The 144,179-nt window shown below is 43.9% G+C and overlaps 1 protein-coding gene across 2 annotated transcripts; it reads right to left on the bottom strand.

The window, feature by feature from the left end:
• Positions 1-6,542: 6,542 nt before the first annotated feature.
• Positions 6,543-78,755, bottom strand: NTF3 (neurotrophin 3). 2 transcript variants are annotated; one of them, XM_080660694.1, is made up of 2 exons: positions 78,542-78,755; positions 6,543-7,654 (listed from the first exon to the last, which is right to left on the bottom strand). In XM_080660694.1, the coding sequence occupies exons 1-2, from the start codon at positions 78,551-78,553 to the stop codon at positions 6,860-6,862; spliced, it is 807 nt and encodes a 268-aa protein (XP_080516820.1). In that variant the 5' UTR covers positions 78,554-78,755; the 3' UTR covers positions 6,543-6,859. The 2 variants fall into 2 exon arrangements, with proteins under 2 accessions (XP_080516820.1, XP_080516819.1); XM_080660693.1 differs by lacking the exon at positions 78,542-78,755 and adding an exon at positions 76,766-76,996.
• Positions 78,756-144,179: the final 65,424 nt, after the last annotated feature.

Here is a 144,179-nt window from a genome sequence, read left to right on the forward strand (position 1 = left end):
GGGAGAGGCTCCCACCACTGCTGCTGCGCTCGCCAGCTGTGATCCCCACTTCTGGCTGAGCAGCGCTTCCCCTGTGGGAGTTCACTGACCACCAGGGGGCAGCTCCTGCATTGAGCATCTGCCCCCTGGTGGTCAGTGCGCATCATAGCGACCAGTCATTCCTCCGCTGTTCAGTTGATTTGCATATTAGCCTTTTATTATATAAGATAACACTACCCTCACCCTGCCCCCACTGCTCCCCATTCATTCATTCTCTATCCTTTTACTGTTTTATATTTCTTCTTAGTGGTTACCATTATCTGAAATTATCTTAAGTATATATTTTCTTATTTCTTTATTTTCCTGTCACACCCTCTAGATGGGAAACTCCATTAAGGTATGAGCCTCATCTGCCCATTTGTCATTATACTAATCAATGCCTATGAGGAGAGATGGCACATAGAAGGGCTTTATAAAAGTTAGTTACCCCCAAACTTTTTACTTTTCTCTTTATATGTCAGACCCTTTCACCATTATGCATTTTTTGTAGACTGTTCTTCTGTCTGAAATATCCTTCCCATCATTATTCCCTTGCAAAGTCCTACACATCCTTAAGAGGCATCTCAGAAGTCACCTTTTCAATGAAGCCTTCCCTGACTGTCCAAATCAACATTTAGTTGCTCTTTTTTTTCTGGAATTCATGTAGCCCTTTTGTTGATAACCTAGTTATAGCTGCTGTATCTGTATATGTGAGAATGGATTTCTATAAAACGATTAGAGTTGTTTAAAATAGAGCTAGCTCCTTGTGAGGAAGTGCTTATAGAAAGGATATGGAAATGGTCCAGGCTACTCTAAGCTGCTATATCTTGAGGAACCATCCTTTCTAGTCACTGCTCTTCCCAGAGGGTTAACATCTCTTGTGTTGAGGCCATATAGTTGAGAAGGGTGTCTGACATCTAGTAGGCATTTAACAAATTTTTAAAAAATGTATTGAATTAATAAAATATTTCTACCTTGTAAGGGAGACTAAAAGGTTCTGTACAAATTTGAAACTCCTGTGTTAGAAGAGTCCCAAAGGGATATGACAGCAATGCTGGTTTTTATACTTTAGGAGAAGCTATAACACTTTCCCCCAGTACAGTGATAGTGAAGTTGCTGGGTGGGGGGTGGAGTGTTTGGGGTGGGAGGCCCACTCTTTCTCCCCCAACTACTGACCTGCCGTACCAGTGAGTCTGGAACCTCCCTCACATGGAACAATTATTGGGAATCCCTGCTGTATTGACACTTTAATTATCTCCCATGTGCCAAGGGCATGCCTCCTCACCCCCTCACCTCCGTTGAAATTCAGCAGTCAAGGTCCCTAAGGCACTTAGCCTCTTCTCCATCATTGTCTCACTGACCCAGTTAATAGCATGTCCTTCCACACCACACAGACCTTCTGGGCTCCTGGGGGGCAGGAGGGAGCACTTACCCTTTCTTACCAGCTGTATGACCTCAGGCAAGTTACTTACCTGTTCTTAACTATATGTCCTCAGCTGCTCAAAAGAGTTAAAACTACCAGGATGTACACAGGGCCTTTACATGAGAAAGCAGCTGATAAATGATAACCCTTACTATTATTAGCTATTCTTTGGTCTGACCTTATCTTCTAACCTCTAAACCCACACTGGCTTCCAGTGCTTTCCTGCCAAATCAGAAGGTCCACAACTCCAGCTCCTTCTGTTTTGGCTGGTGGAGTCGGACTGATGCCTTTTCTGTCTGCAAATCCTCAACCCTGACCAGCCTGTTTTCTAGCCCCAAGAATGTTCATTTTCCATATGCTCCCCAGCTGGCTCCCAGCTCAATCTCTGGAGCATTCTTTTCAAGCATTACCTTTCCTTTAAAAAATGCAATACATTAATGGTTAGGATATCAAAGCAACTACACACGCGCACACACACACAACACACACGCATGGACACACACATGCATGGACACACGCACATACATTCACACATGCAAACACAAGCACTCCCACTCACCTCCATACATATCCATGTGAAAAGCCATCTAATTCATTAGGCTGTGTTTCACAATTTCCCAATAAACTTTTATGTTTTCTTGCCACAGAAACTTTTGTAATTGAATAGGCAATGTCATTATTGAACTCTTCAACAACTCAACTCAGCCAAACTCATCAGCGGCAACCAGCTTCTAGAAAAGACTTTTGATATCTCTGGGCCATTGCCTTCTGCACCTCCTTACTCCTCCCTACCGCTGTTCCCCACCACAGGCACATCTGCACTTGTTTCATTGGCCTTCCATACACTGTAACCAAACACAGGCTGAGGACTGAAGGCAGCAAATCCATGGTCGTTCAGAGTGCTTCAACCTGCTCTGTGGTTCTTCTCTTCCAAGCTGGGCCAACCTCCATCTGGAGCCAACCAAACACCCAGGGCTTCCAGTCACCACAGAGGCACTTGTGTTCCGCTCACTGTGAAACACGTGTGCCCTTTGAGAAGTCCACTTGCCCACTGTTACTTGAGAAGGCTATGTAAGGACTTTGGGTCTCCTAAGACTCGGGGTGGGGACCTGAGGAAGAGAGTCAGGCTGAAGAAGGTTCCAGTGAGAGAGCCAGTCTCCAGTGGCTGTGGCAACTCCTGGGTGTGTGGAACCAAGCATGTTCAAGGCCCTCCGGCCAGGGTTGTTGGGGGTGAGTGGGTGGTAGAGAATTGTTTGCTCTCCAGGCTTCAGAGTAGCGCTGGAACTCTGTGAGGCAAAGCTGGGCCTTGCCGAGGTCCTGGTGTTGGCTTTGCACATCCAGGGCTGTCAGAGCTTAAAGCCTGGGGGTAGGGGGGTGGGGTGGGTGTTGCATCTTCCTGGTGAAGCCAGACAAATCTCCAGGTAGCCATAAACTGACTACACATATTTCATTCTCAAACACATGTTCAAAGGTGATAAAATAAATGCAGATGGTTTCTCCAAGCCTCAATGGAGGGTTTTTACATCAAGTAATTGAACTAAAAAGCACACATAAACACACAGGCAGGAAAGGGACCCAACAAAGAAATTCTCAGAAACACCAAACCCTAAAACACTAGCCTGGAGAAAGCACTGTTGGACACAGTGAGAGGGACTGAGTGAGGGAGAGAATGAAAACAAGAACAAAGCTGTCTCATACATTTGTAAAGAGGAATAACACACACACTCTCTCTCTTTCAGAAAATTAAACAGATTGCTAGTAGTTTTGTTGAGAAGGGTTAGAAGTCCTTCCCTGGTGTGTCAACTGAGAAGGATTCAAGGCCTGTCAGTAGGATTGGGCCAGTGGCACTGAGCAAATGCTACTCTGGGGACTGCCTCCCACGGGATGGTTGATACACTTCCACTGTGAAGTGTAGAAATTCCTACCAGAATTCCACAATGAGGGCTCCTGCAAATCCCCCAAAAGCCAGCTATTGTCATCGTCGTCATCATCATCATCAAAAGCAGAAGCATCAATCATCATCATCATGTTACACTCCAGGGGGTGTGTGCTAGGAAATGGATGTTTTCATTACACTGCAAAACAATGTTATAAGTAAGCACTATCCTCATTTTTATAGACAAAAAAACAAAGGTTCAGAGAGGTACAGTAACTTACTTAAATACACACAGCCCATAAATGCAAAAACCTTAGAGCGGGATAAGAGGGCAGACAGAAGCCTCCACCAATGGCCAACAGAACTTCTCAGCATAGCATTCATTAAGAAAGTGAGGACTGTCCAGTCTGCAGTAGAATCTCAGGATGCTGCTGAAAGCTCCCGATAGGACAGGTGATTTATCCAGTGATATCCAAGCAATAGGGGAGGGAGTGGAGTTTTCCAGGAGCCGGACACCAGCCCTCCAAGGCCCTCCTATCTCAGAGATGAGCAAAATTTTCAACCTATCAAGGTGGCAAATGTGCACACTGGATAGAAGTAAGCCTGCTATGAACCTTAAAGAAGGCTCTGTCCTGGGCCCATAAGCTCAACATGTTGACTTTGGCAGCATATGAATACCTTCTAAATGCTAATAATGTTACTGAAATGGACCTGGATAATTCTTCATTGCACTGAGACCCAGCATGGGAGAGGCAGAGTTGTCACATGGCCTGAAGCCTAGAGTTCCTTTCAGGAAACTTTCACTCATCCTCAGGTTCACTTTCTCCTCAGAGTGGTACTTGTCCTCAAAGCATGCTGCCCCAGGCCCACTCTGGACATGCAGGCAAACTCCTTCCATTCAAGGAAGAGCCCTGCTGTTTAAGGACCATGGCTTTCCAGGCTGCGATCTGGGGTCTCTGTCACCCAAGCCCATTCCCCCAGGCAGCCAGACCCTCTAGACCAGTGGTTCTCAACCTTTCTAATGCCGCAACCCTTTAATACAGTTCCTCATTTTGTGGTGACCCCCAACCATAAAATTATTTTCGTTGCTACTTCATAACTGTAATTTTGCTACTGTTATGAATTGTAATGTAAATATCTGTGTTTTCCGATGGTCTTAGGCTCTACAGCAGCAGTTCTCAACAGTTGAGAACCTGTGGGCCACCCACAGGTTGAGAACCGCTAGCAGGGTCACCTAAGACTATCAGAAAACACAGACATTTCCGATTCATTAACAGTAGCAAAATTACAGTTATGAAGTAGCAACGAAAATAATTTTTTGGTTGGGGGTCACCACAACATGAGGAACTGTATTAAAGGGTCGTGGCATTAGAAAGGTTGAGAACCACTGCTCTAGACAATCCCACTACTCATTTGGAATAGAAGTTCCAGAAGAGGAACATAAATTCCAGCTTGAGAACTGGGCTTGGGTCAAACATAAGACTTCCACTCTCCTATCAGTGGGTTTGCTGTGTTTTTGCCATAGGCTCATGAAACAAGAGGTTAAAAGGATTCCATGCAGAAAACTGTGCTTTTCATTTCTCTAGGATTTCAATGTTTACTCTGAAATGCAGTGTGCCGTGCAGAAGGGGGAAAGGGAAGGACTAGTGAGGAGAAAACAAGACTGTCATCATTCAAACAAGTATTTAAATATTCACTTGCTACTTACCTGCTCAGTGGTCATGGGCAACTTAAATCCTCAAGCCTCAGTTTCCTCACCTGTTAACTAGAGATGATCATGACTACCTCACAGGACTTGTGACAACTAATGGTGGCCATGTTTGAAAGTGCCTAGCACATAGGGGGCACAGGGCCAATTCTTCATTTCCTGCCCTCCTATTTTAGGAATCTAGAATCACGTGCAGTAGAATGATGCTCTTAACCAAGTTACTGCCATTTGCTGAGACTATTTCAAGGGCTCATGGCACAGAAAGGACACATCTTCTATTAGGTATGTGTCAGAGAGATCTCAGGGTTTGTGGCTGTTCTAGATACAGAGAGCACACGTGGGCCTTGAAGGCAGGACAATCCATGGAAAGCTCAGGGTAGGGTTGCAGGTCAGTGATGGCAGCTTCTATAGTGGGATAGGGGCACCTTGCATCTTAAAGACGGGAGATGATATTCCTTAGGCTCCAGCCCCAAGAGTGTGAACTACTTCCCACTGGGAAAAGGACTTGGGGACCACTAGTGTCCTCCTCAGACCTACCATGGCAGAACAGGTGTGGCTATCCCCACAGGGACCCCCTCCACTGCTGTGACTCCTTCTGGGACCCAACAGGCATTAGGAAGGTTCCTTCCATTTGAGCTTGTACATTTCAAAGTGATGAATGAACCAAACATGATACAGAGGAACACAAGAGCTGAAAGAGAGGAGGAGGAGAGGGGAGGATGGACTAGAACTCTTGAATGCCTACCCTCAGCTAGACGTCTACAGGGGCAACTTAGCTGAATCCCCAAGACAGCCTGGGAGGTAGGCAGGATCCCCATCTCACTTTCTGTCCCTGAGAAACATGGGCTCAGGGAGGCCTCCAAACCTTACCCCAAGTCACAGGGGAGGAGCTGGACTTTGAACCCCGGTCTGACTGCAAAGCCAGAGCATTTTCTAATTCCTCATGCAGCTCTAGGAGGCACCTCCAGGGGAGGGAGGAGGCCAGGCGCCAAAGGATCTCTGATGAGTCAGTTCTCTTCTGTGGGTAGATTATTCATGATCCATTTCAGTTTGCTTCTGCGTAACCATACAATTATTGTTACAAACAGTTAAAAATTTTTTTCCTATGTGTCTAAAGGATGAAAACCACTTACAAAAGCAAAACAAACACCAAAGCCAAAACAAAACAAAATCCAACCCTTAAACAACCCCAAACAACAAATGTGCTGAAAAGAAACTTCCAAAACTAAAATTGCCAGGTTTGCTGTTACTGTTCTGGGACCATACCACTGGGGCAGATCACAATTCTGATTGGCAAAGTGGATCCATGTGGGTAAGAGAGAGTAGGATACCACCATTCTAGGTGAGCAGAGAGAGGAGAGCAAGTTATTGACAGTGAATTTGCCACCCAAATTAAGCATGGGGCTCAAAGCTACTGGGTAATGTTTTCAATGGAGGTGAAAACAGTTCTTTTAATTAATCAAACATGAAGTATACCAGGAGGGGGATATTACTGTGTCTATACACAACTCTGACATCATCTGATTTTAACAAGTTTACTAAAACGACAGTCATGGCCTTGACAATACTGAATGCAAAATACTGGTGTACACAGATTTTACAGAGCGGCTCCTGGGAGGTGGGTCACAAAATAAGGTTTAACAGATGGGAGAGGCCTGAGAGAAGGCAAGCACACGGATTTTATTGAGAAAAAAAAGCTTATATACTGTAGGGTTGCTGAAGTTTAATAAATAAAGGTCAACTTATAATATATAAAAACAATATAAACATTTATATGCTACATGCATATCATATAATTTAAAGTAATAATTTATATATAGGGAGAGATGCCAATCTATGTTCTTCCGATCTTTCTCGACAAGGCACACACACAGGAGGTGTCTATCCGTATCCATCGCCAGCCTACGAGTTTATTGTTTTCTGACGTCAGTGCTCGGACATAGGTTTGGGATGTTTTGCACTGAGAGTTCCAGTGTTTATCGTCAATTCCCCTGCAACCGTTTTTGACAGGCCTGGCTTCTTTACATCTTGTCTCATAAAAATATTGTTTGACGGGAGAGTTGCCGGTTTTGATCTCCCCCAGCACCGTGACCTGGTGTCCCCGAATGTCGATGGCCGATGACTTGTCTGTCACCCACAGACTCTCACTGTCACACACGGAGTACTCCCCTCGGTGACTCTTGTGCTCTGCGTACCTCTTCCGCCGTGATGTTCTGTTCGCCACCTCGGGGTTGCCCACGTAATCCTCCATGAGATACAAGGGAGGGGGCTCCAAGGGGGTGCTATCGCTCAGCAGGACCCGGGGGGAGTTGTAGCGTCTCTGTTGCCGCAGCAATTCCGTGTCCATTGCAATCATTGGCTGGAACTCTGACTTGGCGGGCTCGCCCTGCTCCGGCTCTCGGGGGGCCTCGGCTTTAGGCAGCGTGCTCTGGTAGTTCTCCTTAACGTCCACCATCTGCTTGGAAAGCTTGTTTTTCAAAATATCTGCCTGGATCAGCTTAATAATCAGGGAATTTAGCGAGTCTTCTGGCAAACTCCTTTGATCCATGTTGTTACCTTGGATGCCACGGAGATAAGCGAGAAATATCACATAAAACAAGATGGACATCACCTTGTTCACCTGTAAGATCTGAAAAGGAAACACAGGTGTTACTAGCAGGCTGTGGTAGCTGACGTCATTCTGGGACCAGCTACCTGAGCCAGAGTGTCCCTGTGCGGGTAAGAGAGAGCAGGGTGCCACCATTCTAGGTGAGCAAACAAAACTCTGATGTCTCAAGACAGAGCTCGTCGATCTCGGTCCCCAACTCTGGGAATCTAAAGTGTTCTTCTCTCCTAGACTTCCAAGTGCCTTCAGCTCAAGTCTGTCTTCTAGCACTGTGGCTGTGTGATAGGGAAAGAGATTGTGTGTGTGTGTGTGTGTGTGTGTGTGTGTGTGTGTGTGTGTGTGTGTACAAGTTGCATAAGCAGGAGGGAGAGAGCAAAGCATATTTTTAAAACAAAATGAGCCAAAAACATTTCTGGAGAGAATTACAGATTAAAAGGGTTAGGTCTCTTCCTAGGACCCAGGGCACAAAGGCCGAGGCAGGAGGAGAGTGCATGCCAGCCCTTCTGCCTCTGCTCTTTGCTATTCACACAGCCCCCACTGCTCTTGCATCTGATGTCTGCTCTATCCGCAGCCTTCTGTTGGGTGTGGACAATGTCCTACCACTTCTTTAGACATCACTTGAGCCTACAAAGACCACAGCCCACTCCACCTTGGCAAATCATGAAGAAGTTAAAACTGAAAATTATAAATGCATATTTACAGCTTTTTATTGGCAACAGCAGCCTTGCAAATGTCTCAAAAGACAGAGCTCTACTGCCCCCACCCCCCCCACCCCAAATGCAGCCCTTGGAGTCTCTCAAAGGAATACCATGCAGCTGGGGTTGGGTTGGTTGCTTCTTTATGGTGACATCAAGAGAAGGGCTCAGCCCTGACTGGGCCATGTCTGGTGGAGCTGTTCTCCTCCCCTTGTAAAGGACCATGTGGGGCCACTACCTACTCTGTGAGAGGGCCTGAGTTTCAGGGTGCTCTGCCAAGCTCTCCAGTGAACATGCTTTCCCAGGACACCCAACTGCTCCGCACAGACTGTCTTCATTCACAAGATGGCAGCAGAAGCTGGAGAGGCAGCAACAACCAGCTGAAATTAATGAGCCGGACTTGCCTTGAACTGCAAGTTTCCTTGCTGATTAATTGTTCTTGTTTAGTTTATTACAGTTTTCATTACAAAAAGTCTCAGTGGTTAGATTTCCAATTCTGTTATGTCCTTGTTTAAATGGCATTTTTAACCCATCAACACACTCATTCTGTTGCCATAGCAGAACATCAACATGAGGTTTCCACTGAGTCTGTGTGGAATTAGTGGGCTGATCTCAAGATACCATCCATGTTGGTCTCTCCCTCACTAGAGCAAAGCCCTGATTCTCAAAAGCTTGGCCCTGGAAGAGACTCTCAGGGTGGCTGCATGGGTAATCCCATGGTTAATACCCTGTTATTCACACCACCCACCGGGAGGTATCCATTCTTTAATCACCATTGCTATCACCTCGCTGGCCCCCAGGGGTATACTGTTTCCTCTTTAAAGCTATGTGTAAGCACGAAAAATAAAAGCCCTTCCCTTGGTTCACCTTTGGCACTTTCCGAAAGATTTTACTAAATCCGGGGGAAACAGAAGAGAAATAAACAAAGGTGGCATGAGAAATAGAAAAGCCATCCTGCTTACCCAGTATCTGTGCCTGAGCCTGTCCACACTAACTTGTTCCCAGGACTTACAGATGCAGCCTCTTTTCCCATCTTGTCTGAAGAACTGTTCTCTTATCCCCAAAGGCCAGCAAGCAATGTTGCAGGCACTTTGTTCCAATTTCCGCCTCTCTCTGATAAGGAGACCATCTTTTTTCCATGGGAACCACTTTGTGGACAACTTACTCCCTCAAGGTTAAAGCTGAGCAAAGGATTCTAGCTTTGCTGCCCAACCCTAGAGTTTGCCCTAGGAATCATATTATTCCAGGAAAATGGTTCCCACAGGACAACTCATCTCCCTCTCACTCTGCATATAAGTGACATTTCCTTCAATCTTGCAGGACCAACAAAATGAAACTTGAAAAACACAAGTATATCCTACATACCACTAGAACAGGGGTGGGGAACCTTTTTTCTGCCAAGGGTCATTTGGATATTTATAACATCATTCTTGAGCCATACAAAATTATCAACTTAAAAATTAGCGTACTATATTTGGTCAAACATTTAATTAACTCACCCCTAATGCCTTGGCCGGGCCAGACCAAATGATTTTGCAGGCCTTATACGGCCCAAGGGCCAGACATTCCCCACCCCTGCACTAGAATTATACCCCCTTCTTCCACCTCCCCACTTCCAAACAGAATAAAGCTTCAATAACATAATTTGAGACTAAATGTTTATGAAAAATTTTTATTAAATCCCCTCAAATCACTGAAACCGGTTTGGCTCAGTGGATAGAGCGTCGGCCTGCGGACTGAAGGGTCCCGGGTTCGATTCCGGTCAAGGGCATGTACCTTGGTTGCGGGCACATCCCGAGTGGGAGGTGTGCAGGAGGCAACTGATTGATGTTTCTCTCTCATTGATGTTTCTAGCTCTCTATCCCTCTCCCTTCCTCTCTGTAAAATATCAATAAAATATATTTAAAAAAAATCCCCTCAAATCCAGCCACTATAAACACAGAATATGCAGAATATCTGCTCATAAGGAAATCGATCAAGTATGGTTAGTGGGGAGAGGTCCCAGGTAGAATAAAAGTCAATGTATAGATTAACAAGGTCAATACAAGGGTGAGTTGATAGGAAGAATGAAAGATGATACCAATGGTTTGGGAATGCATCTTTATTGCTGGTGGAGCCCCATACAGAATTACAGGGTATTAAACGGAGAAGATCATTTAATCCAATTCCTTCATTTTATAGAAGAGGAAAGCCTAAACCACAGTTTAAAGAAGAGGGGAGACACGAGGGAAAGAGAGAAGAGTTCTTTGCACTTCAGGCCTAACCTCCCTTTTCATCATATTACGATTAGGCTCTTACATTCTATGCCCCAACCTCATTCACGCTTCAGAAGGTACTTGGATGTGCTTTATAAGCCATGTGCACGTGTGCTCCCCTCACCTTGCACACTTTCATCACCTCTCCGTGGAAATTTTACCCATTCCTCCTTGCTTGGTTCAAAAACTACCTTTTCTAAGAGGCTCCCAGCAGCAGCAATTGCCACTTCCTTTGCATTTCCTGCAGCATGTTTTCCAATGACAATGGTGACAGGTATGGCATCCTTCATGGCATCACATGGCTTACTTTCTAGACTCTCTCTTCTCTGAGGTCAGGAGCCCCTTTCTCCCTGCTTGTGTCTGTGCCTCTCCCTGCTGTCCACACCACAGTGCACACAGGTGGAGGTGGAAGTCTGGGTGCCATGAGTCAGAGCTGGAAGTGAGGGTGGCTGAAGGCAGAACCAGTTTTGTAATGTGCAGGGCCTCATCAAAAGTTATTTAGAGGCAGGGTGGCTTCAGGAGGTGTGACTGTGTTTGAGCCAATGTGCAGAGTCTCCAGGCACATGTCCCATTCTCCCATTACACTTCACTTACAAAACACATATTCAGAGATAAAGTTCTTAAGAATTTCAAGATGACAACAACAGAGCATTGAACCCTGAGTTCAATGGGGTCCTCTTTCTGAGTGGAAGGCCACTGAATTGATGCACACCCATAAAGCCAGCTTTGGCTATAGGAGCTAAGATGTTCTATCTTGGGAAACAGTTTGAAGGTAGAGTAGAAATCCATTTTTGGTCAGGAGGGATGGGCAAAGCCCACAGATTACTGCATTAAGAGTGTCATGTTCAGAGTGGTGGAGAGGAGATATGACATTGGTGGTAATCTGGCAGAGAGAGCCTGGGGTTGTAGAGGTGGGGAGGAAGGCCCTTGAGACTGCTTTCTCCTCCAGGCTGCAGTGACAGAGGATGGAGGGAGCTGAATGAAGTGGTGGGAGAGGTCAACATTGTCAGGAAGAAATATTTTTTTAAAGAATAGTTTATTGATTTTGAGAAAGAGAGGAAGGGGGGATGGGAGGAGAGAGAGAGAGAGAGAGAGAGAGAGAGAGAGAGAGAGAGAGAGAGAGAGAGAAGGAAAGAGAGGGAGAGGGAGAGGGAGAGGGAGAGGGAGAGGGAGAGGGAGAGGGAGAGGGAGAGGGAGAGGGAGAGGGAGAGGGAGAGGGAGAGGGAGAGGGAGAGGGAGAGGGAGAGGGAGAGGGAGAGGAAGGGATGCGAGAGTGCAATATTGATCGGCTGACTCCTGCATACCCCCAACCAGGAATTGAACGAGCAACCTTCCAGTGCTCAGAAGAACACACAACCAACTGAGCCACACTGTGCAGGGCAGAGAGAAATATTTTATCACTGATCTTCCCATGACGGCATGGTGAGCACGAAAAGCAGATGGACTTTTAGTTGATTTTATTATTGTTTTTAAATTTTTTACCGACAATACTACTGCTTGTACAAATACAAAACTGATGGACTTTCCTACCACCCCATGTGGGTGCACCTTGCCTCTGGGAGACCGAAGGCATTTTGTGGGTTAGAATGCAGGTCTCCTGACTCTTTTAGACAGCCCTGCCCCCTTCAGGAGAACCAATACACAAACTCAGCACAAGGAAAGCAGGCCACCTCTGGTAGGGGTGGGGTGCGGGGGGGCAGTAGGGGCTTGCCTGGGGTGGGAAGGGCTGTGGGGGGGGGTTGTCAATTGGGGAAAGGGAAGACATATGTAAAACTTTAGACAATAAAAAAAGCACGGTAATAATATAAAAAGCTGCTTGTAGAAAATGGGCCTCTGTGACCCATCTCCAGCATAGTCAGCTTTTGATGAAAACAGTTGCTCAATTTCCCTAGGGCAAACAGAATGTAGGGAGGAGGGAAGAGGATATAAGAACAAAGAACTGTGGATGTGGGCCAGCATCATGGTAGAAACCCCTGAGCCACCTGCCTCAACTAGACAGGGGGAAGTAGAGGCAACTAGAATAGGCCTAAGCCCAATTTTTTTAGACGGTCCGATGGGGAGACAATAAGACTTAGGCAACGTATGAGGAAACAGGTGACCACATAGTACTCAGCCAATGAGGAACCAGAGGAGGGACTGAATAAATAGGCTGTGTTTGCTGCCCCAGGTGTGACTGTACAACTGGACAGACACCTGCTCTCGAGGATATACTAAAAGTGTCATTTTCGCCATACTTCTTTCTCTAAGTCTGTTATTTGAATTCAGACAAGTGAGCATTTCTCACACTGCTCAAAGCCCCTGATCCCACCATTTCTGGATCTGGACTGTTTATTACCAGCACATCCCAAACCTTGCCACATTCCTCTGTAATCAGCAGTGAAAATGACCATCTGCAGGCTGGTAAGTGTTCCTGAACTATTTGCAAAGCTGCATTAAAACCCAGCAGGCAAGAAACCAAGATGGCAGCATAAGGTATACACCTGTATGTGCTGCCTCTCACAACCACACTGAAACTACAACTAAAAGACAAAACGACTATCACCCAGAACCATGGGAAAGCTGGCTGAGAGGAAGTTCTACAACTAGAAGGAAAGAAAAAAGCACAATGAGACTGGGTAGGAGGTGCAAAGCTGTGGAAAAGCAGAGGTACAGAGGCGTGCGCTGAGAGGGCTGGCAACTGAGGACACGGTTGTCTTTTTCAAGCGGGAGGGAGACACAAGCTCCTGACTGCTCTGAACTCCAGTTTCCGGTGAGACTCTGGGACTCAGACTCCTACGGGGAGAAACTGGACTGTCTGGCATCGGATTGGAAAGTGAGGGTGGCTTTCTCACAGAAGTATGCACAGGAATCATTGGGACTTGGGGACGCGGAAATGCAGAGACCCAGAGAGGGCTGACTGGCAGCCATCGCTGTTTGCCATGCCCTAGTGATTCCCTGAGACCCCGCCTGCCCAATTTACAAACACACCCAAACTGTGTGCAGTGGTTTTTGCATATGAATGGCCTGCCCTATCGCAGCTTAACCTAACAAACTGCAGCTGGGTCAGCTCCAAAACTTCCAAACCCCAAGCAAAGAGGAGAAATCTGCAGATCTTGCATAGCTCCTGCTGGGTGGCCTCAGATAGTAGTGACTTGCACCTCCTTGAAGATCCAGGAGCCAGTGTACCTAGTGGTCAGTGTGAGATGACACCAGATTTCAACTCTTCACATCCATAAGCGACACATTCAAGAGGCAGACTCAGTGAGCACCAAAGCCCCACTGAAGCAAGTCCTGCCCCATAAGGGTGTCTCCAGCACAGCAGTTCTTCCATTATGGACACAGCTGATTGTGTCTGAAGGTCAATTCCTCCCAGTGCACCAATAGCAATCAAGGCTTAACTACAACAAGACTGTGTACCCAGCCCACAAAGGGGTGTACCAAGAGTGTTCACCTCAGGTGATTGGGGAGGCTGAGCCACTGGGTCCTATAGGTCACCTACCACACAAAGCCACTCCAACACAGGGAAGCAGCCAAAATGTGGAGACAAAGAAACATGTCACGAATGAAAGAAATGGAGGAAAGCAAACGACTAGATATAGAGTTCAAAACCACAGTTATAAGGTTATTCAAGAATCTTCTAGAAACCGCCGAGAAACGTAGTGAGATCTCCGAGGGACTTAGTGAGACCTTCAAGGATCTTAATGAGAATGCCAAAAAAAAAATGGAAAAGGACCAGTCAGAAATTAAGCATACACTGTCTGAAATACAGAATAATATACAGAAATCCAACAGTAGACTAGAGGACCCCAAGAATCAAACCAAAGATTTGAAATATGAGGAAGCAAAAAACACCCAACCAGAAAAACAAAAAGAAAAAAAGAATAAAAAAATATGAAGATAGTGTAAGGAACCTCTGGGACAACTTCAAGTGTACCAACATCCGAATTATGGGGGTGCCAGAAGAAGAGAGAGAGCAAGATATTGAAAATCTATTTGAAGAAATAATGACAGAAAACTTTCCTTACCTGGTGAAAGAAATATACTTACAAGGCCAAGAAGTGCAGAGAACCCCAAACAAAAGGAATCCAAGAGGACCACACCAAGACACATCATAATTAAAATGCCAAGGGCAAAAGACAGAGAGAATCTTGAAAGCAGCAAGAGAAAAACAGTTAGTTACCTACAAGGGAGTACCCATATGACTGTCAGCTGATTTCTCAACAGAAACTATGCAGGCCAGACGGGAGTGCCAAGAAATATTCAAAGTGATGAACAGCAAGAACCTACAACCAAGATTATTCTACCCAGCAACACTATCATTCAGAATTGAAGGTCAGATAAAGAGCTTCATAGACAAGAAAAAGCTAAAGGAGTTCATCACCACCAAACCAGTATTATATGAAATGCTGAAGGGTATTCTTTAAGAAGAGGAAAAAGAAGAAAAAGGTAAAGATAAAAATTATGAACAACAAAGTGACCACAAATACATATCTATCAACAAGTGAATCTAAAAATCAAGTCAATAAAAAAAATCTGATAAACAGAATAAACTGGTGAATATAATAGAATCAGGGGCATAGAAAGGGAGTGGACTGACAATTCTCGGGGGGAAGGGGGAGTGAGGGGTGCGGGAAGAGATTGGACAAAAATCTTACACCTATGGATGAGGACAGTGGTGGGGGGTAAGGGCATGGGCAGGGGAATCAGGTGGAGGGGAGTTATGGGGGGGAAAAAGAGGAACATCTGTAATAATCTGAACAATAAAGATTTATTTAAAAACAAAACAAAACAAAACAAAAAACCCAGCATGCTGCCTACAGACTCCACGCGATAATCTGCTTTCAGCTTTTGCCATAAAGAGCAAGCCAATGAATGTTGGTAGGAGAACTCACCAGGACGAAAGGTAGGAAATCATAAATGACCCTAGATAACCTCTTCGTTTTTACAAATAAGGAAACTGAGGCTTGGCGTGGTGGTGAATGGAGTTGTCTGAGGTCAGACTGCTCCATAACAGCAGAGAGTGACAGGTGGCAATCAGTTCTTTAGCTCAACAAAAACCATGTGGCTTGTGCCTGATTGGTTATTGGGAGGGCTAAGTAATGAAGTCTATATGAGAGCACTTAGCACAGTAATGGCATAGAGTGAGGCACTGGAAATAGGACTTGAACATAAACCCGAGTTACCTGTGGCGGCAGAGATGCTGTGTGCCTGACCCGTATGCACACATATAAAGTACTGGAGGGGCTGTGAAGAGGGAAGGCAGTGCTAGTGCAGCCTGGCAAGGCACATCAGTGATGTTTGGGATTTAGAGAGACGTCTACGCTGGGGCTCACTGGGGTTCATAAGCAATGAACCTGCTATGTTATCACTGTCGGCATGTCTCCTTTTTTATGATGAAGCCATGTCTTCTTCATCCACATGTGCCTGACGCCTAGCTCAGGGCTGGTCTCATTTATTGAATGAGCGCCCACTTCAATCGAGATCTACCAAAGACACAGCTCACTGGCCCACGATCTGTATGGACTTCTGCCAAGTCTGGTTTGGAAGCCAATCAACTCTGCCTTCTTTTCCCAAAGAAAATACAGGCCCTGGCTCTGAAGTGGGCCCTGGTCCCTAGGCTCTTCTTGGCTCTAATTGGAAAAAGACCTGTTAAAGACCTCAGTAAAACCCCCTTCCTACACTCTCCCCAGTGCCCACTTCCTCTGCTCAGAGCTTTCCAAGATCCTGACCAACTTGCATATGCTGTTTTCCTCACTTACAAATGCTTTCCCACATATGGTGTTTTCTCGGTCCCTGGAGCAACATTCCTACAAGGTTTCACCATCCCTCAAAATACTCAAAAGAGAGCAATTTCTGATTCCTCCTTTTTGGCGCAGTTTATAATACACACTGAGGGGTTTGGGGTATTCAAGAAGCAGATGAAATGGAAAAGGAAGCTGAGGTAAAGAGTGGTACAGGATCTGACCCATAGCAAGCACCAGGTCTGCCCTGCGCACCAGGTCTGCCCTGCTCACATACGAGTTGGGGCCTGTATCCACTGAGTTCCAATTCCCCTCTCCCCACACTCTCTACCTCCTCCAACCATATACCAGAGACCTCACTTATTCCTTACATATGGAGTAGATTTTTAGTCTGGTCAGAGTGGGAGCACAAGAACAAAAATGCTACATGCCATGTACTGACATACATTCAATCTTTAATCTTTTTTGTTGTTGTTGTTGTTGTTGTTTGTTAATCCTCATCCAAAGATATTTTTTTCTATTGATTTTTAGAGAGAGTGGAAGGGAGGGGGAGAGAGAAAGAGAGAGAGAGAGAGAGAGAGAAACATCAATGTGAGACACATTGATTGCTTGCCTCCCAGACATGCCCCAACCGGGCCGTGGATCAAGCCTGCAACCAAGGTATGTGCCCTTGACTGGAATTGAACCCAGGACCCTTTAGTCCACAGGCCAATGCTCTAAACACTGAGAAAAACCAGTTAGGACCAATCTTTAATCTTGATAACCATTCCTCTGAGTTCATTTCCCATTTCATATGGGGAAATTGAGGCACAAGTTTATTTAATAACTAGCTAATAAGCAGCAGAGCCTTGGTCTGATCATAGTCTGCATCTGGAATTGATGCCCTTAATGATTATACTGCGCTATCTGTCTGTCCCTGTGTTCAAACATTCCAGAGAGTTTATATCGAAAGGAAGCTCACGTTCCAAGCTCAGAGCCAGGACAGCTGCCACCAGCAGGTTGAGTGTCTCCCCAAGAAGGCTCAGCTGCAAGCAGAGTTTCCAGGGATTTGAGGCCACCACTCTGGTCTCCTCCTCCCATGTCCATCCCACCAAGGCCGTGTGTTGCAGTGGACACAGCACTGGCTGGACCTTCTCCAACTCTAATTGGCACCAGTGCTGAAAATCAGGGTGACTTATGAAGACACAGACTCCAGCTTTCCTCAGGGAGGAGGCATGAGATCAAATGTGGAAGCACTTTTAAACCTGCCAAGTTTTTAATATGCAAATTCAAGAGATGTCATGATTTCTGGTACAGCGCCTTCCTCCAGAGGCAAATGCATCCTCTGGCTGGGGCGAACAAGGACACGGTCCCGCTGTATCCAGAAGGGCCTAAATCTTTGGAGAATTTATGCAGCTATGACATGGTCTCTGACTAATGCTAAGGGCTCAAAAGACCACATCCTGCCAGATAACCCTAACATCTTGTTCAGGGAATGGAAAGAGAGAGAGAGAGAGGTGGGAAAATGATAGATTTAAAATTGAATGACCAAAAGGAAAGGAATGAGGTGGAAATATTAAGCTAAGGCCATATAAAAGACCAGCAAAGCGTGTTCCCCAGATATTAATTGCAAAATTAACTCAATTTAGCTTTGTTCTGAACACAGGTCCTGAGGTCTAAAAATTAGGTAGTGGGGCCATGCAAAGACGTTCTGACACACGACGAGGTGAGGAGCAAGGAGAGACAGATTCTGGTGGAGCCTCTGCTGGGGATTGGTCTGGTTTTGGTTAATCTCTTTATTAATGATCCGAAGCAAAAGAGGGGGGGAAAGCAGCAGATTAATTAAAATGCACAGATGACGCTCAAAGGGAAGGTGCTACAAACACCGGTGAGGACAGACCAATTATTCCCCAGCACCCATGAGGGTTGGCAACCTGGAAATAGCATGATGAGATTCAAACTGGAAACATGTAGGTTAACTCACTGGGGGCCATATGAATCCAAAACCAACAAGGGAGGGAAAGGCTTGCAAAAGGATGAAGGGAAGGAATTATTACACGGAGTAAATGAGAAGTGAATTCACATGTATGGGGCTCACATGTATGTGAGTTTCCCCTGTAACGCAACGTTCGTTTCTAAAACCCACCTCATTCACTCTCAGCACACCTTTGGGGTCATGGCAACTATCACATTCCCTATCTTAAAAGTACACAAAAGTTCATAAAATGAGCTTCAGATAAGGCCCCAAATGGAGCCAAGATCAGAGAGTAAGTCAACAACTGCCACTGGAAGATGCACCGAGCATGCTTTGAATTCCCCAAAACCAAAAGTGAGGGGTGATCTAGAGAAGGAAGAGCCAGCCCACCCCCCTCGTCTCTCTCTCTCTCTCTCTGAGATTTCATTTGAAAATTGCCAACCTCTGGGCAGGTCTGCATCTACACAGAGTCAATACAGGACAGAGCAGAGGTAAGGAGAGAGATTCCTAGCCTGTTTTTTAAAAATCCCTCATTCTGCATAGTTCTTCTGTTAAAACTTAACTTAACTTGGGGTTCTGAATCTGACATACTTGGCCCACGGTTTGGACTAGGACAAGGTCCTCAGTTTTCACGAGATGCTGGCTTCCCAGTGGCAACAGGACACAGTCCACAGGACAAGCGTATTCCAGAATGAAACAAACAATAGAGAGAACCTTGGAAGGTTGACTTGCCTCGCTCAGAAAGGAATTTCTAAATTGGTCCTTCTTTGAGGCCAGAAAATGAGGAACAGAGATTCTTGAATGGACAAGGAACCTATATTCAAAACCAAGCTTGAGGTCCCAAGATGGAAATTGAAAGCTATGCGTTTGCTTTGCACAGCTGTTGGGAGGAATTTTACATTGTTCAAAGCATCCCCTCCTCTGGCCCCAAAGCAGTGAAAGATGGAAGGTATGGCACATGTCAAAACAATGCACACCAGCAGCTCCAAGAGGAAGGTAGCACAGTTATTCTTTAGGCTCAGGAACCCTCTGGCATGGTCCCATCTTGGCAAAAAGATCTGAAAGGAGCTTGGTGTGCCAACATGAGCCCCAGGAACCCCAGATTTGCTTTATCCTTTCTACACTGCAAACTCTCATTTCATGGCCAGAGGGTGGTCAAGGAAGGATCTGCCAGAGAAAATCTGTGTTAATCCAGCCATGGGCCATAAGGGCATTTATCTAGTAAATTTAGTTTTCTTTGTTTTGGGCACTAATATTCATCCATCATGGGCTTGTGCATACACGGGCATGGGCATGTACACACACACACACACACACACACACACACACACATACACACACACACACACACAGAGTGTAGCTCCCCAAGATGAGGATGGGTATGGTTAGGCTATTTCCAAATTATCATATCATTAAATATTCTGAGACATTTTGATTTCAGTTTCATTTTCTGCACCTCGGCTAACTCCATTTTCCATGTGTGAAAATACACAAGGCAAGGTTGCTTCAGTTACATACACAGTTTGGGATCCACCTAGTGCTAAACTCTTAGCATCAGAGAACTGCTCCAAGTCAACCTTTTTGTTTTTAATTTATGCCTCATGTTCCAGTTGGGTTTATATGTCAAGCATACGTGTTACTTGCAAAGTGCTATATAGCTGTAACTTAATATTATTACAGGGAGGGGTTGTTAATAATTATAATAAATTATGGTGATGATGGTGATGATAAAGTATCATTCTTATCTACCCAGCCAAAAATGAGTCTCAAAATGGCAGAATAAAGAAGTTGGCTTCATCCTCAGGGAAATCCCAAAGCATGACTTCCCTTCACACTCTGGATGCCTCTTCCAAACCAAGACCACAACTGGCTTGGCAACACCCAAACCTTTGACTGTGCATCAGCCAGAACAGCATCAGCAAGGCTGGGATCAACCAAACCATAATGGTTTGGCCCCAGGAGGACTTGGCCACAATAAGTGTGGTCAGATGGCAGCCTTTCTCCTCCAGTCTTGACAATCAGGCGTGTGTCAAACATAGCCTATGTCTCCCCCTCACGCCTCCTCCTGGCCCTACAGCCAATCTCTTTTCAGGAGGAAGAGGGGTTGGCAATGGTTTGTGGCTGTCTTTGCTCTGAATCCACTCTCCAGGAAATTGCCATGTCTGACGATTCCAAGGGTAAAGCTTCCTTCCACTCTGCTGGCGTCTCCTCCCTCTGCTCAACCTGGCTGCCATTGTTCACCTGAACACGAGAGGCGGCTATACAGTGACTTCCTGAGCCCCTTCTCATCCACTTGTGATGTGCACAGAGAAGGCTGGGTTGTGCACACAGGAGGCTGGGTTGTGCACACAGGAAGAAAATCCATCTCCCAACGAAACTGGAGTGTGTGGTAGGCACTTCATAATGTTATGACTCCAATCCCAAACAGTCTACTGACTCTTTCTGGGCAGCTGGGTGAGACTAAAAGCCAACCCAAAGCTTGTCCTTTGATAGCAATTTTGGCACCAATAGCCTGAACCCAAAGCTGTCTTTAATCACAGACACAGTCATAATAATCGCTAGTAATAACAGCTAGCATTGCCTGAGCCACGCCATATGCTAGGGACTTTGCAAGACACTTTACGTGGATTATCTCAATCCTCACAGACACGATTATTATCCCCACTTTGCATCTGAGGAAACTGAGGCTCAGAGGGATTAGGTCGCTTTGTCTGAGATCAAAAATCAATTGAGAGGCAGAGTCAAGATGCAAACCCATGTATGTAAACCCTCAGAACTCACTTTTAACCAATACCGTGTAACACCTTCCAATTCATTCCAGAGAGGCACTTGCCACTGGCTTGCAGTGAACTAGGCAACAAGCACCATGCTGGCAAATTAATGGTTCTTTCCTTTTTTAGAAAAAGAAACATCCAAGACAGGCCCTCTGAAACGTCAAGGACATTTCACTGTCTGAAGCTGGCATCACCAATTCATAGCAGCTGAAAAACGTATTTCTGTGACATGGGGCTAATGGGCTCATTTAGCTATGCTTCAGTTTCCCCAAATGGAAACTATGCCTTTCCTATTTCCTTATTTGATATGCACACAAAGAAGACCAATAACCCAGGGATTCTTTGTGAAAATTGCTGACATTTGGAAGGCGATACAGATTTCTGAGTCTTTGGTTTTCATTGGTGTTAGTATATTTGTAGTTGACAAGTAGAAATAAAATAACATGGTCTCTTGGCACATCTCCTGCTCTGATTTATGAATAAAAACCAACTCTGCTACTAACCAGCTTTGGGGCTGTGGGAGGACCATGGCTGGTCTTGGGGTCTCAGTTCCATACAGAATTTCTCCACGGGGGAGCTGCTGGTATTTCAGGAAGGAAAGTTCTTCATTGTTCAGTTTTGTCCCCTACACATGAAGCCCTGGCCCCCACCCACTTAATAACAATCATGTCCCCCAGTCATGGTAACAACTTTAAAAAAAAAGCACTCACACTTTTCCAAATACCATCTGAGGTGGCCTTATCCCTCCTAGTTAAGTATCACCTAACACAATGCTGGTGGACTACAGCAGTTGTTCTCAGCCATTTTTGGATCACTGACCTTTTTTAAAATGCAGTAAAAGCTAAAAATCCTTCCCCCTAATATATATATATATATATATATATATATATATATATATATATATATATATGCACATAAAGGGAAAAAATTCCAAAGTCATTTCAAGGCAGTTTATAGACTCTCTAAAGCTTAACCCAGAGACCCACCAATCCTCAATGAAGAATTCTTGAGCTAAATTCTGAGTCATTTCTGCACTAGTCCACATGATTCTCATTACTGGTCTCATTTTCTGGTCTTCCCTGTTTCTCTGTGTCCCTTTGAAGCTATGAAGCCAGGCAATGGGTTCCTAATCTTCTAGGATTCTCACACAATAGGAATTTTATGATGAGAAAGTGACTTGCCCAAAATGAAACAATAAATTAGTGGAAGAGCCAGAACTAGAACTCAGCTCTCCAGAGCAGCGGTCACCAACCTTTCAGACCTCACGTACCACCAGTGGCCCAGAGGATGAGCCCTGGACTGCTCATCTGGAACCAACACAGAATAGTATATTTAAAAATATAAAGATGGAAATCTGCCCACAAGGCTCAGTTGCCAGCAGGACTTTCTCATGGAGGCATAAAAGTCCCATGTGAGCCTGACCAATGCAGCATATTTAACACTACACTGGGCAAGGGCTGGGCCCCTGGCAGCTTCACCCAGCCCACAAGATAGCCCATGGAGGTAGCATCCTTCCCTCCTTCCTCTCACAAATATTTGTATATCTCCGTGCCATCACCCAGTAACATCCACACTCCTCAAGGGCTTTGGGACTTTGTGCATTTTCCTTTCCATCTCTCATCCTGCACCACTCTGGATGACTTCACCTCCAATCTGCTGGCTTTCCCATCCCTTTGGTCTCCCCGTTCTGCAACATCCTCAGGACGAGTGCTCTCTGTTATCTTGGAAACCTCACTGTTTCCGAAGAGCCAGATGCTATTATCCTCCAGGAGCACTGAGTGTGGCTGCACACTCTTTCAGGAGGAAGAGCTGGAGGCGGAGGATTGCAGAGCAGACACAGGACACTGGCCTGGGGAGACATCCCTGGAAGCTTGAGAGCAGAAGCTTTGGCGTACAGAGAGCCTCTCTGATATATCAGACAGCAGAAGTGGGTAAATTCATCACTCTATAGCAGGGTCTAGCCAAGCCAGAAAATACCAGGCACAAGCATGTTGCTCAATTAAAACACAGCTGCCGATTTTTTATTCTCTTTCCATCCAGAGGTGGTGTCCAGGTGCCCTCCCCTTGTGTGCAGGTGGCTTGTGGCTATTTTGACCACAGTATAGTGGAAGTAACAAGGTAAGGTATAAGAGGTCTTGCAGCTTCTTCCTGTTCTTGGAGCCTTGAGCTTCCATGTGAATCATCTGATAGCTGCGTGGCCACCATGCTAGAGAGGTCCCCTCCATGGTCTTCCAGCCGGCCTTGCCAAAGCTAGCCTTGCGAGTGAAGCTGGCCTGGATAACCTGGACCAGCCCATCAGCCAGCTGGGTACCGCCAGGCAACTTCTGTCAACGCCACAGGGGCACCGAAGGATCCCCCAAATCCAGCTCTACCCAAATCCCTCACATGCAAAATCATGACAAACAATAAAAATGGCTGTAGCTTTACACCATTAAGTTTTGGTGTGGTTTATTACACAGCAAAAGGTAAAAGTCATTGAATGAATTTGCTTAGAAGGGTATGGGTCAGGTCCTGGATCCGGGATGTAAAATGGGTCTGCAGGACAATGAATGCACTACTGACTACTGGAGGCTGGAGACCTGAAGAACAGGAATGTCACCTGAAAATGTGGCAGCCAGAAAGTGTGAAACCACCCTCCACTTCGGGTGAGTGTGTATGTGTATGAGAGAGAGAGAGAGAGAGAGAGAGAGAGAGAGAGAGAGAAGGGAAGCAGAGAGAGGGGGGTGGGGAGTAGGAGGGAGAGAGAGACAGGCAGACAAGGCTTTCTTGAATAGGGGATTTCAGCTGAGTCAAAGGCCGCTGGACAGGTGGCTTTTCCACCTCGCTGGGAAAAACTAGGGTAGTGAGAGAGAATGCCCCCTACCAAGCCACTACTGCTATAGCTCCAGAGGGTGTCTGAACTTAGATTCGTGTGAGAAATTGCTCCACCCAGCCACTATGCCACTGCTAGTTCAATGCTTTCATTAGTTTACATTTTCTTCTGCCAGCCAGAAAAATGAACAGGTTGGTGCTGTAGGCAAGGCAGGTAGCCACTGTCCCAGTGCTATGAGAAAGTACAAAGGCATGAACACTCAGTTTCAAAAAGAGCTCCCTGGCTGTGACACAGAGGCCCATGAAACAGGCCACGATCAATCGTGCAGGTCATTTGTCCCCTGTCCCCAGGATAGCTCGGGCAATGCCCAGCAGCACCGCCGTCAAAGGTGGGGAGAGGAGGAATTCCAACCAATACACATGCTGCTGGGAAGCAGAACAGGCAGTGTGTGTGTGAGAGTGTGTATGTCTGTGTGTGTCTTTCCCTGTGTGTATGTCTGTGTGTGTGCCCTTTAGTGTGTGTGAGTGTGTGAGAGTGTGTGTGTGTGTGTGTGTGTGTATGTGTCTATGTTGTATGTTGGGAAAGGGATGCTGAGAAGGGGAGAAAACCCAAGGGTTAAGACTAGGTGCTCCCCTCAGCTTCCCCATTCAGTCACTGGGAGACCATGGACTAGTCTATTTTTCCCTCCTCCTAAGCATCAGTTTGTTCTTCTACAAGGCCAGGGAATCCGAGTAAATCATCCTACAATCGTTCCAGTGCTAGCTGTCTGCCTACTCTCAGGAGACCTAAACAAGGCTCTGGGCTTCATGCTCTCTCTCTATCCACTTGGACACAGAGAAGTGAGAGGTGATGCTAGGGGTCCTACTTACCCCCTTACTCCCCCCCGCCCACACACACACCATCAACTCTGCTAATTTACAGAGTAAGGCACAGGGCTCCATGGCCTTCTCAGGTCCCTGTGAATTAGAAACATGTAAGGACAAGCAGGGGAGAAGCCTGGGAGATAGAGAGAGAAACTCTGGGTCAAGTTTGCATTTCTCATTATTTCCCCAACCCTTCTCAAATTCCTTTTGTTTAGAAACCTCCTTGAGTTTCTAAGCCTTCCCCCTCCCCCATTCCACCCCTGAAAAGCTCTAGGAGCTCCTCCAGCCTGTAACCCTTCTGGATAACACGTTCCATATGTCGGTCACTCTGCACGAAATGTCTGCACTCACTTTTCTGGTCACCTCCTCCATGGTCTCTCCACACTGCCTCTCCCTAGAATAGCCTATCAAGCCCCTCGCAGACCCTCTATTCAAGAAGCATGAGCTTGGTTCAGGTTGGAGCACCTTGTGCTGTCCCTCCACCCCCAGGTCAATTCCCATTTAGGATTCCTGCAGGTTTGCCTCCTGGGTGCCTAGAGGGCTTTGCCTTTGCTCAGCCCACACGCCGCCACGACAGCTGTGGGAGACCCTCCTTTAAGCACTGGGTCTAATTGAGCAGTGCTCCCACCGAGCTGGCCACATTATTTGCTTAGCATGTGCTTTTATAGCAGGGCAACACAGCGTTCTATTGTCTTCCTGCCCCACCCCAGCTCCCCCTCTTCCCGTGGTAAATAAAGGCTGCAGATATTTTTCCAACATCACTTCCAATGTTTCTTTTGTGGATGCAAACAGACCTTCCATTCCTCCTCGCCTAACCCCTACCCCATGCACCTCCCCTATGCATCCTGCCCCCTCTGATATATATTTTGGCCACTGAGCTTGACTCTTGAAAAAAAACTGCAGTGCACAGCTTCACATCAGTTTTCCTGGGTTTCCACAGCTCTGAATAAGTTGAGCTGGGTGGGCCAAAGATGACCTCAAACTGGTCAAGGGAACCTGAGAACTGCATGCAATTCCTCTTCCTCAAAAGCATCATTGTATTAAAGGCTATGGGCCCCTATGGGTGCTCTGTAGAGCCAGCAGAGGACATCTTGAAACAGGAAATAATGCAAACTGTTAACCTAATAAGTGCAGGTGGGAATAAGTAAGGAAAACATGAGACCGCAGGGGCCAGATTGAGGGCTCAAAGCTTTCCAAAACAGACACACAGGTCTCAAGCACAGAAGCACATCTGGGGTGTGGCAGACCATGGACTCTTAAAGGACAGAAGGATGGTGCTTTGAGCACCAACCAGATGCCAAACACTGTAATTTAAAATGTAATCCCACTGTCTCTAGCTTTTTTGGTGGAGATGGAGTTAGGAGGGTATTGCTAAATTATTTATTTTTTTAATTTATTTATTTTTTAATCCTCACCTAAGGTCTTGCTTAAAAAAAGGGAGGGATGGAGGGAGAGAAAGAGATAGATAGATCTATATGAGAAAAAACATTTATCAGTTGCCTTCCATACATGCCCTGACTGGGAATGGAACTGACAATCTTTCGGTGCGTGAGATAATGCCCAACTGAGCCACTCTGGCTTAACGGTATTGCTATTTTAAAGCTGAGAAATTTAAGGCATAAGTATGTGAGTGATGGGCTCAAAGTGGTCACAGCTTTCAGTAAAGCTAAAACCCAATTCAGGTGAGTGATGGGCTCAAAGTGGTCACAGCTTTCAGTAAAGCTAAAACCCAACTCAGGTGAGTGATGGGCTCAAAGTGGTCACAGCTTGAGGTAAAACTAAAACCCAACTCCCGCTCCTACACTCTTCAGAAAAGATAACCCTCTCTCTATTATCAAAGTCCTAATGAATCCAAAGGACAGACCACATACCTATGAACACCCAGGAAGTAGAGACCCATCATCTATCTCACCATAGGGAGGTTGATGGGGCACAGAGATCTGTGGGAGCAGAGCCACTTCCACCCCAACGTCGGTGAGTCATATGGTTGAGAGGAGAAGATCCCCATGAATTTTGGGAGAGCCCTATAGTACAAAATTCACACAGTACTTTCCTCTAGGCTCCCTATTTCCTTAATGCACCAGTTTATACAAAGTGGGTCATTTCCAAAGCTGGGCCACCTCCACTACAAGAGCATCCCATCCAGGGAGATGAATACGGCCTGCCCTTGGTCCAAGTTCTGCACCTACTTCTTTCCAAGCCTCCCCTAGTCTTGGTTCCATTCGGTCTAAAGATTTATTGTATTCTGGAAATCAAACAACAGGGTAAGCCAAAATGTGTGTTTAAAATGACCTTTCTCAACAATACCTGTATTTAGAAAATGACAACAGAGTGAAGGAAAATGTTTGATGATGTGTTTGGATGATACATGACAGCTAATGAGACAACTGAACTAATGTAATTGGGGGGATCTGACTTCAGAAGCTCCAATTATACTTGATGGGGTTGGCAAAGAGCCCTGCAATTTGGTGCTAATGAATGGATTAACACAGAGGATAAATGGGGACCCAAGAATGTGCAGGAATATATCCTGACACTGTGTTGAGCATGCAGTAGAGGGAGGACAACAAAGACCTGATTAATTGAGGTGGAAAAAGTTTGGATACTTCATAGCAGGCAGTCATTTTTGGCCAACAGACCAACTCTTCTGCCACCAGACCAATTTACAAAGCAAGGGAGCCATCTTTTTCAGAGAGTTCTACTTGGTTTACTAGAAAGCATGGCCACACTGCTGCAGTGAGTTTATGGTTGTGCAGACTAAATGACCAGATTGACTGGATTTTACAGAGGGGATTGCAAAGAAGGCCCTTTCAGACCTGTGATTCAATGTTGATGTCATGAAGGCAAAAGACTCCACCATAGGGAGGTCGATGGGGCCACAGAGATCTGTGGGAGCAGAGACACTTCCATCCCAACATCAGTGAGTCACATGGTTGAGGGGAGAAGGTTGACACTGATGTGATCAAACTAAAGGGTCTGGAAATATACCGCCATTGGTTCGAAATGTAGAACTTTGATCCTATAGCACGATGTATTTTAATTCCCCTTGGTGATGTTAATAAAGTAGTTGCCCAATGCCACCCTACCATAATTTATGAAGCACTGACTCACCCCCCAAAAAAAGTAATGATCTCAGTTTGTATCCTATTTATGCCTGTGAAAAAGTTGAGTGCAAATCAAATTTCTGTGAACTGAATTATGTTTTAAAATACTCGGAGGGCTTGCAATAACAAATCTTACTGTAAATTCCTATTGAAAGCAGTAAATAATATCTCCTCTATTTAAAAATATTATATATTGACTAATTTTAATTTAAAGCAAAGAACATTTTTAAATGTAAAGCAACTATGCTGTGAAACCATGACAATTCCACTTTGAACACAAATGCTTTGAGATTAAAGTCTTCACCAAGGGAATATGATTTATTCTTTGATCTGCTCTTCAACGATCTGGGTGCCCTGTTCACATATATTGTTCCCTATGTCATATTCTTCAGGAGACTAGAAACCTAGAAGGAAAGAGGCAGAAGAATTCCCCTACTGAAAGTTCCCATCTTTCCACTCCTGTATCCTAAACAATGTCATCTAAGTTCCCATAATAACTGACACTTCAATCTTCTTTTCAAAAATCCCAGTAAGAAAAGGAACAGAAGGAAAAGAGGGCAGAAGTCATGCACTTAGAATAATGATGGTCTCAGCTATGATGACAGCCAACATCACTGAGCATTTACTCCATGCCAGGAATGGTGCTAAGAACTGCGCAATCAGCCCTAGCCAGTTTGGCTCAGTGGCTAGAGCATTGGCCTGCAGACCAAAGGGTCCTGGGTTTGATTCCAGTCAAGGGCATATACCTTGGTTGCAGGCTCCTCCCCAGCCCAGGCCCTGGTCAGGGCTTGTGCAGGATGCAACCAATCGATGTGTTTCTCTCACATCAATGTTTCTCTCTGTCTTTCCCTCTCTCTTCCATTCTCCCTAAAAATCAATGGAAAAATATCCTCAGGAGGATTAACAACAACAACAAAAAGAACTGTGCAATCGCAATCCAATTTATTTCTGCCATACACCTATGAGGCAGGTCCTACAGTTTACAATCCCTTATCTAAAACCCTGCATATTACTAAATATTACCTAATATCCTAAATGGGTTCTGGGCAGCATCCCATGATTAGACAAGTTCATATTTCTACTGCAAAATTATATTCACTTAAGTGAGATAAACATAGGTCATATTCTGCAGTCTAATGGATCTGCTGTCACCTTAAGAAATGACTCTTGGTTTTGAGCTTTTTAGGATTAGCAATTGTAAAGGAGAGACTGGGGACATTCTGTCTATTTCATACATTTAAAAAATCAAGCCCAAAAGAAAGTAGCTTGCCTGAGACCACATCATGGTCACACTGCTGCGTGAAGACTGGTAACAGAGCTGGGATTCAGACCCAGGTGCGTCCGACACCAAAACCACACTGTCAAACACCAGGCCATGCTGGTCATGTTCCCCATCCTGGGCCTGAGAACATGAAAACTCCCTACTGTGGTTTTCAGAGGAAGCCAAATTAGACTGTGATTGCATGCACCCCTTTACAAGCTTAAAAACTTTTCTTAAGTACGTTTTCCTAGAGCGATTTTTTCCTTATTATAAAAATAATAAGAGCATATTAAAGAGCATTCTAAAAAAACAAAAATATATAAAGAAGTCTAACAGCTCCCACAAGTATCATTATGGAATATTTGTGCCCAGCCTTTTAAAAAAAAATGCCTAGTTTTTCTATGCATTACGTAGTTGAGACTCTTTAATACATGTCATTCTGTGACTTTCTTTCTTCATCTTATCTCTAAGCCTATTAAATATCTTCATCCCATCATATTAAAATTCTACATAAATAAAATGTTGATGGCTATATAATATTCCATCATAGGAATATGCTTAACTCATTGGATTACAATCCCTTTTCAGGAAATTTACTGTTTCCAATTCTCTGCTCTCATAAGCAGTGCCACAATAATTGTCTTCATATTCAAAGCTGACCATTGGTATAAGTTATTTCCATAATCCATCGCTTCAGCCACCCTCTATCCTCTGCTCACATCTGCCCTGTATGTCCCCACCTCGGGTCAATTCAAACACCCATTTCTCCCAGATGACACGTAGGCTGCTAAGAGGAGGAAACACACATATGCACTATGCAGTGCCAGGTAAATTTATGTTCTTGGGTTCAGCTCAGATCCACAAGTTACTGCTTTCATGCTTTTACTAGAGGCCCGGTGCACAGATTTGTGCACTGGTGGAGTCCCTTGGCCTGGCCTGCACCCTTTTACAATCTGGGACCCCTCAGGGGATGTCAGAGAGCTGGTTTCGGCCCGATCCCAGCAGGCCAGGCTGAGAGACCACACCAGTGCACGAATCTGTGCACTGGGCCCCTAATATGCATATAAGATCTTTGGTTAATCTCTTTCCACCCTCCCCACTCCCCACTTCCCTCTGAGAATCATCAGTCTGTTCCATGTTTCCATGCCTGTGGTTTCCACTTCTGTGTTAAGCATCTGGTGGTCAGTGCACATCATAGCTACCAGCCAGTTGGCCGGTCAGCTGGTTGGCTGGTCACTTAGGCTTTTATATATAGAGATACTCATGTCAGGTCTTTCTTCCATTCCTCATACAGCTCTTTCAAAACCACATGTGTCTCCTGACCTCTTAGACCACAGAAATCTTCCCTCATGCTTCATGGCGGGGGCCCGGGGGGGGGGGGCGGGGGGGAGAAAAGAAAAAGAGTCCCTTAGGTAGGAACTCCTTCTCACTCTCTAACATTCCTACAAATCTACTCAAATGCATAGACTGAAATGACCAGATACTTTATCACCCAAACAGAACACACGTGAAAATAAAGACGGGGGGCATTACTCATTACTCATCATTTGTTGGGGTAAAGGCTGCACAGCAGGTTTGCCCTAGGTCAACCAGGATATGTGGCCACACTGAGTGAGCCATAATTTGCTCAGAGTGGCTGAGCCATCCTTGTCACATAACCCTCTGTAATAGCACCTACACTGACAGGCTACCCAACTCCTTTCCATTTCCTCAGAAGCCCAATCCCACAAGACTCCCTCCAAGCCACACCTTTAACCCTTTCTACAAGATGTTTACATTACTATTCATTAACAGTAGCAAAATTACAGTTATGAGGTAGCAACGAAAATAATTTTATGGTTGGGGGTCACCACAACATGAGGAACTGTATTAAAGAGTCGCGGCATTAGAAAGGTTGAGAACCACTGCTTTAGGGACAACTACCTGATCCCAGCCCAGCTTCATAGAAGAGAACCTGCATCCATTACCTGCAATTCCTCAGCCACCCTGCAACAGGCAGAACTCTCCCCTTTCCTCATCACCACCAGCACGAGGTCCCTTGTGACACTCCCCTCCTAGAACACCTGAGTTCCTCACTGGAAAATCAGACACACGTGTTGCAGTCCCTCCTTTCTGAACCTCTCAATCTCCCTCCTTGCTCTCTGTGATAGTACTCACTCATGGTTTTTGCCCCAGTACTTACCTTTTCACTCTTTCATTGTTTCCCCAAACCCTGCCTTTTTCTTTTCATCTGTTATTATGATTGTGCAATCTCATGCACCCTGTATGTATTTGCGGATGACTTCCATATCCACATCTCCAGAACTGTCCTCAATCCTAAACTCTGAGCCCGTAGTTCCAACTGCCTACTGCACATCTTGACTTGGATGTCTCAGAGGCATCTCAAGGGCACTATATCCAAAACTGAGGTCACCACCTTCCCCCAAACCCTGCTCATCCTCCAGCCCCATGTGCTTGCTCGGTCAGGTAAGGGTGCCAACATTTATCAGAGATGATGCTGGACTCCTCTATGCCCTGGCCCCATATCAAATTGATCTTTAATCCCAGTTGATTCTGCTTCCTTATAGTTCTCAAAATCCATCCGAATTTTTTTCTACAGCCCATGCTATCTCTCTTGCCTGAATTACTTCTGTGGATTCTTAGATGGTGTCTGAAACCCCACTTTTGGCCTCTCCCAGCCTCCCTTCCATTTCTTCTCCACACTCGAATGGAATGATCTTTCTAAAATTAAGCCTAATGGGGTCACTCTACAGCTGGATAAATTTCTGGTTTTGTTTATTTTTAAACTTTGGAGATAAAGCCACAATTGCTCAGCCTGGCAAGAGACCCTTCGCAGTCTGGTTCTTGGGCACCTCACCTACCTGTTCTCCTCTCACACTGTGCACACCAGCCACCAGGAGGGGTCCTCAGCTCTGCAGACACACCTTGTGCTCTCACCTCTACGTGGATTCCCCTGATTCCTGTTTTGTCAGGAATATTCTCCATCACTCTCCTTACCTGGCTGATTCCCATTTGTCCATCTGAAGAAGATGTCCCCTTAGCTCTTACTACCTTCTTTTATAACCATCCTTTCACTTGTCCATCTACCCAGAGACTGTAAGCTCTCTTTCTGTGTTTGATGTCTCCTAGAATCTATAATGGCAGCTGGTTCATAGTACGTATTCAATAAAAGGCTTCTAGAAACAACATCACTGGATCAAAGGAATGAACCTTTTAAGAAGCATGACCATTTGTGATTTTGTCCTGATATAATGATATTGGCTCTCCCTTCATGCCCACTCTTCTCCAAAGGCCCTTGATATGGACTACCTGCACCTTTAAAGAGACTTGTTCAGAGTAAAGAGCAATACAGTGGGTAGGGTGGATCAGTCGAGGATGCTGATGTGAGAGTTGGCAGCAGAACTCTTTGGATGTGCTGGGATGGATGACATGGGTGATTCGCATACATAACTGCATGTCAGTAAGTGCAAAGGAGGATCCAGATGCCAATAAAGAAAATAAAAATTTCAATTCCAGCAGCCCTGGCCCACTGCCTAGAAGCAGCACAGTTTCCTCTCTAGGAATGAGGGCAGGGGGAAGACAGATCTCTGGTTCACAGAGAAGGATGCCTGCACTGAGATGGGGAGGAACTTGCACAGAGTCTGATAGTCCTCTGCACCTGAGTCTCTCCCTCACACCCCGCCTAGCAGTAGATCATAATGTCTCCAACAAGGCTTCCTGCCCCTACAGTGCTGGCACGGGGTCAGGATTAAATTGGGAATTCCTAGGGATAGAAGTGAATGCACAAGACCAGAGAACCTGCAAATAAAAGTAAGTGGGAACCAGCACCCAATAGGACTTGTGAAGATGAAACTAGGGTTGGGCTAAAATATCCCTTAGCCACTGCTGTGAAGTCCAAGTCCAGGCTGGAGCAAAGCCTGGGAGACCCTTCTATCCGCTCAGTGCAGAGCTCTAGGTAACTACTGGGTTTCATAGTTCCTGAGAACATTTACAGGCTCACATAAATTCATCTTTGTAGTCCCAGTACCTAACACAGCGCCTGTCATGTGAGTTGTACCAATTACGGGTATGGATGAAAAAGAATTTACTCTCAGGAGATAAACAAGAATCTGGAAAGAGCTGGGCAGGAAAAGGATGAGAAAGAAGGCTTAACTCTCCATGGTGACAAAAAGAAGGTCCAAGTTCATGCCTTTAGCAAGACCAGTTAGGGGAGAAGAGGCTGTTTTTGAACTAAATAAAGCAGGAATTCTGCTGGGCCCTCCCAAGAATATATATACCTTACAAGTAAGCCTCAGAGAGAGTGCTCTCCTAGCCCAAAGAAACAACATTTTTACACTTAAGAAGTTCATGAGTAACAGCTCTAAGGATAAATTAATACTGCATCAACAGAAATCTGAGGTTGCTGATTCTCCAGAACTGAAAGCAAAAGGCTAGCTCTAAGACTAACTCCTGGCAATAGTGGTCTCTCACCCTGCCACTTCCCACTGCCCTGGCTTTCTTCCTTTGCATCACCCTCCCAGGGTCCCTGGGCCTGTTGGGAAAGAAAGAGATGAAAATAGGAAAAGTGACCAATGATAATGGTCAAGCCAGCCTTGAGAAACTGCCCAGTCCCGACATCATTGGGAATCAGTGCCTCCTCTCTCCCACCCTGGGCAGGTTCAAATGACAGCAATAAAAAAACTGACCAGAAAGAGGAACCAAGAGTAAATAATCACTAAAGGGAAAAGGGAAGGTTAGTGAAAGTGGTAAGGTCCCAAATATCATAATAACAATGCTTAACTAACTGTTCTGCTGTAAGTTTTCAAATTGATCATTACAGTAGCTCAGTGAGATAGAAGACCAATATTTATCATTTTAAATTTAAGAATGCTGAATCTTAGGAAGGTTAAATGATGTGTCTAATGGCAAATAGCCAGTAAGTGACAGAGCTGGGAATGGAACCCCCGTCCTCTGACTCTCGTTCTTTTTCCTGATTTCTCAGATATACCACAGGCCAGATCATGCTCACCCTTCTCACCACATCGTCCTTCAACCCTTTTCACCAGTATAGTCCTGGGATTCTTACCCATTCCATGAAGATCAAGTCTGTGCATAGAAATTTCAAATTAATAAATAAATCCCAAACCTCCTTTAGAACCTAATTATGTATAGATAGCAACTTTACCAATAGCTAAATAACAACCTCTAGCCAGGTGATGCTTTCTGGAAAGGGTCATAGTTATCAACATGAAACCACATGAGAAAGCCCCAGGCTGGCTTTCTGTCTTGTACATCAGACTTGCAGGGGTTATGCAATGCACTGGGGAAGTGATGTCCCATCTCTCCCAGCCTTCCGACCATCACAAAGGCAGAAAACCTCCAGGACACCCACAGCCCACTTTCTGCCTTCCACTAGGAAGCAGAGACTTCCGCTAAGAGATCTGTTCCTGAATTTCATGGAGATCCAGAAATCTATCCCCAGTGAACCAATTCAAATCTCTGTGCAGAGGCCCTTCCTCTTTCCAATGCCTCTTTGGGCAGAATCCTTCCCGTTTTCACCACTTTCCACCCATACCCGTTCCTTGTCTCCAACAAGAGCTCCCTCAGAGTATTGCCTCAGAGGAGATGAACATATTACACTGCCAATACTGAAGCTGGCCCTTCCAAAGGGCCTCTGGGAAGGGACCATGCCCTGTGCATCGGCGCTTCTCCGGCTGTCTACCCAAAAACTTCTCATTGCAATGTCAGTGTGGGTACAGAGTGCAAATATGATCAGGCTCCTGAATTATAGTATCAATTTGTAATTCTAATATATGATTGCATTATTACAAATTCACATACTGCTTCTGTGTGGCAGGTGAGGAAACTGAGGCCCACTCAAGACAGTGACACATTTAAGGCCATTCCCTGGTTGATGGCACAATGGGAAGTATGGGTCCAGGTGTCCCAACCCCTTGAATCGCTGTTTCCAGAGGCAGTCTGCTCCACATTAATAGCCCACAAAATAGCTGAAACCGGTTTGGCTCAGTGGATAGAGCCCTCAGCCTGCGGACTGAAGGGTCCCAGGTTCGATTCCGGTCAAGGGCACGTACCTTGGTTGCGGGCATATCCCCAGTGGGAGGTGTGCAGGAGGCAGCTGATTGATGTTTCTCTCTCATCGATGTTTCTAACTATCTATCTCCCTTCCTCTCTGTAAAATATCAATAAAATATATTTTAAAAAAAATAGCCCACAAAATAATATATAAAAACCAGAGGAATCTTTAGTGCTAGAAAAAGACCTTAAAGTCAGTGAGCCCATGTTTATCACTATACTATGAATATGTAAACTATTTAAAATGTCTCTTACAAGCTCTAGTAATAGGGGGAGACAGAGGAGACCAGGAATGGAGGAAAGGAATTGACTGCCACTGGTGCTGCCAGAAGGAAGGGTGGGGGAAGGGGGGCGTAGGTGTCGACAACATGCCCAGCTTTTGTGAGTATCAGCAGTTGCGAGATACACATTTTTTATTTCACAACGATAGCCTTTATCAAAAGTCATTTGGGCTACATACACATCATCAGTATTTTATGGCAGAGAAGCCTCAAGGCTGGAGGGCATGCCCAGCGTATGCACTGGGACTTTGCAGGTGAAACACTAGGTCTTCTGGTGTCACAACTCGGCTGGGCCAGTGAGGATAAGCAGAGGCAGGGGAAGGCAGAACAGTGTGGAAAGCCATTTATGCCCCTCCCTGGTCCACGTTCTCCAGCCACTGCACCAGGGACCCCAGAGAAGGCAGAGCAGGCTCATCCAGGACCAGAAGTAAAGAGGAGGGCACAGCCAAGGGCAGATGTGTGGCGGGGAGGTTTATCAACAGGAACTGCAGACATGGTTCACTCAGTTACAGCAGGGCTCCCAGTGGAATGTCCCAGGAACACAGATGTCCCCGCTTCCACCTCGGCATCCAGACCGTGACACAGAATTCAGGAATTAAACTCAGAGTGAGGGGGTGTTTCCTGTTGCAAAACTTTCATGTCCTAGACACTGCCTCCTGGAGCTTGTGGTAGTTAATCCAACTCTTGGTGGAGTTACAAGAGTTCTTGTGCCCGTATCAGAGAAGGGGAAGAACCCTAACCATATGCTTCTTCCCCCATGAGGACCTCTAGGCCATAAGTCTCCCCTAAAATGAACTCATGAGTAAGTAATAGTGCAAAAGGAAAATGGGGTTCTCATTTTGTTGTGTGTGTGTTTTTTTAATATAGGGAGTTTCACTAAATCAAAGACATGGGTAATTAAAGAAATGGATGACATGAGCCTAAAATTATCTCAAATTTTTAAAAATTAAATGTTAAAAAATGCATGGCTCAAAAATTATTTTTATATTATTTTGGAATGTGAAAGAGACACACATCCAATTAGATTTGTGACTTTCAAGAAAGGTTTGGCCAGTATTTTAACATTTTGCCTTCCTGGTCAGGATTAGTTGTAGATTAATTATAAAATCTATAATAATAAAAGCATAATATGCAAATCAACCAAACGGCCCAACAGCGGAATGACCACCCGGACGACCTTCCGGATGAAGCTGCAGCTGTGAGGGCCGAGGCAGCTGCCAGGGCAGCGAAGGCCTACACTTGCATGAATTTCATGCATCGGGCCTCTAATTAAATTATAAAATCCGATCTGATTCTGTGTTCATCCATGGCCTGTAGTTAAGTGATAATATGCAAGTTCCCCGATTATCCTGAGTACTATGCCACAATCACTGCACCACAGGGAGCGTCACTGACCCCACCGCCAAGTGCCTCCCAGTGCACCTTCTTCCTCTTCTAGGATGCTGTACTCTCATGTCTCTCCCTGACTCCCTCCATGGAGCAGGTCTATGCTCTGCTGCTTCCCCTCATCCCTCCCCTCCTAGCCTGCTGTTGGGGAAAGTGGCTCTCATGTCCTTATGCTCTCACTCCTCTACGCTGTGGCTGTTATAAAGTTAATTTTTCAGAAGTCACAAAAAATGTTTCTTAAGTGCCTGGCTCTGAACATGAAAGCCGCCACTTCCCAGAATTGTCTGTTACAAATTTACAAAATCCATTCAGGAGGTCAACAGATTTCTCTGTTCCAGGTGGTATCTACCCTCTCTGATGAGATGATGAGTGTTAATGATCCAACAGGTTGCGGGTGGGGTTTCACTATCACTTAGAGTAGTGCCTGCTTCCCCATCTCGGGGCTTAACCAGGGCAGCGTAATTATCAGGCTAGCAGGATTCAGTATAGGTGAGTATACAGATTCTACGACTAAGTTGCCATTTCCAATTTCCTAACTATGCTGTCTTCTGTGGCCTCGGTGTGTCAGAGCTTCCCCAGGGCCACCTCCTATCTTTCCCTCCTGTTAAAAGCAAGAACTTACAACAGGGTGAGAATGAAAACTGAGTGAAGAGAAAACACCATGGCATGAATAAGATGTGGAGAAGCAAACCGCCCACCTCGCTCTTCACTACACCCGTTATGTGGATGAGATTTATGACGAGTGATAAAAGATGTCTGCCCTTAGTTTATAACTAATTTTTGACCCAGATTTAGATAGCTGTTCTTAAAAAGGACAAAAAGCCCCTAGAGTTTTCAGATGAATCAGTGTAGGTGACGTGCATTAAGATCCTGATTTAGAGAAAGATAAAAAGAAATTACAGACATGATGAAAAATGTATCTCTCTTTCAATACATAATATACATACTTTATATGTAATATATACACATATATATGCACTTAAGTGTGTATATAAAACAGCCCGAGAGGTGGAGGACACAGAGTGAATTACACGAACAAATCAAGGCAGAGTTGATATCACTGAACAGACTGTGATTATGTTGATTGAAACCAGATTTCAAGAACCAGGGGAATTTGTTTGGGAACAGAGAACAGGACCATAATATTCCCTCAGAGAGGAAATCTCATCAGAGGAAAATCATGGGGGGTGGGGGACTGATGCATGGAGGTGGGGAGCAGAGCAGGCAAAGTCGCTTTATGGCTGAGTTTGAGAAAGTGAAATGGAAAAGAATCACCACTCCACTAGCAAGTGTGTAACATGTGTACAGTACGATAAATCCAAGGGACCAAAGGCATGGTGGGACAAAGGGGAATGTGGGCAGGCAGGGAGGAGGAGAACAGGAAAGGCAGGGAATAAGGGCCTGCCTGGATATCCCTCTGCTGTCGCGAACTGGGAAATAAATTCACTCCAATTTGATAGCTGAGCGGTGAAATGTACCTCATCTCTAACTGTCGGAATTCAAGGATGGATATTCATCATGAGTAGATTTCAAAGAAGCAAGATTAATGTACAGGTCTAGCAGGATGCATCAAAAGAATCTTCTTAGACACAATCATTTGAGGAAGGGTGAGAGGCGGGAGACAGAAGAATCTGGCATTTGGCCAATCCCTTGGAGAAGAAAATGCCAAATTCCAAATTACACCCTTCTAGGCCAGTCAAAGCCACTAGCAGCTGCAAATGACCCCAGACTGACTGAATGACAAAACCTCTCAGACACAACACAAGGTCATGCTCACCTGTGGGATCTCCCTAAGGACTTGCTTTGAAATGATGACGGCATTTAAAATAGTAATCACAGAAGAGCAGGATTTTAGCACTCAGAGGAACTTGGATTTCGGTCTGCTCCTCACCCTTGGAACCAAGGCCCAAGATGCTCAGTGAGCTGTCAAGGTCACACAGCCAGGTAATGATCGAGTGGGAACTGGGTTTTGCACACCCAATCAAATACATTTCTACCTTTTGTTATTTTCTTAATTGTGCTATTTTTTTTATATTTTTGTAACCCTCAATAGATCAATTAAATCACAGAAGACACTTAAGGGTATATGGCAAGTTAAATATGGAGGAAGAACAAGCACCATACTGAAGACCTCTCCTCCTAGGCACTAGGATGTCCACATTAGGGAGAACAAAACTCTTCTCTTTCAATGCAATGCTGTCATTCCCATCACTGAGATTATGAAAGGGAGAGAAGGAAAGGTCTGATGAAGATCACAGGACCAGCTTCTCCTAATTTCCTTCCCAATGTTCCAAAAGTGTGCAGGAAAACTTCTAGGGGTAGTCCCTTCCTTCTCTCTGTCTTCCCTCATCTTTCCCTTGGACAAAACGAACAAAAGTACAGGGAGTTCTGGTTCCCTTGTTGGGCCCGGGGCAGACTGCTACCAGTCCTCCTGGGGAATCCCAACCTGCAGCATTTCTGGCCTGTTCATTCTGAAGTGGAGGAATTTTCATGTTCAAGTCTGAACAGGAGACACTACCCAGGAAGAAAAAAACAGCAAATAACAATTCGGTGAGTAGGCAGTAAGTAGTTCCTAAACATATTTCTCTACCACATCTGAGCAGATTTAGAGTTCCCATCTCCCCTTTTTCCCCTTTTCCAGATCCCCCTCAAGCATGTATGTGCGCACACACATCACTTCTGGAATGAATCAGTGCTTAGGAAAGTCTGGATCAAAAGGAGAATTTGTCAGAAGAATTACGAGGGAACAAGCAGTTGTTGTAAAAGACACTCCGGGGGCTGGCAGCACATTCTTCTGGCATTATCCTTGCAGGCTGCCTTTAGAACTCAACTGCACCAAATGGGACAGGTACAGTTCTGTGTAGACACTGGGGACAGCACTGAAGCTGAATATAGAGAGCTGCCCACACCAAGGTGCATCCATCATAGGCCACAGCAGAACAAAGTTGGGCTAGCCTTTCAGGAAGGGCATGCTAGGTGTGATATTGAGGGACAGTGGAGCTTGCTTCAAAGATGTGCAAAGCTCTAGTATGGACCTGTCCTGAAACAGGTTACAGGCAGCTCAGACTAGGGCCTGAAGCATGGACTCTGGGATACAGATCTCTTGCAGGCCCCCACTTCTGGCTAGTGATACCTCAGAATACTGAGCATTTTTCAGAGAGGCTAATACATGTATGGTACAAGGACAGCTGGGTCAAGAGACCTGTCCTTTGGTCCTGACTCTGCCACTTGAGCAATTCCTGTCATCTCTATGAGCCTCCACAGAGAGAAGAAGAGAAGAGTCTTGTGGAAATGCTCCTTGAGTAGCCATTCCTGGTGCGTGGTTCCTACTAGATAAGCATGGAGGCTGCTGTGGGAGAAAGGCCAAGCCTTTGTTGTTGCTGCTACTGCTGAGGTCCCATTGATGAACTTAGTCGGGTCACTAGCCTGGGACTCAGGGGATCCAGCTTTAATAGGAGAGTTTGGCAATTGGGGCTTTTGATGCAAGAGGGTAGGCTGGGAAATCAGAGAGACCTACACGCAAAGGCTTGTTCTCCAACCTCCTAGTAGTCTGACTGTGAGTAAATCACATAATTTCAGTAAGCCTCAGTTTTCCCAACTGTAAAATCAGGCTAATGATACCTACCTCACAGAGCAGTTATGGGGAATAAATGAGGCATTTCATGATTAATGTCCAGTGTGCATAGTGCCTGGCACATAGTAGGCATTCAATAAATAGCAGTCACATTCATTTAGGAAAATCCCTACCTTCCACCTTAGTTTTCCCATTGGTAAAGATCTGGGTACTAAACTCTGCCTTGTTTTTGCTTCCTGTGAATTCTGTGCTGATGAAATAACATAAACACAGGTTGTCATGGCGTTACTACCTTAGAAAGTAGATATAAAAAAGCTGTCATTCTCAGCAGCAGGAATCCTTCCAGATCAAAGCTGTGCCAGCTGCCCTGCTCTTGGCAACAAGCTCCAGTCTGAGTTCTCTACCACCTTGATTCTGGCTCCCCATGCAGCTGTCCCCAGCATACCCAGCCCACTCAGGCCTCTTCCATTTCCAAAATCCACCACTCTTGGAGGGAGGGGACACTACTCACTTAGCATGGAGTAGGGAGTGGCCCTGGACCGAGGGCATGAGATTTGTTTTGAGGCCTGGTCTTCCACTTGCTACTCCTGTGAGTTTGGACATATTGATTCATCTCTCTGAGCCTCAGTCTCCACATCTGGAAAACTAAGATAATAATACCTGACCTGTGCAACTTAAGGGGCCCTTTCCAGTCTCAGTGGATGAAATGTGAGTCTTACATAAATACTGAAGAGAAATAATATGACAATGACATCATTTCACATGTGAATGACTTGCCTTCTAATGAAGCTATAACTTGTGTGGGTGCTCAGAAGTGGAGATCTTACCATGTTCTGACTTATATTCTCCATCTCCATTCCCCCACCCCTGGGGCATAGATATCTATATCAAGCACATAGGACAAAAACCAACAAATATTCAATAAATTAAAATAAATACAAATAAGGTAGAACACAGTCATTCTGAGTAGTGACGACTGACAGTCTTCCTTGGATCGGAGCTCCCTGACTTTGGCCCAGCATCACAACCATCTAGGAGCAGTTAATATTGCACATTACAGATTTTCAGGCTCTACCCCAGGCTTAGTAAATCAACATCATCAAGGGATGGAGCCCAGGAATCTACATTTTAAAAAATCCTCCATGGTAACTTGAGGAAGTACCAGGTCTGGGGAACACTGCTCCCGCCATGTCTTCCTGTTAGTCTTGATATTGGCAGGACTCTTTATATCCCACACAACCCCAGCACAATGCCTGGCACACAAGCTGGCCAAAAAGTATTTGCTGAAAACAAAACAGAAACAGACTCATAGAAACAGGACACCAACTGATGGTTGCCAGAGGGGAGGGGCATAGGGGGATGGGTAAAAAAATGTGAAAGAGATTAAGAGGTACTAACTGCCAGTTATAAAATAAGTCATGGGATGTGGTGTACAGCACAGGAAATAGAGTCAATAATATCGTAATAACTTTGTACAGGGACAGATGATTACTAGACTCACTGTGGTGATCACAAAGTAAGGTATATAAATGTTGAATCACTATGTTGTACACCTGAAACTAATATAATATTGCATGCCAACTATACTAAAAAAAAAGTGTTTGCTGAACTCAGCTGAAATTCCAAGTTTTTCCTGGTGGCCCTGTGATGAAGAACCTGTTGGGGATTCCAATGGGAAGGAGCCAACTAACTACCGTGCCTGTGCAGCAGACAGACATAGCACAGCTCAGACCAAGCTCAGACCAAGCCCAGACTGAACCCCTGATTTCTAGCTGCATGTGGAAACAGAGACCATGTTGTTCCCATTCCGTCTCAAAGAGGCATGACAAACAAATAAGTAAATAAACCTATCACCTTTTCATCGCCATCATCATCATCATTATCATCACAAAATCATAGGTGATTGATCTAGAATGAGCTAACTTAACCTCCTGATTTTAAAGGTATGGACACAGAGGCCCGGAGAGAGGCAGCAGCTTGGTCAAGTTCTCACAGCAAGTTGGTGCCCCAGTGGTGTGGTATAAAGGAAAGAGGCTTGAGTCAGCTGTGCAGTTGTCCAAGCATTCCACAGACCTGCCAAGATCCCACACTGACTCCTTTGCGTACCCATACACACCAGACTTATGCTTCTAAAACCCAACATCAGCGAAAGAAAGAGTCCTGTCTCTTAGTCCATGTCTCTTATATAAATCCATTCTCATAGCAATCTTTACCCTTTAGGACTCTTTATCTCATAGCCGGCCCTACTGTACCACCCTCAACCATCCTTGCCTATCCATCTTGAGTCCTGCTGCAAGACTGATCTCAAATGCTACAATCCCTACCTCCTCCATGAAGCCTTTTGTGATCTGCCTCCTTGGAACTCCCAGACATTTGATGATCTCTTTTGTAGACCTTCTACTAGTATTTTGCCTTGTTCTTTGTGTATTTGTTTATTCCCTCATGACAGGTTTTGAGATGTGGAAGGGCAGGGACTATGTTTTATACCTTTCAATATCTCCTATATTGTCTAGCACATACTTCAAGTGATCACGATATATTTGCTTAATGAAACTGAATCTTGAACTGATGCAATTTTCTGGGTCCAGAGGAAAGGACATGATGCCCTTGACTAATCTTTGGCATAAGGTGCCCACATCTGAATGGAAGGAATAACAAGACGAAGTCCAAGAAGAATTTGAAGCCAACTGGAAGAGATCTAGTCAGCTTGGCATTTTCAGTGCATATCAATAGGACAGGAAGTGAAATAATAAAACACACTACATATATGTTTGTTTACTCAAGGCATTATAAAAACACTTTGAGAAAGGCATTTGAAGACATTGATAGTGCAGGATATGTAAATTTATGATACTAAGGGTTCAATTTGCACAAAGAATGTTCCCTGCGGTTGTCGCTCTGAAAATAACACCTTCCCAGTCTAGAGGCGAGGTCCAATGACAGTCTGACATCATCTTGGAGAAGGCATTTCTGGGGATGCCCTATACACCCCTCTCCAATCTTTTCACCTTGGAATGAGATGCACGACAGCAAAACCTCTTCCCCCAAAAGCCTGTCCTACCACCTCCATGTCAACCCATATCTCTGTCATCACACCAGTGGAAACACCATGAAAACAAGTTGTACAAAGATGTCTCCTCAGGTCTCTGTGAGGACTTTCCCCAGTCATGTGAAGATGCTCTGGAGAGCCATGTACTAAAACAGGGCTGGTGTTGGCACAGTCTACACATGCAATGTGTCACGTCCTAACACGTGGGTGTTAACTCTGTCCTCTCAGGGTAACGATGGAGCATTTTATTTGTTTGTGAGAAAGAGATTTAGTAAGAGTGTTAAGAATGTGAAGTTAAAGCGAGGTAGACTTAGAGGGCCCAGCTGTTCTCCATCAGCCTTCATTGAGGACATTAAAAGAAGCAATGAGGGTGAAAGAAGTGCCTTCTATTGTTCTGGGGGGCAGCGGCGGCACAATGTGTCTATGCCACTTCACATTCATATTTTCCATCACTGTGCAACTTACAATGTGCCACCACATGTGTTATCTTGTATATGTTATCTTACTTAATCCTTGCTTCAGACCTCTGTGTTAAGCATTATTTTCGTAACACAGAGGAGGAAACTCGGGTTAGATAATCATTAATAATTAATTACTAATAAGTAGTAAGTCAGGGGTTAGAGTTCAGGTATTCTGACTAACCTGAATGTTCTTTCTATTAAACTAGAAGTGGCAAATGGGTTTCAACCTAAGTTCCAAATTCAATTGATGCAATTACCTGGAGACCTGTGTGGAGGATTCAAAGGCATGGTAAAGCTCAGTGGGAATAAGTGCTATGATTGATTAGTGATGTCTGCTATGGGGGAAAAATAGAGAATGGCAGTACATGTGCTGAATTTATTTGTCATCCCTGCACTAAATTATACTTCAGTGAAAGAACAGGTTACCCTATTACAAAGTTTTATAACAAATCTCATTCTCTACCACATCCTTTTAAAGTTCCCCATGCACAGATCTCTCAAATATTTTCAACATTTTTTTTCCAAAACTTTTTCCCAAGTTTTCCACATTTCTTCTAATGTAGCTAACCCAAAAAATAAGTCTTGGGTCACCGTGGCATGTGGATGCAGACTTCCCTTCTAAGGGCTTCTTCCTGTAAGCTGCCCCAGTTTGACCCTCCTCTTATCCAGAAAGGCCCTTTGAGGATAGAAAACACTCTCAAAACAAAAAGGGGAATGTTTGACATGACCCTTGACAACTATTCCCTGGAATAACTATTATTGACCAAGGGCTGCAGATGACGGAGCATGAGGAATGGAGTCAAGAAATGTTGGGAGCGTGAAGACATGGAAGGAGGGCGGTGAGAAGGCAGAACCAGGCTCAGGAGTCAAAAGACTGAGCGTAGACAGCTGAGAAGTCACTTTCAGAGTTCAGGCAAAACAGTGCTGCCTGTTTTGAGCAGAAAACTGGGGAAAGCAAAGAGCAAGTTTAATGGCCAATAGCCCTGCAGCCTAAAAGTGATTTACTGCCTTGTGCAGCCAACCATTAAAAAGAAATAAAAGGGGAAAGAGTGGGGGAAATGTCTCTTCTTCATTTGAACTCCATTGTCTTAATCATCGCAGTCATTTGGACGCTGAGCTGCAGGCAGGACTGACCGCAGCTGAGGACCTGGAGAAACCAGATCCCACCCTGAGACCCCTTTAAAGCGATTAAACTCCTATCAGACCAGACCGGACCCCCTGACAGCAAAGACGTCATGCTTGGAGCAGCAACCCTGGGAAATGCTCATTGGGCAAATCAGGACCTTAAAAAATAATTATGGTTCACACATCCTGAAGCAATAATGACTTCAAAACCCCCTTCACATGTGATTTATATATAAGCATATTTCCCCCTTGAAGCTTCTCCCCATTCCCATTCCACTCACTCCACCCATATCCAAGTGGTTAGAAAGTCAATATTCTTAGGTCCTGCTAAAAAGTCCAGATGGAAAAACCTTGGTCTGTTTCAGGAAGAAAAGAACTGCTAACACCACCTGCCATTAAAATTTTTATGCACCCAATTGTACATGAATGTGAGTATGCACATCCAAGAGATTCAGAGGAAAAAAAGAGAAAAATTAATTAAGCCTAGACCTCTCTGCCAAGGATTCAAATGCTCTCTGGGGCCTGGTTTTGAAGCAAAGAAATGTATTCCTATAGGGCTGCTGGTTCGGATCCAGTTTATTGTAGAAAGGGGAGAATGAGGTGAAATCTGGGGTGGGGTGCTGGTATTGACCTTGCCCTCTTTTGTTGTCCTTGGGAAGGTGTCCCAGGTCTTGGGAGGAAATGTGCATCTGTTAGATTCCAAGCACTGGCATCGCCAAGGTAGAAAGGAACATGTCATGATAGAAAAATCCCTCTGATGATTGGCATTATGGGAACAAAGGGACAAAACTAAGACCAGTTCTGCTTCTGTGAGGTCCCCTGGGAGAAGCTGACAGGTGGGATCAGAAAAAGGGAAAAAGCCGGAGGATAAGCTGGCCCCTTAGGACAAATTACAATTGGAATGAGCATCTGGAATGGCTAATCAAATATCGTTTTAACATCAGACTTAAATATGTGAACCGAGCGTGCAGACTGAGCTCATGTGACTGAGCAGAAGAAAGAATTAGGGGCCAGAGACCCCCGAAGAGAAGGCAGCTGAAGAAATGCATCCGCTCAAAGGCTCCGCTGATGAAATGTGCTCTAGGAATACAGCCCCTTCTGGGAAACTAGAGCCACAGCACCTCGATAACCTAGGTCTGGAACATCAGCTGAACTCTGGTCTTTTTTCTCATATTGCAACCACAGGTGTAAAGAAATGGAAATGAAATTCACAGCCAGGCAAAAGTCCAATACGTACTAGTATGTTCCTCCCTAAAGATAATTAAAAATGAAAACAACCCCAAAGAGGATGGGATCACTTATAAGGCCTCCAGGAAATAGCCTCTTGCTGGGGTGTGAAGGGCAGAAGCCAGTGCCGTGTGTCACCTTAGTAGGGGAATAACAGCACTGTCTTGAAAGAGAAGGACAGACATGTCCTTAATGGAAGGACTTGGGGCAGGCACTGAGCCTTGAGCTTCCCAAGGCTTCTTCTCAGATGACCCTCCACCATCAAGAACTGGATGCTCTGGGTAACTGCCAAGAAACTGAATTGGGGTCAAGGAGGAAGGGTGTGGTCAGTCTCCATCTTCTGTCTTCATCCCATCTGAGAACCCATGAGAGGAAGAGAAGATGAACTCTTAGCACAGAAAGGAGAAAGCTAGTTTTGGGGGAGCAAAGTCAGGTGTTAACTCTGGGAGGAATGAGAGTGTGGCAGCAGTGAATGAGAAATGAGGACGTAAAGGAAATCAACAAAGACTGAGCTGCAAACTTCACTACAGCAGTCACGCTTGCTTCCCCAGATCTAAGGCTAAGGGGATTGTCCATGGCATGCCAAGAGCCCAAACTGAAACATGAGTTACCATCTTATAATAGAAGGGCTTGGGCATGTCCATGTGTGTGAGCATGATGTCTCTGAGTATGTGTGTACGTGTGTGTGTGTGTGTGTGTGTGTGTATGCATGCTCCCTTTTTCTATATCACTGGTCACAGAGAAGAAAGGACCAGTTCATCTACCTTTCAAAAATCATTTCAGAGATTGTTTTAAGAGACTTTCAAAGAAGGAATAAGTTCTTTGTGGGAAGGGATTAAACCTCATTCAATTTTTTACCTGGTTGTGTGGCATTGAATAAATGTTTGCCAAAGCGAATGAGGGTTAGTCACCTGTTTTGGGAATTACTAATGCCACCCTGAGGAAACTTTTTTCTTAATTCCAGCCCTGTTCTTTGATACTATTCCAACTTTCTGCTGGGCAAACACCTTTTGTTCACTCATCCATTCATTTAACAGCTATTTATTGACTGTTTATTTTAAGCCAGGCATTGGGCCAGGTGTGACTGGAAATAATGCTGGGAACAAGCAGGAATATAGTTTCTGCCCTCAAGAAGTCTATAGTCTAGCCCAGCCTGTGTTGGTCAGTAGTTGACTGTTGACCTATGAACCAGGAGGTCACCACATGCCCAGGCTGTGGGCTCGATTCCCACCCAGTAGGAGGCATGCAGGAGGCAGCCGATCACTGATCCTCTCTAATCATTGATGTTTCTATCTCTCTCCCCCTCTCCCTTCCTCTCTGAAATCAATAACAAATATTTTTTAGAAAAGAAGTCTATAGTATAATAAGAAAGGGGTTGAACCAGTAGTTAGACTAAGAAATGTTGTGTGTGAGGGTAAGTACAAGGTGCTGTGGAAGCACGTGGCAGGGAGCCCTGGCATAAGACAGAGAATTAGAAGCAACCTCCCAAAGGAAGTGATACTCAAGCTGAGCCCTGAAGGGTGATAAGAGTCAGGCAAGCGGCATGGGGTGAGCGGAAGCAGAAAGATATTGTTCCAGATAGTAGGACCAAATACCTAAATACTTGGGCTCAGAGGCAAGAAGGTACATTGTGTATTCTGGGAAACAACAATATCCAATATGGCTGAGGAAAGAAAGGGAAAGAAAGAAGAGGGGAGTGGAGGTGGGGAGAGGAGAGAGAAAGAGAGGAAACCATTATACAATTTCAAATAGAAAAATGACCTCATTAGCTTTACAAGGTGTGTAGAATGGCAAGAGATGAGGTGGTTTTGATTAGGGTAGGGGTAGGTCTGGACAAACTCAAGAGATGTTTAGAAGTTAAAATTAGGAGGACTTGGACTTGGAGGTTGTCTGATCATGGGGAATAAGAGAGTGGGACACGCTGAGGATGACTCCCATCTTCTGATTTGACCAAATGCAGTAGCAGGTGGTTCCATTTTTTAAGCTGGGAAATGATGGAGAATATTCACTTGGAGGTAGAACAGGTTTGGGGCACAGAGTGGGCCTGTTCAATTTGGGACATATTGATGTTTAGGTATCCATAAGACATTTGGGTGGCATGTCATCAGACAGCTGGCTATATGGGCTTGTGGGTTAAGAGAAAGTACATATGTGTGCAGGAGTCAGCCTCAGACAGATACAGGAGACTACTGGAATGCTTGGCATTGGCTATGGAGAGTGTGTGGAGAGAGGAGAGGCAGGAGCAGGTGGAGGAGGAAAAGTCAGCTAAGAAAAGTGGGCAGACAGTGCTATAGAGGTAGGATGAAAAGCAGGAGCATGACTGATCAAGGGAAGGGAGAATTTCAAGAAATAAGACATGGAAAAGGGTGCTCCAAGGGCAAGCAGGATGAGGCTGGCTCTCTTCACTGGGTTAGTGCCATAGTGACTGACCACGGGCCACAGAAGGCTCTGTGGCATGACCATGGTGGGAACCAGAATATAGAAAGTTTGAGCATTGAATAGAAATTGTGGAAATGGAGTCTCCAGAAAGAAAGTCTGGCTGTGAAGAGGAGAGAATAAAGGTAGGGGCTGGAATGAAGTCATCCCAGGGTGGCAGAAGAACAGCAGGTGCCTCTAGCTCACAGACCCTCAGAACTTCCTGGCAATGACACTAATGATGGGACTAGATCAGTGGTTGGCAAACAGCAGCTGCTTTAGGGAAAAACACTTAAAAAACATTTTAATAATGTACTAATGTCTTTAACCTGAAGTCAAAACTTCTGGGTAAGGGTAATGTCTTACGCAGTGGTAGGCAAACTCATTAGTCAACAGAGAGGCAAACTGCGTCTCACGAGCCGCATGTGGCTCACGAGCCACAGTTTGCCGACCACTGGACTAGATCAATTTCTAACCTCTGACCCTGCTTCCTCGAATCCTAATATACCATGAACTTACAAAGGTCCTGTTCTCTCTAGACTTCAAAGCACTTCATAAATATTTCCTCTCTGTTCTAATTTTCTGCCTGTGCAGAAAAAGTAACAAGATGATCATTTTCTCCTTTTGCAGGTGAGCAAACCCAGGCAGAGACCCTCCTGGATGGGCAGCGGTGGGACGCTCAGCATACCTATGCTACTAGCAGAGCAACCATTCAGAGACTGATGAACCTGGGCTCTACTCACTAGACCTAAGGAAGCACAGGCAGGTTCCAGGAAGCCTGGTAAAAATCTTGGCAACTACCAGAGCTCAGAAACAGAATCTGGTCCTCATCATGCATCTCCGCTGAGCTGCTGAGAGAGAATCTTACACAAGCCTCCCCTGCAATAGTTTCACAAGAAGCAGATTGATGCCAGTGCTAGGACCCTGAGTCACTGCTCCAAGGGGAGGGGTGGAGGTGGAGGTGGGGTCCCAGAGCTCACAAGCCAGACAGAAACACAAGGAGGACCACCTCAGCCCAGAGAGTGGTCTGAAGAACCAGTGATGGCCCTGCCTAAGGAAGTGGGTGCAGCCTGCCCCGTAGCAGGAAGGTGGGTTAAATAACCTTGGCATGGCTCCACCTGGGGTTGAAGGGGACAGAAACTGCCCTCCAGCCCCCCATGTTCAGTCCATTTCTAGGGTGAGGAAAGGAAGCTGAAGTAAATTGCAAACTCACAAAGGGAGGTTTATCATTCATTGTTTTTTTTTTTCACTCATTTAATCAATGTTGGGCTATGTGAGTCTCAAAAAGGGCTGGTACTGGGCCTACTAAAGGGCATTTGGAAATGTGTGGAGGAGCTCCTGGTTGTCATGGTAACTGGACGAGGGATATTTAATGCTTAAAGTGCATCCTGCACCACTAAGGACCACCCAGTGCAAAATGACAACTGACGACAATATTCCTGAAGCCCGCCCACTGACCAGGAACTCCTAGGACACTTGAAGGAAAAAGTCATCCCTAAGCATACAGCTTGCCTACCCTGCAGTGGATCACACCCCTCCTTTTTCTCTACTGGCCTTCACGGCACTGAAGCTCACCCAGTCTGGGGTGGGCCACTATGACCCGCAGCGCACCAGAGCTGATCCCGTTTTCCTAGACTCTCTGAACTATCTGATTCTAACCACTGACCTTCGTTCCCGACACTCCTCCCTGGTTATTCTTCACTGTCGCTATTCATAATAAAAGGGGCTTCTGTAAACAGATGGACAGAGCCAGTGCCCTCTATGGCAGGCAGTGTCTTTGAGTCAGTAGTGTGTCTGCAGTTTAGCTGAGTGCCCCTGAGCAAGGCAGTCCACCTCCAGGAGCCACACCTACCTCACCTGGCCTTCCCCATCACCTGGATAAACAGGATACAGACCTTGGCCTCGCACCACCCGGGGTGCAGGCAGGCTAAATGCAATGGCATGAGCAGGGCTTGGGCTCCTTTCAACATAGGGGCAATGTGTGTGTTGGGGGGGTGGAGAGTATTGAGGTTAGGTGAGCAGATGAACGTAGCCCCTTAAACAATAATATAAACAGAGACACTTCAAAATGGAGCCAGAGCTGCCACCCCAGAGGAACTGCCTGGCCTGTCTTATACCTCAAACCTTGGAGTGTTAAAATGGGGCAAAATAAGCTTCCGACATTGTGTCCTGAAGAACTGTTTGCAAAGATAACAAGAAAGCAGTTTTTACGACTACGGGACTGAAAACTACTGGACTGAGAATTAAAAACATTGTTTAGAATTAACATCACTGTATTATGTTACTGCACCAATAGAAATGCCTTCCTTCTATTGATGTCATTGGTCCCTTTCCCCTTCTCATAAACACCCCTTGTCTTTGTCTCCTAATCAGAACACTGGGCTTCTGCCAGAATCAGTGTTGCACGAATAGCTATTCCTCTGATCTCAAATAAATGCTTACTGCCTCTCACTTTGAAATGTCTTTTTATTTTCAAGCTAACAACTCAAAGATTCATTTAATCTCTAGGGCAGCGCTTCTGGAGTCAAAGCTGGAGGCCAGGCCCAGGCACTCTGTCCCTCACCCTGGCTTATCCTCTCGCCTTCCCGCTAACTTCCAGTACACGGCCCAGGCAGTCACGGGCTGTGTTCAAGAAGCTTGGCACAGCCTCCCAGAGCTGACAAGGATCAAACACAGATGTGAGCAGTCCAAGAATAATGGGGATCATGAAAAGGAGTAGCAAGCTTACATGTGGAAAGAAACAGGAGTCAGGAGGGAGAGAAGGCAGAGTCACTTAAAGAGGCACAGGCAGGGCAACAGATGGGTGCTGGGTGACCCTGTGGAGAGGGCAGTCCTGCTCAGAAGATGTTTCCATAGGAAGAGGAGCTGCACTCTCCGCAGGGGTCCCAGGCCAAGATCATTCATTATTCTAAACATTAGGCTCTGAGAACTGTATTCTGGCCAGAAAGGGGATCCTAGGCATCAACCATCACCTCCCAGTCTCATCCATGGAGAAGCCGAGGTCCAGAGAAGTGCTTAGGCCGAAGCATGCAGCCTAGTGGTGGGGTTGGAACAAGGACCAACTGAACAACTTTCCACAGTCTCTCCACCAATCTGGTGCTCCCCTTGCTGTCTCTTCCTGGCCATCCCACCCCTTCCCACTTACCTCCACCTCTGCTTCCCCAGACCTCCAGCACTTCCCTCTGTTCCCTACCAGGTGGGCTCCTGCTGTGTTGCTTCCTCTATTCAGCTCTCAGAAACTCCCAAATTGAGGAAAGAGAGAGGCAGGAGTCATATGGAAAACAATAAGAGTTGGATGGAGACAAAGAAGGCAAGACACCTTCCTCCTTGGCCATCACTCTTGCTGAGACAAAGACCCCACTTGAAGGTCCTGCCCTATCCATCCTAACCCTGGAAAGAACTGGTTGCATATTTGCACAGAGCCTGCCCTGCACGCAGTGGGCATGTGGAGTTATGGATCCTCAGTGTCTTTCCTTCCTGTTATGGGTTCATTTGTGTCCCTCAAAAGTAGACATGTTAAAGTCTCAACCCCCAGTACCTCAGAATGTGACCTTTTTTGGAAATAGTATCTTTACAGAGGTAATCAAGTTAAAATGAGGTCATGAGGGTGGGCCCTAATCCAATATGACTGGGGAAATTTAGACACAGACTGACATTCACAGAGACAGACAATGTGAAAACACACAGGGGGAATGCCATGTGAAGAAGGAGGCTTGGCATGATGCATGTACAAGCTAAGGAACAGCTCAAGCTTCCAGAAGCTAAGAGAAAGGCACAGTTCCTTCCCTAGCACCTTCAGATAGAGCCTGGCCCTGTCGACACCTTGATTTAGGACTTCCGGCCTCCTGAATGGTGAATCAATAAATTCCTGTTGTTTAAGCCACCCAGGTTGTGATGCTTTGTTACAGCAGCCCTGAGAAACTCATACACTTACCTACTATGGTGGTCCTCCTAGGCTAGCTGCCATCCCCTAGGGCAGTGGTCAGCAAACTGCGGCTCACGAGCTACATGCGGCTCACGAGCTGCAGTTTCCCGCTCTGTTGACTAATGAGTTTGCCGACCACTGCCTTAGGGAAAAACACTTAAAAAACATTTTAATAATGTACTAATGTCTTTAACCTGAAGTCAAAACTTCTGGGTAAGGGTAATGCCTTACAGCAGTGGTCGGCAAACTCATTAGTCAACAGAGCCGCAGTTTGCCGACCACTGCCCTAGGGCCTCACACTATTGTCCACAACAGACAATGGGAGGTTGCCACAGAGTAAAAGCTGCACCATGTATACCTTGCATCCAAAGAGCTCCTGGAACTTGTCTAGGAAGTTCGAACTGTCACCTGAGCAGTCCCCAACATCTTCCTGCCTCCTCCCCCTAAGCAGGCACTCCAGAAAGTCTTGGCGGCCATGCCATTCCTGGTGTTGCTGGGCAGAAAAGACCTTCAGCACAGATGTCTCTCAAGAAAAGACCCCAAACAAGTGGGGAGCTTGAAGGGACAGGAGGTTGGGTAAATGGGAGAAGAAACCCCTCCAACTACCCAACACATCTGTTGGGAGAACAAATACAGTGAGACATGGATCAAAGAGCTTTCTAAGTAGCAGAGAACATGCTTTACAGTGCAGCACCAATAAAGCCAACTAGAAAAGCTGCCAGCCGGCCTCCAATCCTTCCTATGGGGAACAAATAAACTGATAAGGAGGGAGAGTCCAAGAGGAATGGGCAAGAGAAGCATGTGTGTTTGGGCAGATTGGGAAGCCAGAGAAAAGCCCACACTCTGTAAAATAGTGAGTGTCCTAGGGAAGGAGAGAAAGGGACAGGAAACCACTAAAAGGGAGGAGAGATCTGTTGCTGGGGACTGGAAGAAAAGTCTTGTTGTAAGTCCCATACACAGCATAGTGCTAACACCTTGCAAAAGACCTTGGAAGCCAAAACAATATGAATCTATATTAATAATAATAATATTCTGTTACTGATTTATCCATCTTAAAGTTCATTTAATAAACTGCCAGTTATTACATGCTTCCTACATGCCAGGCATTCTACATGGATTAAGCATCCTATGTGGGTTGAATCACTTAATCTTAGCACAATCCAATGGGGTTATTAGGTGATTTTCCCCATTTTACAGATGAGGAAATTGAGGCTGACAGATGTGTAATATATATGGCTGGTTAACTGCAGTAGAAAAAAAGTGGCCACAATGAAAATGTGCTACAGTAATAAAATGGTTAAAGTACCATGCATGATGGACTCTAATGTATCATCTTATGCAAGTCGTTAAAGACATGGGAAAATACATACAATGCAGTATTAAGAGGAAAATGTCAATTAAAAATTGTTTCGAAAGTATGATGAGCTCCCTTATTTAAAGAAGAAAAAAAGGAAACACACACAGGGGCACATAAACATACATACACAGAGAAAAATAACTTCAAGGGATATACCCTAAAATGCTGATGGGATTTCTGGTAAGTGGCATCCTCTTTTATTCTTTCTAACATTTTCCTAATTCTCTAAAATGAATATGCATCAGAGAAGGTATTTATTTTGTAAGCAGAAAACAATGTTGCATGTTATGACTATTTCTGGAAGGACTCCCAAATCTTTAGCTGTCACCTTTAGCTGTCAGTCCCATCCTCTGACATGAAAGCAGGACTCCAAGTAGCCCCAATCAGCTCTATGGTACTTCTTTGGCCCTAATCTTAATCTAGGAAAAGCCGTAACACTGGAATTAAGGAGACAAACGTTTTGTGTTTCTGATTAGATCAAAGAACTATACATATGTTCATTATACCTGCTGATTTAATACGGAGTCAACAAAGGATCTTGCTGAGGAGGCTGAATGGGATGAGGATACCATGTGGAAAAATTAAACTAAAACCCCATAGTATGGTATTGAGTTTCCTAATAACTAAAACAAAGGACGAAATTTTTCTCACTGTGGGGTTTACCCAACCCCACAAGTCGTTAGAAGAATCCCAGATCACTTCCACTATTATTGAACAAAGATAATACCTGTTATTTGGTTTCTCCCACTGCAAGATGTAAATTAACAAAAGGCACAGGACCTGCAGGGTTTCACCTGAGTCCATGCTGCTCTGCTATAATTTCCTCCCCCGAGTCTCTCTAAAGAGGGCAGAGGCCCAGAGCAAAGGCAGGACAGTCTGTTGCTGCTCTAAGTCCAAGCATTTCTGGGGCCATTGGGAGTCACGAGACGCAAATGGAGTTCTCCCAAAGTCTGGTGGAGCCAGATCAATGACCACAATGCAGATGCTCACCTTGGCTTTAGGGACGAACCCCTAGAACCGTGGTCGGCAAACTGCGGCTCGCAAGCCACATGCGGCTCTGTGGCCCCTTGAGTGTGGCTCTTCCACAAAATACCATGGCCTAGGCGAGCCTATTTTGAAGAAGTGGCGTTAGAAGAAGTTTGAGTTTAAAAAATTTGGCTCTCAAAAGAAATTTCAATCGTTGTACTGTTGATATTTGGCTCTATTGACTAATGAGTTTGCCGACCACTGCCCTAGAACATGAGAGTGGCTCTGATGCACGCCCCAACTACTGGGCCAGTGACTCTCCACGGGAAGAAGGAAATAAATGACATGCTTCCCAAAGTCCCGTCTTAACAGCCTTGGATTCCAGCCTCCTGGAGAACATAGACATTGTCAGAGGCTAGACAAAGGGCACAAAGAGATAGATGTGTGTGTTTGCACATGCACACGGCAGCAAATAAATGCATGTGCAGAAATGATTAAATAACTAAGCATAGGGCTTAAATCAGATGGATTATCCCCGGGTTTCACAGACCAGTAGCTTGTTTTTGGCAGACCTCAGATGGGCTAAATGATTTCTTTGCACTTGACAAAGAGTATAGCTTGTTAGTGCTTTTCCTCTTCTCTGTAAATCCAGGTTTGGCAGAGCTCTGTAAACTTGGGAGTTGGAAGTGTTAGGCATTTCTCTGAAGCCCAGCTCCCACACTCGAGATAAGCCCTTCTTTTCCCGGGACTGGGATGGCAACAAAACAGCAAAACACGTACCCAGTGCCAAATTCAGAGAAACACTTCCGGAAGGCTACAACCTACAAAGCAGAACCCCATAGTGTTAAACTAGGAACAGATGAGAAGACCCCAAGAGGAGTTTCCAGAAAGTTCAAAGAACGCTCTTAGGGGGAAATAATGCAAACCAAAACCAGGAAAAGGGAAGAGAAGCTATGAGGGGATACAACAGGCTCTTTCCCCAAAACCACAATGCCTGGGAGGTGCGGGGGGTGGGAAAGCTGCTGAGACCCAGCTTCTACTGCTGCGCTGCAGAGACTGTCTCCCTTTCAGGCACACTGGTCCAGCCTGAAACACCCAAGCTTCCTCCCACCTCTGTGCCTCTCCAGATCTACCCACTGAAATTCTCTTGCCTGATCAGGCGTCTCCTCAATCAGCCACCAGAAGTCTTTGGAACTCCAGCTGCCCTCTGTATGTAACCTTCCTATGGCTCTCTCATTTCTATCTTGAGCTTTTTTTTAGCTGGAGATGTCTTATTTTCTTGGAAATACGTTCTTGGAGGTGAGGAACCGTGCATTTTGTATTCCCGGCCAGCACAGGACACAATACCTTACCATATCAGGCACTCAGTAGCTAGTTGCTGAATGAGCAGCTTTTTTAGGACCAGAATTTATGCCCACTGAGCAGAGTTCATTTTTCAGATTAGATACATGAAACACAGGGAACATTCTAGTTTTCTTTCTCTTGTGCTCCTGGTAATGATGCAGTGCTCAGCATGGAAAGCTCTTTCGGGGCAGGGGCTTAGGAACCCAACAAGAACAATGGTGTGTCTTCCTTCTGGGACTGTGATTGCTCTTTCTTCATCATAGCTTGTTTTTTCTTACACTCCACCACTTGTCCATCAGCAAGTCCTTCCAGCCATACTTCCAAAACAGGCCCCAAATCCTCCTGCTTCTTCACGCCTCCCTAGTGACCACCCGAGTCCAGACCACTCTCTCTTGTCCACTGTATTGGCATTTGATTTCTCTCACTGTCCCCCACAAAGTAGGCAGAGGGACCTTTAAAAAATGTCCACCAGGTGACAACATTCCCTAGTTTGAACCCTCCTATGGCTCCCATCACACTTGTGTGTATATGTGTGTGTTTCAGGAGTGGGGGGGGGGGGCCTCTGGCTTCCCAAAATACTTGGAGAGGGCATGGGAAAATCTTACATTTAAGTCCTTTATCCATTTTGAGTTTATTATTATCACACACCTCAAACCATCACACAAATAAATTCTGTGTGTGAGATCCTACACAATTGAGCCAGCCAGCTTCTCTCACTCTCTGATCCCAGCCACACAAAACTTCCTGCTGGATCTTGAACATGCCAACCTAAAATACCCTCCCCCAGGGTCTATCACATCACTTTGTTTTATTTTCCATCATGGCACTGATCCCCACAGAATTCCATTTATTTATCTATCATATGCTTGTTTGCTTCTGCATCTACAGATGTCTCTGCCAGAATGTAAGCTCCATGAGGACAGAGGGTTAATTTTTCTTGTTCACAGCTCTATCTATAGCACCTGGAACAGTGCCGAGCACATCACAGGAGCTTACTAAGTATTTCTGGATAGAAGAATCTTTCTGGTGCCGATATATGAATCACCTGCCAGCAGAGTTCTTCCTAATGTCAATTAATGCCAAAAGAAATTCTTAGAGATCAAAAGCAAAGACTTCATAGCACTGGCCAGTAATCAGTCAGATGCTTTTTAAAGTTATCTAGATGAATTTCCCATGGACCAAAAGAAGGCTTTTAAAGGCAACCACAAAGCTTCCCACAAAGATATATCAATGTTGGAAAGAGTCTTGCCAAATTCTGGAATCTCTTGTGCTGCTGTAGGTGTGCCTGGAGTTCAGTTTAGTGTAACCAACATTTTTTTGAACACCATATTAAGTCCTGATGGATATAAAGATAATTAGAATAGAGCCCTTACCCGCAAAGAGTCTACAGACTCTCAGAGTAGACAGACAAAAGCACATGCAATCCAATAATAAACCAGATATGTTTGGGGCCTTAGGAAAGGCTTCCTGCATGAGCACCTGTAATAGTCAGCCAGGAAAACAAAATCAGGAGACAGGTTCTAAGCTTTGGGAATAACAGGAACAAAAGTACAGTTGTGAGAAACCTCATGGAGGCAGAATACTCAGTTATACTAGTAAAATGTGAGGCAGGCAGAGTGTGTTGTGGGAGGACGAATAAGTCACGTTCAAGGAGCCTGATTATACTTGGTGCATTCTTCAAATATAAAGTTTTAGGTGGTATTGGTTGTATTCAATCTTTTCTTCCATAAGAGCAAAACTGTTTGTCAACCAAAATCCCAGCTAATGTAGAAAATAGAAAACAAAGAGAAGAATGAAAGGCAGATGATGGCTTTGAGACATTTGGAAGTTAAAACTTAATCTAACAATTCAATAAAAGGCTCCAAGAGGAGGATAATTTCACTAATGACACTGTGTATTTCTTACAGAAAAGCTTCACTTAAAGGAGGGATGAATGGAAGCTAGACAGATAGACACACAACTATACTGAACAGAGGAGATGCAGTGTCAGTGGGTAGCACAGGAGAGATTTAGCTTGTGCTGAAGGCTCTGTTGGACAAGCTGCTTAACAGCTCTGAGTCTCAGTTTCTGCATCTGCAAAATGGGCCAAATTGGTCTGTCTTCTTGAGTTACTATGGGTATTGGGAATGTGCACATAAAGCACCTAGCAAAGTGTGATCCCTGTGTAGTGATCCCATATGCAAATAAATAAGCCAACAAATCCTGAACAAATCATAAAAAAATTATTACACTAAAACCTTCCTCCTGGATCACAAACTGCTTATCTAATTGCTGAGGATTTAAAGATCTGAATTCTTGCCATTTTGGATATGCCTAAAGCCGTCATTGTTTAATCTTGCGTTCAGCTTGAAAAATGCAGGGAATTAATAGGGTAAAGCTCACACAAATTTGGAACTGTGTGTGTAAACTGAGGATCTGCACTTTCTGAACTGAAGGGGCAGAGCCCAGGGGAAGCTTCATAGAGAAAAGACTAAGATCTGTACTTGAGAAAAGAAGCTGAGCAGTGGCCTGCAGGTGGGAGGGCATGTTCCAGCTCCAAGGGCCACACAGCACGTGTGAGGGTGGTTGGAGGGCCCACTCTTTCAAGCCTCACTAAGCCCTCCTAAACTACATGCACAATTCATTTCATGTCTGTCTACTCCAGGAAAGGCCCTGATTGAATGGTTACCCACAGATAAAGACCAGGTGGACCTGAACATGGCCTGAGGCTCAGCAAGAACTAGTCTTGCAGGGACGGACGCATCAACCTGTCCTTTTCCTAACTTGGGTGCTCCGTGTGATCTGCTTAGTTGTCACCCATATTCATCTGCATTTTGTTGACTGCTTCTCTCCTCTCTGGCGCAAAAGCTACTAAAGAGAGGCTTGGCCCTACAGTTTAGCACAGGGCAGTGAGCAGCTCAGAAGAGAACGACCCCTTCAGACTGCCTCTATTGAAGCTCACCTGAGCATCCTCACATGACCCATAGCTGTTTTCAGTTCTGACGTGATGTAGTGATCATTCTAGAGGATAATTCAGGGTTAAGGGCTCAGTCTCAGACCTGCACTCTGAACAATACACTTTTGTGGAAAGATTGAGCCTCTGAAATTATTTACGTTCCACATGACATGGCCCGCTCCCTGGTCTACAGCTAATGAACTGGTGTGAACCTCTGATTCAGGTTGGGCCAATAAGAATCTCTCTCTACAGAATTTGGAGCTGGGGCCCCAGGACAGTCAGTTGATAGGCCTAGAAGGAGAGAGAGGAGAGCGGCATACCACGCACAGAGAGCAGAGCCACACGGTCCTGCAGACAGAGAACGACCTCCAGGCTCCTTGGTCTCTCATGAAGCCTGGTTGCCGTTCCTGCTCTTGGATTCCCTGAGATGGAACTGTAGCTGGTTTTCCCCCCTTGGGGTTAATGATATTCAAAATAATAATGTCACAATAGTAATAGTTAACACTTATTGAAATGTGACCATGTTCCAGACTGAGCTACATACTATGCCTTATTAATCCTTCTAACAGTCAATGTCATCCTTTTATACTTGAGGAAACTGACTGAATAGTCAAGGTCTCCTAGGCAAGAAGAGATGGAGATGGGATTTCAAATCAGGCTGATGCTCTCTGTTTAATCACAATAATATACAGATAACAAAACAGTTTTTTCTATCTAAAACAGCCCCTGCTATGGGGCAGGCCCTGTGCTAGCTTTTATCACCATTATCTTCATGGTAGTGATCTGCTTCAGTGTTTCACATGACCAAAGCATTCTTCAAAACTTGGAAGAGACACCCATTCCAAGATGGCAGACGAAGTATCCACTGCAATCCTCCTCCTCCCACATCAAAACCATATACGCAACAAAAATACATTCAACATAGATTTACAGCTACCTTGGCTTTAAAACAAGACAGGGGACTTTCAGTGTTCAGAAACTGTAAGGAATCCTTAAAAGAAGGTAAACATTCAAGAAACCACAAATGACTTAAGAAGTTGAAGCCAAGCCCAGAGGCCACACATAAGGAATCCAGGAGAATCTGCCACAAAAGATAACCTGGAAACAAGAATAACCAACCACCCATATGAGGAAAGCCAGCGCCATGAAAAGAAATGGCACCCGGACGGCATGGCTCAATGGTTGAGCATTGACCTATGAACCAGGAGGTCACAGTTCGATTCCTGGTCAGGGCACCTGCCCTGGTTGTGGGCTCGATCCCCAGTAGGGGGTGTCAAGAGACAGCCGATCAATGATTCTCTCTCACCATTGATGCTTCTATCTCTGTCTCCCTCTCCCTTCCTCCCTGAAATCAATAAAAATATATTTTTTAAAAAAGAAAAGAAAAGGCAAAATGTACCACAACTCAAATGCAAAGAACCAAAGAGAACTCAGAAATAGACTTTGAATATTTCATGATCTCAAAGACACAGAATGAGAATAGAGATGTTTCATGGGGGTTTTCATAATGATAAGACAATCAACCAAAAAGGTGGGGCCAACTGCAGTAGAAAAGGTCATCTTTGAGATCTGCAACCAGACCCACGATGGTGCTGGAAGTGGGGGTTGCAGAGATGGCTATAACTGCAGAAAGAACTCAACAAGAATAAATAGCTGGAGACAAACTGAGTGGCCAGCCTCACAGAAGGGGGTAGGGAGACGGTGAGTGACACATACTCAACTTTCCTGCACAACTTTTTGACTGCCCTGTGCACGTCCACTCTCAAGATTCTGTCCCATGAGCTGCCCCTCACAAATGGCAGTAGCCTGAGCTTATACCCAGATAACATCATCAGAAAAAGGTAAAGGAATACATTGATTCTTTCAAGCCACAGCTGTAACATTTCTTCTCATTTCTTATGGGTGCCACCTGACGGCTACTTCCCAGACCCTCAGTGTGGCAGGAGCACCCAGGTGCCGGCAGTGTCTTGTTAAGGAACATGTTCCCGGTCCTTTGCTAAGTGAGCTAGCTTGGAGAAGAGCCATCTCCCAAACAGAGCAATATGCTATTCGCATTGTTTCAACCCAACTGTTTATACCAGTTTAAACCAGTACATATACTTGTAAAGTAATTTACAGCTTGCAAAACACTTCCCTAGGCATGAGCTCATCTAAAATGCCACAAGAGGTATGGTAAGTAGTTAGGGTTTGTTATCCCAGTTTACAAAAGAGGGAACTAGGCTCCCAGAGGTTGTGACCATTAGTGATTGACAGAAGTGGAAATAGAACCTGGGTCCTCTTGCTTAAATGTTAGTTCTCAGTTTCCTTCCCTGTAATGAGGTTTACATTCCTTCACCATTAGCTCTAAGGCAGAAATAGCCTGAGGAGCACTTTCTCCTTAAACTTCCCTTTGGGATCCTGTAGGGGAAGATCACTCTTAACTCCTATTACAGTCAATGCAGCTAATGTTCCTCAGTACTACGGTCAACTTTCTACTCAGTTTATGGTCCCTTATGAGCATGTTTTTTATTAGACTTTGGAAAACAAAATAAATTGCCTAGAGTCTAGATATAAATGCTTCAGCTCATCTCTCACTCCCCTCCTTAAAACATACTGTTCCTTGATTTAAAAAAAAAAAAAAGCCACTGCTGAAGGTGACTGTACTTAGGATCTGGAGGGAGATGGGGAGAGTAACTGGGAAAGAGGGGTGGATGGTGGCACTACACATTGCCAAGAATGACTTCAGTGCCATCCACATTATATACAGAGAGAGCAGCGAGAGCCCTGTGGGGTGTTTTGCTCCCATTGCTCTTTGCAGGGCTTATCTCTGTCAGTGACATGCAATCCTCTATCAGTGCTTTGTGCAGAAGGAGGCCTGTCCCCATCTCACTGCCCATTGCTGAGTTGATGGCTGCACCACGGTCCAGCCTCCTCCCTGGAACCACCACCCTCACATCTGGTCAGTGTGGCTCACTCTACTACATTATAGTTCCTGAACTACGCGTAGGCCACTCAGCCGTCTGGAAGACCCCAAATCCAAAGTGCTTACAGAAGCACACATTCAGCAATAGGTGTGAGACAATCTGGCCACAGCCCGCCTGACAACGTGCACAGAAATATCTTTTAGTCAATGAGAAATCCAGGGATTGCAATGATTCCACATGGTCCACTTCACAATTCGGGACTATGTGCTTGGAAATGTGACTTTTTCAGACCTTACTAATTTCTTCAGGCCTTGATTTTTAGCTTCCTTCTCTGACCTTCCACTCCACAGCCCTAAGCAGGTCCTTTTGGAAGAACTGTTCCAAGACTGACTCTTGGGCTGATCCTACAGAACCAAAAGGGAAGAGAGTTGCTCACTTTCCCATTGAGCCACCAGTGCCAGACAGCAGCAGCCCTGGTCCATGGTTAAGCCTACAGGAGTGGCTCTGACTGATATGCATATTCCCAGGGAAACTGATAATTCAGAGACTGCAAACCATTCTGCATTCTGAATGCATTGTGGAGCATTGCCCTCCAGCCTGATATAATATCTACCTCTGAGGGCTGTGGCGGGGGTGGGGGGAGACTAATGAGAAGACATATATAAAAGTATTTGTATTGATGCCCTGGGAATGCTGGTCTATGTTCCCATCTCTCCCCTGCTCCTCACCATGTACCTGCAATACCCCCTTCAGTAGGTGGGAGTGGGAATGGGCACTTCGGAATCTTCTGAGCACCTGTGATCTGCCCTCCTGGTCTCCACTTTTGGAGGCAAATATTGGATGGGTAAGAGTAAGAGAATTTAGCCCAAATGAGCCAAACACCCTTAACTAAATGGGGAGTTCTCATGAGCACACCCAGGTGGGACAAATGCCAGGGATAAGTAGCAGAGGGCAAAGACAGGGCACAGAGATCCTGCTGTAAGTGGTTCTCAATGTTGGCTTCACACTGGAATTTACATGGTGTTTTTAAAAATACAGATACCTCTATCCCAACCCTAGATATTCAGCTTTAATTGGCCAAAATGAAAAGATTTCAAAGTGCAAGGTGAGATCAGAACAGTAAGAACATGGGGGGGTCTTTGTGGAGCTAAGACCTTTGAGATGACACTAGAGGTTCTCTTTGTCTCCCTTTGGCTTTACCAAGGGGAGCTTTTATGTTCCCACATCCCACATTGCTGGATGGCATGTCAGGTGTCTGTCTGGGTCACTGCCATACTCTCTCTCCTTATATATGCTAAGCAATGCAACCTTGCAAGTAACTCTATATAGATCCACTACTGGCAAAAGAAATTCTGTGGAATTTGGTAATTTTGGGAGACTTTGAAACTCACATGTGTATGTGTGTGTACATACACACAACCTATAGGAATCAGTTGATGTCCAGTAATCTGGGACCCCTTAGATGCTCCAGAAACCTTAGCATCTGTCCACATTCCACGTTGAGCCTTTGAAAGGGTCTGAAATGCAAGCAGCCCCCTCTGGAGCAAGTCACTGTCAGTTTCAGACTTTCTGGGGCTCAACTCCAAAGCCCCTTTCATTTTTTTATCCTGAATGAAATCAAATAAGGATGGAAATGCAAAGAAGAAGGAAAAAGGTTGTGAGATGCCCCCTGCCAACCACTCTAAACTCTCAGCATTCAGAGTTACTATTTTAGTCCATGTTTCCTACATCTACAGCTAATAATCAATTTACCTACCTGCTACCTCATCTTCCAAGGCTGGTTTACTATCCCCAGGAGCCATCACTGATCAGAGTAATCAGTGCTAAAGACAGGCTTGATGCTCCCCTTCTACATTTCACTCATTTATTCATGTGCTCATTCTTCCATCCATCCAACCAACACTCATTCTTTCATTGAACAACTATCTATAATAATAAAAGGGTAATATGCTAATTAGACCAGATGTCATTCCAGACATCCTTCCTGACAAAGCTGGAGCCAGAGGGAAGCCAGCTGGGGTCCCAGGTGCCTGCGGGCGGCCCAAGGGAAGTCAGTCTGGGTCCCAGGTGCCTGCAGGTGGCCGGAGGAGGGAATCCCGGGTCCTGGGTGCCGGAGGGAAGCCAGTGCTGGCAACCAGGGGAAGGAAGGCCTACTCTTGCACAAATTTTCATGCATCAGGCTTCTAGTATTTACTAAGAGCCATCTTCCACATTGCAGCCAGAGTGATCCTTTTTCAAACAAAAGCCTGATTGTGCCATCCCCCATGTCAATTCCAAATCTTCAATAGCTCCCCATCACCCATGGGATAAAGAGTAAGCCACCATTGGCTCCTGCCTCCTCCCCACATCACCACACACATTATCCCACGACTGTCTCTGTGCACCACATACCTGGATTTCTTTTAGTTCTGTTAGTCCCTGTTTTCCTCACCTCAGGGCCTCTCTCCACCTGCTTCCTCACCTGAAACTCTCTTCTCCTATCTCCTCCTACTTTCACTGATGACTGCAAATCACATCACAGGCCATCGGAACACTTCCCAGGTATTTCTTGGGGTTGTTTGGCACCACATCCATTACTCAGAACAGATGGTCTCCCTCCACACTAGCTGCTCTTAGGAGAATTTCCTTTTCTGTCTCTATCCCAGTCCCTGCTCTCTCTCTCTCTCTCTCTCTCTCTCTCTCTCTCTCTCTCTCTCTCTCTCTCTCTCTCTCTCTCTCTCTCTCTCTCTCTCTCTCTTTGGACAAGAGCCCCAGACAGCATTGTGCCACAGGAAAGCTCATGAAAAACCCAAAGCCCTTCGCTGACCCCTTAACACATTTTTCCCTCTTAGTTATAAAGCAGATTTTCTCTACTGGCTCTATCCTTGACTGTGCCTCTGTCAAGTGGTCCTTCAAAGAACTGAGGAGACTTGCGGCAGATAGGCAGTAATTTTATACAGCAGCCCCTAAACGAGATGTAAACACTGAAGGGGGGACTGGGAAGATATATTGCCAATTCATACAAGAGCCAAAAAGTAAAAGGAAAATGTCAGAGGATTATAGTGACAAGCTGAGGTCTCTCTACCAGTAACCTAAGCCAAGCTCAACTTGATTTCCTAGACTTGCTAATAGACCACAATCTAAAATCTCCCTCTCTCCCTCTCTCTCTCTCTCTCTCTCTCTCTCTCTCTCTCTCTCTCTCTCTCTCTCTCTCACACACACACACAGAGAGAGAAGAACGTGAAATAAGCACACTGAAGATTTCCCTGGTGATCATTTAAGTGCTAAGAGAAAGAAAAAAAATATATGAGAGTGAGTTATGAAACCGTTTTTCCCACTTTATTCCACAACCATCAAAAAGTCTCAGATACATAAAAAACTCCATAAAAGCAATGAGTGGCAAAACGAATTCTAATGTGAAGGAATCTTACACTTGAGCTATGACCAACACTACTGCAGTTTCTTTTGGGGGAGCTATCTTTGACTCAAGTACTATACAGATATGTTTTGGAAGGAAGGTTCAGGGGAGGTGTGAAGAGAAGTAGCCTGGCAGACCCCTCCTGAAGCCACTCACCCCCTCGGATTTGTATAGCACCTGAGATTCCTCTGGGAAAGACTCTCCCACTGTGTGTGTTTTGGGGGCGGGGGGTAGGATAGCACCAAAGGTGCCCCTCCCGGCATGGTACCCACTGGGTCTCTGGCTCTACTGCTCCTGGACAAACTGGAAACCAAGAGCCACCTCCTACTGCGTGCAACTGTGGTACCTAATTCAGGGGCAGGGATGGGAGCACCCTTAGACAGCAAGCCCACAGTTCCAATAACAGGGTCAGTGGACCTCAGGCCTTCTAGGTCCCAGAACTCCCAGGGCAGAGTCTGTTCTATGACATCAGGCAGCTCTAACAGGAGACTCTCACCAAACCCTGGGGTTGCTAAAAACTGCCACAGTGGCCCTGGCTGGTGTGGCTCAGTTGGCTGGCTGTCCTCGTGTGCACCAAAAGGTTACTGGTTCAATTTTAGGTCAGAACACATGCCAAGGTAACGGGCTCAATCCTGGGTAGGAAGTGTTCAGGAGGCAGCAGATGGATGTTGTGCTCTCATATCGATGTTTCTCTCTCCCTCTCCCTTCATCTCTCTTTCAAAATCGATTAAAAAAAAAGCTTTAAAAAAATTTGTCCACACTTGACTTTCCCAATCACCCCAGCCTGCAAGAACTCCTCCTTCCTCCAAACTTCCAGAGCCTCTGTGGTCCCTGCCATTTACCAAACATATCCTGCCCCATCCTATTGTCTATTTCTCTGCAAGTCTGTCCTGAGCTCCCAGGTAGAGTGCAAGACTCATGAAGGTAGAGCCTTGCCTTTCACCTCTTGGTATTCCACATGGGACCTCACACGGTGGTTCAGAAGAGTCAAGAAAGACAGGAGGCTCCCTTAAAATAACACTTTTGTTAAGCAGACAAGAAAAACATCTAACAGATGTGTTATGTTTTTTAAAGGCTCCTTTCTAAATTCCAAAGAAATCACTAAATAAGAACCTGATGACAATTCCATTTCTACTGGTATCTGGACCAATTAAAAACAGGATGTAAAAAAATGCTGAGGAGCTCACAAAGCAGGAGGGACTCAGAGGACAGAAGTGGACAGTAGATGGCAGTCTGTCCCCATGTCAGAAATAGTCACAGAGACACTATGCATCCAGGCAGCAGAGAGAAGCAATGAGCTTACGTACTCAGGCAGATCCACCTTCCTGTCTGTATAGACTGCAGCCATGAGCAGGGTCCTCCTGAAAATCATACCTCTGAGCGCACACACTTACACATCCAAGCCCCATCACCTGGACAACATGCACCCTACCTAGCTCTCCCCACGAAGAACCAGGGGGCACATATCACAATGGGCTCTAAGAGACTCGAAGACTTGGTCTGACATTTGGAACTTAATGACAGGAAAACCACTGTCCTGCCAAAGTCAAGACTGTTCACAAACCCTTGGACTGCTCCTGACCAAGAAGATTCTTCACCATCATTCACACTAAAAAACAACGCTCCAACTGAGACCCCTGCAATTGACATTCCATGCTCATGTTGCCCCTCCTTGGATCACACTGATGTAAGCCATCTATCTCCATCACCAAATCCTAGACCCTCAGAATCAGAGCTGTAGCATCCACCTTGCATCTTCTCTAACATCTAGCACAGGCCCAGACTTAGCTACCAGCAGAATGCTTACTGAATAATCTTCCAACATATGCTTTTCAAGTGTTTAAACATCAATCACCTTAATTCATGTGCAATGACATCCAATTCCCCTGTGACCAAGAGCCCAAATTTGCAGAAGAGCTCAGCAGATTAAGACATGGGGCAGAGGGGTCTCCAAAGAGAAAAAGAATAGCCTTTCCTGGTGAGCAGGCTTCATGACCACAGGCCTGGACAGGCCAAATGGAGACACAGAGAACACGGCTCTGGACCCTTGGCCAGTGCATGACCTCTCTGAACCCAGACCCTTACCCCTGCACAATCAGAACTCACTATAACTCACCATGCAGTCATTCCCGAACTCATTTCTATGGAAGACACTGTTCAAGGTATTGGAGGACACAAGATGAAAAGACCAGATCCCTTTCTTTGCAGAGCTCATATTTTAGTAAGAAGATAGAAATGAGAATAAAACTTAAGCTGCTAAGCGGTAGAACATGTGATGGCTGGGGAAGGAGCCCCAGGATCTCTGAGGAAGGGAGGGAAGTTGCCCAGGGAAGGTAATGGTGAAGGATGATTTCCATATCCTTGGTGAGGAGAGCATTCTAAATACAATGTAACACAGAATGTATCCTCCAACACCATCTCAAATTCAAGAATAGACATATATTCCTGCCACTAGAATAGTTTTGCAATCAAAGGACATTTCCCTCTACTTTTAAGCCATATCCCCTTATGGAGCCATTCATCCAGGTTTTTCTATTAATCCTTGATTCCCACAATAAATGATGAGGCAGGAAAGACTTTAGGGGTCACCAAAGACAGTAGCCCTTAACTCTCTCTCTCACTTAACACACGAGGAAAATGAAACCTGGTGTGGTTCGGGGACTTCCCCAAATGCAGTCAGTCTCTGAACGAGTTAGGGGTGGAGTCTGGTCTCCTTGCTCATAGTTCATGATCTTTCTGATTTAGATTACTGAATTCAGCTACCCACAGACAATTTTATCCCACATAAACCTTTCCCTAGGCTCCAACTTCCAATGCAAAATCTGCCACAAATCTGGCAAGCTTGCTTCTTCAGCACGTTATAAACACACACTCATCCATATGTTCAATAACTTATCTGGCACCACATAACTTAATTTCCTCCTCCTCCCCTGCACATTTCTGCATGGACGTTCTCCAGGCCAGCAGGAATACCTGGAAATCCCAGGTCTGGGCCACAGAGAGGCTCAGGGACCAGCAGGATCATGGAATATGTGGGTTGTCACAACTGGCAGGGTCCTTTTGACCGTCTAGTGAATCCAAGCCCCTCCTTTTCCAGAAGAGCAAACAGAGGCCCATGGAGGGAGAGTGACTTGCTCTAGGTCACACAGCTAGTTTGAGTCCTTTGCAAAGAGAAGTACAGAAAGTTGGGTAGCAGGACAGATGGGCTCCTTCCCCATCACAGGACACACTTGTTGGGAATCAGGTGATTCCCAGAGTGGCATTTCACTCTTGAACCCAGTGGAAGCAGGGGCATGCCCTGTGAACAATCGGGACTAGGTCTGCTAGACACAGGATGGAAATAATCCCAGACTGGGAACTTGAAACATATTCCCTAAGGGTTCATTTGGAACCAGAGGGGGAGGATATTTTTAAATGCCAGGGCCTTAGACCTAGAAACAGAGGGAGGGAGGCAGTAAATTTCAAGGACCTGGCTATCATAAAAAAAAAAAAATCATAATAGAAGGGCTAAGTCACCCTACACATGGGAAGTTGTTTTAAACCAAGTTAACACATAGTTTTGGAGCGCCTACCACCTCACCAGCATTAGGTTAGTGTTGTACATTTATCTGCACATTGCATTCCCTTTAAGCGACAGAACGAAGTCATTCTTATTAATTGCCTTGAGGATGAGAATGTGGTAGTTGTGGTGTGGAAATCATCCGAGGGAGAAAGAAGAACAATAGCCTTCAGTCACAGCCTTCAGAGAGGGCAAAATGCACTCTAAGCACCCCTCTGGTGGCTCTACCTGTGTTACTACCCAGAGGAGGGCTTGCAGCAAGCAGGCAAGTTCCAGAGCTGGAGGACACTACAACTGCTCTGCTCCAAAGGGAGCCTGGGGACCCCAGTCCTTAGCAGCACCCCCTGACCCCAATCTCTCAGCAAAAAAAAAAAATCTATATTCACATTGGCCCAGTATAACTGAAGGGAATTTCCTAGCCTATCCCATTTTCCAAATTCTGAAAAGCCTTCATGGTCTCCATTCAGATTTTCTTTTACTTTGATTCTGTGCAACCCTCATTGCAGTATTCAAGAATGCTGGGACCTACCACCTCTTGTGGGTGTGTGGATCAAAACCAGATGTCCAGCTCCAATCTTATAGAGTTTACAAGAAGGCAATTGTGGCTTAAATCAATACCCTCATTCTGGAAGGGCAGATTCCCTTGTCAACAGAAACAGAATGGAAGTACGGGGCTGGGGGGGGGGGGGTGGTGGGGGGCCGTGTTCAATGGGAGCTAAGACAGATCTGACACACACGCTTGCCAGCAGGTGGCTAAAAAACTTCAACATTTGTCTTGCAAGTGAAAATGAACTCTCCAGTGGAGCAGGCTTCCCTGTGGGGTGATAGACTTTGCAGAGGGCTATCAAACAATCGCCCATCTGGATGACACCACAGAATGCAGAAAACAGAATCTGACTGGCAGGTGATGGACTTGGGATGGCCACAGGCTTCAGGACAGAAAGCCAGCGCACCAATACCTAGTTGCATCACTGTAAGCATATCCCTTAACCTCATGTAACCTCAGTCTCCTCATCTGTAAATGAGATTATTTTGGGCATTGAGATAATGCCATACACTATTTGTAATCATCTCTGAAGCTCCGTAAGGACTCAAATATTAATTGCAATTATCATCATCATCAATCCTCTTAAAGATGGGTCCTTATCTTAGTCAGAAATACTAACACTAAGAGCCATTCACATGGAAGCTAGATGATTAATTAGCATCAGGCCTACCAGAAAGCCAAACGCAACTTCTTCCAGCTCTGTATACACTGTGCAGGCTAAGCCAACTTTGTGAACATTCTTGGCCAAAACAAAACACTATGGCATATTCTTTGCATGACTTTCTGCCTTTGACTCAGCCATTCCCCAAAGATATAAACAGGAGCTCATTTAGGGTGTGCCAAGATGTACCTCAAGTAAGACCTACTAGCATTGATTGAGCAGAAGGATGAGCTACTGTAGAATCCTAGGGTGGTAGAGTTGGAATGGGACTTTGAAATCTTCTAATTCAAGCCCTTCATTTACAGATGGGTAAATCAAGGGCTGGAGAGAACATCCAGGATAACACAACAGCTGATTAGTGACCCAGCTCAATTCCAAACCTGGTCTCCCACTTCCAAGTCAGCAGGTTTTCTGCTGCCCTGTGCTGCTTAAGGTCACCTTAGCCCGGCATCGTTTGAGGTCAGCAAGCTACTTACAGCTCTGGCCTTGAGTGAGCAAGAACTTTCCTCCTTTCAAAAATCCCTTACTGAACAAAACCATAAAAGATGTGGGCCTCGACAAACGTCTTCTCTGGAGATGCTATAAAAAGTGAGCAACAACAACAACAGACCCCACCTAATTTCACTTCAAAATCTGTTCTTCCCTTCTCCAGCTCAACCAGTTATTGCCAGAGGTTTGTCCGGTGAGGGTGTCCAGAGACACAGATAGCCTCTGGTGGCTCACAGTTAAGATCACTTAAAAAGGACCAGGACACAGATGAGGACAGGAAACAGCCAATGCATTCTGACCACCATGTACTCTCTAGCCTCTTGATATTCTGGACTAAAAGGCTGAGTTATGGAAAACTATCAACAATAACAAAAAATACTTTAGATCTTTGGCCACCTACATGTGCTTTCACAGGTTTTAAAGTGAGTCCTCTGAAAGGTTTCCTTTGTCCAACCTTGATCTTAATAGAAATCTGTCCAGGCAAGAATGAAGTACTATGTACACTGGCCTCCTATTTCTTAAAAGCTCATACATCCTCCATCCCCCCATACAAATGAGCTGAAGGAAGTTGTTTCTGACTTTTTCAACAAGCTGGCCCTTCTGTAAGAAGCAATATGATGACAGTTCAATCTGAGCCAGGCACCATCTACCTGCCACCCATACCATTCCCTCCCTATGAATGCTTCCTGCATTCATAGGGCCACTCCTGTGCTCAGGTGTCCCCAGCTCATGTACACACATCCCTTGTTCTCCTTTCACTCTGCACACGCCTGTCCACGCACAAAGTACATCCACAGACCTTATCAGCAGCACCACACTGGGCTTAGGCTTGTCTCCAGTAGAAGATTTGGTCTTTCTCCAACAAACTCAATTTTAAATAAAACTAAATCTAAAACCCTAGCAACGGTCATTAGTTCAACCCACTGCTAGAAACTGCCTGCCTCATTAAAGAGTAAAAGAGCAGCTGGTGAGTCTTGAAGCCCATCGGTGGGTTTTAAAGATCTTTAGTGCGGGCCTGTCTCCCGCTCTCTCACTTTAGCCAACATGTGGATTTACATTCCCTTCGGTTGGGATGGGAATAACTATTCAGGAAAAAGTCTGGAGAAGCCTGGAGCAGAAGCTGCCTGCTCAATTAGTCGTCCTGAATGGAGGGGAAGAGGAGAGGCCTGAACATCTGATACATCTGGGAGTGGAATTGCAGAGATGGGAAATGTTATGTAATTAGACTCTGCTGGCCTGTCCCGCCTGGGGAATGTGAGACCCATCAGCAGTGACCTCTTCCAATCAACTTAATTGGCCCAATCTCGCCAAGAAAAGCAACAGAATTGGTTTAGTGCCTCATGGAAATAGCTTAGCTCCTGACTATTTATGGCCACTGAACTCAAGGATGGGAGCCTGACTCTGAGCCAGGAGTCGACAGCATGTGCTGACTTCTGGGAGGACTCGGAGGCTTCAGTGGGTTTCCTTGCCCCTCTGCCTCCATTTTTGTCTCTGGGGAGAGTGGCTGCACCAGCTTGCTGCACTGGGTGCACGCCATCCCACATATCTACAGGCTCTTGCCTGCCAAGGACCCACAGTTCAGAGGAAAACAGACCTTCACAGCAACCCAGGATGGATGGGCTTTGCTCCTCTTTTATTCAAATACACCAAGGACAACGATCATTTTCTCTCTTCTCAAAGTCACATTCATTGTGGCCTCGTGGTCTGCACAGCTCATGTTAAAGAACAGGACAATATCTGTTTCTGATCATTAATAACATTGATTTTTGGACCACCTTTCTTCTGAAGAGTTCAGAGACCTTTTATGAATACAGATTTCCATCAATTATCACCTAGGTTTGACTGCCTCCATTTTATGGATGAGTAAACTAAGGCAGTTAAAGAAAGTTCTGCTTACACAGTGGATGAACAGTAGACAATGCAGAGGGCATTGAGACTATTTTACCAACTTGCACTATCAGGGGGAAGAGGTACAGATCCTGTTTTTACAAATTCACATACACATGGCACCTGTATTCAATTGGACTTCATCTCTGAGTATAGCTTTGTACTCCTAAACACACCAAGCTTTGACTGGAAGAGGCATCACAGGCATTGCCATTTTTGTAAAAGGAGAAACAGAACAGAGCATCAGAGAGATGAGAAAACTTTCCTGAAGACACACTGCTCCAAAGTGACAGAGTGGGACTAGAATCCAGACATTCCCAATGGGGTGTCTCCCACCCCCATCACACCATCTTCAGAAATATCTGCCACCAGATCTTCTTCTGACCAATGGCCAAACCCTACATTAATTCTCTCTCATGTGGATGCATTGCCCCTAAAAATAAACTGAATCTCAAAATGGCACAGCTATAAATTCATGAATTCAAAAATGTCATGAGTCAAATTAAGTCCCCCCAATATGTGCTCTCACACAATTAGGACCTAATGAAGTTCCCTGTCACCTGGTCCAGACAAGCAAGTATGTGCAGCCAAAGTGCGCCACTCACCCTGTCCTGATGCAGCCACCCCACTAGCTCTCTCGGGGTGTGAACCCGACCACCTTCACGTTCCCCTCACTTCCCAGAGGCTCCAAAGCCTGCAGCTCATCTATGCCTTTTTTTACTTAAGATGCACATCAGAGCATCTTTCCTTAGATACACAGAATTCCTCCAAAAACATATACCCACTCCCTCACAACAGCCAGAATCTACACTCCTCCTATTTTCTTGGCTAGCTTTTTCCCAGATACTTTACTCCAGACACACACACACACACACACCAGGTTAGCCTTACCCAGAAAACATCAAGATTAACAAACATTCAACCCTCATCTTCCCTGATCAAGGCTTCACCCTTCTCCAGCTTCACATATTAAGTTTGTTCCTGCTAGCAAGTAGGCATTACACACTTATAAACTCATCACTCCATTGCATCAGGACCCTCATTCTGACCTGGATGGAGGCAACCCCACCCCAGTTCCTAGCTCCCACCCACTACAAGAAACAGTAACATGCTTCAGCTCCCTCCCCAACACACAAAACTATACATCATCCCTATCTTTATGCCCTCTTTTTACAAAACCACAGATATATTTCAAGTCAGCGTCCCTTTGGCCCCCAAGATCCATAAACATCTCTAGAAACTGAATTATAGTTCTCGAAGAAACCTCAACTAGCATCGAGCTCGCTTCGTTCCTCCTGGCAAAAGTGCAGCAGTCAGCTGAGCTCCAAGAAGGAATTTTTCCAGGGCACTGTGCCATGGCCCAGTACCCAGCAATGAGCTGAGCATCCAGTAGTCATTCCATAAATTTTAATTGATAATCAATAACAATTGGTGGCAGTAAATTCCCCTATTAAATACGAAATTCATTATACAACATAATACAGCATGCATCTCTGCCACTAGGCATGCCAAATATATTCTTCCACTCACTCCAATCCTGTGTGTGCATCCTCCCTGATCCCCACAAGGTGCCAACACACAGGACTTTTCCCCTTAAATGCACATCCCTCATTCTAAGCCCTCTCCAGTTCCCTCCTTTCTTGGGAGCTGGGGAGAGGATGAAAGCAAAAACCAACTCAGCATCCTTCCCTGATCAGTCTCTCCATAATGTGTCTGAACCCAGACTCTCCTATCCCCCACATGATCCAATGCCATCCCAGCCAGTTTTCCCAGTGCACACTCATAAAGTTCACACTCTGCTCTTCTCATATAATCTTTTCCCACCTCCACACATATCCCTTCAGTAATCCTCAGGCACCCAAACCTTCCACACACATCCACCTTTCACTCCCACACACAGCCTAGCCGCCCTCCCACGCCACACCCACTCCATGTGTCTGTGCAGGCATACACATGCCATCTGTCTTCAACACACTGTACCTCTCCTCCTGCTCCGACACCCTTCCCAGGCACAGATTTCTCATTAGCTACACCTATGTTCCCACCTGCTCTCCTATCCTGCCAGTCAAGCATATGCCCATCTCACAGACTCCTCAGAAACACCTCCATGGAACATAGGGCAAGGTGGAGCTCCTGCTCTCCCCTGCCCCCCCCCCTCCCCGGCAACACACCCTCAGGCAGAAACTTTCTAAAAACCTCCTTCTCTGACCAAGCAGAGCACCCAAGGGTCCAGATCTAACTTCCACAGGAAAGCAGACCCATCATAGTATCAAATCCTCCACTTCCAGCTACAATATACAGTCCTCACCAACACACTCCCTCCTGCAACACCCCCCCCCAATCTTTCCACTTTCCTTCAATACTATTCACAGAGCCTGTTTTCATCTCCCCCCATGCCCAAAGCCAGGTCTCTGTGTTTGAGTCCCAAGTAGAGGCTGCTGGATTTTATCCTCTGAATTCCACCACTCAACTTTCTTTGTGCAACTTGTCAGGAAGGAATTGGGGGCCAGCGGGACGGACGGGGGCCAGACTGGAGGATTTCTGAGCTTTGTGCAAGCAGAACCTACAGAAAAGTTCCCTCTATGTTACAACTGTCTCCCATCCTGACATTCAGGGCAGAGGGTTAGATGTTTTTCTTGCTCTCTGTTCTGCAGGGTGGGAGAGCGCATCTCTTTATTAAAAAGCAGGCCGTCCAGCACATTCTGTAATCATCTGAGTTGCAAACATCAGACTCCAGGACTGACACCCACCCCTTTGAGCCCCCGCCCCCATCTCTGCACACACATAAACAAGTCCGCGCGGGCTCTGCAGCTCTGAGCCTAGCGCTCAGTCTGCGTCTAGGCAGCTGCCTCCACTCAGACTCTGAACCTGCAGCCCTGCCGCCAGAGGTCGAGGCGAGGCGGTCAGGTTCAGGTTCCGTGTTTCCTCCAGCTGAAATGCCCCCGAGCCAGGGATCCACACGAGTCGGCGAAGGGCTCTTAGTTCCGTGCATTTAAAGCACAGAAGAGGAACGCAGCAGCCAAACTCCCCCAAAGAAGCAGCGCACCCACTCGCGCCCGAAAGCAACAAGAAAGCAACAAGCAGAGTCCCCTCCCCCCACCCGGTCCCTCTTTCCCTGAACTTTCAACTCCCAAGCATCCCAAATTTCATTAGGATTATTAGTAGAGCTCTGGGGTAATGGACCGAGTTGGACAATTGTGGGTCTTTTTAAGTTCGACCTAGCTCCGCCGGTCCCCGCGCCTCCCAACCTTTCCACACCTCCGCCTCAATTTCCTAGAGCTGGCTGGGAGAAACGCTCAGGATTTCCCCTGGGACACACGGTCCTCTGTGCCCCCAGCTCCTCCGCCGGGTCCCAGATGCGCGGGCCGCGCGGAGCTCCAACATCTGCTCAGAGACCCAGGGTGGGGTAACCGCGGGGTGGGCGCTGGCCACGACCTGCCCCGGGTGCAGCGTCGTTTCTGAGAAAAGCTTCCGGAAGAAGCAGGGGGACTCCAGAGCAGGTAGGCTGCGTCGGGCGAGGAGTCTCAACTCCCCAAACTGGGAAGCGACCCTCCAGGTCCGGTGCTCTGAGTCTCCTCCCCCAGCCCACGTCTGGGCCCCGCTAGTGGAGCGTGCGGAGCACGCTAAGAGCCGGGCGCGGGGGGCGTGCCGGGGAGTGGCGGCGGCACCTCGGCCCCTGCCTACCCGGGATCTGTTTGGCACCCCCTTTTGTTACAGGATGCACCGGGAGCCCTCCCTGCAGGAGCACATGCGTGTGTTGGGGAAGGAGTGGTGGCGGTTCTGCTGAATCCCTTCCCTGCCCTTCCGTCGCCCCCATTTCCCCTCGCCTCCGCCCTTCGTTTTCAATCCACGTCCCTTAAACCTGATCACTTTCCCAGATATCGGACATTCGAGGGACGAAAGAGAGGAGAGGAGAGGGAAAGGAGAGAGAGAGAGAGAGTTGTGTTTGCGCCTGGGCCCGGGCTGATCCCTGCGCAAACTTCGGGGAAGGCACAAGCCCGGGAAAGTGAGGTAGTGCGGCTCGATGGGGGTGGGGCGGGGTGCGGAGTTGGGTCCCCCGCGCCACTCCACTGTGAAAAGCCCCACTAGGCCCCCAAGCCCCAAACCTGCCCACCCAACGTGCCCGCCTCCCCTTACCGTGGCAGAAGTAACCATGGCATCCGTGTGACTGTTTCCAGAGACGTCGACATGAAGAGAAAGGTGGACGCAAGCTTGGTCATTCAAAGTCTCCCCCACCCCGCCGCCGCCACTCCCCAGCAGGGCGGGGGGAAAAAGGAGAAAGAAAGAAAAGGGAGGAAAGTAGTTGCTCCGGGCTCTCTCGTGGGGCCGTGCGCGGAGCTGTTCGGTAGAGAGAGGAGCCTTCAACTCTGAGTCCCGTGAACATAATCTGCGCGGTTATAACCAGCCAACCCGGCCAGATGGCTCCGCGCTCAGCGCCTTAACCCCTTGCGCGCCGCGTGTCCCGCCCCCGCGCCGGGCTGGTCTGGAGCCCTGCCGGCCTGCGCCCCAGCGCCGCTCCGACTTGGGTCCGGGGGCCCGTGGGAGGACCGGGCCATTCCTCCCAGCCCCTCTTAGAGAAAAACCCCAAAAACTTCTACATGAGTAGTCTGCTTCAGTCTCCCCTTGATTTCCCTTTTAGAAATCCGGGGGGTGGGGGGGGGGAACGAAATAGTCACCTTTTCACTGCATTTTACATGTGAATGTCTCCAGCCTGTCTTATTTGTTCTTTTTCTTAAACAAGTCTTTTTGCTCTCCCTTTTTTTTTCTTTTTAAGATTTTCTTTACTGGGCAGAAGGGCCTTTCTTGCCCCTTTCCTCTGGGCGGCTTGGGTCTAATGTGTAAACTCCTCCTCCAAACCTTAGACCCTTCCAGCTCCAGATCTCTCCCCACCCCCTATCTAGCCCACCCGTCACTACTTCCCCACCCCACAACATGAACACGCCCAAGGACCATAGCTCCCCGGCGAACTCGCTGCTTGTGGGGACAGTACGCAGGGCTCCTTGCAAGCGGCCAAGGGAGATCAAGTCAGAGAAGTACTGGGGGAGAAAGGGTCGAGGGTCTGGGGAACCGAGGGTGCGTTTGTGTGAGGAGGTGCGTGACGTGAAAGGAGTGGGGGATGGATCGGAGCCTCCCATTTCACCCAGGCTGCAACTTCTCCAAAGCCCCTTTTTTTCCAAACTAGGATCCGGCCCTGCAGCTGAGCGCCCGCCCAGCACCCACCAGTCTGCACGCGCAGACAGCGCGGGAAGCAGAAAAAGCAAGAAACAAACAGACCTCGTGGACCTCCGAAAGCAGTGCCGCGCCCTTCCCCACCCGTAGGTTTTTCGAAGAACGGAACGGGGAGAGGGCAAAATCTCCTATTTCGAGGAAATTTTAGCTGCCCACTGGACCCCACTTGTTCTGGTCGTTCTCTCTAAATTTACTGAGCTCGGTCATCTTGCTTTCACCCATTTGCCACAGAGCAAGTGGAGAGGAAAGTGTCACTTAGGGGTCAAGGAGAAATCCTGCTCCCCTCCTATCCCGCTCCCACGTCGTGGGGTGGCGGACCTCATCTCTGAACACCCTCCACTCTCTGGCTATCTCAGCCACTCCTCACTCCTCACCCCATCTCTTGCCAGGACCTTTAGACTCACGCGCCTTGGGGACTGGGGAGAAGGGCGGGGGGTGGGGGGAGGAAATGAGTATGTCCCCGTCTCCTCCCTGCCCTGCCATTCCAGGGGTCTAATAAACAGCCCACTCTATGTTTCAGCTAGGGTCCGGGTTCAAAACATCCAAATTTATTTGACTTTTTTTTTTTTGGAAAATTTGGTCACACACTGAGATATCATATCAGGCCGAAACCCAGGTAGAGAGAAGCTGCGGAGAGACAGGAAGGGGTGGGGAGTCTGGGGCTGCGTACCAGATAGATTGTACCTGCCTCATCATTATTCTGGCCGGTGGACGCTACCACATCGAAAACAGCTAGAAGCGCCCAGGGAGGCCCAGGGGCGGTCCCTCCCGCGGTCCCCGGGAAGAACAGAGTCCTCTTTCGGTGCCTCTCTCGTGCCGAAATGTCGAGGTCCTCCTCCAGGCCAGGAGAGGCTGCCGAGCTGTTCCCCACACCTGGCGCGCGGTACCGTGAAGGGTCGATTGGGCGTGCTCAGTAGGGTTCTGGTTTTCTCCCTGAGCTCTGGCCCGCCTCCTTGCCCTCCCCCACTTCCCGCTCTTGCCCCTCCCGCTGCCCCCCCGCCCCTCACCCCAGCCAGCTTTCAAAGGAGAGATTCAGGCCCCGGTTTCAGCTCCACTGGCCGAGTTCTAGGGTCTCCTTTCTGGAGCTCCAGGTCCTCCTGTAACCCAGAGATAGCAAGGAAAGAGGTGGTTGGCTCCCGCTGCAGTGAGGAATGGGTTAAAAACATGTGAGGGCTGATCGCCCTGCAGCTTGTGGGTCGCAGGCAGTCTGGAGAGAAGAGAGGAAGGGCGGGGGGCAAACTTGAATTTGAAAAATCAGAAGAAAAAAAAGAAAAAAAGAAGAGAAGGCAGCAGTGAGTTTAAGACCCGAATTTGTGAATTTGTTCGGCGGATGCCGGATGCCGGTCACTGACTGGCCGCCTCACTTTGCCAGGACTAGGCGATCACAGGAAGAGTCTGTATTGTTTCCCAACTTCAGAGGGTTTTGTCTTGAGCTGGTGGGTCTGCCTTTGCGTGCAATCAACACGCCTTGTAATATGAGAGGTGACACCTTAATCTTGCCAAATATGTGCGGTGCCTTTGGGGGGTGGGGGAAGGAGGGAGGGGCTGAGGGAAGGAGAGAGGAGAGTGAGCGAACTGGGCGGAACAGAGGGTGAAAGACCCACTTTCTTCACTTTACCCCAAATAGCCACTCGCCCTTTCCTTTGTGGGAGACATTTTTCAAGCAATCTCTCCTGAGCAGGCACAATGCCATTTTCTTTACAGTTTCCCTTTCTACTTCAGAGCAAAAGGTTCTCTTCTCCCTCTAAGGAAGACAAGCGTCCCACACCCAGGTCTCTCTTTGGGCTTCCAAGGGGGCATCCAGGTGATAAGAAGAGGGTGCCAGAAAGGTGTATTTTTAAAAAAGACAGAATAAAAAATTATTGTATGTAATAGGGAGTCCTTTTGGAAGTGCTGAACGTTGTGACTTGTAACAGCCAGTCTGATTTTCTAAATAGAGAAAGAAATTAGTGGTATAAATAGTTACAGCAAAGAACAGAACTGGGAAGTAAGCTGGTGAGTTCATGCCTGACAGGCAGTGCTGGGTATGGAAATTCATCCATAACTAGGTTGTTGTTGTTTTTATTTTTTTATTAGCTAGGCAATCAGCTCCCTCCAAATGGACTCTGTGGCCATGGCCTTGGATCTGTTGACTGTATTTGTAGGCCCCTGAATCTTCTTTTCCCCCTGCATCTGAATATAAGGCTCTGACTCCTGAAAGCGGTTTGTGAGAGCAGAAACCAGATCTAGTGTTTGAAAGCCCCTTTTCAAACTCTCTCCTAAAGCAAATTTGTAGAGCTTGTATTCTGTCCACCCTTATCTTTTGCAATAGCACCACTCTGTGGTTGAAGCATTGAACAGAAACATAATGGAAATGGAATGAAATATGCCTTTACCTTCTGAAAACAGCATTAATCTACTCAATGTTTCAGTTAAGTGGACTGTGTGTTGGGGGCAGTACCAACGTGTGGTTTCCTCGTTGTGACATGTTGACCCAGGAAATAAGAGAATTGGGCCAAATGGCCTCCAAGGACCCTTTCCTCTGTGACTATATACAGCAAAGACAAACCTAGTGATTTCCCCTCATGATCATATATACCTAGCCTAGAATGTTTGTCTTCTCGTTGTTTTTCTCTTTCCTGTCTTTGAGATTGCTAAGCTATACTCCACACCTTAGCTGAGCCTAAAATATTTGTAAGTTGCCTCCTTTGCTGCTGGAGGGCACTGTGGAGAAGTTTGGCAGAGTGATTGCAGCTACTTTCTCTTCCCCTACCTCATCCAGCCCCACCCCCAGTCATCCAGACAGCTGCTTGAGTGCTGCTGGAGCCTGAAAGTCTATGTTTCTGAAACAATTAAAGTGAGTGCAAAAGGTGTTTGCTTAGGGACTGGGGACTTAAGGGTCAGGAAGGGCTTCTTGCTACCTTGCCTCCTGGCATTCAAAAGATGCCTGGCTGCCCACCCCATTACTACACACATATTAAGTGCAGCATTACTAACCAACAGTCACACCAGCTATCATGCCAATTAGCAACTCCACCCAAATGCCCTCAAAGGTCATGTGTGAGGCATTATTCTTTTTTTTTTTTCCCAAACTGGATGCAGTTGTCCACAGACACTAAGTGACTTGTTTATGTTTACTCAGCAAGCCCAGTCTTCACTAAAAGTTTTATCATCTCCAGAAAGCACAGCTTTGCTGTTATCAGCATCACTCTCAAAAGAGAGTAGGGATACTAGACAGCACATTTTCTCAGCCTCTGTATCCCCACTACATTGAATAGTAGAGAAAGCTGAGGCTCCAGCCTCTCCATGACTTTCCCCAGGGAAACAGTGACAGATCAGGAACCAGAACTCATTGAAAGAGTGGACTTTGGAGTCTTACAAACCTGGGTCCCACACTGCCTTCTTCACCTAGTAGTGTGTGTCTTTAAACAGGCCCCTGGACTTCTCAGAAGCTATCTGTAAATGGCAGAAACAATGCCAATCTCATAGGAGGATTGTGAGGACTGGATGAACTCATTTATTTAAAACACTCAGCACAGTGCCTGGTACCCTGTAAGCTTTAACTCCCAACCTAATAGTCCTTAAACTGAAAACATTGCCACCCCATTGGTGTGGTGTGGGAGCTCAGCCTTTAGGAAAAAAAAACACAAAACTTGACTCTGGAATGCCCTGTTTGTTATTTGTAAATCATTAAACTTTTCATTAATGTAACTTCCTGGGTATGTATTTTCCCCTTTGGACAAAGACAGAAAGAAATTAGTAGAATGAAATAGTGGATGTATTTAGAATTCATAAAGATCCCTAATGTGGACCTCAAAGAGCATGAAAGACATAGTCGAAGGATTTCAAAATCTCATCTTATTCATTCTTTGTCTCTAAGGCAGAGCCACCTCATCATTTAAAAGGAAATTCCACCATGTCCTTCAACTCTTAACAGATTGCCTGGTATATTATTGGTTTGTTTTTATTGCTAATTATGTTCTAGGGCTTACATTGAACAATATAACGAATTACATTGAACAACAGTGGATCAACTCATTTTGTGAAATGGCATACATATTTATAATTATGTCTCAAGAAATTACCCATAATGATAGAGAGAAGGTATGTATTCCTACCACACAGGTGGATATAGAAATCATAATAAAGTCTCCCATTTCACTAGTCATGACATGAATTCCTAACCACCCTATAAATTAACTTTATGCTGCACCAAACTCTACTCATAAAAAAAATGACATTAAGGTTTCCTAGGTAACTAATGCATTTCCAAAGGGAATAAGCCTCAAGAGACAAAGAGGGCAGGGAAAAGGGTGGGGGTGGGGAAGTAAAGAAAAAGAAAAAAAAAAAAAACCATTAGGTTAGACCCATGTGACATAAACAAAATATTTCATGGGGAAGAACTCATAAAATTTTACTACCTGGGTTCGATATAGATATGGTAATGCCATTAATTCCATCTTCAGACAATAAAATCCTCCCTAGGTCATCCCTCTCATCACATATACCAGCATTTCATATTTCAGGTTCAGATTTACAAATGCTGAGAGTAATCAGTCCCTTCCAAGCCTCTGCTGATCTGTGTCCACTCACCAGCGAGCTGTTACTTGAGCCTTACACAGTTGTGTTTAGATATAACCAAATGAGATGAACATGAAAAACAGGGTCAATTAGGATGTCTTAAAATATGTAGATGTTTTTGATTTGAGAGACTCTTAGACCCTTGGACAGGTCTGTTAGCATCAGGAGAAGGCTGTGACTCCAAGGTTGAACTAAGAAGGTCCAAGCAGCCTTTTCACTGTGTCTTCCTTAATCTGGGAAGGGTTGGAATGTTAAACATTGAATGCTTAGGAGAAAATAAAAGATTGAAGGTGGAGCTTAGGCTTCAATTTATGCTATAAGAGTAACAGTGAAAGGCGATGCTATCCAGAGAACCAGGGAGTTAGTTGGAGCCTGGTAGGAGGAAAATGGAGAGCTAGCCTTGTCACTGCCTTGGGAGCTAGGAAAATTGCTGATCTTCTCAGTTCCTTGATTTTACCACATGTTAAAGGGACTTACCCTCATTTTTCTTATATAACTTGGAATGTAAATAACAAAACAAAGAAACACACTAATGAATCCACTTGGGAGTTTGTGTTATCTACTCTCCTCCACCTTCATAGGCCGGAATGACATCTTTGAGTGAAAACAGCTGATTACATGCCACAGCCAGGTGACTTCCCAATGCAAAGCATGGCAAGTTTCCCTGTTAAGTCCATGGCAGCATCGATACTACCCATTACTACTGGGCAGTCAGTGTGAGTGAAGCCTGCATTTTGCACTTCCCATGGTCTGCTAGAAAAAGGACCCGAGCCCGGAAGGTGTGGCTCAGTGGTTGAGCATTGGCCTATGAAGTCAGAGTTCGATTCCCTAGCAGGGCACATGGCAGGGTTGTGGGCTCAATCCCCAGTGTGGGGTGTGAAGGAAGCAGCCAAACAATGATTCTCTCTCATCATTGATGTTTCTATCTTTCCCTCTCTCTTCCTCTCTGAAATCAATAAAAATATATATATATTTTAAAAAGTACACGAGATGCAAGTTCACAGCTGGAAAAGCCAACTGGAAAACCAGCCCTGTTTCCATCATACAATTTCTTCCATTGGGAATTAAAGTCACCTTGGGATTTTACCTCTAACTGAGGACTTGGGTGGGATTAAGGATTAGAAAAGTCTTCTGGCCATACCTTGCATTTACTACCCTTACTAGGTAGTAAGAGGTAGGGAAAGCCTGGAAAAGTAAATAAATAGGAATCCAAAGGTGCAACTTTTGCAATGATTTAAGGCTAAATAGGCTGGAAACCCAGGTCTCCTTACCCCTAATTAGGAGCCCCATCCAGTCTAGCCACGTGTATAACAATGACATATAATAATCTGTCCTATTGGTACTCTTCTCCTACACAACTCTCCCCAGAATTTGAGGCTGGGAAGATGTGGAAAAAATTATTTCATTCATCCTCCTGCCCTCAAGACCAATCCTCGCTTACCTCCTGCCCCCAAAACCAATCCTCACTGACAAGACAGAAGAGAAGCATATGGAGGGGGGCAAGGAAGGTTCATTCTATTATCCATATCTCCTTGGGAAAACATTCTTCTCTCCACTCCAGCAGTCTAGGAAAACTAAGCAAAGAATGCTTAATCACTGAGTCTTTTACTCTAAAGACCTTATTCCCAGAGTTCCCATGAAACACTAAAACAAAAAGTTATTAACAGTTCTTGGGGGTCAAGGAAAGCTGAGTTCAAGTTAAAATAAACTTATACACCTCTACCATCCCCAACACACACAAACATATACAGACAGACACATCCCTACAGCCAACCTGATGGTTTGCTATATTTACCAGTCAATTCACTGACAGTTCTGGCCCTGTTCCCACTCTGAGAGCAGGCTGTCCTCAGGCCCCCCCATTCAGAATGCAAATAATGCTCAAGCAACAGAGTGCCCAATACTGGCCTTAGCCCTAGACTATTAAACTAGGAGACAGAATTCATGTCTCTGAGCTCCTGTGTGATCTTAGGCACATTGCCTGTCTCCTGTTAGGCCTCAATTTTTCAAATCTGTAAAGTGGAGATAATAATAGTAAATATTTTAAAATTGAGATGTAAAGAATTTACGTAACATGTACAAGGATACGTGGGTATGAATGAGTGGCAAAACAGAGATTTGCACCTCAACTGCCTGTTCCTGCTACACGATCCAACCTTGAGACAATGACATTTTTACACATGAGGAAACTGAGGCCAAGGAGGGGACAAGCAACTTGCCTAAGGTCATTCAGAGGAGCTCAGACACGAGCCAGGTCTCCTGTCTCTAGTCAATGGCTAAGAGCAATAGCAGCATTGTTGTAGTGTCCATAGTCAATTCTTCTGGGCTCAAGGTTATCCTAGGTGGTGAGAGAAGGAAAAAAATGGAGAATGGAGAAGAAGAGTAGGGTCAAGTCCCTCTCTGGGCCCTTTGTGTGCTTTTGCAAGAGAATGTAACTCACACCAGAATTGTGACTTGGTACATAGAGGAAGAACTGATTTCAATACCTTCCCATCTCCTCAGTAAGTTCCTCTGTCAGGACACACCTATATGACTACATGACAGCCTTGGATAAGAGAGCTCCCAGCAGCAGCAGGGAAAAGCTACACAGTGCCTACTTAACTAAGACTTTTTTCCAAAGGGGTAGGCCATTGGCTAGGTTCCAAAGATTAAAAGGCCTCTAATCAAAACTACTAGTGTTTGCAACACCAGGATACATACAGAAGTTAAGCCTTGCATTCCTAACAAGTAGTGAGTCTGTAAATGCCCATGTAGAAACTACAGAACCCTGGATTGGAACATTATGGGCAATTGATGTTTTGTTACATATGTTTCATTTGAATCCCATCCAGTCACAAATGTACATTCATGCAAATGTCTCTTCCTCTAGCACAGACATAGACTAAAATGCCACTTAGGGCTCAGACTCAGCAGACAAGCCAGCATTCAAAACCTGTCTGTGAATGAGCTTTACAATCTGAAGCTGCTGCCAAGATAGTAATCATGAGGCATCATATTTGTATTTCACTGCTCCATCATGTCCAGCCTCTCTGCCTGCAGACGAGGATAAGAGAATTCCACTGGTCCTTCTTCCACTGCTTACAAAGGACTTTTGCCAAAAGTTTTCAATAATGAGTGCAAAGCTAGAAATTAGCTCCTTTGGAGTAAATAGAAAGAATAACATTGCAAATTATGACAGTAATTATCTTTCCACCTATATTGATTTCCCCAATGGATGATAGGGCATCTTTTTAAAAAATTAAGTAAATAAAAGAGGTAAACAACAAAGTTGGAAATAGCCTTCTATATATAGACTAGAGGCCCGGTGCATGAAATTTGTGCATGGGGGGGAGGAGGGGGGTGTCCCTCAGCCCAGCCTGCACCCTCTCCAATCTGGGACCCCTCGAGGGATGTCAGACTCCCTACCAGGATCGGGCCTAAATGGGCAGTCGGACATCCCTCTCACAATCCAGGACTGCTGGCTCCCAACTGCTCGTCTGCCTTCCTTCCTGATTGCCCCTAACCGCTTCTGCCTGCCAGCCTGATCACCCCCTAACCACTCCCCTGCCAGCCTGATTGATGACTAACAGCTCCCCTGCCTGCCTGTTTGCCCCTAACTGCCCTCCCCTGCAGGCCTGGTCACCCCTAACTGCCCTCCCCTGCAGGCCTGGGTCCCCCACAACTGCCCTTCCCTGCAGGCCTGGTCACCCCCAACTTCCCTCCTCTGCCAGTCTGGTCACCCCTAACTGCCCTCCCCTGCAGGCTTGATTGCCCCCAACTGCCCTCCCTTGCAGGCCTGGTCCCTCCCAACTGCCTTCCCCTGCTGGCCATCTTGTGGTGGCCATCTTGTGTCCACATGGGGGCAGGATCTTTGACCACATGGGGTAGCCATCTTGTGTGTTGGAGTGATGGTCAATCTGCATATTACTCTTTTATTAGATAGGATAGAGTCCTGGTGCATGGGTGGGGGCCAGCTGGTTTGCCCTGAAGGGTGTCCCGGATCAGGGTGGGGGTTCCCTTGGGGCATGGGGCAGCCTGGGTGAGGAGCCTGTGGTGGTTTGCAGGCTGGCCATGCCCCCTGGCGATCCAAGCAGAGGCCCTGGGATCTGGGATTTATTTATCTTCTATAATTGAAACTTTGTAGCCTGGAGCGGAGCCAAGCCTTCTGCTCATTCCGTGGCAGCAGCCATTTCTGTTGGGATTTATTTATCTTCTATAATTGAAACTTTGTAGCCTTAAGCAGAGGCCAAGGCAGGCCAGGGCTGCAGAAGCTTGGCTTCCTCCATCGCCGGGGGCAACCCTAGCCTCCTGCTCTCTCCAGCTCCATGGCTGTTGCCATTTTTGTTGGGATTTATTTATCTTCTATAATTGAAACTTTGTAGCATTGAGTGGAGGCCTGGGCTAGCCAGGGTGTGTGGAAAGCTTGGCTTCCTCCATCACTGGGGAAACCCAAGCCTCCCCCCTGCTCTCTCTGTGGCCCCAGCCATCTTGGTTTGGGTTAATTTGCATACTCGCTCCTGATTGGCTGGTGGGCGTGACTTGTGGGTGTAGCAGAGGTATGGTGAATTTGCATATTACTCTTTTATTAGATAGGATAATGTATTAATTAATAAGCCCAAAATTGTGTCTTTTTCCCAGGGTTAGCAGGGAGTCCATAGCCAAGATGAGAATGGAATCATATTTGACAAGAGATTCACAGTATGAATCACTGGTCCACACTCCATATCTCAAATTGTAAAACAGATTGGCTGCAATGTAGAATCAATGAATTAATGACTTATGTGCTTTCACAGTTGGAAGGTGCCTGAGATTCCTCTAATCAAATCCCTCAGCTTACAGTGGAAGTTATTAAGACTCAGAAAAATGAAGGGACTGGCCAGAGATCACATAGATAATGAGACTCATCAGTGAGAACGTGGAACCCAAATTTCTGACTCCCAGGATGCTTCACTTCATCTATTTTCTCCATACAACCCCCAAGAAATAGACACATCTCCTGCCTTCCTTCTGGAAATGTTATTCTGCTTCCCTCTAATTCCTTCCTTACATTTTCTTCTATATTTTTACTTACTTCAACTTATTTTAACATTTAATTTCTTTTATTTTGCACCCATTGTGCATTACTGGCAGAATAAAAGAAAATTAATTCAACATGCAGAAAGCAAGATTTCAGTAGGAACCAGAAAAGAGTTTTAATCACAGCAGAGGTTAATGGCTACTTTCCTATTTTCAATGACATAGGGTTGGTCCTCTATGAAGAGAGAAGATTAATTAAATGAACCCTATTTTTCAATAATATTATAGTTAAACCTTTAAAATTCCACCTGAATGAATTTTTCTCCATATCATTCTTGCTTTTTCATCTCCTTTCCTTTGTGTTAAAGATGGCAAAAAAAAATCTGTCTTGCTAAGGAAATGCCTCAATAAAAATAGAATTTTTAATTTTTTCTTGCAATAAAGCAAATAAATAAATAAATAAATAAATAAATAAATAAATAAATAGGTAGATATGTCCTAACCGGTTTGGCTCAGTGGAAAGAGTGTCAGCCTGTGGAATGAAGGGTCCCAGGTTCGATTCTGGTCAAGGGTATGTACCTTGGTTGCGGGCACATCCCCAGTAGGGGGTGTATAGGAAGCAGCTGATCGATGTTTCTCTCTCATCGATGTTTCTCACTCTCTATCCCTCTCCCTTCCTCTCTGTAAAAAAAAAAAAATATCAATAAAATATATATTTTTAAAAATAGGTAGATAGATAAAACTTAGGGTCAAATTCTTTACTCTCCAATTACCTCCTAATTCCTTCCTTGTAGGAGAATTGACACCAATATCTATCCTTGGCATTATGGAACTCAGGAGTCTAAAAATATCCAATAAATAGGAATTGAAATGACCCAGACATCTAGAAGGTCATGATGTAAATGAAAATGTGACTGTTCTGCAAGACTCCAATGGGTAGAACAAAGATTGATGGGTGGGATTTACATGGGTTCAAATTTTAAATCAAGACAAGGGTGATGGTTTTGACACAGATTTCCCAAAATTAGAATCAGTTGCCTCCATAACTAATGAGTTAGATGGGTGGTTGAAGAGTTAAGATTCCTTCCAAACTTGAGCTATCATATATCAGTGATCTGGTCACTTTAGCAAGTATGTACTTTCCCAAAGCGTAATGTTTGCACCACTGATATATTAAGATTATTTTAGATGGTATACAGATAAACATTTAAAATGTTAATAGTTATATTTAATTTTTTAAATGTATCAATTATATTTATGATGATGCAAAACATCCTTTAAATATATATTTATTGGAGACTCTCATTTCAGTTATGGCAGACCAAATTGTAATATACTAATTGTCCACCAAAAATACCTAGAAAAGTTGGAAAAATATTTTTTAAAATCATTTGAAGATTTCACTAATAAGATAACTATGTAAACACTTTCATATCAACCCTCCTACAGATAACAACTATACTAGTATACTGGGGACCAGAGAATGAACAAAAGCAGTCAGATTTTAGAGGAGAGATGATATTTCAAAAAGGTGAAAAATATGGGATGGGATGAGTTTGCTGTTTTTTTTCAGTTTTTAGCTTGAGGGCAGGCCATAGGCTACAGGAGGTCATAAAAAGTTACAGATATAGAGGAAGAAATAGACAATTCCCAGAGATAGTTTGAGATTTTAATAGCCTGGTCAAGATAATTAATAGAACAAATAACCAAAATACCAGTAAAGGCAAAGATGACACTCTCAACCACCTTGACCTAGTTATTATTTGTAGGATTTCACCCAATAAATGCCAAATACACATTCTTACTAAGTACACATAGTATTTTTACAAAGATAGGCCATATACTAGGTCATAAAACAAGCCCCGTTAAATTTAAAGAATGAATTCACACAGAGTATATTCTCTGAGTACAATGGAGTAAAACTAGAAATCTATTCTCTCTATATAAAAGCCTAATATGCAAAGTGTCCCCTCAGGAGTTCAACCACCCAGGAGTTTAATCACTCGCTATGACGTGCATTGACCACCAGGGGGCATCGCAGAACGAAGGAAGGCCCCAGCCGGCAGCCAGCAGCTGCTAAGGACCCTACCCGTGCATGAATTTTGTGCACTGGGCCTATAGTCAATAATAATAAGAGATCTAGAAACCCTTAAGTAATTACAAATTAAACTAGACACTTTTAGTTATACCACAGGTCAAAGAAGAAATGATGTCAGAAAGTAGAAAATATTCTGACATCTATGATAATGAACATGCAACATGTCAAAAATCTCTAGGATGCATATAAAACAATACTTACAGGAAAAGTTATAGCTTTAAATTCTTATAGTAAAAAAGATTCCACATTTTAGAAATCTATAAAGAGAAGAACAAAGTAAACCAAAAGTAAGTAGGAAGAAGAAAATAATAAAGAAAAGAAAAGAAATAAATATTAATAGAGCCAAAATTTGTTCTTGGAAAATATAAACAAAATTGATTATATCCTAGCTAGACTGGTCTAGAAAAATTAAAGAGAAAAAAATTACCATGATTAGGAATGGAAGAGGAATTATCACTCAACCTCTATTGAGGTAAAAAGGAAAACAGAGGAACATCATAAGCATTTTTACGCAATAAATTTGACAACTTAGATGAAATAGAAAAATTATTTGAGCTAACAAATGGTCAAATAGAATATCTGAATAGGCTTTTATCTACTACTAGAAAAATAAATTTGTTTCTTATCATAAATCTTCCCACCAATAAAATATAGGAAAAGATGGTTTTACTGATAAATTCTATCAAAATTTAAGGAAGAAATAGAATCAGACTTTAAGTATTTTACAAGTTGTTATATGAGCCAGTAAAATGCTAACACAAAGTCTGACAAAAATATTTTTTAAAAAAGAAAAAGAATAAAAAGGAAAAACTTGAAAGAAATGAAGAAAACAGAGAAAGAAAATTACAGACTAATATATTTTATAAACATAAATTTAAAAATTTATAACAAAGCATTAACAATAAAATCCAGGAATATATATTATGACCAAGTATAGTTTATCCAAGTAATGCAAGGTCAGTTAACATTTGAAAACAAATCAATATAATTCACTCTACTGATAGAAAAAGAAGAAAAATCATAGGATATCTTCAATAGATTCAGGAAAAAACATTTAACAATATTAAGTTCAATACCTACGCATGATAAATACATAAGGGATCTTTCTCAATTTGATAAAGAGAACCTACAAAAAAGCTGCAACTAACATAATATTTAATAATAAACTTTTAAATGCATTTTCTCTAAGATCAGAAATAAGACAAAAGATACAAATATCTCAGATACCTCTCAGTAGGGAAATTGATAAACAAGCTGTTGAATTTTCATATAGTGGAATACTCTTCAGCAGTAAATAGGAACAAATTATGAATACTCACGACGCTATGGATGAACTTCAAAAATATTATATTGAATTGAGGAAGCCTTACCCCAAATCATATAACTTGTGTGATTCCATACTTATGAAGTTTTACAGCAGGCAAAAATAATTTATTGTGAAAAAAAATTATAATAGCAGTTGTCTCTGGGGTAGTGGGAATGGAAAATGACTTGAAAGAGGCGGTTTGGATTATACAGTGATATCCTGTCACTTAATAGAGTATAGCATGATAAAGGTTTGGGTTATACAGTGATATATGAAGTGATAGAAGTTTCAGGAGAGGTAGAGGTTTGGGTTAAACAGTGTATACATTTGTCAAAACTCAGTCTATGTTCACTTAAAATTTGTGCAATTTGTTTTATGTAAATTTTGTCTTAAGAAAAATATCTGTAAAACAATAATGAACTTCAGTTAATGAAATGTATGCTAACATATTTAAAGGGAAGTGTCCTGATGGCCTTAATATATTTTAAAATGCATAAAAAATAAGATGGGTTGATGGAGGAACAAAGGGATAGATAGGTGGAGAGACATAAAACAAGCCAATCATGAACAAAAGTAACTATAGAATCTGGTCTGTGGGTACATGACTGTTCACTGTTAAATATTATAACCTTTTTTATGTCTGAAAATTCTCATAATAAAATGTTGAGGAAAAAAGGGAAAACATATTTAAAGTAATTGGAGAGCCACCATGGCAGTATGAACACGAGGGGAGAAGATCTCAGGAAAAGGGGAAGCACAGAAAGGTAGAACTGATTTTCAGCTCCATTTTCCTTCTGAGGCATTTGCTTATTCGTAAGTGGCAGCTAAGAGAATATAAAACTGAGGCAAACCTCAGTAATTTCTCCATCCTTTAGAAACAAAAAAATCAGAATTCAAGATGTACTGACAAAGAAATGCTTTCAGTTTTGATTGTTGAAAGATTACTTCTTAGGAGTAAGGGGAACCAAAATTAGAACCTCTTTTGCAATGACAGAAACCCAAGGTTTAATCAGCTCAATCTAAAATATAATTAAGATGATCTTTAACACACAAGCCCAGCCCCTTACCCTTGGGGCCTAACTTACCTTTTCTGTCTTGTCTCCTCCACACCCAATGTTTCACTAGGACTTTACCATGATTGTGATTTTGCATATTCTGTTCCCTCTGCCTGGAATTACCTTTGCATATTACATCTCTACTAGAATATGAAAGAGAGCCTGGAGTTGTGGGGCTATCCCCACAACCTTAGAGGAGCTCAGTTCAGCACATTTATGTATAGGGAAGATCTGTGGTGGCCAGAAGGTCCATTAGTTGATGCTTTACAAAAATGGTAGTAGTTTTCTTTTTTCAGTGTGAGTTGGCTGAAGACAGTGGTCGGCAAGCTGCGGCTCGTGAGCCACATGTGGCTCTTTGACCCCTTGAGTGTGGCTCTTCCACAAAATACCACGGCCTGGGCGAGTCTATTTTGAAGAAGTGGTGTTAGAAGTTGTTTAAGTTTAAAAAATTTGGCTCTCAAAAGAAATTTCAATCGTTGTCCTGTTGATATTTGGCTCTGTTGACTAATGAGTTTGCCGACCACTGGCTTAAGATATCTGCTTTATTGTGAGTATAGAGAGCCTCCTTGCTGATAGGGGGAGAATTTTATGCCCCTCGAATTCATATGTGGAAGTCTAATACTCAATACTTCAGAATGTAATTATATTTGAAGGCAGGGCCTTTAAAGAGGTGGCTAAATTAAAATTAGGTTTTAGGGTGGGCCCTAATCCAATCTGACCAGTGTCCTTATAAGAAGAGGAGATTATGACACGCAGAGATATGAGGGATGTGCACAGAGGGAAGTCCATGGGAGGACTCGGGGAAAAGCCATCTGCAAGCCAAGGAGAGAGGCCTCAGAAGAAACCAACTCTGTGGTCACCTTGATCTTGGACTTTTAGACTCCAGAACTGTGAGAAAATAAATTTCTATTGCTTAAACCATCCAGTCTGTGATGCTGTGTTATGACAGCCCTAATAAACTAATACACATGTAACAGGGAAAACAATTTTTATTCATCTTTGAAGTCTTTATATTTTTAATACTGAGAGCTTCTTGGAATGTAGAAGATAATAAAAAAAAATGTCGGATTGCATCTGAGATTGGAATCACCCCAGGGAAGGTAGATATAAGCACCAATCCTGAAGGAAAGGACATATCCACCACAGAGCAGATCTGGGGACTTCCCAGAGTCTATGGGCATTAATAAAAATTGCAGGGGATTCAAAGCACTGCTGTTCTCTCCCACATTACCAGTCAGGCACACACTCAGTTGCCCTCTCAAGACATCTTTTCCCATCTGAAGACCTTCATGTCACTCTGGGATGACACTGAGTTTCAAGATTCTTAGATTGGTTTTTCTTTATCATAAGGAAATAAGGGGAGGTCTCCTTTTTTGCATATCAAAATTTATTAGTGTAATCTCCACCCCATATACTGCCTTCCACCTCTTAAAAATAGGACATTCCTCTTTAGTGAAATAACATGCCAGCCACAAAGACAAATGGAGAGCAGCAAGAAAAAGAACTGGGGAGGCTGTGAATCGCTTTCTTTCTTTCCCATATAAATATAGTAAGAGAATGTTCAGATGCATAATAGTGCTTTGGGGAAGGATCTCAGCCCATTTATAGGGGAATAGTAAGGATTCTGCTTTTGCTGCGCCAACTTCTACTTGAGGGAAAATTAATGTTGGAGCCAAGTTATACCCAGAGTGACCTTTTCCCTCTTTTCCTACTCAAACTACAACATTTCCAGATGACTTCTGGGATTAACTTTCCCCTTCACCATACCTATTATAATATTCCTTTACCTATATCCTTGTTCACTTGTATAATCTGTGAATTCCTTCAGTTTATACTTGTTAGTATATATATTTTTAACAAGCTTGCAAAGCTTTTGCTTCAAGTTGTGACTGCCTGGCTTAGTGTCTGATGTCCAGTAGGTGCTCTGCAAATGTTTGTTTAATGTATGAGTGAATGGATCAGATTAAGCTTGTCTTTTCTGTCTCTAACCTGAGCTTGTGTGTGCAACACACACACAGAGATTGTGTTGATTGACTGGCTATTGCCTGTGGCTGAAGAGAGCTGAACTGGTTGAATGTGCAACTCCAAAACATAGGGGAAAACAGTGAACTGAGATGCTCCTAGGAAATTTAGATGACCAAACACTGAATAATAGAGCCACAAAGATACTAAGGCCATTCACCTAGTACTGGCATAGCCAGAATAAAAAATAAGGCCTCATGACTGGTTCTGTTCTGGTGATTGATTCTGAAAGCCATTGAATAATGCTTTCAAGAAATTCTGCATGTATTTGGGAAAAGAGAGAATATAGAGGTGGAGTAGACCAGAGAGAAGATAGCAATGATTGTCCCTCCTACAAGCTCTGTTGGGCAGCCTGGCTGAGGAATTTCTCTTAGACAGCCCCCTTCCCTGTGTGTGTGTGTGTGTGTGTGTGTGTGTGTGCACGCATGTACACACACACACACACACACACACACAAAAGATTCTTTATTCTATACCCTTTCCTTGATAGCCTACCCGGTTCAATGGACCTCCAAACTTTGACCTGCCTGACAGGGTTTCTTCATCCAAATTTGCCTTTAAACAGAACCTCATGCTTTGGACTGTTAATTCTTCCTCAATCCTATTAGAACTGTACAACCTCAGCTCTCATCATGGCCTTTGTCCCTATTCCAGAAAAATAAACTAGCCTAAAGAAATGAATGGTGGCAGGACAAGTAGTGCCAGAAGACCAATGGGGAAGAGATTATTTCAAGGGAGGGGGCTTCCTGAGATTACACCACAGTGTCTCCTGCATTTTAAGCAGGCTCTGTTTGACACAATAGGGTGTAGAAAGCCTGCTGCAGAATTTCCACCTTGATGAAGAGCTTGGAGAGAGGCCTGATTAGACTTACGTCTTTAATATAGTAAAGGGAACATGTTCTCTCATAATTTTATGCAACTATAACATTTAAATATGCATAAACCTGATTATTTCATATTTAGTAAATAACTCATTTTGATTCTGCCTCTCAGTTTCTCAGGGTGTAATTCTGCAAGAGAGCGAGACCGTTTTCACATCCTGAAAGAGATCTTAGCTCTAATGATCTCATCTCTGTCTTAGCCCTCCAGGGTGGAAGACAGCTAGTCCTGTAAAGTAAATTGGACAATGCAGCTGATGAATGAGGTAACACTAATTAATGAACCTAGAATGAATGGCTTATGGTAATTCATTCATTCAGCACATATTTACTTACAGAGCAGCATTGTTTTGGTTTTCTCAAGGACACTCCTACATCTCCTTGAAAGTACAGAAATGTCAAAATCCATTGTTCTCAGAAATAAGGTGCTAGAGAAGAAAGAATAAAATTTAGGCTTTCAATTTGAAGTCTTGCAGGTCAGAGGACTCCACATGAGATATGATGCAGGTGTTATTATCACTCACTCTATATCTTGTCCCTTTCTCACATGGGCCCAAAGAAGCCATGATTCTTGTGCATAGCTAGTGCAATGATCCTTATAGTTCCTCCAAATTCATATGTGTCCCAATCATTAGCTGTCAAATGGATTTTTAAAAATTTAGCAATATAGAGAAGTGCAAAGAGAAAGAATTTAATGTTATAAAGGGTCTTTCCCCCAACTCAGGCAATTTGGGAACCACTGGTTTTGTGACAAAGCTTTAGACTTCAGAATTAATAAGATCTGGCTTTCCATTTTTTTCATCTATGAGATGGGGATAATTATACCTACTTCAAAATGTTTTGAGTGGGTGTGTATGCCTATGTGTGCTTGGATTAAAAAGAGAAAATACCTATGAGGTGCTTATCGCAGTATATGGAACATAGTAGGTTTTCAATAACGCATAACCCCTAGCTCTCCCCAATTTTAATCCTGGAAACTAAATTGAGCCACATTCACCTCTCCTTCTGAAGATGCTTCCTTTCACATGGACCTGAGGGGTGGGTAAGACAGAATTATGAGGGTCCCCAGTGCCTATCCTGTGGTCCACTGGCACCCTAGTCACCTTAAAGAACTTCGTAGGAGATTCCTATCTCAGTGCCATCTCTCTACACATGCACTGCGCACACGTGTGTTCTCTCCCTCTCTCAGATAAGTTCTCAGAGAGCATTTCCAAATGTTCTTATTTAGTTTCTATTGTACTGAATGTCAGCTGAACCTCAAGATGTTTTTCAGGTTTGCTTCTATACTCTTAAGTAATTAAAAATGTTTGTGGAGATGTAAAAAAAGAGTCAAAGGATAAATGCACTTCCTTGCATCAAATAGTAAAAGGTCTCTTCGTTTAGAAGCGTTTTCTGTTAAGGAAAGGCTCAACAAGCCTGTTCTCTACATGGCTGAACTTCTCTAGTTTATGCTTAATTATAACACGAAGAAAACTCCGGGGGACTTCATAATTCAGCCAAGGGCAACTGTACACTAATCTCAGAAATCTTCCACATATCCAGCCATTTCCCAGGCTCTCTAGTGAGAGCCTGCCTGGTTTTCTCTAATTTAATCAGTCATACAAAGGAAACAGAGGTGTTGCATTTGGCTCTGGGGAGTTTTCATTTTGTTGTGCTATTAGAAGGGAATACTACCTTATGGAATAATATCAGGGACAGACTCATGTAACATCAGACCTAGAAGAGTCCTTGGAGACAATCCAGCTCAAACCTAGACTTTAAAGAACAGGAAACTAAGACTCAGAGAGAGAAAGTGCCTTGCTCATACTGTAGTTGGTGACAGATCTCGGGCAACAACCCAGATTCCTAGTTCATGTTGCTGCCTTATCTTTTTGGTTCTGGCATAGCAATGCTGTGGTCTTTGGAATCCAATATGCTGAGGTTTGTATTCACCATTTATTTTAAACATTAGTGATTCTCCTTATTACTCTTATTTCAGCTACCATTTCAGGTCACACTGAAAAATAGAGATGGACAAAATAAACTGACAAACAAAATAGGTTCAGAGACATGGAAGCATGGAACAGACTGACAGATCGCAGAGGGAAAGAGTGGGGAGGGCAGAGATTAACCAAAGACCTTATATGTATACTAAAGGCCCGGTACATGAAAATTCATGCACTGGAGGGGGGTCCCTCAGCCCAGCCTGCCCCCTTTCACAGTCCAGGAGCCCTCAAGGGTGGGAGGTGACCCAGTGATCAGGAGAAGGCGACGCCCCATCACACCTCTGCTGCTGCCACTGCTGGCAGCGCAAGCCTCGGCTGGCCCTGGTTATCTGAGCCTCAGGCGGCCCTCCAAGGCTTGCCTGCACCATGGGCCAGCTCTGGGCAGCTGGGTGGGCTAAGGGAACTGGGGGACTTCAGAGGCAGGCACGCAGAGCAGCCGGGCCTGCCTGGGGCAGGCTTGGCCTTGCCGCGCACTTGCCACCTGGTGGGGCTGAGGGTACTGGACGCTGCCATCTTGTGGCTGTGGGCACCACCATCTTTGAGGGCATGGCAGTCAGTTAGCATATTACCTCCTTATTGGCTGTGGGCGCTGCCATTTTTGCAACAGTGTGAGGGTCAATTAGCATATTCCCTCTTTATTAGATAGGATATGCATAGCCCATGGACAGAGACAATAGTGAGGTGAAGGCCTAGGGTGGGGCAGGAGCCAAGTGGGGGAGTCACGGGGGGGGGAAGAGGGGGACATCTGTAATACTCTCAACAATAAAAATAAGTTTAAAAAGGAAATATAAGGATGCATGAATGGAGTCAATGACTATTGTCTGGCTACCTGCACTGGACTGAATTAACTACACAGTGGACAATTATTGGCTTCATTTGGGACCAGATAGTGGTCATACTCCCTCAATACCTAGGAAAGGAGGCAGTCCCTTGTTTCTCTTCCTTGTTATTTTAATTGCTGAGTGTATTACAGATGTCCCCCATTTCCCCCTTTGACCCCTCCACCCAGCTCCTGCCCCACCCTGGGCTTTCACCACACTATTATCTCTATCCATGGGACTCTCATATAGTAGGGGCTTGGTGACATCTTGCTAAAAGAAAGAAAAAATGAATAAATGAGAAAATGAATGAATTTATTCCCATCTGTTAGAATTCCACTCTATTTGCTTTGTCCTTACCCACTGGTGTCCTTCTCCCTTTTTTCAACAGTGCCTAGAATCACAGATTTTTTTTAGAACTAGAAAATAAACTTCTAGACTACCAGATCCAACTTAGTCACTTTCCAGAATGGCATTCGAAGACAGCAAGTGCTTAGTCACAGAGTGACTCAATGTCAGGGCTGGGACTAGATCCAGCCATTGTGATTCCTGGTCTAGGAGCTGACTTTTTCCTATCGCTCTATTCCTTCTGTTCTGGTGTCCTCCTCAAGAACATCCCACACCTTGGCTATTAACCTGGAAAACGTGATTCAGGAGTGGCTTTACAAGCCCACAAAATGACATGCTTCAGGGTGGTATCCTCATTAAGAAAGAGCCCCACATCTAGAATAACGACACGTGTGTAAAGCGTGGCTGACCCCAGTACTGAAAGATAAACACCTGCTTTACCCTGCACCTGGAGGACCATCCCAGCCACCTGAAATACACCTGTGAAGGCAGTGCTCCCCTAGGGTCTCTGAGAACTGGGGCCAAGGAGCAGGGTGACGAGCATTGTCATCGCTCTCATGTAGGCACATTCTCTCATATGATGCACATTCATCCGTGTGGTTGGAAGGAGAAATACAATGACCATTCTTCAATATGTGCAAATCGAGGCTCAAGAATTAGAGTGATTTGGCCAGGGTTTGGAGTTACTAGGATAGAGTGAGGACTCAGCTGCCTGGTGAGGGATTTAGGATGAAAGGTATCTTTTAGTTTCCAGGGCTGACCTCAATGAGAACAACCACTACCTTCCACATCACATTCCTTGACACCACAGTTTGAGAGAGAATTAGGTTGAACAAACTGAGTCGCAACATGATGTTCTTCTTCCTCCTTATAAGAAGCCATATAAACAAGGGCATTTACTATAACAATGCAACCTGGAAATAGAGTCTCATAAATGAGATAGATGTGTTTTTTCTATTTCATAACAGTCCAAGGTAAGCAGCTGGGACTGGAACAGGCAAGGCAGCTTTGCTCCTTGAGATTGTAAAGGGACCTAGGTTCCCTTCACATTGTGACTCTGCTATTCCCTCAGTGTTGTCCTCCTCTGCAAGATAGAAACTGGGTTGTGATCAAGTTTATCTTACAAATAAAGGAAAGAAGAAAGAAAAGAAATGAGGGCAAGCAATGGCCTTTAAGAAGTGACTTGGAATTTGTACATGTCATTTTTTACCATATATTGGCAGGGACTTAAATCACAAAGCTACTTTTATCTGCAAAATCCTGAGACATATTGTTTGTAACTGAGTTGGTATGTGTCCAGCAATGTGTGTGTGTGTGTGTGTGTGTGTGTGTGTGTTGTTTGGGAGTTAGAGTCAGTTCAACAGATCAATCCAGGGAGTCTGTGGACAGAGCTCAAATTTTGCCTGTCAAGGGTCATCCCTAAAGCAGGGGAGAGTGATAGTGTAGCCCAGGGAACCAATGCAATAGAGAAAACAAGCATAAAATTACTTTGCCTCTGTTTTATCATAAAACTTAATGTAAACATTTTTTTCTATTCCATAATATATATGTATATGTATGTAATATGTATGTATATGTATATAACAACACCGTGAGATTAATATTACTGATACTAAATTATGTCTCAAATTACTTACAATCAAGTAAAACTGACCATCCAGGAAAAATTATCTAATTCATTCTATGGTTTCAGGGACCACCTGCCATAAAGCCAAGCATTCTCAGATGTGTCTCCCTTTCTGAGAAATATTACTGTTAGTGAATAAAAATTAGAATAGGAATGAGCAGATCTGACTCCACCATTCTCTCAAATCTTGGGCAAGATGGTTTTCCCATCCCTGAGATGTTATAATACTGTCCATCCACCAGCCTACAGAGAATGACTTCACAATATAACATACATTTGGCATGTCACTTTACTGGTCATCAAGCAGGCATTGTCTGTCCTGACAAGAGATGCTGTGCCTGTCTGCTCCTAAGCTGGCATGGTGTGTGAAGACCAAATTAAGCTGAATAGTAACAGCAAAACTATGATAATACACCGTGTTCCTGGAACTGACCCAGGGCCACACCACAGACCAAACACACACACACACACACACACACACACACACACACACACACACACACACACACACACACAGGATTCTTGTCTGCAGAGGAAGCTGCCTCCCCAGTTCTGGGCTCATTTCATAGAAGTGGAAATGGGAGGCCTGGCTAGGAGGTGACCTTCATTAGCTCCGAACTGGTGCTTCCTCCTCTTTCTGTCCCCACTTAGAGATTTATTTATTCACTTGTCTTGGCGTAGTTAATGGGGACTCAGGCTGGGAATGGCGGGTGGCCAGTAGACTGCCTGGGATGGAGGGTGTTATATATTGCTTCCTGAAGGGTGATATCTGGGGGTGGGCAGAACAGGAGGGAATGAGGGAGGAAAGGGGAGGAGCTCAGCAGCTGAAGTCCACTCTAATTGAACACCTAGTGAACAAGATGGATGGTCTCCCCTAGTGAGCAATTAGAACATAAAGTAGCAGGAAGAAAGAGGAGGGAAAAATTGGGGTGGGAATAAGAAGAGGAATCATGGAGAAATAAGATCCAGTGGTGTCCTAATAAGGCAGATAACCAGGCAACAGAGGTAGAGAAGGGTGGGAGGCTGGTGGAAGTTGCTGCCTCGCATTCCTAATGGCAGGCACACTCAGACATCAGAGGCAGCTGGGTGGATTTAAGAAAGACCTTGGTCTCTCCCCTTTGCACCTTGTATCTCTATGTTTGATGACACATGAAGTTCATTATTTAGGGTTAGGATTTTGAGTCCTCTTTCAGGAGGCAATATTTTCAGCTATCATCACTGTTTTACACCACAGTGTGAATGATCTGTGTGGTGGTGGTGAGGGTAGGGGTTGTTAGGAGGAAGTTAATACCAAGAAAAAGCAAGTGAGGGGATATGAGAGGAGACATGAGGAGGAGTAGATGAGATCAAGGACCCCAGAAACAGAGTCTTCCCTATCACCCTAATCCTCATGCTCCATGGTTGAATCTGGATGGTTCGGTGCCCTGAAGAAACACTGAGGAAGTGATTCAGGAAAGATGCTTGAAGGAGGTGGAGCATGACATGGAGCTGACAGGGTGGAGGGGGAAGGCATGGGTGGAGCCACATGTACAGATTTGGAAGGATTGGTAGAAGATGTGGTTCAGGGACAAATAAGTGTCAGAAGTAGCCTCTTCAGGGGAAAATTAATGGAAATGAGGTTCAAAAGAAAGGTGGATGGATGACGGGCAAAATGTGAAGGATCTTAAACAATGCACTATGGAACTTGAACTTGATTTTGTAGATCACCAGAGCTTTCTAAGTAGGGAGACGAGAAGAGGAAGTTGAAAGGGAGAGTGAAGAGAACTAGCACCATGGACCTGTCTCCTTTGCTCTTCATGACCCCCAGGAAGGGAGGTCTTACCCTCCACTTTCTGCAGATGAGGAACTTGTGACCTCAGAGGCCACACAACTTGCCCAAGAACATCCAGCTGAAATGCAGTAGAGCTGAGATTCAAATCCAGGTCTAACTGACTCCCAAATCTGTGCCTTTCTGTGAAAATATGTTGGAGTGTTTTATTAACACTGAAAATTTCCACCAATATGCTACATTTTCCTAGTGAGTACATTTATTCCCTTGGGCTGCCATCATGAATGATCACAGACTCAGTGGCTTAAATAAACAGAAATTTATTCTCTTACAGTTCCAGAGGCCAGAAATCTGAAATCAAGTTTCCCTCTGAAGGCTTAGAGGAGAATCCTTCTCTGCTTCTTCAGTTTCTGGTGGCTCCAGGAATTCCCTGGCTTGTGGCAGCATCATTCCAATCTCTGCCTCCATCTTTACAGGGCTGTCCCTTCTCATCTCTTATGAAGACTCTTATCATTGGAATTAGGATCCATCTTAATCTAGCATATCTTCTGGGGGCCACTACTCAGCCCACTCAGTGAGCTTGGTGAAGAGGATGAAGACCAGAGGCTCTGAGATATGCTCCCTCCACTTTCACTCACAGAGTCAATAGCTATGTAGTTATGGCATCTCTAGTATTTTACCATCATTGGTTCTATTTTCTTCTCACAACAGCTTGGCTAAGGAATGAGAAGGAAGAGGTGATGCTCATCCTCTGTATAGATGAGGAAACAAGGCCCAAACTCTAGAAAGTTATCATTTGGGTTCCACGGTCAGGCTCAAACCAGATTTCATCTGGCTGTCAGGTGAGTAAGGGAGGGATGTTTTCCTTCACCGATGGAAACAGCTCCTGGTTCTAGACTATCTGAAATAGAGTGGTGGCTTCTCCTCTCCTGACTGTCAAGACTAATTTCTTATCACTGCAATTTGATTCTGTGTCCTTTGTTATGAGACCCTTGGCTAAAAAGACCTTTAGCAGATAACTATAGTGACATGTCTGTAAGTGAACAAAAAAAAAAAATTAATACCCTGGGCCAATAATAAATCAGGTTACTGGCTTTCAGAGAACTAAGAGGGTTCCTCTCAACCCTTTCAGGTGTTCCTGGTTGGCTGGGGCAATGGCTGTGGGTGCCTGGAGCTTCTTGTTGGCCACTTTCAGGGCTCACTACCAGTCTCTGAGTATAATGACATCTTACTTTTGTGAATGACCCATGAAGGCCCTGAACCCCAGGCTCTGGTGCAGCCATCCACATAGCCATGGGAAAGGAGATGTTTTGAGAGCCCTGGGCAGCAGTCACGGAGAGGGCCTGGAGGAGTGGACAAGGAGGCATGTTTTAGTTTAAATACATCTTACTAGTATGTATCAAGAGAGGGATTTGGGAAGTATTTCAGAGGCCCCTCAGTGTCCAAGTGAGGTGTCAAGCCAGTCCTGCCCCTCATAACTCTGAAGAGCTGTTTCTCTGTGCTGGGACCCAGATGTCTGACATGTGCTCACTGGGAACTGGGGAGGGGAGAGGAGGAGGAGAAAGATACAGAGGATAAAAGCGTTACTGGTAGGGGAGTAAGAACTAGAGAAAGGCAGAGAAAGATAAATAAAAGGAGGGGAGAGAAGAATTAAAGGAGAGAAGGAAGTTATTGGTTCATGTGTGATGGGAAACGGAGGTGACTCTTGACTGATTTATTCAGAATGGACAGCCTTTGATCACCACATTCCACTGAGAGAATGTTCTTTGAAGCCTCCAACACTGAAAAATGTAGGATGTTCCCAGCCCTGCCATTCCAATGGCAATAATAATAATAAGTAAATTGATCTAAGTTCTGATTTTTTCGTAGTGATTTTTTAAAATAGTGAGTATGATTTCATGGTATTTTAAAATAGCAAATATTATCTTCTTCTAAAACATATGTTTTTTATGACCCTCCTTTACTAATGCCCCAAGCCTAGGTTCATCAGGTGGAGCACACCAAATAGATAAACATCTATAAAATGAAGGTGGCATCATCCATGAGAGCCCTTCTATTTTTGTATTAGTTCAAAATGTACAAAACTATTTCATATATACTATGTGACTGGAGTCTATGATTATATAAAGCAGGTTTTTATTTTTAACTGGAAAAACATATAACTAAAGGAAAACAAATCCTTCAGCCTCACCATCCAACTACTTATATTTCTCCAGGGTGTCTGATAATCATACATATGTGAGCAGTTTATGCAACACGAAGACTGTTCTACTTAAAAACACACACATAAAAAAAAATGTTTTTTTCAAAGCTGTCCAAAAGTGAAAGACCCAGCATCAGGAAAAAGTGAGTAGCTCATCAATAGAGGGTATTGATTGTGGTTTCAATTGCAAACCCCCACACACCTAAATATATGCCCTTATCCTGATCCCAGGCCCTGTGGGTGTGCCTTATTTGGAGATGGTGACATTGCAGATGTAATTAAGATGAGATCATCCTGAGTTTAAGGAGGGCTCCAAATCCAGTGACTGGTGTCCTAATAAGAGAAAGAAGAGAGAGATGCAAATCACAGATCCAGGGAAGAAAGCAGAGACTGGAGTTTTGTTACCACAAAAGAGGAACACCAGGAGCAACCAGAGCTGGAAGTCAAGGAAGGATTGATTCTCTCTAGAACCTCTAGAAGGAGCTAGACTTGTTTGCAGACACCTTGATTTCAGACTTCTAGTCTCTAGAACTGTGAGAGAATAAATTCTGTTGTTTTAATCTACCAAGTTTGTGATGATTTCTTATGGCAGCCATGGAAAACTAATACAGAGGGATTTAGGCAGGGGATATATGCCCCGCTAGTAAAGATGTCTCCAAAGAAATCTGAGGATCAGAAAAGCAGGTCATTTGACCAGGTTACTTTTAAGGGTCTTTCTAATTCTCAATTTTTATAGCTGAGAGCATTTTTACTCAACTGCATTCTGTATTTATCTAATATTCCACTTTCATATTTAATACAATTTTATATAAAATTGTAATATATTACTTCATATATTGTCTGTAATGACTACATAATATGCCATAAAATGAATATATCAATTTCCTAACACCTCTCTTACCACTGATGCAAATGGTTTTCATATGTTTTACTATGATATATAATGCTGCTGCAGGTCTCATTACTTGTGCAACCATCTTTGTTTTGATTTCCTACAACCAAGATTCTCAACCAGGGGTCATGTTGTCCTCCTAGAGACATTCCATTATGTCCAGAGACTTTGATTGTCACAAGTTGTTGGGGAGGGTTGCTACTGGCATTTAGTGGGTAGAGGCCAGGGATGCTGCTATGTACCCTACAATGTGCAGGACATCTTTCTACAACAGATACTATTCTGTCCAAAATGTTAATAGTGATGAGAGTGAGAAAACATGCCTTAGGATAAAATCTTGGGAGTGGAAGCAATGGGTCCTTCTGTTTGACTCTTGATATGAGTTGGAGGAATATAAGCACCTTGGTTAATGCAGTGGTTCAGAGAGATAAAGAGCCCTGGCACAATGGTTGCATGGCTGGCTAATAGCAGAGCCAGGGCTACAACTCTGGAACAGACTTCAGTCTAGTGCTGTCATCCTGGCCCAACTGTTTCTCTGCCATGGTCCAAAGCCAGGAAAATATCCAACAAGTTGTCTCAGGACTTTGGTGCTGATGCTCTTGATGAGTTTGTGGAAATGAAGTGTACTCCTCTAAACAGAAAACCAACTCTCACTGTATTAGGAAGATTTCCCTGAACACTGCAGTCCACATTGTTCTGTCACACCATCAATGCCTCTCATTGCCTGCACTGCTCATGAAAGTACTTTAATATATCTGGCACATGGTAGGCCCTTAACAGATCTTAGAAAATGTCTGGATTTTATCAGTTCAATAGCTTTCTGTGAACTATCCAGGGTATGAAATTACTGATCTGCAAAGGTGATCATGGGGAAATACCTGCTCATTAAAACTTGGAATGGGAGAAGCAGCCACCGCCTGCAACTGCACAAGGAGCAGCCGCCCCATGACCCCGCCCCCCCAGGAGCAGCCTCCACCCCATGACCATGTGAGGAACAGCAGCCCTGCAACCACCCAAGGAGCAGCCGCCACCTGTGACTGCACGAGGAGCAGCCACTCTGCAACCATGTGAGGAGCAGCCACTGCCCACAAGCGCATGACCCACCACCAACCCCACCACTGCAGCCACAGGCCTCACACAACTTGACACCTAGATCCTTTGGTGAGAGCAAAAATGGGGAGACAAAAGAACATCCCCCTAAGGAAAGAAAAGGAGGAATCGGCAGAAAATAAACTAAATGAAACGGAGGTATGCAATATGTCAGAAAAAGAATTCAGAATAAGGGTCATACAGTTCATAAACCAGATGGATAAGAAAATGAACAACCTACTAGTATGTAAGAATCAGAAGGATATAAAGAGTGATATAGCTACAATAAAAAACAATATGGAAGCTTTCAACAGTAGACTAGGAGAAGCAGAGGACTGAATTATTGAATTAGAAGACAGGGAAGCAAAACACACCCAATCTGAACTGCAATTGAAGAAAATAATCAAGACAGGAGGAGCCTGAGGGAGCTTTGGGACAACATGAAATGAAGCAACATATGTATAATAGGGGTGCCAGAATGACAAGAAGAGGAGTAAGGGCTAGAAAACCTATTTGAAGAAACAATGACAGAAAAACTTCCCTGATTTGGGGAAGAAAAAAATGACACAAGCACAGAGAGTCCCAAAAAAGATGAACCCAAAAAGACCCACACCAAGACACATAATTATAATGGTAAACATTAACAACAGAGAGAGAATCTAAAAGGCTGCAAGAGAGAGACAGAAAGTTACCTACAAGGGATCTCCCATTACATTATCAAATGATTTCTCAACAGAAACACATCAGGCCAGAAAGGAATGGAAGAAAGTATACAAACTGATGCAAAGCAAGTGACTGAATCCAAGAATACTCTATCTAGCAAGGCTATCATTCAAAATTGAAGGAAAATCAGGAGCTTCACAGACCAAAAAAAAAAAAAAAAAAAAAAAAAGGCTAAGGGAGTTTATCACTACCATGCCAGCAATGTAAGAAATGTTAAAGGAACTGTTGCAAAAAGAAGAAGAAGAAAAGGGAAGAAGGAATACAGGCACAAAAAAATAAAAATGGCTACAAACAAGTACCTATCAATAAATGCAAATGGCCTAAATGCACCAATCAAAAGACATGGAATGGCTGAATGGATAAGAAAACATGACCCATATATATGCTGTCTACATGAGACCCATCTCAGAACAAGAGACTCACACTGACTGAAAGTAAAGAGATAAAAAAATATCTTTCAGGCAAATGGAAATGAAAAAAAAAAAGCTGGGGTAGCAATATTTATATTTGACAAAATATACCTCAAAGTGAAGGCCATAACAAGAGATAAGAAAGGCCACTTCATAATACTAAAGGGATCAATACAACTGGATATAACCCTGATAAACATATATGCACCCAATGCAGGAGCACTCAAATACATAAAAAAATTTCTGGATGATATCAAGGGAGAGCTCAACAGCAATACGATCATAGTAGGGGACTTTAATATCCCACTGACATCACTGGATAAATCCTCTAGACAAAAAATCAGCAAAGAAACAGCTATCCTAAATGACTCACTAGAACAGATGGACTTCATTGACATCTTCAGAACATTTCACCCCAAAGCTACAGAATATACATTCTTCTCAAGTACACATGGGACATTTTCAAAGATAGACCACATATTGGGTCATATGCAAAGTTTCTCCAAATTCAAGAAGTTTGAAATCATATCAAGTATCTTCTCAGACCACAATGGTATAATATTAGAAATCAACTACAGTAAAAACTATCAAAAAATTCAAACACTTGGAGGCTGAATAGCATGCTATTAAACAATGATTGGGTTACCAAAGATATCAGAGAAGAAATTAAAAACATCCTGGAAATGAATGACAATGAAAACACAACAATCCAAAACCTATATGACACAGTGAAAGCAGTACTGAGAGGGAATTTCATAGCATTACAGGCCTACCTCAAAAAACAAGAAAAACTGGTAATAAGTTATATAACTCTACAACTTAAAGAATTATAAAGAGAGCAACAAGAATAGCCCAGAGTGATCAGAAAGAAGGAAATAATAATGGATCAGAGCAGAAATAAATGAAATAGAGATTTTAAAAAATGATACAAAAGATCCATGAAACCAAGAGCTTGCTCTTTGAAAGGATAAACAAGATTGATAAACCTCTAGCCAGGCTCACCAAAAAGCAAAGAGAGAGGACCCAAATAAACAAAATCAGAAATGAAAGAGGTGAAATAATAACAAACCCCACCAAAATACAAAATATTGTAATATATATATATATATATATATATATATATATATATGCTATGAACAACTCTACTGCAACAAACTAAACAACCGAGAGGAAATGGACATATTCCTAGAAAAATACGACCTTCCAAAACTCAACCAAGAAGAATAAAAAAACCTCAACAGGCCAATAACTAAGGATGAAATTGAAGTAGTCATCAAAAAGCTTCCAGCAAACAAAAGCCCAGGGCCAGAACTCTTCACAGGAGAGTTTTACCAAACATTCAAAGAAGAACTAAAACCTATCCACTACAAAGAAAGAGAATTACAGGCCAATATCCCTCATGAACTTAGATTCTAAAATCCTCAATGAAATTCTAGCAAATCGGATCCAGCATTACATTAAAAAGATCACACACCACGACTAAGTGGGATTTATTCCAGGGATGCAAGGATGGTACAATATCCACAAATCAATAAACATGAAACATCACATAAACAAATTGAGAGACAAAAAATCACATAATCACATCAATTGATGCAGAAAAGGCATTTGACAAAATCCAACACCCTTTTCTGATAAAAACTCTCAGCAAAGTGGGAATAGACGGATCATACCTCAACATAATGAAAGCCTTATATGACAAACATATAGCTGATATCACACTCAATGAGCAAAAACTAAAACCATTTCCCCTAAAAATAGGAACAAGACAGGGATGCCCACTTTCACCACTCCTGTTAGACCTAGTACTGGAAGTGCTAGCCATAGCAATCAGACAAGAAGAAGAAATAAAAGGCATCCAAATTGGAAAAGAAGAAGTAAAATTGTCATTATTCACAGATGACATGATATTGTACATAGAAAACCCTAAAGACTCCATCAAAAAACTACTTAAACTAGTAAATGAATTCGGCAATGTAGCATCATACAAAATTAACACCCAGAAATCTATGGCTTTTTTATATACCAACTAGAGGCCCAGTGCACTAAATTCGTGCACTTGGAGGGGTGGTCCCTCAGCCTGGCCTGCACCCTCTTGCAGTCAGGGAGCCCTCGGGGGATGTCCAACTGCTGCGGAGGCAGGAGAGGTTCCCACCACTGCCTCTGTGCTTGCCTGGCTTCTGGCTGAACAGCACTTCACCTGTGGGAGTGCACTGACCACCAGGGGGCAGCTCCTGTGTTGAGCGTCTGCCCCCTGGTGATCAGTGCATGTCATAGTGACTGGTCATTCCGCCATTCAGTCAATTTGCATGTTAGCCTTTTATTATATAGGATAATGAACTCACAGAAAGAGAAACTAAAAAAAAAATCCCATTTACCATTGAAACAAAAAAATTAAGATACCAAGGAATAAATTTAACCAAGGATATAAAGGACTTGTACTCAGAAAATTACAGGACACTGAAAAAAGAGATAGAAGAAGACATAAACAAATGGAAGAATATACCATGTTCATGGATTGGTAGAATCAACATCATTAAAATGTCCATACTACCCAAAGCAATCTATAGATTCAATGCAATCCCCATTGAAATACCAACAGGCATACTTCAAAGACCTAGAACAAACTCTCCAAAAAGTCATCTGGAATAAAAAAAAATAAAATAAAAAATAAAATAAAAAGACCCCAAATAGCTGCAGCAATCTTGAGAAAGAAGAACAAAGTTAGAGGGATCACTATACCAGATCTCAAGCTATACTACAAAGCCACTGTTCTCAAAACTGCCTGGTACTGACACAAGAACAGACATATAGACCAATGGAATAGAACAGAGAACCCAGAGATTGACCCAAGCCATTATGCTCAATTAATGTTTGACAAAGGAGGCAAGAGCATACAATGGAGTCAAGACAATCTCTTCAATAAATGGTGTTGGGAAAATTGGACAGATACATGCAAAAAAATGAAACTAGACCACCAACTTACACCATACACAAAAATAAACTCAAAATGGATAAAGGACTTAAACGTAAGACAAGAAACCATAAAAATCTTAGAAGAAGCCATAGGTAGCAAAAGAGCAGACATTGTCAGCAATATCTTTACTGATACAGCTCCTAGGGCAATGGAAACTAAGGAGAAAATAAACAAATTGGACTACATCAAAATAAAAAGCTTCTGCACATCGGAAGAAACCATCAACAAAACAAGAAAGCCCACCGCATGCGAGTTCATATTTGCCAATGTTATCTTCGATAAGGGTTTAATTTCCAAAATTTATAGGGAACTCATACAATTTAACAAAAGGAAGATAAACAATCCAATAAAAAAAATGGGCAAAAGACCTAAATAGACACTTTTCAAAAGAAGACATACAGAAGGCTGAGAGACATGAAAACATGCTCAAAGTCACTAATCATCTGACAGATGCAAATCAAAACAACAATGAGGTACCATCTCACACCTGTCAGAATGGCAATCATCAACAAATCAACAAACAACAAGTGCTGGCAAGGATGTGGAGCAAAAGGAACCCTCGTGCACTGCTGGTGGGAATGCAGACTGGTGCAACCACTGTGGAAAACAGTATAGAGTTTCCTCAAAAAATTAAAAGTGGAACTCCCATTTGACTCAGTAATCCCACTTCTAGGAATATATCCCAAGAAAACAGAAACACCAATCAGAAAGGATATATGCACCCCTATGTTCATAGCAGCACAATTTATAATAGCTAAGATTTGGAAACAGCCTAAGTGCCCATCAGCAGATGAGTGGATTAGAAAACTGTGGTACATCTACACAATGAAATAGTATGCTGCTGTAAAAAAGCAGGAACTCTTACCATTTGCTGCATAGATGGAACTGGAGAGCATTATGCTAAGTGAAATAAGCCAGTCAGAGAAAAATAAATATCACATCATCTCACTCATTTGTGGAATACAATGAACAACATAAACTGATGAACAAAAATAGTACCAGAGGCATAGAAGCATTGAACAAACTGTCCAACCTATGAGGGAAAGCGAGAGGTGAGGGGGTAAGAGATCAAACAAAGAATTTGTATGCATGCATATGAGAATAACCAATGGACACAGACGATGGGGGGTGGGGGGTGGGGGAGAGGTAAGGGCATGTGCTGGGGGGAGGGTGGGGACAGCCATGAAGAGGTCAATGGGGGAAAAAGGAGACTTATGTAATACTTTAAACAATAAAGAATTTAAATTAAAAAAAAAACTTGGAATGGTGATAGAACCTCATATTCTCCTCCATCTCCTGAGACCCAGGGGCTGCTCCCCATCGGTCATGGAGGAGCCTAGGACTCTCAGAGCACAGTCCAGCGGTGGGCCACCTCCACATCATCTGGGGTGCTCATTAATAATGTAAATTACTACTTTATAGGTTTAAAATCCATCCCTCCCTGAAGCCCAGAGCCATGTCTCTATATGGATCATTGAAGAAAGGTCTCCCTCCCCCCACCACAATCTTGGAAGGAGCCTGGGTGTTCAAGAAAATTGATTTGGACAAGGGACTATTCCTTGTCAGCAAATGTGATGAAACTGTGTAATAAAGCACAGGGCAGTGAAAGGACAGACACTCCTTTAGCATAATAAGGTAAGGATTATTACCTTGCATGAAATAAAATTAAAGTAAAGGAATACAAATTTCTCATGAACATCAGACAAGAATCTTCAGAATGACATTAATCCTCACAATGTGCTGGTTTTAGATCCTTTCTAGGGAAAACAGGCACTGTCCAGAGGAAAGCCTTTTTGCTCTCATCTCTCTTCCTCTGCCCTCAAGCTAGTCCATAACTCCCTCTCACCCACCCCCTCTCCCCACTTAGAAACCAAAGCGTGGTCCTCTTTTTTACCAAAGCCATAGAGATTGAGTTGAAGAAAATGTCATTAGGCTTAAGTGAATGTTTCAGGCATAAGAAGGCAAAACAAAAGGGGATTTCATTACTCGTCTAAGAGGCAGGCACATCTGAGCAAGGTCCAAGTGACCAGACCCCTTCAGTAGGGAGCTGCTTCTTTGGGGCCCAGAGTGTATTCAGGTGGAAAAGGGCAAGAGAGGGAAAAAGAGGGGCAGTCCCCACCCACACCCATCCCTACGGTCATCTAACAGGCAGAAAACACGCCCTCTTTATGAACTGGGTGGCAAAAAGTATTTCCTCCCCAACTGTGAACCACCAACTGGATAAAGATAAATAAAATTCCCCTTAATTAGTGTCACTCTCTGTGGGACAATGAATAAGGCTTTTCTATGTAGATTACGAGTATATTAAGATTTAAAAACCTGGAAACCAAAGGGGTCTATTAATAGCGTCATGGTAAAATAGCACAATGCCAGCCCAGGACACCAGGCAGTATGCTTGTCCCCATGTCTCACTGTCTCTGTAAGGTTTCTGGGGACCACACAGGGGACACACCAGTCCCCACAGCCGAGGGGTTGGGTGTGATGTCCCATTCTGTGTACCACATAGGGTTAATGATTCCAACATGTGATTCATAGCATTTAGCTTCTCCCCTCTGTGTTACAGTGAAACTGAGAGGGGCTTTGCTTTCATAAAAAGCCTCCAGAGAATCTTTGAGAGGCATTGATTATTGCAGCAGGACACATTACCTCCCTGAAGAACAGTTTGGTTGCAATGGAGCAGTGTAAGTGCTGCAAATAGAAAGTCCCTATTGTCCACTATGCAGTGGGTCAAGTGCACTGCACCCCTTCCCAAAGATACCTTATATTTTTAAAGAAGCAAAAATATCTTTACTGCAGAAAAAATCCTCTTTTATCCATCAAAGTTCAATGAAAGCTTCACCTCTTTCTTTCAAGAAGGGAACATGCTGGCATAGTCCTTACATTCCTTTTCTTCTTGTCTCTTTACCAATTTTTTTAAATAGGAGAGGCTGGAAAGTGGATCTGCAGGAGGCATTGACCATGGTGATGAGAGGACAGAATATGAGTAACAGTCAAGGTTTAACACATATATTTATTCACACACTCAGCAATTTAAAATATTTATTTATCCAACATATAGTTATTGAACACCCATCATGGTGGTACACTGAAGGACAAGCAAGATGGATTAGACAGGTCTAGTTATAAGCTAAAGTATGTATCCTGATTGCACAATACAAAGAGAAAAGTCAGTGTCTAAAGATATGCATATAGCCTGGCAGGTGTAGCTGTGGTGAGTGTTGACCAAGAGGTCACAGACAGGTAAAATGGAACTGAACTGGGAAGAACATGTAAGGCTATTGCAGTGGCCCAGAAGAAAGGTGAGAAAGACCTTAACTATGACAATGAGATAGGATAGACAGGAGAGTTTAGCTAGATGTTAAATTACAAATATTGAATTGGCAGGATTTATAATTTTATCAAGGAAAAAGGTGAAGTTCAAGATGACTTGAAAGGTTTATAGGTTCTGAAATAGAAATGAGGTGACCAATTAAGAGAAATGGGAAACAAAAAAAAAGTATCTGATATTGGAGGGAAGATCAGAAATTCAGTTTGGGAGACATTGAATGTGTCAGTCCATCAGGATATCTAGGTGGAGATGTGTAGCAGCTCTTTTTCCACAAATTCAAGATTGTCGTTTCAAAATTAAGAGTCTTTAGAACAGATGTTATAGTTAGAGCAAGGAAACTGGCTGAGACAGTCAAAACAGTCTAAAGAAGGAAGAATGGAGAGAGAAGAGGTCAGATCTTTGGATAAGCTATAGTTTAAAAGGCAGGAAAAAGAAGAAAAGTTAAAAAGAAATTGGAGAAGAAGGAGGAGGAAGAAAAGGAGAAGGATGAGGAATGGTGACCAAGAGGAGTAATTTGAGGAGCTAGAAGACAAAAAGAGGACTACAGTGCATTGGAAGCTGAATCAGATAAGATAAGATTTGCAGTGTAAATGGAAAACCAAAATAACTGTGGTTTAAAATTTTAGGGATTAGTTTTTCTCTTATATAGAAGAAATCTGAGATAAAAAAAATCAATGGGTTGGCATAGCTGAATAATGTTGTTATCAAGGACTCAAGCTCATTCTGTTTCTGTTCCATTATCTTTCATACACGCTGGAGCTCCAATCATCATGTCCACATGATAGTTAATGGAAGAAGCGGGAAGGGCAAAAGTGCTTGTGTCACTCTTTGTACTACTTTTAAGATACTCTCTTATAAGTCTTATCAGACAAATTCCACAACCATATTATTGGCTGCAGTTAGCAACAATGAGGCTGGAAATGTACCGTCTACATTGCTGCCTAGAATAAAATCAGAGTCTATTAGTAAGTAAAATTGAAAAGAGATATCAGATAAGCAATCAATAGGAGTCTGTACCATAGAAGCCAGAAGTGGAGAGTGTTTCATATGTGAAATAAGAGTCAATAGCAGTGGTTTTAAAAGTGTGGTCACCAAACCACACTTCAGCATCACCTGGAAACTGATTAAAGTTTCTACTACATCAGGCATGGTGTGGTATGAGCATGAGACATAAAGACAAGTAATACAGGTGTCTGCTCTCAAGGAGTGCACTTGCACTCTAAAGAGGGGAGGTGGGAGGGAGTAACACATACAATTCAGAGTTATAGGAGTAGCTGTGGGTGCACATCTATGTGAGACACAATGGTCAAGTCTTCCTGGAGAGCTAGATCCAAAATTTTACTGTTTCATTTGGCTTCTGTTCTAGATTTGAAGTTTTTCAAGGATGGGCTAAATTCATCTCTGTATTACAGAAATATTTCCTCTCTCCTATTGCCAACCAATAAGTCCTAGAGACCTTGAGAGGTGATATTTCTACTACTGCTGAAGCTGGCTTAGTCACAGATAGCAATGCTTTGAATATTCAGTACCTCCTGCTATTGTATGATTTGTAGACCCATATAAGTATCCAAGGGTCAACACTGAACCATAATTATTGCTTTAGTTAGCTCTGTGTGTGTTTGTGTGTGTATTCATGCACATGTGCATGTAACATCTGGAGAACATTAAGAAAGTAAAAATCCCAACCCTATCATGCTGAAACACACCATTGTTATTAAACCCAGGTACCCCATAAAAAGTTTTCTTTGGCTCAGAAAGGAAATATTTGTCCCTACACCTGTTGTTGGCTATTACCAAGTGACTTCGTATGGTCTTTGGTCAGTTGCCTTTTTTCCCCCTTCTTTTGTCATTTTCTTTCCAAAGTTTATTTTGAATTCCTCCCAGGCACTGTTTATCCACAAAACATGGTGAGGTCGTCTCATGGGGTGACATGGCCCTGTGTCTTCTATTCCCACTGTAAAAACATCTGCCCAGGAAGCTGTACTTTAATCCAATTCACTACAATATGAGGGGATGAAAGACAGAAGACCTGAAGGATGACAACACTGTGTTGTACACATGCAGAAAAAACTGTAGCCTGACTACGATACATAGTTAAAACTGGACAGATAAGACAGAAATAGCTAAGGATTTTGTAGCTTAGGCTAAAGAGTCTGGACTTCATTTGTCCTAACCAGCCACACAACCTTGGACAAATCAAACCCCTTCTCTGGAGCTTAGTTTCTTCTTCATAAAGCAGATGAGGTTAAATTAGGAGCCTCTTGCGACAGGAGATAAGGAAGAAGTACTCAAAGCAGTTCAGTGGCCTGTCAGAAAGGTTTCTAGGAAAGATTAATCTCCATTGTTGAGTGGATGGCATTGAGAAAGTATTGGATCCAGGGAATTCACCTAAGAAGTTATTTCCATAAGCCAGCCTGCTACCTGCTTGGTACCGGCCCCTGACCCCTGAACCTGAAACAACGGACAATGTCCCCATTACTGTTTTCCCTCTACTGCTCAGAATTCCAAGTCCGATATGCTATACATTCTTTACTACTTCAGAACTGTAGTAATTATTAGACCTGCCTGTAGATCATGTTATTTAATGTGGTTTTTTTTAAGCACATCTATCACTGTATCACAAATCAGTTTTTTGTTATTTTGACAAGGGTGTAAATCAAACAGGTATTCTCTTTAATCCCATGTATTGTATTTTATGCACTCTCATGGCCACAGCAGAGCTTCTAAAGCATGAGTCAGGAGAAGTCCTTGGAAGACTGATTTTATTGAGAAAAACTCTTTAATACACTTTTGGTTATGAAAGAGATAAAGCTCAGCTCCTACAATGAAATGGAAAAGGGGTGACCACGAGGAACTGAACTCAGAGCATGGGTTGTCCAGAGAAGTAGAAATTATCACCTTGTTAAGGGGTTTTGCTTCCTCTAGGTGCTTGGGTCCAAGGCTGGGATGTGTAAAGGACAGAAAAAGGCTTGTGCCCTACATGGGGTGCCACAGCCTGGTAAGGGACTCCTGGCAGGGGCATGGCTGATGTGTTTAAGCAGTTGTGATCATTGCTACCAATTTTAGGTTTTCATCTCCTGCATTTTAACTCTCTTATGCTCTCCTCCACCCTCAGACATGTTTGTTACAGCCCAGAGTAAGTTCTTCCTTGGGGACTTAAGGGCAAAGTGTGAGAGGAAGGGACAGTATCCTAGAGAAGCGATACTGAGTTGCTGATGGATGGCCAGAGACAACCTAGTCAGAGGTGACCAACAGTACGAAAATGCTGGCCTGGCCATTCCTTTAGGAGTTCCAGAAATTGTAGGTAAGAAGACCTGACAAAGACTGCATTCCTGCAGACACACAGACTTGGCCTTGGCTATATTACCATACTACATTCAATCTAAAATGCCAAGTGATTGTAAGATGCATTATAGCTTTATGCACTACCAATAAAGAAAAAAAATGCTGCAAATTGTAGTTGTGAGATACCATCAGTTGTTAAATGGATCTTGATTTCAGACATTTTAAAATGGATTCAATGTGTCTCTCAGAATTGAAGCAATACAGTAGTTAAATACTTAATTGAATAGTAAATGTCCCACTCAAGGTTGGCAGGCTGGGGGACACTCAGATTTCCTATAGTAATTGTTGATGGCCTTGTTTTTCTCCTCTGTGTGTGAGCCCATTGCAAACCAGGGCTGTATCCTAACAATTTCTGTTCCCCCAGCATCAAGCACAATCTCTCTCTCATGGTAGATGCTCCAAAGATGTTTGCTATATTAATAACCAACTGGTTGAATGTACCAATGAAATAAAGAGTTGATGAAAGGTATGGTTCTGTGGCATATATCAAGGTTGGGTAGGGAGTGAAGGAAAACCCAGCCCAGCAGCACGGATTCTTTCATCACAGACATTTTTAGATTTTTTAGCTCATGGTGATAATAAAAAGCAGATTGACTTTAAACCATTTTACTATTATGTTTAAATTCACTGCCCACAATGCATCCCCTTATCGCCTACACCCAGGGCAGAATACTCCCTCCAGCCCTTTGTGTGCTGCATGCCAATGAATACAGGGGCAAGCTCCAATTCACAACGAATCAAACCAGAATAAATGTGACCAGCTGTCTCTGGTTGCTGACATAAGCCGTCATGGCTTCCCTCTATTTGAAATTCTGCCCTGAAACCCTGCAGATCCTGAGGAGTACAAAGGTGTGCTGAACACTGAACTGAAACACTAAGCCAAGAAACGGACAGCTCTTATTCTTTCCATCATGCTCCAGATGCTATCCCCTCTGTCTCTCCCCATGACTGAATACACACTGCCATTCCCATAAGGAATGATTCCCCAAGGAGACACGGAGAATTTGCTCAGTGACTTTTGAGAGAACCTATGCTTTTGGCACCATTGATTGGGTGAGGCGAGTGTCCTCATGGGGCTGCTACCCCTATGAGTGCTGTCTCCCAGCCCTGCATCCTGGGGACTGGCCCAGCAAGCATGGTGAAGGGGTGATGGAGACAGGAAGACAGGGAGGTACTGACTGCAGCCAGGTGGCTTGTTGGGATGACTTGTGAGGCCTGGGGCAGCCCTGTGTTCATGAGTCACCACAGCTAAGTTTAGTTCTGGCTTCAGTGGCAGAACAGATGGGCAGTCCGAGCAAAGACATTCTGCTGGACTCTAGCCCGGTATGGCTCTGTCCAATTGGTCAGCTTTAGGGCTGACCCAGGGCAGCCAGGTCTGAGCTGATACAGACACAGGCATAGGACAGTGCTCCCAGGTCCCAGCAATGGCAGGCAAAGGACAGAAACCCCTGAGTGCCCATCATTCCTTCTCCACTCATCCTTTCAAAAACTTTTGAGTACCAGTTATATGAAAGCCAATACAACAAGCTCCTCCCTCAATGAGCTTACAATCTAAATGGAAGATAATGACATAATTATATCAACAATATGCAAATAGGAAATGGACAGGAAATAACAATGACTGAAACTTGAATAATGTTTTCCAATTGATAAGGGATTCTTTCAAATCTATCATTTGATTTGCTTCAAAGAGTAAATGGAAGTTGTATTATTATCCCCAAGTTACTGATCAACACACTGAGAAGTAAATTGCTCAATGCCCCAGAGAAATAGATTGAGGGAGTTGGGAGTCCAGGAAAGTTCCTCAATTGCCAATTCAGAATCTTTTTCATACCACTCTGCTATTTTTTCTTTCTTTCTTTCTTTCTTTCTTTTTTTTTTTTTTTTTTTTTTTTAGGATAGGCCATGAAGAACATGATACCTATTTTCTTGATTAGGAGAAAGTGTGGTGTAAGAATCTTAGTTGGTATCTTGACATCTCCTGACTTCCTCATTCTTTCAGCTTCTGTCTCCCACTAAAATTTTGTTGGCTTCCCCAAAACGTTGTTGTATCTTTTCCTTCCTGGGCATAAATGTGCTTTATGTAAAATTATTTCTTGCTTCTTCAGAATCACATTTAGCTTCATCCCTGGAAGTGATTTTGGCATGAAATATCAGGGCCTGTGCCCTGGGCAAGAGGAATGGGCCAGTTGGTGGGAAAGGGTTGAGGTGATTTTTATGGAGGTGCTGGGAGAGTACTGTGATACTCCTCAAAGCCTTCACTGAACCTTTTAGTTCCTTCCCCATATCTCTCAGGGTTATGGTTAGAATTCAGCATAGTGACATCCATTTTACCCTGCATCCCAGAAACTCAGACCCACATGCAATTTCTTCGGGGAAACCCACTCTTCCCCCAGGTAGGGAAAACCCAGTATGAATCATCTGGGCTGGATTCCAGAGAGCAGGCCACTTTTAAGTCTACTTATGCTTTTTCAGGAAAGAACTGAACTGAGGTCTTGTTCTGGGATCTGCTATGATCCTCTTACTTCCTGGGTTTTCAGGCCTGAATTCAAACATGCTCCTTGGTTTCCTCTTTGATACAACTCTTGCTTACTTCCAAACTCTAGCTTTCAACACAAAACATAAAAGTGTCTCTAAGACAAGCTCTGGCCACTCTTCTGATCAGGAGCTATGAATCCTTTTAGGTGTCATTTCCTAATATTTGGATATCTTTGGGATGTGGCAGAGAGTGGGCTGAAGGGGAGGGGGAATGTGTGGTTGGGGCGGTGTTGGGGTGGGGTGAGAATGCCATTGTGGTTTATTGATAGTCGGCAGGATGACATTCTTGTTTCATCAGATGATGAGTGTTTTCAAGGCACTGAGCCAAGACCAGCCATAAACCTGTCAGGGTGGGAGAGGGGGGAACATCTCCGTGAAATATTCCCGAGCTCACAAAGCAGATGCCCACAGAGGCAGCACGCATCACCTGAGTCACTCCTCCAGGCAGCCATAAAGCATGTGATCTGCAGAAAGTGGAGGTAGTGGGCTCCTTACAGCTAGTGGGTAACAGAACCAGATGGGAATCCAGGTTTATTGGACCCCAAGTTCATGTTTTCTCACAAACCAAGAGTGTAGACATGCAGGTGATAGTCATTCTGGTTGTAGCTCTACCACCAATTAGTGTTGTGATCTTAATTATGTTTCTTATCCTCTCTGGGTTTCCATTTCCTCCTTTGTAAGACATGGCATTGGAAAAGCTGACTTCTAGCTCCCTAAAAACAGTGACCGTATCTCCAGGACATGGAGTCCTGCCTGGTAGTAGGTACAACATGATTACCTACAGAATGAATGCATCAATGTTCTATGATTCTATGAACATCCATTCTCATATTAGCTCCATGTCTTTAAATCTGCTGTCCATTCATTGCAAGTGATCTTCCATACTCTGCCTGTTTTTTAGGGTGGATCCTTTCAGAGAAACCGTTTCTAGTTCATTTATTAGCATGGTGCCTATTCCAACACACCTGTGACACAAGAGGCTTGACTTGTTCTACAACAGAGATGACAGTGGTGGTGGTGAGGTTATGATAATTTGGGTGTTAAAACTATTTCCACTTTAATGATCCTTTTTCATCCTTTCTCTTAAGCATTGGGTCATTGGTTTGTATCATATTAATGTGCACTTTTAAAATCTGTTATTGTTTTAAGAGCACATAAGAAGGTATATATCCATGAGTGTGTGTGTGTGTGTGTGTGTGTGTGTGTGTGTGTCCTATTCTTCAGGGTAGAAGAGTGATTTTTTGTTTTCCCAACATTCATTTCTTTGGGTAATACTTCTCTCTCACTCTCGAATTATATACCATGATTAGAGCTGACTGCGATTCAGCCCAGGATAATTAGAGCATTAATTATCCTAGCCACAGGGCTTTATTCAATGATGGGCCTGTGCTCCAATCAGATCTAAAGAAGCTCTGATCTAGGATTTTTGATGGAACCACTGAAAATAAAGGCATTACCTTTCTGCCAGACTTAGAACTATGTAGATCAAGCATGTCAAACTCCCAGCCCTCAGGCCGCATGCAGCCCACAATGAATATTTTTGCAGCCCAGCCAATATAATGGTATGTAAGTAATGTTTTAATAAAAATTTCATAACTTAATTTTTACAATATCCTGTTATACATAATTATTAATAATGAACTACGTTTGCTAATGACTGATTATGGCGCAGGCGCACCATTTATCTCCACTAATACTAGCAGTGAATATTTTAGTAGCCAATGGCCACGTCATTAGTCTTGGACTGACTTGCTTGGTGTGTGCAACAGGAAATATTTTGCTTTCAGAGAACAAGAAAAATACGTTTATTTGCATTACACTTATTAATTTGTGCAGTTATTCAGTGTCTGGTAAGTTTAATGTTCAAGAAAAAATATTAATTTTTACTAAAATGTTCTATTGTTTTATGTTAATGGTTACTCATTTATTTCAGCCCTTTGTATTCAGCATGTCTCTATCAAAATAAACCTATGTTTCTATGAAAATTTAAGCTTTTGTTTTTTTGCGGCCCACATACACTTAAACCTTGTTTATTTGGCCCGTGTTAGCCTTTGAGTTTGACATGCTTGGTGTAGATGTAAACCTGTACTACCAACAACCTTTTACTTCCATCACAAGGGGAGAACTTAACTGAGAATGAAGCCCACACAGAAGATAGCAGAGGTGAGAGATAGAGAAAGACACCGCTTGAGCTCCTAGAACCAACAGGGCCAGAAGCCAAACCTCCCAGAGGGTTTTAGTTGTATGAGCCAATAAGTTCATACTTTCAGTTAAGCTATTTTGGGTTGGGTTTATTGTCACTTGCACCTGAGTGATAAAATTCCATTAAACTGTGAAGCTCTGAATAATCAGAATGAGTGTTTTCCCTTATTCTTCTGCACCTCCTCTCATTGTCAAGTCCAAGTTGTGTGAATGCCAAGCTCTGGTTTTATCTCCTTCTCTAGCCTGGGTGTTCGATTACTGCCTTTTACAAAGCCTCAGATGAGGATGGTTTGGGATGAGATTAGGGGGAGGGAGTTGGGGGTGTTGGGGAGATTGGGGGGTGGGCAGGGAGAGGATTAGGGATGCTAGGCAGAACCTGGGCTGCAATTATCTGATACCACAACTGGTTCTTATAATCTTTATCTAGTTTTATGACTCTGCTAGATTCCACAGAAGATTCAAATAAATCAGATATTAAATATTCTTTCATTTTAGGGAAATTTTCTCCTATTATATATGTCATCTTTTTATGGCCTCTTTGTTGAGTTCTCTACTTCAGGGAAATCAATTACATAAGTTATCCACATGTTGAATTGTCTTTCCTCTCTTCCATGTCTATTATATTGCAATTGATTATTTCACATTATATTTTTCTTTTACATTTGCAAAAATTATATTGAGCCTTTTCTCTATGGTAATACTTTGATTTTCAACTAAAACTGTCCCTTTCCTTGCTGTTTCTTATTTATTTATTTATTTATTTATTTATTTATTTATTTATTTATTTATTTATTGTTCTGTAAAACCATTGTTTTTATCTTTAAAAAAAATCTTCCTTAGATCTGCAAATATTTTATTTCATTGGTTTATCATCTTGTCTTTCAGCTATGTTTTAAATCTAGTTCAAGTTCTTATTAAAATTTTCCAGAGTGCGAAATGTAAACAGTATGATTTTCTTCCTTCAATATGCTTCTTCCATGCTAAATTTTTTTCTGAATTTTGCATTGTTCTGGTTGTTGTAGTTTGCACACAGTGCTTGATGTGAGCAATTTGTCCAGAGCTTCTAATTGTTATGACAGCCATAGGTGATTTTTGGCTCTGCTCCCTTCCCTTCTGTATGTGAGATCTGTGTGGCTTCCCTGTCTATCAAAGTCTAAGAAGTTGGCAACTGCATTCATCCACTTGTATGTTTGAGGGTCTGATGGCTTAGAGGAAAGGTCGGCTGGGGCCATTTGTTTAATGTCCTGTAATAGAATTCACTCCCCCAGCAGGGTGTGAATCTTTCTGTCCTGGGAGATCCCCCCATATTCTGAGCAGATCCCAGGAGCTTAGCTTCTAACAGAGAAAGCCAACCTATGTTTATTTCCTGTTTCATCCCTCTCTCTTCAATAGCCCCATAGAGAGGTACCATACTGCTGACACAGAGTTGACATCCATTAAATATTTGTTGAGTGAATACAAAAGAATGAACAAATCTCCTTTTAAAAATATCTTTTAAAAATGAGTTTGATCTATTATAAGCAAAATATAGATAAAACCCAAGGGATGACTTCTTAACATTAAGAAATGACAGACTATAAAAGAGAATTGAGAGAGAGACCAGGCTTTTTGTGGGGAGAAAAAAAAAGGATGGATGGAGAGGCAGCGGGAGAAATTAATTGACTTTCTAATCTCATATAGTCCTGGACTCTAAAAAATCACTGATGAGAATCTTAGATATTAAAGAACTACAGTGAAGTGGATATTTTCAAAGCTATTTGTGTCACAAATTGAAATAGGCATAGGATTTTTTTAAATATATATTTTATTGATTTTTTACAGAGAGGAAGGGAGAGGGATAGAGAGTTAGAAACATCAATGAGAGGGAAACATCAATCAGCTGCCTCCTGCACACTCCCCACTGGGTATGTGCCCGCAACCAAGGTACATGCCCTTGACTGGAATTGAACCTGGGACCCTTCGGTCCACAGGCCAAACCAGTTAGGGCAGGCATAGGATTTTTGAGAAGAAATTAAAATAAGAAAACCAACACTTAACCAAAAACACAACAACCCAATCAAAATTCCATGCTTCGGGGTTTAGATCCTGTTGGCAGTTGTGGTTCTGTGTACTCAGCTTGTTCATTTGGTCATTGTCGAGGCACAATCCTAATAGGTGAAGTTGCGAAAATGGAAACCCAGAATAGCTTGTATTCTGTTACTTGTGAAATACAACCTTGCTATCTTTGTTCCCACAGTAATGTTGAATATTACTGAATATCCAGTTCAAAATATCCTACATGGGCCAAGGATGAATTGTATTAGTGTTGTAAAAGAGAGGTGCTGGGGTCTGTGTGTTGGAGGGACAGGGAGAGGGTAGAAAGAGCTTGCATTTCTGACTCCTAATCTAGCACTTGTTGACAACACTGCACTGTCTCCTCTAAGCAGTGCTGCTCAATTTAGCACTGAATTATTCTCAAATGGTTTTGCACTTAGTTTCTTTCCCTTTGAAGCTAGAAAACATATTATATTCTTTGAATCTCTCAGGTGCCTAGATCAATGCAAAAAAGAAGGGCTTACTGATTGCTGTGGATTGACAGGTTTTCAATTACGAGGTATGGGCACCAGTCTGCCTTCAACCTACACATGACTGAGTATTGGATACCAGACAGAGTCCAGCATACAAATCACTCATGAAAAGGAACTGACTTAGCTCCTAGAAATTTCTGGTATTTATGACTTTTTATTTTTGTCCTTAGTAGGGAGAAAAATTAGGGAGCTGAGCCTATTTGGGTTGTCAACAGGGAGCGAGGAGGAATGGAGCAGGAAAGCAGCAGTTATAAGTGCTGAGGAATTTGGGTAGATATGTTTGTATGGTTGGCATTTTGAAGACAGAATAGAAATACCATGTGCGTGTGCACGCACACACGCCAGATTGCACACAAGAATCTGTTCAAGGACCTATGCTGGTAACTCCTAGAAAGACAATAAAATGTGTAAAGAAAAAACAAAACACCTGGGGCACATTTTTTTGCAATAGATCATATTTTTAAAGGGAAAAATATGATATTATTCACTTTTGATATTTTTCATTTTTTTGCAGTGAGAGGGGTTTTTTGTGTTTGTTTTTTTAAAATATATTTTATTGATTTTTTTTACAGAGAGGAAGGGAGGGGGATAGAGAGTTAGAAACATCGATGAGAGAGAAACATCGATCAGCTGCCTCTAGCACATCCCCTACTGGGGATGTGCCCGCAACCAAGGTACATACCCTTGACTGGAATTGAACCTGGGACCCTTCAGTCCACAGGCTGACGCTCTATCCGCTGAGCCAAACCGGTCAGGGCAGTGAGAGAGTTTTTTTCTGCATTTGCCCAACCATGTCCCTCGAAAAACAGGGGCAGATCAATGTTAAGACAGGAGACCATCAAGTCAAAGGAGCCATCTCTGCTTCACTGACACCACCAACATCACTCCAACCTCATGACCCAAAGACCATTCACTCAATGCTGGGGCCATGGAATTATTAGCCAGACATTGTTCTCACCTCAGATGGCATGATGGGTGTGATTGGACCATTTAAACAAGCAGAGCAAATACAATTACTGAAGAGGACCATGATTTAGGTGCCACACAGTGTCCCTAAAAGCAACCCACATCCTTGAAAAGATGGTAAATGGCAGATATTTGACTTTTTTTTTTGTTTGATCACCCCTTTCTGAGCATATCTCTTTCTCAGTGGTCCAGGCTAAAAAGAATGACAATCCTGGAGACCAACTGACAAATTGCTAAGTACTGGGAGTGTGTGTGTGTGAGTGCGGGACAAACAAATACGGAGAATGAATAGAGAAGAAATCTCTATGATAGATTTTGAAGAACATTATCAATGCTGATTTAGCTACTTACTTCTTGGTCTTCTTTAAATACAGAATCAAACTTCCTCTTTCCTAGGATTTTGTGATCATCTCTGAATCCCTTTCTCAGAGAAGGAAGAGATGCAGGCTTAGATTCAGGTCAGATTTTATTATTTTATAATTGCTTTAGACAAAAGGAATTTTTTAAACTGGGCTTTACATAATGAGGCAGGATTTATGAAATGCCCCTTGGATCTATCAGCAGATACTTTTAAGAGAGAATTAATCATAGACCCCAGAGGAAAGGGCTGCTGGAGACTAAGCTCCAGGGAGAGGGGGCATGGCTGAGCTTGGCAGAAGGAAAGCAAGAGAGAACATGGATGGAGAAGAGAGGCAAAGGGCTGCATTACCTCACCCATCAGTCCTGAATCTCTGATCTGCTTTCCGGAGGGACTTGGCCTGTCTCTCCCTCTTCCACTATATCCTGAACACTGCGGCCCTATTAATCCTCCTAAATCACTGCTCACTTCTCATCACCGCCTTCTAAAGAGTTGGAGGTGGCTCCCTATTGCCTGCTAAATCAAATCCTAGCTTCTCACTTACATTGACTTCCGGAATTCAGCCCTTCCCAGCCTGTCCAGCTTGATCTCCCACAGCTCCCAATCACCACCTCTCTCCCAGAGCCCAGACTCCTCACTGTTTCCTGCACAGATGGAGCCTTTCCCACCTCTGTGCTTTGCTCCTGCTGTTCTTCCTGACAGGAATAATGTGCTACTTCCCCCTTCCCAGTCTTCCTCTCTGACTTTTAGGGCCTATGTCCAGCCCCACGTTCCCTATAAACATAGCTCCTTCTGACAACTCCAGCCTCTTCTGATGTCTCTTCTCTGAATCTAGGTATGTTTAGTAACAGGCTCTCAGGAGGTGAGGGTCAAGGAATAAGTTCATTCATTTACATATGAGTTTATTATAAATTTTAGTGATATAAAAATGATATATATAATGGGATATTATTCATCAATAAAGAATAATGAAATTTGTCATTTGTGACAACATGAATGAACCTAGAGGGTATTATGTTAAGTGAAATAAGTGAAACAGAAAGACAAACATGATGTGGTTTTATTAATATGAAGAATCTAAAAAAATGAAATAAAACAAAATAGAAACAGACACATAGAAATAGAGAACTAGCTGATGGCTGCCAAAGAGGAGGGGAATGGGGGACGGGATTTTTAAAATGATGCAAAGACAAAAAGAAAAAGATGTAACTATTGTCATGCAAGTTCTAGAACCATAGATTAAGAAGCCCTTCAATAGCCCAGCTGGTGAGGCTCAGTGGTTGAGTGTCAACTTATGAACTAGGAGGTTATGATTCGATTCCCAGTTAGGGCACATGCCCAGGTTGCAGGCTTGATCCCCTGTGTGAGGCATGCAGGAGGCAGCCGATCAATGACTCCCTCTCATCACTGATGTGTCTATCCCTCTGTCCTTCTCCCTTCCTCTTTCTGAAATCAATTTTAAAAAAGCAATCCTCTTCCCTCTTTAAAGCCCTTCTATGATTCCTTTAAAAAAAAAAAAAAAAAAAGACCTTCAATAACTTCTAGTAATACCTGATAAACCATGCAACAAATTTTAACTCAAAAAATTAATAATATAAAATGTACACAATTTACAAATAAATAAAATATACAATACTCTTTCTTGTAAATTTTGTGATTTTCACAAAATGCTTTCACTGATGTTTGTCAAACTCTTGTATCTATAGCCAACCTGTGATTACAATTCACAAACGAATATTGTTCTTGAATGCTAGCTGACACTTTAATTAACAAAATAAGGAGAAACAACAAAGACATAGGTCACAATTTCATTTGCTTTTCAATGACATGGGAGGCTTCTTTGTTGAAATAGACAATAGTTTTCAAATGCTCAGAGCTTCTGTGTGTGTTATTCACAATGTAATGAGTACAGATACTCCTAATTTAATTTGCAATTATTAACACTTTCTTTGTCACTTTGTTAACAATCAACAAAACAACAAACCACGCCCAGATTTGTAGCATTTGCCGATTTCTGTGGTATAAATAGTCCCTCTGTGGCCAATTTCAAGCTACCAATGGGAAGTTACTAAAGTTGGGAGACTGCAGCGGCACATTCTTACACAGTATTTCTGCCATACAGGCACAGTAGACATAAGTAACTCCAAATGCACAGGTAATAGGAAAATGTAACATAAATAGGAAGTGATGAATTTTGAGGATTTATAACTTTTGTTTTGTTTTGAATATATTTAATAGTAAGTTTATATAACGTAATTTTTAATTTTAAAATCCTGATAATTTAACCATTGGGTCTCACAAGTTAGTTCAAGCTGTCAATAGAAGCTGCCTTTATCACACCACTGTCTGAGTCCTATTTAGAACACCACTGCCTGAGTCCTATTTAGAAAACTACCAAGTGCCAGCTACCATGGGAAACACTAAGGATAAAGAGATGGGTAACCCCATCCTTGTCCTCAAGGGTCTCACAATCTGGTGGGGACTTCAGATGTGTTACCAGGTAATGACAATAGATCTGCACTGGAACGGAGGCATGAAAGGAGTGCTAAGGATTCTGGAGGCTCAAGGACAGGAGACTATCAACTCATGGTGGTAATCAGGAAGGCCATGCAGAGGAGATGATCTTAAATGGAATCCAGAAAGATGATGCGAAATGTGTCAGGCGGAATAGAGAGCGCTGGTCAATTTAAGCATGGAAGGGGAAGACATGCACAAGGACTCATGTTCTTGCCACATCTTATAATTTGGCATGACTGGAAATGGGGTCTGTGGTGGGAAATGGCCAGAGATAAGAATATCTGGGAAGGTTATAAGATGATTATGAAGCACTCATCATTACCACACACTTCAATGTTTAGTTAATCCCTATTTTTTCCATGGTATATATACTCAAAATATGTGCTTCTTATGAAGATAAACCTTAATTTTTGCCCATGTAATACTGACCCATTTATCTGTCCTATAGGCTGTGCAGAGAGTCGGAGGACCTTTTTTGATTATTGGTACCTGGGACCTTTGGGGAACATATTTCTTCTTCTTGAATGTTTAATTCCTTTGACGTCTTTCATTCCAAACAATGGGACACAAGACTTTGTTCCCCATTATTAGACAGGCCAAGAGTGGCAAAGATTTCAAAGAATTTTAAAAATCAGATTTTTTCAGAGATATACAACTGGCCATTAGCAGGGCTGAATGGAAGCTTCAGTTTTTCTGTCCAGATATCTGCCCACTACACCTATGATTCCACCTTAACTTCAAATCTTAACCACATGTTATTCATCTTCCTGAGTAACTGTGGAGTTTCCTGTGACACGGTGATATGGAAAACATTTGAAATGTAAAAAAATATTACGTGATTCAGAGAATTATGTTGGTTGGCCTAAAAAAATGAGCTAGCTTGAGCTAGGAGCACATAAAATATCTAAAAAAACAGTCAAAACTTTGTCAGAAACATTTGAAAAACAAATCCTTTGAAGCCAGAATTATAAACGGGAGATCTTAAAAAATTGTTTTGCTTTGTGTGTGTTCAGTATATTCAATTAATATGAAAGCTTGGTTTCCAAACATACGGAAGAAATTTTTCATCAAAAGAAGGACTTTTTTACTGAGTTTCAAATTTCTAGTTGTTGCTTATTACTTGGTATAAAATATCTGATTTTCAAGATTTTTTAAAGCCAAATGGAAAAGTAGATTAAATTGCTTTCTCTTCCAAAATGAGATGGAGGTGTGTTTGTGGGGGCCTACATAGTACAGTCTCCCCGGTGACAGTATGACAAATCAATAAGGGCTAAGAAGACAAAACACTCTAAATGGCAGGAAAGCCTGAACAATCCTACAGGGAAGGGATTCCTGTCTCCAGAGTGAACTGTGGAAGGAATCCAGAAGGAAGAAAGCTTCACCTAAAGCTATGTGGTGCCATATATCAGGGTTACCTGGAAGGGACAAGTGGTAGGACATGTTTTTATCTGCTTTGTGGAAATGCCCACTGAGCATCATTTTGACAAACAGAAAGCTGTCCTCAGGTAGTCCTTCCCATTTACCTTCACAGCTCTCAAGTGATCTGGTTTGGTTTACCAACAACCACCCAGTATTATACCTAACTATCTCTTCATAGTCAAGAGGAGGAGTAAAGGGAAAATGGAGTGGTCTGGATTCCAGCTCTGACTCTACCTTAGGAAGAGATATTGTTGTCAAATCCATCCACAATTTGAACCTTGCTGATTGAGACCACGCCTAACCCTGGACCCATTCTCTTGTTATCCCAAGTGTACCTCTCTTACAGGAATTATTACAGTGTTCTGTAGCTTTCTTATTATTGATCTCTTGCTCCATTGGACTAGAAGCACCTTGATCTTAGTCATTTTCTCTTATCCATCTATTTCCAACCCTAAACACAAGCTGATATCTGAAAGGATTGGATAAATAGAGGATGAATGAATTTTAAAACATGAGTTAGGTCAGTGGTCGGCAAACTCATTAGTCAACAGAGCAGCAAACCGCGGCTCGCGAGCCACATGTGGCTCACAAGCCGCAGTTTGCCGACCACTGATAGGTGATACTAGGCAAATCATTTTTCTCTCTGGAACTCAGTTCTCTATTTTTAAGATGGAGCATTGATATGAAGTCCCTTCCAATTGTCATATTATATGCTTCACTCTGTGTGACTCCTCTCTCTTCCACTATAATATAACTTCATAGGGTCCAAAATCATGTCTTAAGCTTCTGAAGAGAGGATCTCTAAATGCTGATAGCTACTACTGATTAGAAGACTAAATCCTGACCATATATGCCCTCTGCCTTCAGACAAGGGTAGAAAAATGTGTATGTAAAAAAGGACAAAAGTCAAAACCTTATTTTTGAATTTTAAAAAAAATTAATAGGCATTTATTTTAGTAGTTTTAGGTTTATAGAAAAATTGAGCATAAAGTGTAGAGAATTCTCACATATCTCCCCAAGATTAATATCCTTGCAGTTTCCCCTATTATTAATATCTTGCACCACTGTAATACATCTGTTACATTGATGAGCCCCTTTTGATATATTATTATTAACTAAAGTCAGTAGCTTACATTGGGATTAACTCTTTGTGTTGTGTATTCTATGGGTCTTGATAAATGTATAGTCACCATTACAGTATCATACAAAATAGTGTAACTGACCTAAAGTGCTCCATCTATTCATCTCTCTCTACTCTTCCCTTCCTTCTTGAAATCGCTGATCTTTTCACTGTCTCTATAGTTTTGCATTTTCCAGAATGTCATAGTTGGAATCATATAGCAAGTAGCCTTTTCATATTGGCTTCTTACTTAGCAATAAATGTATTTCGTTTCCTCCATGCCTTTTTATGGCGTATAGCTCATTTCTCTTTATTGTTGAATAATATTCCATTGTCTGGATATACCACAGTTTCAGTATTTATTCACCTACTGAAGAACATCATGGTTGCTTCCAAGTCTTGACACTTATGAATAAAGCTGCTATAAACATTTATGGGTAGGTTTTTGTGTGAATATAACTTCTTAACTCATTTGGATAACTACCAAGGAACATGATTACTGACTGAATCATGTGGTAAGAGTATGTTTAGTTTTGTAAGAAACTGCCACTGTCTTTCAAATAGTCCTACAATTTTACATTGCCACTAGAAATGAGAGTTTCTGTTGCTCTACATCCTTTAAAGCATTTTATCTCCCTCTTCACAGGAGATAACGTTCTATATTCATTATTTCAATTAACAGAACCACCATCCATCCAGGGACTCAAGCCAGATATATTCCATGTTGTCCTCTCTCCTTTGCCATCCTGATGAATCAGTCACTGAGTTCTGCTGATTCTTGCACTTGTATTGCCCTGAGATTCATTCCTTTTTGTTAGCCTTTCTGCTTCTATCCATGAAACAGCCTCCCTCTGGTTTGTCCCTGCTTCACACTGTAGGCAGCTCTCTTCCAAAATTCCATGTTCCTTCATCATTAAAACAAACAAAAACTTTGACATCCTCCAATTGCCGCTGGCTTAAAGCCCCAACTCCCTTAGATGGACTGGAAGGTCTTTCAGAACCTTGCTTTGCTAACCACCCCTCACCTCAATGACTGTTTTATTGCCTCTGCCACCAGCTCCCTGTAAGCTAACTAAAGTATTTGTAGTATTTGCAGTTCCCTAAATTGCAAAGCTGTTGTAAACCATTGCATATGCTGTCCCTCTTCCATGGATTTTCTACCTGGAGAATTCCTACTCGATTTCAACTGAAACATCACCTCCTTTGACCACTGGGTGAGTAAAGACATCCTTCTTTGGGTCCCCACTGAGCCCACAGTCTAGCTGAATTATACCCTCATCTCACAACCAGTATTTATTTGTCTATGGATCTGTCTTCCCCTCCAACTCCCATGTCTGTGAATTTCATTATCCTTTAAACCTAGCCCGCTTATAAGAGCTTAACAAATTAAATTTTAAAAAGGGCAACTTGGTGAGAGGAGAAGAGATAACTGTGCTTCAGACAGGCTCTAACCACTTTAGAGAATGTACAACCTCTTCACCACCACTGGCTGATTTTACCACATAGGCCTGGAAAACAACAGAACAGGATAAGAGGATGAAGGCTCTGCATAGCCTCCAGCCCTACATATTTTTCCCTTCTAACAATTTTGAGTAGGTTTAGAGACAGAAGAGGCCAAGGTCAGTGCTAACTACTACTCTTGTACTGATGGGGGAGGGGAAATTGTAAAATGTGAGATGTGCAATTAGTTAGATGGCTGCAGAAAGACCATAAAAATTACTCATTGTCACGGAAGGATTTATTCTGGCTCATGAAAATTATCCTGCTCCAGAGAACAGGTTTGCAAGTAATTGCAACAATTTTTCCTGAATCTCCATGGGCTATAAGCCTGGCCCTCTAGGCAATCACTAGCAGGTGCCTTTGTGTGCACATGGGCAGGGAGAGGGAGGAGCAGGTAGTAGCTTTTAAGTGCAATAGCCATTCATATTCTGGGTGTTACTGTTTTTCCTGCTCATCAGGAAAACTTCTCATGTGTAGCCAGTTATTTTTCCTTCTCTTTCACAGAAAGCATTTTTATAATCTTGGAAATTATGTCCCACTTCCCATCCATTACCTAAGGAAAGTGCTCTGAATTGGGTTGTGACCTCAATGTGGCCACTCAGCCTGTCAGAATAAGCCTCAAAGTCTCTCCCACAGACAAGGCTGGTTGTTTCTTACAAAGCTCCTCCCAGCTCTTTTTACTATCCCAGGAAGGATCCTCAGCTATCTATTTCCTATGCTTCCTCATTATGTTTTTTGTTTTGTTTTGTTTTTTGGCTGCTTGAAAGACATGAAGTCAAAGGAATCTGCATTGCAATCCCATCTCTACCACTGGCTAGCATGTGACCCCACATGCCCTTGAGATGGTTCTGGGGAACATATCTGGGAAGGTTCCCTGTGAGAACTGAACACGGTTTCCCTACAGCGGTGATGGGCTGACATAACATGGTTCTGTTGCCTTGTGACTAGATGGGAGGGTTCCTCTGATGGAACCCACACATATGACTCCAGAGCAGGAATTAGCTCCAAGTGAGACTCTAGCAGGGGTGGGCAAACTTTTTGACTCGAGGGCCACAATGGGTTCTTAAACTGGACCGGAGGGCCGGAACAAAAGCATGGATGGAGTGTTTGTGTGAATTAATATAAATTCAAAGTAAAGGAGCGGAGGGGAGAGCAAGAGAACCGGATAGAACAGCCGGATCCGGCCCGCGGGCCGTAGTTTGTCCACGGCTGCGAGTGAGAAAAGGCCTGGCACACAGTCTCCCTGATCTCTCTCAGAACAATTCACAGTTTTCCTGCCCTTGCCCCTGCAGGACCCCAGAGCCTCGGATCTGGGGCTACCAGAATCCTGCTTTGCAGATCATACTTCAGTGGAAGTCAGGCCTCCACTGACTTCTAACAGGGCTAGGAATGCTGAGAAATGGTGACCAGCTAAAGATGGGGATGGCTGGGCACCAGGAGGGGGTAGTGGAGGTTGTTGGGTTCTAAGACTGGGCTGGAGGACTAAGTCTCCATATTCTTTTCTCTGTTCTGAGGCAGATTTGTTTCTCTGAGAGTTTAGCATGAAAAAAGAAAAAAAAAATTGAGTGCCTGGCTGGTTTGGCTCAGTGGATAAAGCCTCAGCCTGTGGACCAAAGGGTCCCAGATTCAATTCCGGTCAAGGGCACATGCCTGGGTTGCAGGCTCAGTCCCCAGGAGGGGGTGTGCAGGAGGTAGCCAATCAATGATTCTCTCTCATCATTGATGTTTCTATTTCTCTCTCTCTCTCTCCCTTCCTCTCTGAAATCAATAAAAATATATTTTAAGAAATGGAGTGAGTTATGATCATGCATAAAATCTCCTGATTAAACATCCTTAAGATACAGAAACATCCACCTATTACTTTTACAAAACTTTAATATAGTGCTTATCAAATGCCAAATACTGTAGTAAGACTTTACAAATATTCACTCAGTTCTTGAAACAATCCTGGGAGGTTGATACATTATTATTCCCGTTTTACAGAAGAGAAAAAGGAGGTATAAATATGTTAAGCAGCTTGTCCCAGATCACACAGCTTCTAAGTATCAGAGTGAGGACTCAAACCCTGCAAGCCTGGCTTTTAGTTTGTGCACTTAAACCTATCCTTTGGAAAACAAAACAAAACAAAAACTATGCTATGCTGCCTCCCAACCTTAGAAGTGCCCCAACTCTCATGACTAATCTTCACTCTTCTTCAGCCTTGCACATCCAGGCCTCATCCTCTCTCTTGTGGTCAACTGAAACCACTCTACCTCATTTTAATTTTTTAATGGAGAGGGGTGTGTTTTTTTAGAGAAAATAATTATTTTGATGTCTCATATAGGATTCTTTCAACTCTAAAATTTTTAAACTTTTATAATCTACTAGTGGCCTGGTGCACGAAATTTGTGCACATTAAAAGGGGATTAATTAGAGGAAATAATTTAATATTGCTATTTGCTCTTTCTCTATAATAGAAGTGTCAGAGATGAAAGAAAATTAGTAAAATGTATATGAAAACCTTCCTCCTGTCAGAGTCTGGGGAGCACCACGGGACCCAGAGTCAAGTCCCCACCCACTCACATGTGTCTCAAAATTGTGTGAGACCCAGACCTGGCCAATCCCCACACCATTGGGCTAGATCCAGACCTGGGCAGTCCCACCCTTGTCAAGCCCCACCAGGCAGGGGATGTAGCCTCAGGTCCCCTAGCCTGGTGCCAGGACAGGGGGCATGGCCTGAGGTCCCCAGCCCAGACTGGGGCAGGGGGGCATGCCTTGAGGTCCCCCCGTCAAGCCCTGCCAGGTGGGGGATATGACCTGAGATCCCCTGTCAAGCTCCACTGGGTGGGGGGCATGGCCTGAGGTCCTCCGTCAAACCCCGCAAGGCAGGGTTGGGGGGGCAGCCTCAGGTCCCCTGGCCCAGCACTGGAAGGGGGCACAGCCTCAGGTCCCCCGTCAAGCCCCACTGGGCAGGGGGTGTGGCCTAAGTTCCCCCAACCCAGCACTGGGGGTGCACCTTGAGATCCCCTGTCAAGCCCCACTGGGTGGGGAGCATGGCCTGAGGTCCCCTGTCAAGCCCCACCAGGCAGGGGGGCGCAGCCTCAGGTCCCTTGGCCCAGTGCTGGGGCGGGGGATGCGGTCTGAGGTCCCCCGGCCTAGTGCCGGGGTGGGGGGCGTGGCCTGAAGTCCCTGTCAAGACCCACCTGGTGGGGGTCATGGCCTGAGGTCCAACAGCCTGGTGCTGGGGCAGGGGGAGCAGCCTGAGGTCCCCTAGCCCAGCACCAGGACAGGAAGCGTACCTTGAGGACCCCATCAAGTCCCACCTGGTGGGGGGCATGGCCTGAGGTCCCCTGGCCTGGTGCCAGGGTGGGGGACATGGCCTGAGGTCCCCCAGCCTGATGCCAGGGCAGGGGGCGCAGCCTGAGGTCCCCTGTCAAGCCCTATGGGAGCGGGGGAGGGTGTAGCCTCAGGTCCCTGCTGATTGCTCGTTAAGGCTCCTTATGGGAACTTGGCTTCAGCTGTGGGTGCAGCCATCTTTGTGACAGAGTGATGATCAATTAGCATATTCCCTCTTTATTAGATGGGATGATAAGTTTAGGAACTGTGTAGTCAGGGGAAAAAAAATCACCCAAAGGAAATTTAATCTAACTCAACTGCTCTATCTCAAAAGCCTTAAAATAAGAATTTACAAAATTATTGTTTTTAGTTCTGGGACCTTCTCAGGTCTTTCCTGGATATGTGAAGTCCTGCATGTGTGTATAGCCTTCTAAATTCCTAGGAATATGTCAGAGCTTATCAATGTCCCCTATGGACATTTCATCTCCCAGATTTTTCTTTTAAGTTTTTTGATAAACATCTTATTTATATAACCTGATCTTGCCACCTCAAGCATCTGTGATGTTAAACAATTGTCACTGGTTTTTTTTAAACACACACTCTGGGGATAACGCTGTTAGATCTGAATCAGGTAAAATAAAGACAAGTCCTGTGGATGCAGCTTTTCTAGGAAGCTTCCGGACAGATCTAATAGAGACAACTTTCTGGGGTTGGGACTTTGGGGTAAGCTCCAAACCTATCATGTCTTCCAGCAGTGGCTGGCAGACTGATCATTTTCATAACTACTGTGACTGGGAAACTGTTAGTTTTCAAGGTGACCATGGAGCTGAGGTGAGGGGGATGAAAATAGGACAAATTTAAATACAACAAATCTTACTGTTCTTACTGAGATTCAGCCACTTTTCTTGAATAAATGCTTCTTGGGTTAATTTGGTTAATTTCTAGAGTTCAAAAAATTTTGTTTTGACAAGTTTTGAAGTGCTCTCTTTAACTCAGTGGAGGAGCAAATCTTCAGAGGTCCTTATTCCACTATTCCAGAAGTTTTTCTAAACTCATCTCTTCTTAATTACAAAAGATTAAGAAGAGCCTTGTTATCTTCTCATTGAGGTATCTACAGATGTTGGCAACTGACTCCCCCATCAAATTTAATGCTTTTCAAACCAGTTTTCTTTTTCCCCATCTAACTGACACAATGGCAAAACATTGCCTTTATTTTCATTCCTCATGGTGATACACTCTATTTGCCTCTTAAACCAATAGTCCATAGTATGGAGACATTCAATTCCTATTGAGCATTTTTCATAGTCATTACTATAATTCTAAGACATACTGTAGGTAATAAGGTAAGATTGTTGCCTTAATTTTAATACTTATGGAACCATCATGAGTAATAAGAATAAAAACTAAATTTCTACAGCAACCTATTTTTAGGTGACAGCATCTTGTTGCTCATTTGTATCTGGTCTCTTGATCAAGTTACACTCTTAGCTATAGATTTCTTGTTTACAGCCGATCATAATAATTATAATAATAAACTCAAGTTGTGGTGAAGAGCAAATGACAAAGTGTGAGAAAAAGATATATAAATTAAGTGCAATAAAAATGTTATCATTCAACATGAAACTGATTATCAACTCTCTCTTATGTGCTTGGAAGTATTGGAGCCCATTTGATATGGGATATTCAAAGATTTGTCTAAGGTTTAGCAGAGATGAGTGACAAACTTAGGATATTAGAAGGCTAATCACAGGCTCTACAGTCCAGTAGCTATAGTTTGCAACATGCCTGCAGCAGATTCAGAAAAGATATTGCCAGCCCTCTCATTGGTCCCTTGTGCATTGTCCACCTGGCCAGTGACTGCTGTAAACAAAGGAGGGTGTGGAATGGCATGAGGGAGGAGGCACTGTTGGGGTGGATATCTTTGGCTGGATCAGAGTCCCTGTGTCAAAGGGGCTCCTTCTGGGAATTCAGCTCCACGGAACCACAGGTATGCACAAACAGGGAAAAAAGAAATCAATGAATGCCTGGTCTGTGTTTGGGCTTGTGGAAAAGGATTGCATTTCCTTTCTTTTCGTCTATTCATAGATTCTCAGACCACTAATTCCTTTAATCAATAGCGAAGATTTGTGCTCAGAGATGCCAGCATTTGCTTGTCGGGTTAATGCCACTTAATCTCCTCTCTTGCAGAGCCTGCTTAGAGACTCCAAGTAGACCCCACTTGGGGGCTGGATTCTTCAGAATGGTTAGGAAGCCTGGGACCAGGGACTAAGGGAGGCCAGTGGCAACCTCTGTTTTATTAGTTATTATGTATTGGAATAGCACTTCCTACTTTAAATGTATTTTCTTATTCACATTCCAGCAGCCAGACAGGATAAAGGTCACCGTATTTCATATAAATCATGAAAGGAAAAATGCTGCAAATTAAAGTATGGCACATCATTGACTAAAGACATACCCTAACTTCAGAGACATTAAAATGTGATTAAATAAATGTACGTATGTATGCATGCATGCACATGTGTATACATGTGTGCATGCATGAGTGTGCGTTTGTGTATCTTGAAATTAATGAAATTTAGTTTTATGCCTATTTAACAGGCAAGAATAAGATCTAGAGATGTTCATGGCAAAGCTATGTTCCTAGTTCTCTAGTTTCTAATCTTCTGGTTCCTAGTGCAGAGCAATTTTTAATGCAAAGTCTATAACACAGTGCTTAAGAAAACTTGGGAAAGTCAATTACCTACTCAGAATTTAACTACTCTCATCTATAGAATTGGGATGAAAATATTTGATCTCCCTGTTCATGACAGTTATTATGTAGCTTAAATTAGATGATGCAATTGATTCTTTATTTCTTTTTTTTTTTAATTAACTAAGAATTTACTAAGTGCAGTGCCAGGTTTGATGGGTTGAATGGAGATAGATATGGCCTCTGCCTCTGTGAAATTTCAACATAACACTTTGTGATTTCAGAGGACTATATGATTATGAGTATTATTATTTTCCTCATAGGAGATGCTGACAGAAAAGCCTTTGAATGGAGCCTAATGGGCTCACAATGAGAGAATAGTATGTGGTGTTCCACCTTTATCTAAGAGAACCCTCTAGATACGGTGCTTAGAATTCTCCCCGGCCTAATGGCAATACCTGAATGTATGAAATTGGCATTCTGGCCTCAATATACTTCTCCAATCCTTACTTGCCATATGACTCCCTATTCCTCCTCCAGTCCCTTGAACTTGCATTTATTTTCTTATCTCTGTGTTATTCTCATCCTTTCATCTTCTCAACTCTATTTGGAGAAATTCTGCCTATCCTGAAGCCCCAGATTTTAAAATATTTTTCTAATCACCTCAGACCATAGATTTCCTTTTTCTCAATTCCTCCAGCTTGTCTTTGCAGCTTTGGTCATTTAGCATTTACCATGTTCTAATTTACTGAAAACATCTCTGCACATGCCTTCTCTTCCCACCTAAAGAAAGGGCTCTATCTTACTCATCATTGTCTCTCCCTTAGCATCTACTATCCACGTATTGACTATTTATTGTTGGTGTGGCCTTTCCCCACTTTAAACTGCCTCCCCATCCTCACCCATGGACTCTGTCTTATATAAGTGAGTGAAGCATTTTAAAAAAATGGAAAACTGGGTTCTAGCAAGAGTTCTTTGTAGCTAAAAAGGTAGAGACTGCTGTAGAACCTCTCATCCAAAGATGTTCTCCAAGTTGAGAGGTGAGGCCAAGTGACAAATGAACTTCTTAAGATATGCATAATGGGCCCTGCTCCTCACCACTTTATGTTGTATTTTTCTAGCATACTCTCTATACTCTGATCTTACAAAAAAAGGTGGAATAGGTATGTAACCCTAGAAGAGAGTCAAGTTAGTAGGGAAAGCCCAACAATCTCTGGCACTATAATTAATGTTTACTACATATTTGTTGAATGAATAAATGAGAGCTGGATAGCCATATGAGAGGGCTGCCAAGGTAAATGGCTGAAGCTGGAGGTTAGAGGCTCAAGGCACTTGTGCCTGGTGCTAATTCATTTTATTTATTTATTTATTTATTTATTTATTTATTTATTTATTTATTTTGCTAACTCACTGATTGTGCTGTTGCTGTCTGAGAGACTGTTGTAGAATTATAGCATCGGAGACCTCTTCCTCAATAGGCCAACCCACTCCAACCTCAGGACCTTAGGATAGTATATAGTATTCCCACTGCCCAGGATGCTCTTTCTCTAGATAATGTGTGTGGTTTTCTCTCTCACTTCATTTAAGATTCTGTTTAAATAAAACTTCAGCAGAGAGCTCTTTCAAAACCACACTTTAAATAGTACTTTCATCACTCTCTATTTACCAACCCACTTCTTTTTCCTCATAGTACTCATAACCACTCAGCTGTTATAGTCTAGGTGCTGTCTGAGAGTGCACAGGGCATAGCATGTGTGTGGCCATATGCAGTGGTCTTTCTTTAGATGACATATTATGTATATACTAGAAGCTCAGTGCATGGATTCATGCACCGGTGGGGTCCCTCGGCCTGGCCTGCACCCTCTCACAACTGGGACCCCTCAGGGGATGTCGGACTCCTGGTTTTGGCCCAATCCCCACAGGCCAGGCTGAGGGACCCCACTGGTGCACTAATCCAGGCACCAGGCCTCTGGTATGCATATAAGATCTTTGGTTAATCTCTTTCCACCCTCCCTTCTCCCCTCTTCCATCTAAGATTCATCAGTCTGTTCCATGTTTCCATGCCTGTGCATTGAGTATCTTCCCCCTGGTAATCAGTGCATGTCATAGCTACCAGTTGAACAGTCGAACAGTCGAATGGTTGCTTGGGCTTTTATATATATAGACTGCTTTATTTGTTCATTTTCTGTCTCTTATCACTAGAATCTAAGCTCCACAGTCTTTACTGTGTCATTTTTCACTAAATCCCTAGTGCCTAGAACAGAGCTTGGCACAAAGTAATCATAAATATTTGTTGGATGGGTGGATAGATAGATGGGTGAATGGATGAGACCTGAGACAAACTTTATCTTCACCCCTATAACATGTTACTGCTTTCTTCCCTATGTTTCTTGTCAAAGAATGGAGAGCAAGGTCCTAACAACTTCTTTCTTAGATCCATATCATGTCAGAGCTTATAAGACATTAGCAACTATCTTATGCAAACCTCTTACTTGTGCAAAAACTGAGGCTCTGAGTGGTGCTGAGTCCTTATTAAGGGTTTTATGTGCCTAGGTTTCAATTTGGTTGTAGAGATGTGAGAAAAACCTATATCAAGTGCAAAAATCTTTAAGGTTCAGTTGTGATGAGCTGTATGTGAGAAAGAGGGTCAGAGAGTTCAGAAGGGGCTAGATGGGTCAGGGAAGATTTCAGGGAGGAGGCAGTCATTCCACTGAGCCTTGAAGAATAAATGGGCCTGGTGGAGATGAAGCACATTCAGACTGTGTACAAAGATGAACAAAGCCATAGCAGTGGGAATGACCTAGGACCTGGATTCCAGATGTATTGACAGGACAGACTAGGTTCTAATGAAAATTGTTTGCAGGAGTAGATCATAAATAGGAGAGGGACCGTATGGAGTGCTGGAAATTGGAAAGAGAAATAATACTACATGAAACACGTAGTTGTAGATAGCGAAAAAGTGACATGATGGAAGGGTAAAACTAAGTTCATACAGGTTGGTTTGAAGGGAAAGGAAAGAGACAATTGAAAGGAGAAAAAGCCATGCAAGCAGCTATACCAGAAAGGGAAGAGTTTGGCTGGAGATGAAGTTTGGCATATGTCACTTTCAGCCTCTATCATCCTCAAATGTCTTCCATCTTAGGTGGGAAACCGATTCTTCAGCTCTCTCAGGTGCCCTGCTTCTGTCACTCACAACCCCATATCTTGAAAAGTTTTCTCTTTGGTTTAACTTAAACCTCCCCATGGTCACTTACATTTTCCTTCCTATACTCAGCAGTGAGGGGAAAGGGAAGTAATCCTGAATAGTAGACTTCATAAAGGCATCCTAGAATGGTACTGCTAGGAGGAATCTTTGAAACCATTACATTTTAGCTCCTTTTTTAAAAAAAAGATCAAGAAACAGAAGGGGAAGGTCGCACTGCTAGTCTGTGGCTGGACTGGGAGCTTCTACCACCACCCACTCTGCCATTTCAATCCCTACGCACCCGCCCGCCCCCCCCCATTCCTGCTGTTCCCTCCACTCCCACTAGCTCAAAAGATACAAGTTTTACCAGTCTTCTCTGGGAGCAAACTGCAAACTCCCCTAAATCATTTGCTTATTTGGGAGCCAAAGAACCTTTATTTTTAAAAGGAGGTATTGATTTGGCTGACCATCACTGACATTGCATAGACAATTTACAATTTTCCGTGTTTATTTCCAAGTCCATTATTCCCTGGACCTGAGTACATACACACCTGAGGATCTGACCTCATCCTCCTTTTGGCCTTTGACATGATCCAGAAGCTGGGCAGATTCCTTTCCAGCTCCCTGTCAGACCAATTGTGGGCATAGCCTTTTATTACATCGATGCACATCTTGACTCATGGCTCTAGGCAATCTTTCTTTCTCCTCCTCAGCTCCAAAGCTGTCCTTCAGCCTGGCTGCCTGGGGTGCACATGCCTGAGCTTTAGATTCTATCCTCATCTCTAATGCTTTAATTGCAGGCAAAACCACAAGGAAAGATTTCCCAAAATAAGTCCACTTCAAACACGTGTACCCAGCAAATGTCCCCTAAGAGAAGATTTGTGGTTAGGAGGAATGTGCAGACCTGATTAGAACTCATTTACATGTCATGGACTTGGTTCCCCACCTGTACCTAGGGTCCCTGTGAAGGAGATGACCGTCTTTACTCAGGACAGTTCTACCACAGCCAAGTTATTTTTCTGGTTCACCCAACATTTCCCCTTTTCCCATTTTGGCAACCATTGCTCCATGTTGGTCAGTACGTAATAGAAAGCAGAATGTGCTTGCACATTGGAAACTTTAAAATACGCAATTCACTTAGTGTGGAGACTTTCCTGGGGGCAGAGACCCAGGATTTCCTGGCAACCTGTTATAGCACATGTACATTCAAAGCATCCTGAGTCTAGAACTTAACCCATAGAGGTTATCTCCTGGGATAACTGAGGATTAGCTGTGTCAGGAAGATATATTCCCTGATCTTCCTTTAAGAGTTCTAAAAAAGGAGTTTTCAGGCTACCCTGGTGTCCTGCTTTATTTTTGATTAAAGAGATTATTCTTGTCCCTGCTTAGAGAACCTTGGAACAGGAGGTGGTCTTACTGGGAAAAAAAAAAAAGCTGAGGGCCATGAAGAGTAAGTGATATGGCTCATTCAACAAGAACTTGCAGAGCTGAATTGAATGGAGAACTGACTCTTTCTCAGACTCCATCTTGCAGGCAGGCCTTTGGAATATAAGGAGCTAACCTAAAACACTGGGTGCATGTCAGAGGCTCTATGGGTCTCCTGAGCTGCATCACTCAAGGTCTCACTGGTCTCACTGGTCCTCCTTTCTTCTTGGACTTATTCTGCCCCTTCCCCATAAATACTTACTTATCTCTTAAGGAGAGTAAATCTTATCTCATGGTCCCCTTGGGCTGAAAAGGCAATTAAGAAGTCCCCTATAGTCTATTCTCCCATCTCCAGGTGAGGCCACAGTTTACCCAACAGTCACTTCTTCATGATCCAGACAAGTTTGAATCTGAGGCTGGTGCTTTCACAGTGGACCCATTTCTGTAAAGGATTATGTCACCTGAATTTGATTTCAAAAGAACAGGAGGAAATAAGAAGACAAATAACCCAATTAAAAGTGAGCAAAATATTAGATTAGACATCTCTCCAAAGAAGATATACAAATGGCCAATAGAACATGAGAAGGTGCTCAATGTCAGTAGGCAGTAGGGAAAAGTAACTAAAAATCACATATATACCACTTTATACTCCTAGTATGTCTATAATAAAAAGGATATAAGATAAGTGTTGGCTATGATGTGGAGCATCAAGCATCCTCACACATTAATAAAAGTATCATAAAAATGGTGCATGATATCTGGCATTCACAATAACCAAAAAGTGGAAACACCTCAAACATTCATCAATTGATGAATGGATAAATAAAAGGTAGTATGTTGATATGATGGAATATTATCTATATATATAAAAAGCCAGCAACCAGAACGCCATAACAACCTTAATGATCAGTCGCTGTGATGCCCACTGTGGCCAGCAAACTGGCCCGATCAGGGAGTGGCGCCAGCTGGCCAACCTCCCGTGGCCCCACCCCTGATCAGCCTCTCCCACTCCAATGGGCCCATAGCCCCACCCCCCAGCTGGCCCCACCCCTGATTGCCCACACATACTCCAATAGGGGGCGGGGCCAGCCGGCCAAACTCCTGCAGCCCCTCCTTCCACCTGGCCCTACCCCAGATCAACCCCCCCACCCCATTCAGAGGCAGGGCCAGTTGGCCAATCCCCTGTGGCCCCTCCCCACAGCTGGCCCATCCCTGATGGGCCCCCACCACCCCAATCAGCCTGTGGCCCCTCCCCCCAGTGAGCTCCATATCAATTGGCCCCTCCACTCTGATCAGGGGTGGAGCCAGCTGGCCCACCACCCACAGCCCCTCCCCACGGCTGGCCCCACTTCCAATCAGCCCCCCCCACCCTAATTGGGGGCAGGGCCCACTGGCCAATCACCTTGGCCCCTCCCCCCAGCCAGCCTGGCCCTGATCCGGTCCCAATCAGGGTGGGCTGGCCAACTTCTCACCATCTCCTCCTCCCGACAGGCCTGGCCCCAATCCACCCCGATTGGGGCCAGGTGGCTGGACCCCACCCATGCACAAATTTGTGCACTGGGCCTCTAGTTTAGTCATAAGAAGGAATAAGGTACTAACACATGCTACAATATAGATAATTCTTGAAAACATTAATCTAAGTGAAGGAAGTCTGTCACAAAAGACCATATATAATAATAAAAGCATAATATACTAATTAGACCAGACAGTCGAACAACCTTCTGGATGTTATTCCAGATGTCATTCCGGACATCCTTCCAGATGAAGCCACAGTGGTGGGGGCAGAGGCAGAGGTGGTTAGGGGTGATCGGGAAGGCAGACAGAGTGGTTAGGGCTGATCAGGCAGGTAGGTAGCAGTTAGAGGTGATCAGGCAGGCAGGCAGAGTAGTTAGGGGTGATCAGGCAGGCATGCAAAGTGTTTAGGGGCAATCAGGCAGGCAGGTGAGCACTTAGGGGCAATCAGGCAGGCAGGCAGAGGGGTTAGGGGCAATCATGCAGGCAGGCAGAGTGGTTAGGGGCAATGAGGCAGGCAGGTGAGTGGTTAGGGGCAATCAAGCAGGCAGGCAAGTGGTTAGGGGCAATCAGGCAGGCATGC

This window comes from Plecotus auritus (genome assembly GCF_963455305.1).
Source record: "Plecotus auritus genome assembly, chromosome: 3".
In the NCBI taxonomy this organism is placed as follows: domain Eukaryota; kingdom Metazoa; phylum Chordata; class Mammalia; order Chiroptera; family Vespertilionidae; genus Plecotus; species Plecotus auritus.